General features: G+C 36.4%; 4 protein-coding genes across 8 annotated transcripts; 2 read left to right on the plus strand and 2 right to left on the minus strand.

Annotated features, from left to right (window-relative positions):
• Positions 1–16,349: 16,349 nt before the first annotated feature.
• Positions 16,350–66,325, plus strand: LOC121727496 (acetylcholine receptor subunit alpha-like). 3 transcript variants are annotated; one of them, XM_042115382.1, is made up of 10 exons: positions 16,350–16,572; positions 30,928–31,082; positions 37,471–37,651; positions 39,898–40,013; positions 41,530–41,698; positions 43,392–43,528; positions 49,059–49,205; positions 56,767–56,970; positions 62,980–63,181; positions 65,581–66,325. In XM_042115382.1, exons 1-10 carry the CDS (start codon positions 16,387–16,389, stop codon positions 65,773–65,775), a joined length of 1,692 nt encoding a protein of 563 aa, XP_041971316.1. In that variant the 5' UTR covers positions 16,350–16,386; the 3' UTR covers positions 65,776–66,325. The 3 variants fall into 3 exon arrangements, with proteins under 3 accessions (XP_041971316.1, XP_041971315.1, XP_041971317.1); XM_042115381.1 differs by lacking the exon at positions 37,471–37,651 and adding an exon at positions 37,704–37,884 and having other exon boundaries at positions 56,758–56,970; XM_042115383.1 differs by lacking the exon at positions 37,471–37,651 and adding an exon at positions 37,704–37,884.
• A 3,543-nt stretch (positions 66,326–69,868) lies between these two features.
• On the minus strand, positions 69,869–76,229 carry LOC121727119 (serine protease HtrA-like; the record flags this gene model as incomplete). Its single annotated transcript, XM_042114799.1, has 2 exons — positions 69,869–71,148; positions 76,211–76,229. Coding segments are annotated over 2 exons (1,299 nt in total), but the record flags the coding sequence as incomplete, so codon positions are not given.
• On the minus strand, positions 75,583–103,834 carry LOC121727491 (protein draper). 3 transcript variants are annotated; one of them, XM_042115374.1, is made up of 22 exons: positions 103,531–103,834; positions 96,807–96,993; positions 90,438–90,733; positions 89,785–90,031; positions 89,476–89,607; positions 88,945–89,062; positions 88,268–88,479; positions 87,292–87,437; positions 86,598–86,748; positions 85,967–86,073; positions 85,311–85,472; positions 82,738–82,755; positions 81,883–82,086; positions 81,455–81,610; positions 80,615–80,791; positions 79,947–80,114; positions 79,406–79,567; positions 78,631–78,801; positions 78,097–78,225; positions 77,353–77,529; positions 76,721–76,928; positions 75,584–76,468 (listed from the first exon to the last, which is right to left on the minus strand). In XM_042115374.1, the coding sequence occupies exons 2-21, from the start codon at positions 96,890–96,892 to the stop codon at positions 76,726–76,728; spliced, it is 3,222 nt and encodes a 1,073-aa protein (XP_041971308.1). In that variant the 5' UTR covers positions 96,893–96,993; positions 103,531–103,834; the 3' UTR covers positions 75,584–76,468; positions 76,721–76,725. The 3 variants fall into 3 exon arrangements, with proteins under 3 accessions (XP_041971307.1, XP_041971308.1, XP_041971309.1); XM_042115373.1 differs by having other exon boundaries at positions 75,583–76,928; XM_042115375.1 differs by lacking the exon at positions 82,738–82,755 and having other exon boundaries at positions 75,584–76,928; positions 103,531–103,833.
• A 223-nt stretch (positions 103,835–104,057) lies between these two features.
• Positions 104,058–105,781, plus strand: LOC121727515 (complex III assembly factor LYRM7). Its single transcript, XM_042115410.1, has 4 exons — positions 104,058–104,134; positions 104,531–104,674; positions 104,758–104,839; positions 105,644–105,781. The coding sequence occupies exons 1-4, from the start codon at positions 104,114–104,116 to the stop codon at positions 105,766–105,768; spliced, it is 372 nt and encodes a 123-aa protein (XP_041971344.1). The 5' UTR covers positions 104,058–104,113; the 3' UTR covers positions 105,769–105,781.
• Positions 105,782–109,686: the final 3,905 nt, after the last annotated feature.

Below are 109,686 nucleotides of genomic sequence, written 5' to 3' on the forward strand. Positions count from 1 at the left end.
CCAAAGGTAAACATTTTCCTCCTTTTTATAATAAACGAGCTTTTGCCCCCGGCTTCGCTCGCGTTAAGAAGTATTATTATATACAAACTTTCATCACCTATTTTAACCCTTTGGTGTTGGAATTTATCAAAATCCTTTCTTAGCTGATGCCTACGTCATAACATCTACCTGCAAGCAAAATTTCAGCCCGATCAGTCCAGTGGTTTGGGCTGTGCGTTGATAGATTACCATGTCAATCAGTCACCTTTGAGTTTTATATATATAGATATCGGGTACTTACGAAGCTAAACAAAAAATAATATAAACCGAACTTACAACATTCTTTTGAATTTATTATCAGAAGTAACATTCTGATTTTAATTAAAAGGCTGGCTTATTGGAATCCCTATATTTCTTCGATAAATTAATGCTTAGTCCACTTTGTTTTGTCCTTTAAAATATTAATTTATAAAATTGTAACTACCTTGAAATAAAACCCTAGATGTTTATAGGAAACAAACAGGAAAATTATAACTTGTTTAGGTATTATTAATTAATACTAATAAATTATATAGACATCGATATCTCTTAATTACTGAGCGTGATTAAACTGACATTGAGCTATTGGGTTATTATTTTCTTATTGTCGCTGCTCTACCACAATGTTAAATCTGGGAGCACGGCAGTGCTCCAGCCAAGCTTTTTAGCAAAGGCACGGCCGTAGCATACTTTTCTCGAAGCGGTTCGCGGCTTTTTCACACCCCCTTTATCTTCGATGTTAACAAAGCTAGGGATTTAGAATTTCGGTGACTAGGAGCAAGTATTAAAACTAGCTTAACCTCCAAATTACATAACATTTCGATAAATAGTTTAATAGTTACGGATGATCAAAGTTACTACATTTTGTCACTCACTGACTGACAGATCATCAAAATTCTAAGGTACTTCTAGCAGACTTAGAACCTTGAAATTTGGCAACTAGGTAGGTCGTTATCCACAATGGAAGGAAAAATTATGAAACTGCTCAAGTGCGAGTCGGACTGGCGTACATAGAGTTCCGTACCGTAAATTTTTATGGGAGCCCCCCTTAAATCACAAGTTTATGTACTTTGTATTACTTATTATTAAAGTTGAAATACAATTAAGTATTTTCTGAAATTTTCAAAAACCTTACTTTTACCATTATGGATATAGAGCAAAAAAGGGCAAAAAAACGTGTTTGTTGTATGAGACCCCCGATTAATCATTTATTTTATTTTAGTTGGACTATTAGCTTTTATAGCGACAACAAATGTACATTATTTGTAAAAAATTAAAATATCTAGCTATTGCGGTTCTCGAGATCTAGCCTCGTGACACACGGATGGACGACAGATAGACAGCGAAGTCTAGACTCATTAGGAATAGGCTTCCCCTTTTCATCCTTTGGGCAAGGAAGCCTAAAAACTGAAAAGTATAATATAACTTTATTATATAAAAGAAAAGATTTTTATGTTTGTAGCTTTGCAATAACATTAAAAATTAGTTTTGACTTCATAATAATTATTTTACGTACAAAAAGAAAAATAGTGTTAACAAAGTTAACAATGAAACTATGATAATTAAATTCGATTAAAATATAAATGAAATCAGAACTGCGAATTACGATGAACACTCCATACTCGCTCGATAGATGGTGTAGCACTCCCTTTATATCTTAATACTCAATCGAATGAGCACTAGAGGAATAATCAGCGACTAATTGGATTTCGTCCACATGCGTCGTTACATACTAAAAAACACTTTACGCTTCCGTTTGTGTAAGTATGAACTACCCCAAATATGAAGTTTTATATTTGTTTTTCTTGCGCTCATTGCCGAGCCACTATAATAATTATAAAATAAAGAAAACTATTGCTAAATTCACTGAATGTTGATTTAAATTACAAAATAAGTTGAAGGCTTGGCTTGAATGTGATCTAAAAAGTTTTTACGATAGAGATATTGCATGGCCATGCAATATTTTGCTTGGCTCCTTTTTACATTTAATGTTTTGGTGGGATTATAATTTTTCAACCGAAGCAATAGAAATACTAATAAAGTATAATAATTATATTTTATTAGTATTAGCTTATTATTGCCAATCACGTTAAAAAATGGGCGGCAATAGCAAAACTAGGACGCCTAGGACTCCTAGTTGATCCGTTTGTTCGTTTACAAAATTTTGCTCTTGTTAAAGGGGCGACCAACCCAAAATTGACGATTTTATAATTCATTTTTATATTTGAAAATAAGCCCCGAATTGTTTCATTTTCTAAACATAGATACTTACTACATTATATTTCCAAGAATTTGATATGAGCGAAAACACGATATCTCAAAATTTGCTCGATAGAAAAAAAACAAAAAGATGCATCTTATTTTCACGAATTTTTCATATATTGCCATAACCGAACATTAAAATAAGTTAATATTTTAAAAAAAATTATAAAATTCTATCATTGAGACACTGACCAGGCGGATTTTTAAAATGTTGTATATTTATCGAGTTATTAAGAAAAACTAATTTGGCGATGATTCCGCGTTGTCCTTTTTCACCTGGCATATGAAAGACGGGCGTGAGTGTGAAGAAGGACGACGTTTGATTTTTTGGGTTAGTCGCCCTCTTAATATCAGAATTCTGTATGTATCTTCTGGATTTTTACAAGCGATAATATGAGCTTCAACCTATAACACAAGCAGATCTCGATAAAATTTATTACTTACTGATTAGTAGACAAACTATCCCACCAATAATTATTATTATTGGCACCTTTTAGCCAACTGGATTTTTAATAATATTTTTCTTTAGTATGAAATCTTTAAGTTCCTATAACGTTTTGCACTTTACATTATATTATTTTTAAGTCGTAAGTAGGTACACATAAATATAATCTACATTATAGCAATCTGAAAACATTAATTATTTTAAAACCACAGGACCCTAAAATGCCTTTAGTAAGCAACTCAGACGGCACGTAATTGACTCCTTTATGTGACTTTCGTTTGTTACTTGATCCTATTCATTTCGAGTCTTAGGGCTTAAATCATAAGGAGATTGAATTGAAGAAAAGGTAACCTTAAGAATGCCTCGGAACTGAAATAAGCGAAGTGAAAACAAGGTCGTGTAGTGTATGTGGTAAGTATTTTGTGGTCCCGCTCTGTGTCTATAATATGTACGGTCGGTAAATAAAGGGTACGTTTCATATTATGTAACTATGTACCATCGGTTATCGAAGAAATTGATTCATGGGCAGTTGACAGACCAACTTCATTTGGTCGAATTATGTCAATACAATGTAAAGCTCGACAAGGCTTTAAATGAACGTGGCGAAAAAAGGATTTAACGCTGACATCAAACAAAATTTAAACGCTATTTCTGACATGCTTTTGACAGTTCTCCTTTACCAGCAGTACTCCGTCCAATTCATTTAAAGCCTTGTAGAGCACTTTAATTCGTGATCTGTTAGCTGGGTTTGAACTTTGATAAAACGCGACCAATTTACGTTATAGGTCCGCCATCTGCCTATGAATCAACTTCTCTGATAGTACCTATATATTCAAAATACTACTTTTGGACTTTTACATCATTGCAATACGATCAATAATATAATTCCCGTAAATAAGCGGTGACTTGCGGAAAATAGTTAAAAATTCTTCAAAGGACTATAAAAGAGTTCTCTCTAAGCAACCATACCATCTACAAAATTTACTAATTCACAAATTATATAAAAATTTGTGAATTAGTAAATTTTGTAGAGATTACTATTAATAAAGATTATTTTAATCTTCGTTGTATTATACGCATTAAATACTTATTTAAGATTAAAAGAGTTGGGAACTATTTTCAATAAGTACGTAAACCTTGCGGAAGATAGTTACTAATTCTTGAAAGGACTATAAAAGAGATCTCTCTCATAAAACATACGTTTTTTATTTATTTCTTTATTTATTAATAATAAAGAAAATACAATCACAAACTTAATCTATTACAGTGTAACAAACCATTACTGGTTTTTCCGCACACTGCCATTCGTCTTCGACAGCTCTTTTTAAGCAATAGTACTAGATACATATTAATGATACCAACTAAGCATACTTAGTTGGTATCATTAAGCGACCATAATATTATATTTAAGTACTAACATATTAGTACTTAAATATAATATTATGGTCGCTTGTTAAGCATTAGTGCCCCAACCCACAATTTTAGATATTAAAATATTTTGAATGCAGTCTTGTTCTAAATCATCTAAAGAACTCAATACGTAAATTTTTGTGGGTTAGTACACAAATGCCCAAAGCGTCCATAGCAAAAAAATATATATGTTTTTTTTTTTTCAAAAAACAAGTTATTAAGAGCCCATATGACCCTACATACTTTAACCTAGATCTCAAAATCTGTAAGGTCTAGAAAACTGATTTTTGACACAAGTAACTTCAGTTCATAAAGATTAAATGCTCAAGACGAAAACACGATTACTCAAAAAATGCTCGATAGTTTCTTTTTTACAAAAAACCTTGTTTTAGACACATTTTTGCTTGGATCTTCGAAGTTTGCTGTCTTTTCTTTAATATTTTTTAATATTTAAAAAGGTATTGATAAAACCTAAATTTGCTCAAAACACTTTTTTCATAATCATTATAGTTCGTATTTTATTCAAGTAAAACTAACTCGGCGATGATTCCGCGCCGTCCTTTTCCACCTGGCATATGAAAGACGGGCGTGAGTGTGAAGAGAGAAGGACGATGTTTGATTTTTATAGTCAGGTGAGCTCTTGGATAATAACTGGCGAACCAAGGCACAACACTTGGCTGTGGCTCGGTTCATCCTTTCTATTTTTTATACACAGCAGCGCACCGACGTGCTGCGATAAGAAACTAGTTATTTTATGCTCGCTGAAAACACACGGTTGGTGTTTTGCGGGTTTATTTTTATCAGTAATATTTTTTTATTTCGACTTATTTATTTTATGTTTTGTTAATATTATAGTATTTTTTTTAGTTTTTACTTTATCTAATCACTTTATATTTATGTTAATTTGGAGAGATAGTAGTTTTTTAATTTATACTTGATTTTGTTCTCTCGTATTTCTTTTTTAAGGTTGTCAGGTAGGTCGTTAATTAATTTTGGTATCTGAAAATGTAATCTTTGCTTACCGTAAAGGTTGCAATATCTCGGGACGAAGTATTTGATTATTAACGAAATTCGAGTTTTCTTATAGTGATTTATTTTATTAAGGTATTGTTTGTCGAAATAATTTTCTTTTAGTAAAATATACTTCACATGGTCGTGAATAGGATACGTGACTTTTTGTGAAAAGATCGTTATAGTTGTCAGTTTTGAGTTTTGCAGGCACTATCGTTCTAAGGATACGTAATTGTAGGCCTTATATAAGATCTAGATATGTTTTAAATGTCCTCCCATAGCTACTTAGGCCATAAGATTATGTTGCTTCACCCAGCGCTTTATACAGTGTTAAGAGTGTGGAGTACGGTATCTTATTCTTTATAATTTTGAATTTAGCCAACATTGCTCGTCGTTTGTGGCAAACCGAGTAAATGTGATCCGTCCATAATCTGTCATCAATTGTTAAGCCTAGATATTTATGTTTTCTGACAATCTCAATCGGTTCACAATCACGACTACAATTATTACAATCAATAGCATTTTTATGTAGGCAGTTATTACTGTGCGCTATTATTTTGGGAGATATAGTAACACGGTTTTGGCTGGAGCTTACATAAATTAATTTGGTCTTATTGAGGTTTATTGATATACTGCATTAATTTGTGAATTAGTAAATTTTGTAGAGATTATTTTTAATTTAGTTTTTTTCTTCTTAGATTTTTTTTTTTTCCTTAATTTATTTAAGGTCGTTTTCAACATCAAGGTCATTAAACGACCACCTTAAATACAAATAATTTTAGATCAAATACAATTATACATATTAATCAATTTCAAATATTTTAAAGTACAATTACAACCTTTTCCATTCAAACATTCTTTTAAATTATCAGGAAGATTACTTAATTTTAGATTATTTTATTAGTTATATTATAAGTATTAAATACTTACCCTTTTACTAAATTAAAAAGGCGCACACTGCGTATAATAAAGATAGTAAAAATAAAGACATTATAGTACGACTGTTTCAAACTAGTCTGTGAATTCTAACTTGTCCAAAACATTGTTCGACTATGTATAATATCTGCATCAGCCTACCTTTCTTCTGATTAATTTCGTTGCGGGTCCTAAGACAGATTTAATAGCTTGTCCCTCGGGCATCCCTGAGACCATATCAAAGGGTTTTCGTGGTTGGTTGCCACTGTTGATCCTGGCGACACAGGAGTTGCAGTAGTGGGAATGTGTGGTGGGCCATTTGCCTGATAGTATAATATCTGCACATATTGTGGAATTTTTGTAGAGAGTTATTTGTGGAGAGTTGTAAGTAAGGGTATTTAAAATTTGCGTTAGAAACTTTTGTTTTAATGTTGCCCGTTTTGTCATCTTGAATGAAAACAATTGGAATATAAAAAAATGTTTACCTGCAAGAAAATATAACCACCCAGTACTCTTATCCGCATTTATAAGAGGCGTAATACCCCTAACTCCAAACACGAGGTATCGTTCGTACAAAATATGCATTCAATGAAATCCTCGCAAAAGTATGAATGGTGCTTAAATCGTTAATGGTACCCTCGAAACAATTCCGAAATATTCCCACTTAAGCGATGCCTATATTCTAAGCAATAAGCCATTTTATCGTGTTCCCCGTCCGCGTCCAAAATTGCTTTTTTTATACAAAACGATGGGGCTTAAAAGTCGGATAAAAGGTTTGTTAAAATTATAAGGATAAAAACGAGTAATTGTCCCAATGTTGTAGAATGTTAGTTATTTGATTCTTCCACTCACGTCTTTAATTAATAACACAATGTTATCTCAAAGTAAGTGTATGTAAGCTCCGTAATAACTCTATTGGTTTTAATAATAACTAGACATCGGTTATATTATGCACTATGAAAATGCTAAAACATGCACAAAATATGCAGAATAAAAATATTTTATGGTGAAATATGCACCATCTATGAAAAATTGCCACAAAATGCACTATCGCCTAAGTGTAAGTACTCACGGTTTTGCTCGATCGAGTAATCATGTAGAGTAAAAACCACGGCTCGGGCTTTCGTACACACATTCAGCATTGCTTGATAGTTTTACTCCTGTTCGAAGGAAATTACCTACGAATAATAAAAACTAGTGTCAAAAAAATTGTCAAGCCGGTTCGATTCGAGCCTTCAAACTGGCTCGATGCGAGCCTTCGAGCTGTAACGTGAGTTTTGCGGTCCACACGGTGGTTTTTGCTCGATTTCGAGTAAAACTATCGAGCAAAACCGTATGTGAGTACCTACTTTAAAAGTGCCATTAAGACTCAGGCCTTCCTAGTTAATAATAGCTATTATTCTAAATTTACAATTAATTAGACGAAATTCACTACTAAAGAATGCTTGGAATTTTTAATTTCTTGCTGCTTGTGAAGCTTTCTGTTTTTTACAATTTTTACAAAAATTTCATAATTTCGTTGCGACTAAACACCCCTTTGAGTTTAGTCGCATTCTAGCCCAGCCCTTATGTACTATCAGAGAAGTTGATTCCTAGGCAGATGGCGGACCTCAGTAATTTGGTCGCGTTAAGTCAACCCATCCGACAGATCACAACACAACATTGAATTGACATAAGCCGACCAAACGACGTAGGTCCGTCAACTGCATAGGAATCAATTTCCACGATCGTACTTTGTCGAATCAAGCAAGCAGCGCCATCTCTTGACATTTTCCAGTACTTTTGAAATAATTGTAACCTGTGACTATTGTGTGTGGTTGTTGTTGTGTGTGTGTCCACTTAGTACACATAACCACATCTAGAGTGCGCTACTTTATCTAGTTCGGGTTTTCCATTAGTTTTCCTGCAGAAATATAACCCGGGCCATCTACTGGCACTCCAAATGAAAAGGATAACAACCACTTCATGAAGTAATTCAAAGGGTGGCCACATCTGCAATGACTTGAAAGAAAAAAAATCATTTGCCTAACGATATCTGATGCGAAGAAGTTACATTTAATTCATTTGGGTCGCAGTGAAGAATGACTTGCTTTCGGACAGATACGAAAAAAAAATATTACTCCAATCAAAGTAATAATATACACTTTTCATGCTCTTTTTCCACTTTTAATAATTAACAATTATGTTTTACAGACCGGTTTCGATAAAATCATCATCAGGTGTGATGATGATTTCACATCACACCTGATGATGATTTTACCGAAACCGGTCGTGTAAAACATAATTGTAATTGAAAAGTGTATATTATTACTGTGAAACATGAATTTCCACCAAGAAGCTACGGTACATTCAATATTATATACTCCAATCAAAGTTTAAACTTTACTGTGTTTGTTCGATGTGTATTATCACGCACTTTGAAAATAAGTTATTAAAAGTTGGATTGGTGTTTTTGAAAAATTATGTAGTTTTTAATTGTATTATTGCAATGACATGTTTTAAGGTGCCCATACACGGGACAATTTGTCGTTTTGATCGATTGTCAAGAAAATCGTCCAATCGATCTTTTGAACGTAAAATCGTTTGCGATATTGCTACACACGTACAATTTGTCGTTCGATTTTAACATCGAGGAGATAAATCGTTACGATAATTGTCCCGTGTATGGCCACCTTAATAAAAACTATTTTAGAAACACTATGGAAAAGCTCGTTTTCATATTATTAATAGTATTTCTATTTAATTATTATAGGCCACAATTTTCGTAGATGATTTTTGTGTTTTCCTTACTTATACCGAATAGTACGTACCTAATAAGGAAAACTCGACTAACAGTTGCATAAAGCTCAGTCAACCTAAAGCTAACATTAGAGTAGAATTGGAATTTAAGAAATACCAATAGAGAATTAATATTAAGTATATTCTTAGCCATTTCCGATTTTACATTTAAATCTTTAAAGAAAAAATACCAATCTCATCCAAGAACTGTTTTAAAAGTTAAAAGTTAAATAAGTTTCATTAATCGTTGTAGCATTTATTCATGAAATCTTTTAAAAGAATAATCTCAACGAGGCAACCGAGTCGAAGCAATCTTTATTCTTTAGCATTGATACAAATGAAAGTTAAATTGCTTTCAGAATAATATAATAGAAAATAAATGTAGCCCTGTCCGCCGAGTGCCGGCCAATATCAGTCTTTCTGATTCACTGGACCGTCTTTATTAAACCCAAATCTTTACTCGCCCGGATCGCCATTATAACCGAAACTTAAATAACTATCATTATTGTTATCGATTGTTTTAAGGCTGCACTTAGAGAAAATAGATGATTACTTTGATTATGCGCTGAGTGAGTCTGTCTTTTCTGTCTTTTACGCAAAACATTGCATACTATATTGCATAATAGTAATTATTGAAAAATATTTGATGATCGTTGCGATTTAAATTGGGAAAGTAAGAAAAAACCTGTGAGTTTATCCAATGCTGCATTGTCATGTATTTAAAATAATTTAGCGCATTTAACAATAAAACATTATACAATCGTTGTAAACTAAGTATAAGTGCTATGAATATTACGTAAGTACTCACATGGAGGAATACTTTAAGCATTAACAGTATGCAATTATTGCTATTATTATATATTTTTATTTTCCTACTTTAATTTGTGCGACTGTTATTTTTTTTGCAATAATATTGCATATTAAATTCTTACTCTTTTAGAAAGCTTTCAACGCGTATCACTAGAACAAAATGGAGGCTTTCATTCAATAAATGGACGCCCGCGGGTGTTTGCGGTCGCGATGGAGGGCTTAGGGATAGTTAATTGTTCAGTGACGGTTTTAGCACTACCAGCGCCCTGGACCGAGATTCCTTAATTCTTAATTCGGAAATAGGGCGCCCCTGTTTATTCGTCTTCGGCGCCCCTTTTTATCCGGCACCCTGGGCGGTCGCCAATGCTACTAGTACGGGAGCCCTAGAACAATTTTTTTTGCGATTTTTTTGTGACAAGCTAATTTTTTGTGAGTTTTTGATATAACGGAACCCCACCGAGCTGATTTTTTGTATATTGATAGGTTAATAGTTATGACAATAACATTGTCCTACAAATAAAACAATCCATATTATAGGACCATCAAGTCAATGTATGAAATCCTTTCTATCTCTGTTCGCGATTTTTCGAAAATAAAAATATTGTTCGTCTTATCAAAATGAAGCTACTCACAAAAATTTGCTTGTTATAAATCGATTTCTCTCTTATAATGCCTGATACGCTTTTAATCTTAAAAGTCTTATTAATGTCCGTGTAGCGCTGCAGTTTCATATCGTAATCCCTTTGAAGCATTTTGCTATAACGTTATTTTCCTCATTCATTGTACCTGCACTTTGCAATCACTTAACTTTTCCAATCAATCCCCAACCGGCACCCGGCTATCGTATAACAATTGAAAATCTATTGTGTCTGCGATTCCCACCATCGAGGTATTACCTGTATTATGCTTCTATTATTATCATTCTCATAAATTATAATCTCTTATTAATAAGATTAAATAAATCAGGATTATTCAGGAACTTTGATTTACTTGAGAAAATATTCTTTGATAGATATAAAAGCTTAAAGGTGGTCCCTCACCGGGAGCATTCGCTTGTAATGTAACGTTACAATGCGCACCTTGTAATGATACAGTGTGTAATATCTTGATACAACTTGTAACATCAACTAGCTATGGAATGCTCAAAGTCGAATGATACATTACACGCGAATGTTTGTCGTAATGCTCAAAATCGAATCTTTAAAGTTTAATGTTTACACGTGAAATGTAATGCTCAAAACCGAATCTATAATGCGCATCTTTATATTATGTAGTGTCATTGTGGAATGTGAGGTCAAGCTCTTTATAGTAACGTCTCTACATCAACATACCTTGTGTTTAACAGTCGTTAGTTGCTCATCTGACCTACCGTTATTTATCTCTGTCAATAGTTCTTTACGGTGTCGTGACAACACGTAAGCGATTTCTTTAAAATACTCACTACTGTTAATCAATTTCTAAATAAGACCATATTATTCAATAATAATTATAGCCAAAACTTACTGTAAGTACCCGGTTCCGAGTTTTTGTGACGGGAGTCTATCTTTTTTGTAGCGCTTTTGCTAATAGCTTACGCCAAACCAATCCCCAAGCGGCAGCCAGTATAATTATATATATATTGGAATCTCGGAATCGGCTCCAACGATTTTCATGAAATTTAGTATATAGGGGGTTTCGGGGGCGATAAATCGATCTAGCTAGGAATCATTTTTAGAAAATGTCTTTTTATTCGTGTTTTATCGATAATCCATAAACTGAAAAATATGACTCTTCCTGACATTCCTGACCTTCTATTGGCGAATAATAATACGATTTTGTGAGCAACTAATTGCTTTAACGACACAACAACAGCTAAAGCTATTCCAGCAGATGGCGTTGTTAAGTAACACGAAGTCAATGAGAGTTTGCTATACCGAGCAAAGCTCGGTCATCCAGGTACTATTTTATAAACTGAGTATTTTTCACAAGTATACAGGGTGTTACAAAACTAAGTAATAATATTTAAGGTTGATGAAAAATGAAAATTCATGATACGGGGGCGCTTGCCCATATAAATTATTAAAAAAATCTGCTTTTTCGGCACTGCCAGTACTTTCATAGTTAACTCTAAATAAGGGACACATACACGCCCTAAAGTATTATCAATTAGTTTTGTTACACCTTGTAGATCTCCTAATAACATAATTAATCTATAGATAAAGTTTCATTTCCACCGCACATCCATACTAATATCATAAATGCGAAAGTATGTCCGTCTGTCTATCTGTCTGTCTGTCTATTACCTCTTCATGCCTGAACCGCTGAAAAAATTTAGCTGTTTGGTATGGAGATAGATTGAGTACCGGGAAAAGACATAGGATACTTTTTATACCGAAAAAATGTACGGTTCCCGCGCGATAAACGATTTTTGGTGCAAAGGAGTTGCGGGCGTCATCTAGTGCAATGTAAATTTCTTAACAGCTGTTGAATTTCACCCACGCACACATTCTCACGTATATTATACTTACTTTAAATATGTTTGCAGTCGTTGCAGTTACTTCTTTCTAGTTCAAATACTGAAACGCGTGCCAATGCAAAGATTCGAAACTGATCGTGCAGCTACATCGTCGATATTGCATATTATATAAGAACAACTATGTTATATTTTTTCACTCAAACAGCAAAGGGATTATAATAAATTTAATTAAACTATCGTATTATTGTGAATCTTAATTAATTAATTAGTAACGGAATTCGCTCGATCGAGCGGTGAAAGTGCAAATATTTGATCCTTTCCAATTTGGTTGAGTAATTTTTGGAAACGCTTATACAAATTTAAGCTGCGAATCCGCTTATCGAGAATACACGCTTCAATATTTGCTCTACAAATTTATCGATCAAATAGACGCGAAAAAATCAAATACGAAAGTTTTAATCGAATGTTTCCGTTTCCAAGCCCAGTAGGCCCTAGGAAGTAGGACCCGATTTTCGAACCTCGAATGTCGCTTTGATCGCACGCTGTCTCGTTCAAGAGCACATACTTTTTCCCGAGCAAGCGAGACGGCCTGCGAATAAAGCGAAATTCTATGTTTGAACATCAAGCCCTAAGTACTGGCCACGTTAATACAACTGGTTATTTGACGGAAAAGAGAGGAAGATTAGAAAGTTGTACAACTTCGAATTTAGTTCCAAATTCTATCTCTTTGAGCTATCTCTCAGAGAGCTTATGTGCAAGTCTACGAGTACAGATAACTTATATAACGCTGTCTTCGTATTTGCTTACTATAGCAACAAAAGATTAAATAATATCTGCTTACATTAATAGCTAAAGTTTAAGAAAATGCTGGTGATTGTATAGTATGGTCTACGAATAATAAATAGTTTTTATTGTTCGTAGAGTATGGTATTATCTTAATATTTCATGCCTATAAAAATATCAAGTAACAGTAATGAACATAATTACTGTAATATATAGTACCCTCTCTCCTTTCTTTTAAAACTAGCTTAATTTTCTCAAAGTTTCTTATTTTACTTTTGTCCTTTTCTGTCGACCCTAAGGTCCCTGAGAGATCGATTCAAAAAACAAAGTTCACTAGGAACTTTTTCTTTCTTCATTTTTCTATTCTCTGAAGAGACATAATATCGTTCCGTGATGTATGAAAAGAACTATAAAAATTATATAATCCCACGTAACTGAAAAATTGAAATTAATTGACTTACTTATACGGTATTATTCTTATTTTAAATGCAATGATTGAAACGCAAAGGAAAATTTTCTTAGATAAAATAATGTAAATATTCATAACCAAAAAAATCAATATTACAATTTTATATTAATGTTTTTTCCGCTTTCTTGTAAGTAAAAGCAAGTCTGGTGACTTGAACGTTTTACTAAAGTGATAACATTTTTTCGTTTTTAAACTGGAAATCTTTAAAATAACCTGCCCATTTATTTTGATTCGTGTCTTAGAGATGGCGATAACGGAAGACACTGACGGTGAGGGTCACCACTGTTTCTAATGTTACCGGAAGTTAAGGCGATATTGACATCTCTCGCTTATAAACTCGTTTCTTAGGGTTCCGTACCCAAAGGGTAAAAACGGGACCCTATTACTGAGACTTCGATGTCTGTCCGTCTGTCCGACTGTCTCCAGACTGTAACTCAAGAACCGCTATAGCTAGACTTCTGAAATGTTTACAGATTATGTATATTTGTTACCGCTATGCCGCAAAAAATACTAAAAACAAAAAAAAAATATATTTAATGGACAATAAACGTGATTTTTTTGGCGTTTTTTGCTCTATATCAATAATGGCAACAGGTAGGTACTTGAGTTTTTCTCAAAGTCCTTAGTTATTATAATATGTGTACTTTAATATTTAATAATAATATTAAAATAAAATAAAAAATAAGGGGGCTCCCATACAAAAACAATTCTCGGCCTAATTTTGCTCTATAATGGTACGGAACCCTTTATGCACGAGTCCGACTCGCACTTGGCCGATTATTTAATACACTTTTGTAAGTTATACAGTATGTGTGTAACGGAATCTTTGAGCACGATTTTTACCTATCTCCAGTAGTCTAATTATTAATTCGAAACTTTGCCTACGTATTAAGAGCCAATGACAATGCAATAATTTGTTAAGCTTAAAAAAACCAAAATAGCGTGTTTTTTTAGTTTTTAACTACTTATTTTTATTTCTCCAAATAACCAATGGAACGTTTTCGTTAAAAATCTTGAACTTGTCAAATAGTGTGGTCGACAGGATATAGAAATTAGGTAACTTATTTAAATGAAATAAATACATATCTTTTTAAATATTATATTATAATTTTATACATGGCATGACTCGAGACTGAGCTGTTTTTTATGGAAATCTAAATTTGCTACAACTCATCTCGAAATGTAATAAATAAAAACAAAATTTCGCAACAAATAATCTACATTCTTATCCTAATAAATTCTTTTGTATTTAATGGTTACTTAAGGCACTAATGTCTTTGGCAGTTTGCCTGGGTTAGTTCATTCAAATAGAACAGCCTGTAAGTTGTTGAATTTTAATGAACACAAAAAATTATATAAGAGGGTCGCCTTTTCGTATGTGACAAATTACCGCGCCGGGGGATTCGTCCGAAATCAGATCAAGATTTAGTTCGAGACTCGTCCGAGAGGATGCCGTGGGGCTTGTCACCCTAGCGACCCTTTTTACTTTTAGCGAGCACTCCGTATTGCGGCAGGCGTTTCAAAGTTATTTCGCCGAGAACATCTTATAACTTTTGGCAGATATTTCAAATTTAATAACTAGATCAACTTTAAGATCAAAGGTTTTCGTTGTAATGGTTTAATGTTTTGATCAACAGTGTTAATATCTAACGCCGAAATTTATTGATACTTGTCTTTATTATAACTGAACTCTAAACTCATTCTAAGAAAAATAAACCGAAAAGGTTCTGACTAACGGTTCGGGCTGAAATTTGACATGCAGGTAGATGTTATGACGTAGGCATCCGCAAAGAAAGGATTTTGATCAATTCTACCCCCAAGGGAATAAAATAGGGGATGAAAGTTTGTATAAAACTTTGTCAATTTAAACCTATTGAGCTGATGCGTTGATAACTAATTAATAATAATACTTCTTAACGCGAGCGAAGCCGCGGGCAAAAGCTAGTATTGTATGTTTTTCTAATAGGAATGGCAGCGGCGAGGCGAGCACTTTCAGTGTCACATGATTTTAAACTTTATCTTCATTATTATGTAATACATAATATCGCTTGAGAAGTCTACGGCCGCCCGTGGCCGTAGTGGGTCTGAAAATCGGCTACTGGGTACTTATTATATTGAAAAGTGAATTTGTTGAAAAACATGCTCCACAATACTTGTCAAAAAAGTGTACCGGTACACATTTCAATACATTTGCAATATTTAGGTGGCTTTGAGCGGTATCAGGCTGACGTTACATGACAGTTCGAAAGGACCCAAATTTAAAACGGTAATAGTATGGGAGTTATGTTTCCATAGTTTTTATTATTCGTAGGGTGAAATACTATATACCTATTTCCCGTTTTTTTGCAACGTTTGCCGGGACAGCTAGTTTTGTATTTAAAATGAATATTATTCATAGTAGACACATAATAATAAATGGAGGCAATATTTGCAAAATACGAGCTATCTGGCGTATTTTTCAAATGAGACGTTTCATTTTCCTCAATGATAATGTTATGACTTAGGAGATTTTATCTCATCAATCTCCGACCCACACTCACTGTGTGCGTTCGGTAAGATGTTGGTATCGTCATGGTTCACGTAATTATGATTTCATGATGATGATGAGAAAGAAAAATTATGATTAGGAATTTCGAACTTTAAGCCGAGGACTTTTGTAGGACCTCTAGTTACAAAGTTTAAGTTTTATATAAAGAAACATTACGAATCTTAAAATTACGTGGAAAGTCGTCGGGGATTAAAAAAGTTTCTGTACATCGACCGAAAGTAGATGTCAATTCGAGACTTTTTCCCAGTACTGCGTTTTGTAAAAGCAGCGAAACGTGAAACAAAATGTATCGTAATGCAGCACGGGGCGGCAGGCGATAATTAGAGGGAACACAATCAAAATGCAAAATTTTCGCGTCGAGTGACGATTCTTCAGTAGGGCGGGGGTCGGGGCGCTCGGGCGGGCGGCAGGGGCGGGGGCGGGCGGCAGTCGGGTTCGTGCCGCGCCCGGGCTCGGTCGCGGTGTGTGAGGATGCCTCGCTGATGGGCGCGCTGCTGTGGCTGGCGGGCTGCTGGCTGCTGCACGCCGCCGCCGCCGGCAACCCCGACGCCAAGCGCCTGTACGACGACCTGCTGTCCAACTACAACAAGCTGGTGCGGCCCGTCGTCAACACCACGGACGTGCTGCGCGTCTGCATCAAGCTCAAGCTCAGCCAGCTCATCGATGTCGTGAGTGTCCCGCTGCCGCCGGCCGCCGGCCGCCTGACCTATATCGAGTGCAGGCTGCACTTGCGCGCCGCATTTGAAATTCAAATAGTCACGAATCAAAGCCGCCCCGACCCACTTTTTACGGGGCCCGTATTACGGATGCCCCGTAAAAGCTCGTCCGAGGGTATCCGATGCCTTTTTGTGTATTCATATCTGCCGTCGAAACGTCCGTTCTTATCGGGCTGAGTTCGGATTTTGTTTACGTAAGAGCTCCGCACGTTTCAAGAAGGTTTTACTGTCCTTTGATGATGGGGATTTTGATTTATGAATGGAGGCTCGGTGACTCGTAATTCTCGCGTAAACAAAGCTAAAGGTATATTACGATTTTACTAATGCGTAATATTATAAGAAGCATATTAGACAACGGAAAGTACTGTAATCGTTATTATCGTAAACCCTATTCGGTAATCTCAGTAACGAGGGCATAAATGAACGTGACCGTGCAAACTCGTGAAGGGATTATTAAGAAATTAACGTGTAACGACACTCACGAGTCTCAGACCTTCAGCCGTCGAGAACCGGATTGGAGCAGACAATATGGCACCGGACTTTATGTAAACATTATGTTAACTTTATGTGAAGAAACCATTAAGCACACATAGATTAGGCACATAACGATTTATCATTATAATATAATATACAAAGCCAACGAAAGAAATACAAAATGGCCACTTTTTGCAATTAAGCAAGTTAAAGCTATTACCTTGTAATTATTATTAATAAGCATTACGAGTATTAACGTTTTATTTGAAAACTTGGATCCCATTTGCATTTTAATGAAAAGATGTCTTAATAAAGGGTATTATCGCTTTAAGCTAATACGGGGCACGTTGTGGCGAATCGCAAAGGCGTAAAATACGGCTTAATACGATTAAAACCACATTAAAGACTTAATAACGGATTAATATTCATTTAAAATTGCTTGGTTATGATTTATGAATAATATGTATGTAAAAACACTTAAAATTATTGGCATAAGTATTATAAATATATAAAATAATCGAATTTTGTGAAAATATCAAGTACCTAAAATTTTGTGAAAATATCAAGTACGGTCTATCTGTCGCCATTATTGATATCGAGCAAAAAAGGCCAATAAATCACGTTTGTTGTATGGAAGCCCGCATTTTTTTTTATGAAATAAAGGGCAAACGAGCAAACGGGTCACCTGATGGACAGCAACTTCCGTCGCCCATGGACACTCGCAGCATCAGAAGACCTACGTTGCCGGCCTTTTAAGAGGGAACAGGGTAATAGGGGAGGGTAAGGATGGGAAGGGAAGGGAATAGGGGAGTGTAGGGAAGAGAATAGGGTAGGGGATTGTGCCTCCGGTAAACTCACTCACTCGGCGAAACACAGCGCAAGCGCGTTTCACACCGGTTTTTTGTGAGAACGTGGTATTTCTCTGGTCGAGCCGGCCCATTTATGCCGGCGATGCATGGCTCTCTCACGTAAGATTTGTTTTTAGTATAAGTAGAATTTTATTTTGTTTTAAGTATTTGTTATTATAGCGGCAACAGATATACAAAATCTGTGAAAATTTCAGAACTCTAGCTATAGCGGTTCTTGAGATACACCCTGGAGACAGACAGGCGGACGGATGGACGGACGGACAGACGGACAGACATCGAAGTCTCAGCAATAGGGTCCCGTTTGGGTACGGAACCTTAAAAATCCTTTTATTGGCCTTTCTAGAATTTTTCAACTAAACTAACTGAAAATATAAGTAGCCAATAATAAGATGACTCCCAACGATTGGATAGTTTGCTTTTATTCAAATTGTTAGGTACCAATAACAAAAGAAAGTTGTGAAATCAAATCGGATATTGAACCAATGTTAAATATTGTTGGATAATGAATTCAAAGTAACAGCTTATAAATCTATAGTGAACTCTGTTGGCGTACAGTCACCGCCACCACTGGACTCGAGGCCCGTCCCGACTCTGTCATTAAACAAAAGTTTCTCATCAACAAATTGTCAAACTGAAAACACTGTCGTGTATTTTCGATCGTTTTTGCATCATAATTAAGCTGAATAATGTTCGAAAGTATAAGTAGGGAATGTTATTATTCGACAAATTTACTATTCGAATAATTCGAATATTATTCGAATTATTAAAAAATATTAAAAAATGCCGAAAACTCTGAATACAAGTAACAAAAAGCTTCGTACAACCATGTACATCCTATTTTGTTAATAATATAAAGTAAGCAATTCTTATTTTTACTTTTATCAACATAAATCTTTATAAATTACATAGTTAATTTTCATTGTTAAACACTTTAAAAATGTATATTTTAAGGTTACAGCTGGGCAATAAAAGAAAGGCTGTAAAGTGTAAACCGTTTTCGATCGTAGCAACTTTTACTTTTCTCATGTGATTATGCTTAAGTCTTGCTAGGCAGCAGTTGAGATTAAATAATAATATGATATTCGACGTTATGATATCTGTTCATTACTACTAAGCCAGCTTACCCGTCTTTTTGATATTTTCGATCCATGAACTGTTTCAATTATTAGTCGAGGACTGCCGTGGTAAAGTTATTGAATAGCAAATTTTATCAACTTGTCGAATCACATCGCGAGCTTCAAGCCAGAAAGGCCGTATAAAAAAAGTATCTTTTGTATTTTAACTACATATTTTAAAAATCTCAATATTGCACTTACATTTATTACCTTCTTAAAAACGAGTTTGTTTTATATACACCCTTCTGGCGTAATGAACATGAACAACAATGAACTAAAACATGGTCAATGGTGACGATGAATGGTCGTATACTCATTAGATAGACTAAAAACAGATTTATATAATATATCATTAAAGATGCAGAATATTCATAAATAATATTATTTTTCTGAAATAAACTTAATTATGTTCTTCTTCCGTGTTAATTTTATGTTTGATAGCATTTTAAACAAAAATAAAAAATATTTTTAGTATTCGAATTATTCGAAAAATAATTTGGCGAATATTCGAATAATAAAATCGTCGAATATTCGAATCAAACGAGTATTCGAATATTCGAATAACATACCCTAAGTATAAGTAATAATTATTATCACCGATTATACCGATTGTACTAATAATAATAATTAATTATGAATTTATTGAGTACCGAAACATAAAAACTACCTGGAGAAGCGAAAGAATTAGTATTACTGCAATGCACGCATTTGCATTCCTATTGGTTTTGTAAAAGCGTAGAGCTGCGTAGTGCGTCTACGAGATTCTCGTAGCGGCGTAGCGCTTCGTAGCACTGCGTAGGACGTGTACAAAATACACAATGTACTTACATAATTATTTTCTTTATTTCTGGCAGAATATTAAATTACATTTTTTAATGTTCTCTTATATTATCTTATATCTTCAAACGAGCAATTCTTGTATATAAATACGTGGAATCTCGGAATCGGCTCCAACGATTTTCATGAAATTTAGTATATAGGGGTTTTCGGGGGCGATAAATTAATCTAGCTAGGAATCATTTTTAGAAAATGTAATTTTATTCGTGTTTTATCGAATACCGAGCAGAGCTCGGTCAAATCGCTAGTTTTCTTTTTAATTGCCTGAGCGGAACGGAAATAATAAATAAAAAATATTATGTATGTTCATATAGTAACGTCCCTTTTTAGTAATTTCAGTCATTCTAACACAATTTTTTATACAAATTTATCGTCCGACATTTTCTTTGGCGGCTTTTTGTCACGAACCCGTTGTCGGTCCACAAAAAGTTAATTCTCTGCAGAGTAAACGTAAGTATCTACTCGCTCTCTTATATTTTCAATACTGCCAAAGAGTATGAAACCAAAAATGTGAATTAATTTAAGTAAACTTTATCGCTTTTTCATTAGCGTTACGTGAAACCCTTTTTAAATATTCTATAGAATGTACCTTATAAGTACATTCTATGGAATATTTAAGCAGCAGCTATAATGTATATTTTACACAGTATGTTACCATGAAGTGTAATGTACTCTACGGTACATTTAATATACATCATAGCTACCGGGTGTGAAGCCCTTTAGTCTTCTTATGTATGAAATATACCAAAAACAAAAGCCAAAGATTATCATGATTCGTGAGAATATTTATAATACAGTACACGCTCGGTAGAGGTAATATCGTAGACAAACTTAACGTAAATCATATTAAAGGTTAAAGCTAAGTTAAAATGGGGAACTAAGCCCCCTCTCCCCGCCCCGCATGAATTTGAGATAAGTCCGTGCACGTGTAATGAAATTATAACCGCTCCATACCGACTAATACCTTAATGTTCTACGTGGGGAATAGCTGAGCTCCAAACTAAATTACTTCTCTAAAAAACTATTTCAATAAGCACGAGTTAGAAGTTATATTGCTAAGGAACTCGGTAATGTTGCTTTCATTGTTAAATTATGACATAATTTACATTATGATAATTTTGGTTGTTGAGTCTTGAGTGAGTGTGTTTTGCATTGTTAGATAAGTCGTGTATTACATCGCAAGAAAGCCTAGTAACTAGTAGTAATATTATATTTATTTTAGATTATATACAGCCTATGTGTTGTTGACTAATAAGTATTACATTGGACTTAAATATTTTTTAATTTTCCTATATTTGTTCCTATATAATATGCTTACGAAATCGACTGGTTTCCATATGGCTGGCCGCAAGCGTACGTACCGAATTCGTTCCGTAAGGAGAAAATGTGTGCGGCAGTTGATGTATTTTTAATTCCATTGATTCGGAATTCCGAGTACGGGAAACGAATTCGGAAATCGCATAGGGAAAACGTATGTATGCGGCCGGCTTAAAGATGAAATAAAAAAATCACCGCACAAAAAGTATAATATTTTTTACAATAGTCTATTTGTGGAGGTGTCATGTCCACCGCTGCAAAGCAACATGCGGCATGACCTGACCGGGAGACTTCACGCGCGGGACCGCGTTATGCAACATGATTATGTAACAGACAACTTCTGTTATTGAATACAACTGATACTACAAAGGTTTCTCTGCAGAACGTAACTTCGATTCCACTTTGACTTTGACTTGCGCTGAAAGTTGCTTTAAACTATTGGTTGGCAACTAAGTAATTGCGGATTTCACTCATTTAGATGGCTTCAGTTGAATTTTTAGGTTTGCAGACGTGAAATGTAAAACATATTTTGTTATTTATTAGTTGGTAGTTCAGCTGTCAATCACTGAAAAAAGTTTTTTGATCGGTTGCGTAGTTTTCGTTTGGCCTTCATTGAAAAATGGAAAATCAAAAGGAACATTTTCATAATGTTTTTTTATTAGCCCTCTCCACACTCGTGTCGCGAATTGCGGCCACGATTCACGGGCGCTATGCGCCTTAAACACGACGGGAATAAATACGGCCCTCTATACTCGCAATCTTCGCATTTTCGTGCGCGCATTTGTTACTCAAATGCGGACGTTGACGGATAACGGACGTTGAAGTCACTGTTGCTGCTGGTCTGACATTGTGTGCGACTCCGAATAAAAGCCAGTGTGGATAATGTTCGCGTTCGCGAGCCCTTTGTCGCGGACCAAAAAACCGACACCGGACGGGGAAAGCCGCGAAGCTCGAACGCGAAGCCGCGTAACCCTCCACACTCGCGGGTCGCGGGGCCTTCGCGGGCTTTTGCGCCGCAAGCGTGGAGTTCGCAATTACCGCAAAGGGAGAAACGCTTCGCAAGCTCAGCAAAACTTATGTGCTGTTTATAGTGACGAACAACTAAGCCTAAGAACGACAGTGTCAAAATTGATTTGCCAAATTTCGTTCACCCAACTGGACGATCAATTCTGATGTCTACATCAGATCTACATTGAACTCACAAAATTAAACAATGCAGTTAAAGAAAAGCGACCCGAATTGGCAAATCGAAAAAGTTTGTATTCCATCATGACAATGCAAAGTCACACACATCTTTGGCCACTCGACAAAAATTATTGGAGCTGTTTAGGATGTTTTGCCACATCCACCATTATATAGTCCTGACCTAGCACCATCTGATTGCTTTTGTTTCGGCCTTTACAAAACTCCTTGATGGTAAAAATTACAATAATGATGATATCAAATCGTACCTGATTCAGTTTTTTGCTAATAAAAACCAGAAGTTAACGGGGGATTATGATGCTGCCTGAAAGATGGCAAAAGGTCATTGATCGAAATGGTCAATACATTACATAATAAAGTTATTTAGTTTCATGAAAAAATTGTCCTTGATTTTTGGAATGGAAATAGATGGAAACTGCAGAGGATGGGATGAGTCATCGTTTATAGTAAGTAAGACAATCAGTTACTAAATTTATTGAGACGAACCTGGGGGGTGAGCCAAAATAGCCGATGAAAATGTATGGAATTGACATATAAGCGTTCGTTAATATAACGTTGACGTTCGACTCGTCTTATGTCAATTCCATACATGTTGATCGGCGATTCTATTATAACGAAGCGAATACGAAAAAGTTTCGGCTAATTAATGACCTAAACAGGTTGAAAAAAATCATTATTACCACTGGTGGTGGTGGTAGATGTTTTTCGTGATTATCTTATATCTTTAAACGAGCAATTCTATATATAATTGGAATCTCAGAATCGGCTCCAACGATTTTCATGAAATTTAGTATATAGGGGGTTTCGGGGGCGATAAATCGATCTAGCTAGGATTCATTTCTAGAAAATGTCATTTTATTCGTGTTTTGACGAATACCGAGCAAAGCTCGGTCAAATAGCTAGTGGATATTATGTATTTGTATTTAGTTGTTTGTCATGCTTTGCGGTCTGGACGACTTTCAATAAAAAAATAGCAAAATGGCCAAACAATAAAAATTACAAAAAAAGCAGTCGGCTTCATTAATTTTGTAAATTGCCGTTTTCTTTTTTTCAATTCAATTCAATTAATTTATTTGCTCTAAAAGTGGTAAATACAGTAGGCGGTGATGAGGTTCTTATGGTCTAACGCTTTTAGATATACATAATATAATATAAAATAGCATGCAAACATATCTTGTTTTTCGAAATTTTATTTGTTACCAAAATCAACCGCCTTGCCATAAAAGGTTATGCTTATTTCAGTTAATGTTTTTATCCACGACCCCCCTTGCCCTGTCATTAATCTGTCGTGATATTAGACATGTGCGTCTTACCCCTATTTCCCCTATATCCGACCCTCTTACCCCGCACGCCGCGCCACCTGCCTCCGTAATGTTTTCTTACCTCCCAATATTTATCTTCACTTCACGAAAAACGTTCCATTACCCTAAGTCCTATGATTAAAAGAGCGCGATAAATATCATGTCTTCTAATTGTTTGTGGGTGTAAGCAGAATCATTTTGTCTAGTAATAATGTTGAACCACACGAGTAAATATTTGAATGAAAAATAAATGAGCTACATCAATAGATACTGTAAAAGTTGATTGTGATGCGGTTATGTACTTTGATACAATTTGTATACTATGTTGAAATAGTATATGTAGGCAATTCTGAGTACTACTTAAAATAAATCTAATATATAAAATTCTCGTGTCACGGCGAGCGTGGTTGAACGCCTCTGCGCGGCGACGGCTCGACCGATTTTCATTAATCTTAGCGAGCATATCGGCTAGGGTTGAGAATCGGACAACATCAACTTTATATATTGATAAGTGCATTTTTTTAATAAATAATAGTAAATTATTACAACTCGAGACTGACGGCGACCATTGTTTGTGTGACGGGATAGCGATGGACGTTGCCATGGTGACAACTATTTGGTTATATGTACCGTATGTACATTCATATTATGCATGTAGTAAAAAACGGTTCTTTCAATATTACAAACAGACACTCCAATTTTATTTATATGTACTTATAGATGTATAGATTATATGGCTATATAATCTATATATATATATATATATAATATATATATATATATATATATATATATATATATATATATATATATATATATATATATATATATATATATATATATATATATATATATATATATATATATATATATATATGTCGTAGGATGATTTGATAAATCCGTGTTTTCGCGAAATCCCTAGAATTTTCGCGAAAATTCGATTTATCAAATCATCCTACGACATCGTATTTTTATATATATATATATATATATATATATATATATATATATATATATATATATATATATATATCAATGTCAATCAGTCAGTCACATTTGAGTTTTATATATATATATATATATATATAAAACTCAAATGTGACTGACTGATTGACATAGTGATCTATCAACGCACAGCCCAAACCGCTGGACGGATCGGGCTGAAATTTGGCATGCAGGTAGATGTTATAACGTAGGCATCCGCTAACAAAGGATTTTGATAAATTCCAACCCCAAGGGGTTCAAATAGGGGATGAAAGTTTGTATATAATAATACTTCTTAACGCGAGAGAAGCCGCGGACAAAAGCTCGTATTCAATAAAATAATATGGCAAAACAACGTTTGCCGGAACAACTAGTATAATATTATAAAATACAAAGGTCCACTTTCTGTCATTCAAGCTTTCTTTCAAGCTGTTTGGATTTAAAATAATATGAGAGATATTTTTATACTTCGCTACGTTTTCGAGGCTCGAGAGTGCTTTGTTATGTTCAAGTTCTGTTCTGGGCTATGACGAAATGATTCCACGCAACTTTGACTCAGATATTATTTGTGGAATCTTCACTTTTGCGTCAGCTTTTTCAATATCTTCAATCGGAAACGGCAATATTAAGTGTCTGTGACACTTTAGTTTCTGATTTCAAACGCCCATCCAATTCTAAAAGTTCCATTTCATATAATGTGATTGTCCTACGATCATTTGAATTCCCTAGACGCAGTCGAGTAGACTTCGAAAAAAGTCCTATCCCAGATTTGTATTTAAGATAAACTTTAGATAAATATATTGTTATGTTTCTATGGCATTCGTGCATTGCGGTAGGCATTATAGAAGTTAAGAATTTCAACATCTTTTTTGTTAAAAAAAATTATAGATGATACCTAAATATTCTCAATTGTATCGTATACAAAATCGCAATAAATTGGCCATTTTTGGCCAGTTTATTATAAAATAAGATTCTTCTAACACAATATGTTATTATGTCAATAATCATTAATAATTTACAGACACACTTAAAAGTTTTATTAATTAACGAAAGTAAGTATTAATTAGCTAAAGTGCTGGTAAACATTAAATACTCCCCATACACCAGTGTATTTGGCGAACGTTACCGTTGAAATCGTTGAGTTGTCTCCCCGCGCACGTCCGTGGCGCCCGCCCAAACGATATTCACTTATATTCAACAAAAGCTGAATTCCATGCCTTATAATAGCTTCGAAAACAGTTTGAAGATAAACTGACTCAACTCTTTTCGACCTTAATCATGTCAACAATATGATTTGGTAATTAAAATGTATGTGTGATAGTAGTTTGACCGTCAAAATAATAGAATAAAAAGGTTTTAAACTTTTATCTTTTAAAAGTAGCCTTAGATTATCTTTTCCGTTGAATCACTCTATTCGCTAAGATTTAAATTTGTACATATTACATAGGGACAGATAAAAAAGCGACTTTGTTTTATACTACGCACTGAAACATACTGTATGTAAAATTGAAAACCTAATGTAGCATATCCGTACTAATATTATAAATGCGAAAATGTGTCTGTCCGTCTATCTATCATCTAGTTCTTGAATATTTATGTTAGGACGAAGTTATTTGATTTTATATTTCAAATAGCACAAATGTATAGAAAAACAACTTCATAGTGTACGCGTCGGGTGCGCCAATTAGTGAAATGCAGTTTTCCGGGTCGAGCACACTAAACTTCATGTAACACGTTTTGGCCGACTTCAGCATTCTTAAAATACACGTCAAAACTCACTGTACTTGTAAAGCTTGTTTTGTTCCTATGAATTTATAGTATTTATTCAAAGTAACTCTATTACTACTGTAACGTAACTCTATCTACAATAATATAGTAGATGGAGTTACGTTACAGTAGTACAGTACTTAAAATAGAATATTATTCTGTTTTAAGTAATATTTTCCAGGAGATAGGACGATTATTAATTGAAACGATATTTATTACAATTTTATTACTTTTGTTGTATTTTTTGTAGAAATTGGAGCAAATGTCGCATAATTCTTCATAGAAGACCAGCGCGCGTTACTATTTCCTCGATAACTTTTCACAAAGGTTGCAAATATCGAGGCGATGCAAATGTTGGAAAATGTAGAAAACAGCGTGTGCGATTTTAAATTGAGCAGCTGTAAAATTCAAAAATTCCTTTTTGTTTTTCTTTTATCTTTTACATTGGTATTGAACTGCTTGAACAATAATAATTTTACTTATGTATTCAGAAATTTGGGTATTGCTGAAAAGAGTGAGTGAGTGATTGAGCAGTACCCAACTAAACACTATATATACGGTAAGTGAGCGTATATTCATTGTGTTCTTATCACTTTGTGTAAAAATCTACACTAATATAATAAGTAGGAGGTAATCTCTGGAACTACTAGTCCGATTGCAAAAGTTTTAACGCTAATAGAAATGCTGGTGTGTTCCTCAGTGACATAGGCTATATTTTATGTATAAAAAGCTATGTTTTTTTTTTTTCTAAAATTATGTCGTTCTCAGAATTCCACGCGGGCGAAGCCACGGTCAAAAGCAAGTGTAATAATATACCTATTTTCACACAATTTTACAGCGGGGCTTACATCATATAATTAGCAAAAACAATTAAAGTAATGAATACGTAAGGGAACTCGGGAAGAGTTCAACATTCCCAGCGCTTAGTATTCCGATCTGTTACATGTAAATCAGTAAACGTGTTATCAAGTACGGCGTACGAGACTCCGCTCGTCACGTGACGCGCCGCCAGAGACATGACAGTGTTTTCATTACCCTCCGCATATTCCTTTTACATAACGTTTCTGTAATATGGAGTCGAAGTTTTTACTTGTGGTTTTACTGAGGCATGTCGTTTATTAAGTTGAGATATAATAAAAAATAAAAATGTTAAATTTAAGCGGAAGTCAACAAGACTCTGAAAATAAAAAAAATAATTTTAAACTTACAAAAAAACATTTAGAGTTATAAAAACTTGTCAATATTGTGACAGACAGTCACACAAACCATTCTAAATTGGGTTTATATCTGTAATAAAAGAAAACAAAACGAAGCCCGGTGGCCGGTAGGAATGCTGTACTCGCGTACTGAGGAGCCTTTTGTTGGTGAATTTGTTCTTTGTTCTTTTTGCTATTACAAAGAAAACTTTTATTACGACTGTGGTTTCTTTGTTTGCTAGTTGCACTTTACCTTAATTTGACAACAATTGTAAAACCATCCCTTGCTTCAACTGATTTTTGATACATGTTTCACAGATATTTAGATAGAGAGAGATAGTTTCATTTTTGCTATTGAAACAGACTTAATGTTACTCATGAATTCAAATTGTCACAGCATGATCATGGCTTCGATTTAGACTATTGCAAATTGTAAGCCTTGTAACAATGTGCTATTATAAGTAGCTGTATTCTTATACAGTGTGTAACAAAAATAAGTGATTTTTTTTCACTTTTGTATGGCCAAGGGCGCGAGCGTCACGAGTTTCCCCATACAAAAGTGAAAAAATTTTGTATGGGGAAACTCGAACATTTGGTCTTTCAGCGCTGCTACTTTCACAGTGAACTCTCTACAAAAAACACGTACACACCCTAAAGTATTATCACTTATTTTTGTTACTCCCTGTATATATAAAATTCTCGTGTCACAATGTTAGGCCGCGTACTCCTCCGAAACGGCATTACTGATTTTAACCAAATTTTATATACATACTAGCAGCCCGCCCCGGCTTCGCACGGGTGGACATTGATTTTTAAATATTTTTTCTTTTCTTAGTCAATCTTTATGTTAAGCAGAACATAAAAATGGTTTACACTATTTAGCCTGTAACTACTATATTATAATTATTATACACATTTTATTGTATTTTTTTTAATATTTTAAGTGTTAGTTTGATTTATAGTTATAGAAATTAATTATAATAGCAATCAAAAATAATAGTCATTCAAAACGTAATGAATTAATGAAGCACTATAATATTATTATCCCATCAATGAAGCGGCACCCGGCTGTCGCATAACTATTATATTATAAATCTATTGTGTCTGCGATTCCCATGATCGAGGTAATAATAATTAATATTTACGTGGACTCTCCGGGCGAGCACACCCGCGCGGCGCGGCGCCTTGACGACGCCCAATTCGCAACGTGCAGCAGAAATCGTAATATTTTAATTTCGCCATAACATTAAAACCAAACATCCAATTTTAATAATTCAAAGACCAAATATTATCAACATTAACTGTACTTAGTAATGAAATAATTTATTTTGATGAAAATTAATGTCATGAGTAAAATAAAGGCATTTAAATGTAGTCCAAAAACGTTTCAAGATTTTTTAATAAAAAAATGGTTATTGTGCCTCACTCAACATAGATAGGTATAGGTGTCGCGGACTTTTTTGTAGATATTTAAAAGATCTACAATTACTTACTTACTTACAATTACTTACTTACTTACTAGTTTAGGCAGCGTACGCGAAAAAATTAACATTTCTGGTTGATTTTTTACACCTTGCGTCCGAAAATCCCAAATATTTTACGGAACCCTATTTTTTTCCAAAATAAAATTTTGCCTATGTTCAGCAGAATTAATGTAGGATTCCAATGGTAAAAGAATCTTTCAAATCGGTCCAGTAGTTTCGGAGCCTATTCAAGACAAACAAACAAACAATCAAATCTTTCCTCTTTATAATAGTAGTGTAGATTCAGTGGGTCTGAGAATCAGCTACTAGGCCCTTTTTTATTGATAAGTGAATTTGTATTGAATAAATAATAGTAAATTATTACAACTCGAGACTGACGGCGACCATTGTTTATGCGACGGGATAGCGATCGACGTTGCCATGGTGACATACTTATTTAGTCACTTCAATAAAATAATACGGGCGAAATACCTACTTTATATGGCAAAGAAACGTTTGCCGGGACAGCTAGTATCATAGTAAAATATTGTATAAAAATGTTTGGTTTAGCCAAGTTTTCTAAAAAACGCACTTATGCAGTTACGGTATTAGAGTTTTTTGTAGCTTGTAAGTTTACTATTTAAATTCTCTGCCATTATAAAAACTTCATTTGACACTCTAGTAAATTCGTTCAAAATTCTCCGAACAATAAGCAGATAGGCTAACGTAATTAAAGTTTCCCAAAAATAGAGCCAATCTAAATAAATTCTAGCATTGGATTTATATTTTAGCGAACTCTAATCAAATTAACGTTAATTTGCTAAAGCTAAAGTTTTATGAGAAACTAGACGACACACGCAACCCTGTTGCGTCAAAATTCGTTAATAGAGTGGAAATCGTACACTTTTATAATGTATCTCCATACCAAACAGCAAAATCGGTTCAGTGGTTTGGGCGTGAAGAGGTAACAGACAGACATACTTTCGCTTTTATAATATTAGAATGGATAAAAAAAATATTTTTTGTAGTCGATGTGAGCGATAAAGTAATTGTACTTTACTACTGATAAGCACGAAACCTCATGCAGTTTATTATCCTAGTTTATGAACTTCCAAGAAATACTAAAAGAAGTCTAAATATTTTTTGGGAAGGATACGAGTAATAATAGTTCAAGAGTACCTACTGTTAGAGGCAATGCTTATTCATAATAATTATTATCGTTGGTAAACTTACTCTCAGGCCTCAGCCAATAATAATAAAGACTAAGGGCTAAGGCTGCCTTCACATTTAGTCGAGAGTAGTGCGACAGCCGCGCGGCTCGCGACTTAATGTGAAGGCAGTCTAAGTTTATTTATCAACCTAAAACAAAATTAAAGCGTTATTAATCTACGTCTCTTATCTGCCAACTTGCACAAATCTGAGTTACTACTATGTTAAGATCCCTACTCTTTACACAGCATCATCAATTTTTTATTTATTCTTTCATGAGAGACCAAGGATTACCTAAAGGTAATCTTTGTCTGAGTTAAAACTCAGACTGGCGCAAGTGCTTTTACGTATACTTACCATTAACGATATTCAAAAATATTCTCCAACAGTAATTTTTAACGCGCTTTTATTACCTTGGGCTTTAAGTGTAGTAACGGAATCTTTGAGCACGATTTTCACCTATAAGGTAGTTTAATTACTGCGAAAGTTTGCATACGTATTAATTAAGAGCCAATGACAATGCAATAATTTGTTAAAATAAATAAATAAATAATATTATTTATTTGTTTCAGAATTTGAAGAACCAGATTATGACAACAAACCTGTGGGTGGAACAGTCGTGGTATGATTACAAACTGCGGTGGGAGCCGCGCGAGTATGGCGGCGTGCACATGCTGCATGTGCCCTCAGACCACATATGGCGGCCCGACATCGTGCTATACAATAAGTAAGAAGTCTTCGACTATGTTGATCGGTGTGAACGCTTCCTAATATAAATGATGGCTAAAGCGTTATTTGTCATGCACAATAGTAGACAGCGCCATTACTAAATTCATTTTAATCTTCAAACATGAAACTGAACCAAATGGATGAAACTTTAAAGAATTCATTGATTGGTTTCACCAATGTTTAATCTATGGTCCTATTGTATTTCTTTATATTATGCGCGGGACCGTGATCGAAATTATCTAAATCGGACCATGGATAGACAGAGAGTTATTTATCAATTGTGCAGAGCAGTGCATTATATTTTGTATACCCCAACGTGTTATAAAATACCTTTGAAAATATTTGGCGTTGTGGTTAAATATACGCTTTGCTGATTATTACCCGAGCTAAGTTAAATACTTACTTAAAATAATTTAATTAGTAGATTAGCCATAGCCGCGTCTGATACCACATGTTTTGGACGTCCAATAATTGAGTTTTCCGCAGTTTACAGCGATAAACCACAGATAACATAGGTTATCTCGCTTGCACACAGCCAGCCCAGGCGAGACAGACTGATCCTTTAAGCTTGTTTTCACTTTCCGTGCTGCTAGCTATTTGTCGTAATAATTATTTAAAAGCTCATCACAGTTTCTAATCCTGAAATAGCTTTAGAATATGAGTATTCTTTTATATTATCTTTTTTTTTTATTTCCGGATAATTAGCGTCGTTAAATTATTATAAAGCATTTAGATTTTGATGTTTTACGACCTCTAGCGTATTTCACAAAATGCTGGTTCTTTAATTACCCGGGCAATTCTAATTGATGGCCGACTTTTGTTTTGTAAAACTTATTTTTATAATATGGCATTTTTATTTATGTAGGCAAAGGTAAAAAAACAATCCAGGACATTTTTAGACGTTTTAAAATGACATTCCCGTGTGCACGGCTAACATTAGATACGCTAAAACCACACTAAAACCAGCATTGTAAATTGTCGTATAATGTACGTGTTACTTTGGAGTGTTCTACGAGCTACACATTTTTTTGTTTTGTTTTGTTTACGAACTCTCTGAAAAAGGAATTAAAGGGTAACATTGTTCGAGAAAAGTGATACAGAAATTTGCAAGTCGTTAACTGCAAAGTTTGCAGGGGAACGACAGACTGTAAGTGTATAATAACAGCTTTATGTATTAAGTAGCCCATTGTTAGTGGAGTTACATCGAAGACAAAAGTTTCGAACTATGACTCATTATCTGGGAATTATCTCTTCAACCACACTTAACTTGTTCGTTGTTTTTGTACAACAACTTATAGCTTAATTGATTATTTTGTGATATATTTGAAAATGTGAGGATGGTCAATTTCATACTTACTTATTAATACCCTTACTACTAACTTGGTAGTAGACGATTGATAGCCAAAGTTGACTGGAACAACTTACCAAATATTATACTCAATGGGTCGATCATTCCTTATAGTTCAACAGTGCGTAACCTTGGGGTCTATTTTGACCGCACTCTGTCGTGGAATGTTCAAGTCCAGGAAGTTCGCAAAAAGATATCTGCCGCCTCTGCTTCCCTCAGACGTTTGAGTAATTTTCTCCCTGTTCAGACTAAAGTCACTCTAGCCTAATCTCTACTCTTTCCGATCCTTGATTACGCTGATGTTTGTTACAGTGACCTTAATGAACTCCTTCTCTCTTCCCTCCAACGTCTCCAAAATGTATGCATCCGGTTCGTGTTTGGCCTCCGCAAATTTGACCATGTCTCAGAACATCGGTCTAAGGTTAAGTGGCTCCCGATTAAATTACGCCGTCATTCTCATATTCTTCACCTTCTCTACAATATTCTTTTCAATCCTACAAAGCCTGACTATCTCAAAGTTAAATTCAGTTTCCTTGGCCATAATAATCCTATTCTACGTTCAGCTAACAAACGCACTCTTGCCTTTCCTTCTCATAAAACTTCTTTCTATGACTCTTCTTTTACTATTTCCGCTATCCGCCTCTGGAACTCACTACCCGAATCTATCCAAAATTCTGAATCTATCAATATCTTTAAAAAACGTTTAAAAAATCATTTCTTGGACATAACTCTTTCAATGTGAACATATTTAGTGGATATAAGATATTATGATATGTATTATATTTCAGTATGTATATTATATGATTATTAATTATTATTATATGCTTTATATGTGTAAATCGTAAGTATTATGTAGTTTATTTTATATATATAATATTACGAATAATAAAAACATTACTTTTATATGTTATATCTTTTACGTAAAAAAAACTTAGTTTTAAGAGACTTTGTTTGTCATAATCCTTTTATATTTTCTTTTTTAAATATCTTTTTTTATGGTTGTCTGGAAGAGACCTTTAATTTGCTCTCTTCCTAAAAATTGTTTCTCATTCGCATTTTGTATTTTTTTTATGTGCAAATAAAGAGTTCATTATTATTATTATTATTATTACTAACAACCAGCTCTTCTACGAGGTTTTTATACTAAGGTTTTCATACTTATGATCGAATACATTATAAGATCAAGTATCACATTGTAGACAAAGTTACACAATACACATCGTATTCTATAGCTTTCTCATCTTAAATCGTTAGAAATCAACATATACGGCCAAGTAACAAATTCCAATAAAATATATATTCAAACGTAAAATATAATAATATATTATAAAAGCTCCCACACCGGTTTCGGTGACGGTGGCCGCTTTCATTGAAAACCAGGCCAGCTACGCAGGAATAATTTTATAGTGCCCAAGTGTGTGCGCAGTGTGTACTGCGCACACACTTGGGCACTATAACTAAATAGCACTCTCTATTCCTTTTCTCTCATAACCCAGTGGGACGGAAGACCGACACGACCGGCGGGAGATCAGGCGCAGGGCCGACTTTTTACATGCTCATCCGACGCATGGATCATCTTACTTGTCAGACAATCAGGTGATCAGCCTGTATTATCTTAACCAAACTTGGACAGAATATGTTTCCAAGACGGGAATCGTACCCACGACCTCCGAGTCAAGAGCCACGCTCTATACCACTAGACCTCGGAGGCGTGTCGACTGTCGTAACGTAAAATATAACGCGTTTATCGGAAGATGACATTATACTTTCAATCCCACTCGAGCAGCCGTTCCATTATTGTTATCTTCACTCCAATGCGTTATTGATCCAACTCCACCGACATTATATATTTGAAAAACTGGTTTCTCTCGTAATGGAATATATTAAAATGATAAAACAAGGCCTTGGATGGTGGCTTCGTGTATATTGTATAATAATGATACACTATTTATTTAGTTCAATTTTACAAAACGAAACTAGTTGGATCAGCGTCTGGACGATATAAGCCAAATTAGGAAACTTTATATTGTTTAATTTAATACCAACACGTCAAGTCAAATTAATTGACTTGCAAAGGCCCTTTTCTGTCTCACAATTATTAAGGTTTTAAAGAAGAAATTAGTTTGCTAACAAAATAAACAGGATACATGTCTGTATCTGTTTATTTTAGTTTATTTTCCATTCTGAGATAGGCCGTTTGTTTGTTCTTATAATTGGAAAAGCGAAGACATTGTCGAGTTGCAATTATCGTTTTGTTTCGAAGCCGAGTCACGTCTGCACCCGGGGTGCGTTACAAATACAATAACCGACTTAATAGTATAGATTTATGCAAAACGGTCCTACGTGGAGGAAATCGTAAATAATGAGCTGACTTGACCCGCAAGTGTTTTGATACAAAAGTTACGCTTACGGATACAAGTTACAAACAAAGTCTGAGTGAAAAACTTGCCCTTAGGCTCGATTTATATACAAGATAATGAGCGATTTGGCGGCTACAACAGCTGCTGCGGCAAGATTACAAGCAAAAAGATGTATGTATGTAACAATTTATTCATGTGATCTATCAACGCACACCCCAAACCAATGGACGAATCGGGCTGGGCATGCAGGTAGATATTATGCAGCACGCGCATGTCATAACGACGTCGGCATCCGCTAAGAAAGGATTTCGATCAACACTTCCCCCAAGGGATAAAATAGGGGATGAAAGTTAGTATGAAACTTTGTAAGCCGATCGGGCTGGGCTTTGATATCTAATTAATAATAATACTTGTTAACGCGAGCGAAGCCGCGGGCATAAGCTAGTATTTACATACAATTGCTTGCGATCTCGCGGTATAGCGGTCAAACCGCTTGTTCGTGCGGATGCATATAAATCGAGCCTTACAATGTGAATGTGTACGAAGTGTGTGGCTAAATATTATACAGTATCATTCTCAGAAAAACTTCAAAGCCAACATACAAGTTTTCTAAATTGGTTAGTAAGCGCTTAAAGGCAAAAATTATGCACAAACTAATACATTACCGGTACAAATAAAAATAAAAACTCAAAGCAAAGACATGATCATAACAGAATATCAGAAAGTTCGCTCGTATCTATTCGATAAAGTAATTAGTATCGGTATACAATTGAAATAAGTCCAATTTATTCCACCAGAACGTTCCTTTTTCCTCGTTTCCTCAGTTTCAGTTCAACTTTCCTGTTCGATAACTTTAGCTAGGAGATTGCTTCTATTATCATGAATTACACTTAATACCAATAAAAGCTGGTTATTAAATTTTATCATATTGAGTACAAATTATTACAAATACAAACAATTCAACCTCTCAGATGGAATCAGTACATTTTTCTAAATTAAAACCCATTACAATTTATACATTTTTAAACATTTATGTAGACTGATGAGCTTTTAAAAAAATAAAACAAAACATTACATGTCTAAATGAGATCATAATATCTGCACGATAACCATCAATTTCAAATATGATAAGACACCCCGATATCTTCAGAACCACTCAATCAAATCTAGAGATATAATGAAACGTCATTTCATGGGCCTACTTACACATTACACATTAAATTTCCTCTTGGGCAGAACTCGAGAGGAGGGTACTCGTTCCGCATTCACTGCGGAGTGGCTGTTTTGATTGCCCGCTGGTATTTTTGCTGTTTAATTACGTTCCGTAAGGTCAGGTGGCCTCTTTTATTGCTAGAAATGATCTGCATATTCTCATGAAATTCACTTAAGAGGCGTTCTAAAAATGAACATCAGTGGATGTTTTGCGGTAATGGTGGAAGTGTTTTTCAGGTTAAATATATACGATATACCTTACGAATCAAATTATAAGTAGCGAAACAGAAACGTAATGTTTAACACCAAACAAACTACTGCTTATTGCTATACATGTTTGAAACATGATCTAGTTGCTATAATTTATTCAGAAATATATAAAAATAATAAAATAAATAAAATTACCTCAATAAAGTGATCGCAACTTTCTATTGTTAGTATAATGACAGTTGTAGAAAAAATTGAATAGTACCTATGAAAGTTTCTTATGGTACCGTAATACTTATCTGTATATTTTCTCAATACACAATGTACCGTGTACCAATTATTATTATCTACACTTATAAAATGATTGGTTACCGTTGAAAATACACCAAAATACCGTTCATATTCCATCCAACAGACATAATATTATTCATAACGATCATTTATGGATTAACGTTTAATGAAAATATCATAATTTTGAGCTTGGCTTATCACGTCGATCCAAAGGGCTTACGCTGATCCACCTTATGCTGCTAATAATAAACATTTGGTAGGTAGAGATTACAGTTATTATACACAGCGGTTTTTCCAACCTACGCATACTTTTAATAAGCCTATAAATCTTTACTCTGACTACTTAAAGCGTGACTCTCGTAGCATACTCGTAGCATACATTTAGTATGCTACGAAGGTCGCGTTTAAACTGGTCGCAATATAGCAATAATTAGCAAGACTCTTTATTATTCGTAGCAAAACTCTTAATAAAATTCCAATAACGGAATGTAGCAGCTCTAATAAATATTCTTGAGACTCTGCGTAAATTCAAATAAGTGCTACATGGAAAGTAATTATGGAGCCATGTCTTGGACAGCCTCCAAGCGCCGACTTTGATTAATGAGCCGTTGCCGGAACTCATTTCACGTCCTTCCCGAACCCCCGTCGTGTTTCTTGACTAATGCACACCTTTTCGTCCTAATCTCTTCGAAAAACAATTTTTCACCTGAATTGTAGCTCCGAGTGGCCGCAGCTACTCAAATATTTACTAATTGTTCGAAGGGAAAGGTGTTTCAGTAAATTGCGTATCACGATTACCTTTACAGAATTCAGCTATTATGTATTTGACGAGAGCCAAAAGGCTCGATTCACAAGAAAAAGTGAACAGTAAAATAAGCAAAACTATTACCTACGTCTACGCTGTGTCTACGCTATCTACCGCGACCGAGCAGCCGGTCGGCGGCATGTAATAACTGTTAACATTGCAGTGCCGACGGCAACTTCGAGGTAACTTTGGCAACCAAGGCCACCATCTACCACCAGGGGCTGGTGGAATGGAAGCCGCCGGCCATTTACAAGTCCTCCTGCGAAATAGACGTGGAATATTTCCCGTTCGACGAGCAGACATGCGTTCTTAAATTCGGTAGCTGGACGTACGACGGATTCAAGGTAATACCCTGAGGCGGCCGACGCTCGCGCTAACCGCTCTGTTTGTCCACAGCGCAGATGGCAACTACGAGGTGACGCTGATGACCAAGGCCACGGTCTACTACAACGGCATGGTGGTGTGGCAGCCGCCCGCCGTGTATAAGTCCTCCTGCTCTATCGACGTCGAGTTCTTTCCTTACGACGTGCAAACCTGTGTGCTTAAGTTAGGCAGCTGGACATATGACGGCTTCAAGGTGACGCCCCGCTGTTGGCCGCTTGCGCCGCGCGCGCGGGCCGTAGCCGTAGGGCCCGCCGCCCCGGCCGATGTCCATGCAGTAGCTTGTTGGCTCGAACGTAATTCGTCGTAATTACTATTACTTTTCTGTCATTGTGGTTTGTTACTCACTTTTACATATTGACTGTTCGCAAAGGTGCTAGCCCCGCTGGCGTCGAGCGCGCGTTATTTCGGCGCGCGCTCCCACCGGCCGCTCGCACCTTTGGCTCTGACATGTTGCAAGTATTGCGATGATGATGTTATTATGTGGAGTAGCAGTATGTCAACGTGCGTGTCCACGAATGCTCCAGATATCCACGACCGGTCCACTTAGTTCAATCGGCCTTCCTCGCTCGACACGGAAAGGTATAAAATTTTAAATGTCAGGTGATATGGGATGCAACCTCACTTATACATTCCTCTCCCGAATTCCCAGGCTGGTTGAGGCCCCCAAAATTTTTGTGTAAAAAATATGTAACAACTTAATAATGAGACTATGTGCAGACGAGTAAAATTCAAAACATGAATATTCGAAATGGCCTCAACCAACTACCCCTTCCCCTGGCTCCGTTCGCGCCCGACACACTCATACACAGACATAATCACACATTAGCTCGCTGCATGCTTCCGATTATATCAGTGTACACTCCACTCACTGCATGATTCCAGCTTCGCCTTGACTAATTGCATTCCTGATCACGGCGGACCCGGCCGCAGACCGCGGCCTGTATACAGCTTGACACGATACTGACACGCGAACAATGAGCACAGCACGATGTTGTCGAATGGTAAACGTTACACTCCTCGGCTCGACACACCGGCCATCAACAGTCATTCTACTGCATATTTTATACCTTTCCCTCCTAGCGACATTTAGTGGCTGCGTGAATCGGTGTTGCTAAACAATGCATGGTGTTTAAATCATACAAAACTAAACAGTAACGATCCAACTCAGACAAAACATAGAGACCTCAGCGCACACAATTTTGAGTGAGACTGATTGGCAACTGAATATGTTAAAAGTTTAGCTGGAACTTGCATGCCCGTGACGCACACAAGACCGCGGCGCTTTATGCCATCAAATCCGTGCTCTGTCCATCAAGCTTGTTTCGAGTGTGTGACGATGTGGTAGTGTTTAGGAACCGTGTGGGACGTTGGTGGCATAAAGTGCTCGAGGACCCGCCGAGGACGCGGGACTACCGCGAGTTCCGCTGAGCAAACCGGGCGCGACGGAGCCGGTTCCACCGTATTCCTTCACGTCACTTGGCGTTTTAATGACGACCTCACTTTTGGAGAAACGGCTCGCCCCTATTTACACGCTACATAATGTCCTGAGCTACACGTACATCGTTTCTATAGCGACGTTTAATTGTATAGGTGTTGTGTTTCCGCGTGGACTTTACTTCGCATGATCCGATCGTTGTTCTCTCGTTATGTCGAAGTGTCGTGACTAAAGGTAGCCGTCCAAAGTTTACGCCGCACTCGGCACACTGTGTGGCGGCGTCTAACTCAATAAAGAGTAGCTAACTAACAGATTAATACATTTTATTACTTTCAGCGTTAACAATCTAACGACTCACATTGTGTGACAGGGTGCATGGATCGATCTAAAGACAGAAGTTAAAGGGGTACCCCAGTACCCCATATAAAAAAACATAAAAATCGAGTCGAGCAAAAATAAATAATTCCATTCGCTCTCAATTACCCGGAATAATCTATTTTCGGTCGACTCGCGTAGAGATAAAGCTTTTAACTAAACGCAAAAAACTAAAAGGATAAACTAACGCAAATATTAAAAACCATACTAAAATCGTTTGCATTTTTGTCTGTATTTGTGGTATTGGTGTTCGATTTGAGTGTTTCATTTTTAACATTAGGCTTTTATCGATGCAGTAGACGACATAGCTAAATTTGAATACAGAAATCGAGTATCAGGTATTTTAAGTAATTTGTGTCGTGTACGATGTAATATCATGTTAGGGAATGTACACAGGTGGACCTGAGGCATATGGACGAACAGTCTGGCAGTAACATAGTGTCGGTTGGCGTCGACCTCTCCGAGTTCTATATGTCGGTGGAGTGGGACATACTGGAGGTGCCCGCAGTCAGGTATGCTATTGATCATATTGTATGACACTTAATAACCACAAGTTGTATAGACAATAAGTAAACCCTTAACCTTTACCTCCCCTTTCAACCTTAATCTTTGCTTACTGTAAGCATAGATACTAGGAGTTTCGTGAAGGTGACATTTGATAACTGCGACATCGAAGTTAGAAACTAAATATAACTAGGACCATTTAATTAACCATTTTTGTTTCGTAACTTAGATTTCGAAAAATATTGTTACGTAGGTAAAAGTTTTCTTGTCGAATGCAACTGGACCAAAGGTCCAGTCTAAAAGACTGGACCTTTGGTCCAGTTGATATCCATTTCAAACGCTTCATGCCAGTTAAACTCCGAATTAAGCAAAGGAAACATTGTTTCTACAAACATTTTAACGCTCCAAAGCAGTTGGAGCGTAGCTTTTTAATAAGAGCACTGCAAAGGTAGTCAGTTGTCACTTTGAAAAAGTGTTTGCTTTTTTTCGCGCTACACTTTGAAGTACCTTTTAATAAACCAATGACAGCGTAAACGCCGGTCACATGGACTATGCTTTATAAATTATTATTATTTACATACAAGAAATTAAAAAAAACTATTTATAAGCATCATCACAAGTTTATAAGCTATGTACCTATAAAAATTAAGTTCGTTTACAAATATATTTTTTAAATTTGGTTTTAAAACATAAACATTAACATAGTTTGATTTAAATATTTTATTAGGTATTAGTTAATTGTGACAACAATAGCTACTACATTCTACTGGGTAGTCAATGGTCATCTTCTAAAATGTTTTTACCTTTACGCCCTGTTAAGAGTTAAGAATTTTATAATTATAGAGTATGTAACACTTGTTAAATAAAGAGGAGGGTATACCAACATAATATTATGTTGTTTATGTAATTTTATCTGTTCCCGTTAACTGGTGCATAATAAAGCCGCAATATTTTTATAGCCCACCTACCGAGTGAACTAATCTTTCATGCATTTTATATCACGACCCACATAATGCCCTATTTCTCCGACAACAATAGATCAAAATAATCAAAACCATAGTTGTATACGGTCACATCTGTCGAGAAGAATAATAAAGACGGAATTTATGATGTGCGTCGCTCTCCCAATTTATGAAATGGGTGGACAAAGTTGATTGATATGGGTTTCAAAGTTGTATTTCACGCTAGACCGTAAGTTTTATCGCCAAACTTACTCAGACAGCGTGCGAAAAGTGACCCTCGTGGGGGGGGGCAAGGAGGCAGGTGGCCGATGATCTAAGTCTAGCTTAAGACTCATAAATTTTTCATCCATAGACTCGACATTATTACCCGCCTCTTCGACATCATATATTCTGTAGAAGAAAATGATATGAAACTTCGACGAAAACTTCCATATTACAGAGACAGAGATATTTTAAAATTATTTTTACCTAAAAAAGAATGACACGGCAACGGCACATTGTTAGCGAGTCTCGGAACAGTAGTTATACAGAATTTATAGTAAAATAATGCAATATTGTGCAGGAACGAGAAATTCTATACGTGCTGCGACGAGCCCTACCTGGATATAACGTTCAACATCACCATGCGGCGGAAAACTCTCTTCTACACCGTCAACATCATCATCCCGTGTATGGGCATCTCTTTTCTCACCGTCCTTACATTCTATCTGCCCTCCGATAGCGGGGAAAAGGTGAGCGAATTACTCATACATTACTGCTAGCGTACTTCTTTCCTACCTTAGTTTCCTTATCACGTAAGTTAAGGTTAACATGACTGATGCTTTCTTTTTGTATTTCGTTTGTTTTTTTTTTTACTTTTTAAAAACGTATTTTAACTTTTTGTATTTACAAGTTAATAAAAGTTAATTAATGGCCTGTTTCACTGCTTCCTGATAAGGTGCCCGATAGGGTTATTTGACAGATTTTCCATACTCTATCTGTCAAATTAAGTGGTGGATAGCCTTATCAGGAAGCGGTGAAACAGGCCCTAAACCTATTACATGATCTATTTGCTACATGTTTCATATTTAACGTACCTCGTTAAAACTTGCTAATAATTTCGCAGAATTTGACAGTGTGATCCAGATATGCTTTACAGTTAACATACAGCGCTTTACGTGTTCATAATATTCATGACTTTGTGAATAATAATCAAGCGACGTAGTACGTTAGTTATGAACTATCAATAACATATTTTCCTACCATTGTATAGTAACACAGTAACTATACTCATTATTTATTAGATAGTGTAGCTTAAGTGTTCATTTATACACGCAATTTCGATTAAATTAAATTCGAAGCATCGATATACGTTTTCATAAAACGTCGCTAAAGAAACACAGAGGCAATAAATGTTATTCCTTTACAAATCCCACGCCTAAATCTGTTCTGAACGATAAGATTTTTATTATATAATTGGATCGTATTTTACAGAAATACGATGCCTCTAAAAGCTATATAAATACAAATCGAAGTCCTATTTATTTGTGAATTATTAAGATCATTTCACTTGTGCCCATACTTACTTAAATATTTATAAAGTAAGTGCGGTAAACGTATAACTTTCTATTACATTAAAAATTTATTTAGATTAAGACAGCATCCAGGCTAATGGGTTTTGTTTTATGTAAAGACTGTAGACAGTAGACAAAAGTTGTTTTGGCGTTTATTAAGTGTAAAACTGGGGGAATGGTAATTAGATAAACTACGCACTACCCATCACAAAAGGTTTTGCAATAGAACCGTCGTGCCTGAGCCCCTGCCCTACCTTCCGCCTCACGACCGAGATTAGAGGAATAAGCATCGGGCCACTGGTTCTTCCTTCTAGTTGTAATAATTTGTTGCTCTGTCTGCTTCCCATTTACGCTTAAACCGCCGACCTGATTTAGACGAAACCCGGTTAGTAACACTTTGAATTCTTTGAAGGGACTGAAAGTTCCATTAGTTTTCTTTCTGGGAAATGTATGATTCCTGTGTGGTAAACGCTTAGCGTACCCAAAATGTGAATTCGCGAGTACTAGTGATGACGCTCGCAACTCAGTTGCGGCGAAATTCGTACATAGGTACATTTACCGCAACAAAAATATCTGTACACCGAATATCATCATAATCGGTTCAGTGGTTTAAGCTTGAAGTGGTAGTTGGACAGAAAAACTTTCGCATTATCTACCATTAGGATTACCTACCATAGGCGTAGCCACGTTTTAGTATTTGGGGGGAGGGGGTTATTCAAGCAAGTAAACCAAAAAAAAACTACATAACCCTTTATCCAATGAGAAAAGAACAAAATGTAACTCTTCGGGGTGGGTTTGAACCCCCAAAACCCCTTTGGCAACGCCCATGTTACCTACCGTATACCTACATAGTAAAACATGGTGTTACCAGGTGACGCTGTCGATATCGATCCTCATTAGTCTCCACGTGTTCTTCCTGCTGGTGGTGGAGATCATCCCGCCCACGTCGCTGGTCGTGCCGCTGCTGGGGAAGTACCTCATCTTCGCCATGATATTAGTCTCTATAAGGTACGATATTGCTTAAAAATGCTACATTTTTTTAAATACAGGGGGCAAACGAGCAAACGGGTCACCTAATGGAAAGCAACTACCGTGGTACATAACGTTCGAAAAAGCATTAGGAACATTTATAAATAGAACGCAGAGACGGATTTTATACTTTCCATTTTACCACAAATCACAATAAACTGTATTTAATATTTGCACGTAAGTAATAGAATAAAACTGATCATCTTTATATTAATACGTGAGCCAAAAACTCTGTATCCCTTTTGACGAAAAATGGGGAAACGTAGGTGAATGAAATTTTGCATAGTTATAGTTTATATGGCGAAGGAGTGCATCGAGCTAATATTATTTTGAAATTATGCTTTTATCATACATTTTTTTACCAAATAAAACATTACACACACAACAACACACACACTAGGAAAAATGACAGATTTTTGAGTGACAAGCCTATACATACGAATTATACTCTTTTATTTATGATTGAAGTCTGTTGACAACAAGGTAACAAATTGAAAATGGATTATTGTTTTTTTTTATTGAATCTTAGATACCTACTATTAGACAATGCTTATACGGCCAGTCTGAGATCAGCTGAGTCCCAGAGACAAGTGTTGAAAAAATATGATGAAGTCAATATTTTTAGTCCTAATGTCGTTGCAACTAAAGTCGAATTTCGACCATTGGGCGATCTCTAGTTCTGCTAAATAGCCCTCGTACGCTCGTACGTCACTTACGGAGGAGCCCAAAACAAGGAACTAAATAAATATAAATAGTCGTGAAGTAAATCTCTCAACACCATTTGCGGTAAGTGCGGCACGTACGCACCCGGTATGTAAAATTCATTAATGGATATTGTGGTCTAAGAGCCGGTGGGAGATCGACCTTCACCAATCTGATAACCAGATGAGACATATTTTTTATCAAAGATAATTTATAAACAAATATGTATATTATTACTTGCCTATCTAAAAGTGCTCATGGCTATTTTTAAAAGCTTTTATTTAACTTGCTCTCTATGTATGTAAGTATGTATGTTACGGTGGAATTTTGGAACTCAATTTTGAAGTAGATATATTTAACCGATTGAGCTGAAATTTTGCATACACGTTTAGTTTGGATGACCATGCACGATATGGTATGTGAAATCACTCTAAATCCAATATGGCCGACCATCCATGATGGCGAAATAGTTATTTTCTATGCAGTCCTACAATATGGATATTAAATGAAAGGGCTTTTTGAGAGTAACTCGAAAATGAATGTAATGTCATCCTACATCCAATATGACGGCGCATCCAAGATAGGGGAATAGTTAATTTTAATGCACTACTGCAATATGGGTATCAAATGAAAGAGCTCATTGAGAGTATCATGAAAACGAATGTACTGTCATTCTACATCCAATATGGCGGCTCATCCAAGACACGGGAATACATAGTTATTTTTAATTCACTTCTGAAATATGAGTATCAAATGAAAGGGCTCATTGAGAGTAACTCGGAAACGAATGTTATGTCATTCTACATACAAAATGGACGCTCATCCAAGATTTATTTTTAAAGCACTTCTGCAATAATATGGGTATTAAATAAAAGGGCTCGTTGTGTCGTGTCATGTCATGTCGTGACGTGACGTGTCGTGTCATGTCGTATCCTGTCGTATCGTGTCATGTCATGTTATGTCAAGTTAAATCCAGTCTGGTTTTAGACAATTTTTGTTAAGTGAAATTTAAATATTTAGTCATGTAGAAATAAACGGAATATTTAAACAATTCGCTAGATATAGACACGGTTTTTTCACTGATTAAAATCAAGTACGATTTATTTAAGACTTAAGTTAATCAGATTTTAACAAATTCTTGAAATACACTAAGAAATCTACCCAGAGATATCTAAAAAACAAAAAATAAATTAAATTCAAAAAACTTTTTGAAAAAAAGCTTTTATTTTAAAAACACTCTTAAAAGACGAAAATAAATTTCTCCTTGAAATGTATATTAAGGTATAACCTCAATATACTGTACAATTTGCATGATTAGAAAAAATTATTTTATTACAAAATCAGTCATATAGACTTGCCTGCAAAAAATCATACTTAAAGTACTGTTGCCTAGCTTAAAAAAAAATAGCCATGAGCACTTTTAGATTATAGGCAAGTAATTATAGGCATATTTGTTTATAAATTATATTTGATACAAAATATGACTCATCTGGTTATCAGATCGGTGAAGGTCGACCTCCCACGGTCTCCTCTACTATTGGTTTTATTCCTGCTGGTAAAATATTGATTCCCCCTTGCGCCAACCTGGGTTTAACCTGGCGGTATTAAATCGTGGATTATTACATATTATTAATTTTCTCTTGTAATAATGATCGTGAATGAAAGAGATAGGCAATCACACTCATTTTATAAATTCGAAATAATTATGACATCTGCCTTTACCTCTTTATTCTATGAAAATTGATATATACCTATGATATTGAATATACTGTCACTTCTTGATGGAAATTCTAGTTCAATTAAATAATTATACACTTTCCTTGCACTTATTCCACTTTATTTTAATGGATATAACAAAATTATTATATAGACACGACCAGTTTCTATTAAACCTGATGATGATTTGATCGAAACCGGTCGTGTCTATATAACAATTTTGTAATATCTATTAAAATAAAGTGAAATAAGTGCAAGGAAACTGTTACATAATTATTTAAATGAAATTCGATATGTCACATTGAGTCCCGAGAAACGAGACTTAAGACTTAAGGACTTAAGGTAAGCTAATTTATTTATAGGAAACGAGTTACAAACAACGAAATAGGATAGTTTTATTCCGAAAAATGTACAGTTCCCACATGGTACCTAATTTCGGCATAACGAAATTGCGGGTATTGACTAGTATTTGGTTCAATCTATAAGGGAGCCTTTTGAGATGTTAATTTAGCTGTCGATCTTTGTTTGTTGTGCCGAGTTTGTGTAATTTACATACATGGCAGCCTCATCATTGGTCAATCGCCGAGTGACGTCATTTGCTAGTATCACTAGTATGAATATCTTTCAATAGTCGTAGGTTACACGTTCAATTTGTCATCAATCTGAGATTGACACCAGATTGATGGTTATAAAAAGTACAAAATGACGCCAGATTGATGGTTATAAAAAGAAAAAATGATCAGTCCATCAATCCGTGTGTTACACGTTCAGTTTCGCGTCAGATCATTCGATCGATCGTCGAGATCTTTACCAGATTGATGGATAAGATTGATGATAAACTGAACGTGTAACCTACGACTAACGTGTTCCTTTTATCGTATTCGTAATTAGTGGTTTATAATATTCATAACTTATATGTGACAATTGACTCCCGCAACTTTGTTGCGTCAAAATTAGTTTATCGCGTGGGAATCGTACATTTTTCCGGGATAAAAATTCCCAGGACTCAAACTATCTCCTTACACACACAATGACATTTATAACAGCAAAATCGGTTCAGCTGTTTAGGCGTGAAGAGAACAGACAGACAGATAGACAGGCAGACAGACAGACACAATGACATTTATAATATTAGTAATTACTAATTAGTATGGAAGTATAGATGTGAATCATTTATAATCGTCATATTGTAACAACAGCACTTCTACGACTTATGAGGAGTGCATGTAAAAGATTTTTAAATATCATCAAGCACCTAGAAGCAAAAAAAATAGAAGGTTGGCATAATTGCGGTCTGCGAATCAGAGGAAGCCTTTCGAAAGAATATTAAATTTTGGCTATAAAATAAACGAGACATTTATTTCAAACTGATTAGACCACAGATTTTATCTCCCAAGAAATGTTGAGCAAAAAAATTTAATTAACTCTACGCAACGCCTACGCCGGTGTTGAGATCATATTTTAGAATAAAAATTTTAACAACGTTTATTTGCAAAAATATGGTAACTACAATAAGATGGTACAATATTTATATCTTTTCTAACCGACTTTCAGAAAAAGGACGTGGTGTAGTAAAGTACCTATGATCGGCTGTTTCTTTTATTTTACTTAACAAATATTATTTATCTAATTAGGGCCTATTTCACCACTTCCTGATAATGTGCTGAATTGGCTATCCGCAACTTATTTGACAGATTCTCCATACTTTATCTGTCAATTTAAATTGTATATAGACTAGCCGACACTTATCTAAAAACCTTATCAGCAAGAGCAGTTATGCCAGAGCCCACAAGTATTAGGTACTAAAAGTGCGTTTTATCATAGACAATTTTAAGTATATTTACTTACGATATTAGTTCGGCGCATAGAATGTCGCAGTAACCAGTAATGGTGTAATATTGCTTACACAGGGTCTTATTCCAACATAACTTCGCCCTTAGCGCAGGATTAACTCCATAAATCTTGATTAAGTGCCACAGCCAAGAAATTCTAACGGACTACGTAACCACGATAACTTGTAGGAGATATAAATTAATTATATTACAATTAGTTTTCCTCTCTTATCTCGATGTTTATATGGAGAATATGTACAGAATCTTGTCCTACATATGTACAGAATCTTTTTTATCTATTTAAATATTTCATAATAATATTTTCAAAGTTATGACTATAATAATCGGAAATTATTATAGTCATAACTCTGGAACAAATTGTCATTGGCAGTATTTCCGGACCTGTACGACCTGCAAACCTTCAAGAAAGAGCGTATTCCCTATTAAAAGGCCGGCAACGCACCTGCAGCTCTTCTGATGTTGCGAGTGCCCATGGGCGACGGTAGTTGCTTTCCATCAGGCGACCCGTTTGCTCGTTTGCCCCCTTATTTCATAAAAAAAAGAAATAGAAATTACAGGATAGGAATCTACGAATAAATAGCGTCATCAAGGAGTGCTTGTTTTTTTTTTTTCAAGTTAAAAACGTCACATAAGAGACAAAGATAATCGACTTTGAATAGTTTTACGCTGCGACTTTTTTTTAATTTTTGAACTTTATGAATAACAGGCTGAGAGTATAATACAGTATCAGAAAGACTGATTCGTCGGCAGAAGAACAAACCCGACGGAATAGCGTAGGCCCGTCATCTGCTTATACATGTACATAATATCATTCATAGTAAAATACTCTATACTATGTCGCTATATAATTGCCAATAAATGCAGCATTATTTACACCGAACTACGGCCAGCTGGCCCGTCATTTGTCACTGTACAAACGTTATTTAAGTAGAACATGTATCAATGGAATTTAACGCGCGAGTTCGCGCGAGTCGTTCTGTCAAATACAACTACGTAGTACTAGCTGATGTATATATTCCATTTGTCCGACTAATCAAAATCTAGGTTTTACGTTAACGTACGTAAATAAAAGTGGTTATTACTATACTATATTAGGTGTGCTGTGTAATGTTATAGCGTTTTATATTATATTTCGTATTTTATGGGTATATGCAGACCCTCTGCTGAGCAAATGTCTTCCATATTGAAATGTATGTATGTACGTGTGTTAAATCTGTACGTTTATGTGTTGTGTGCAGCATCTGCGTAACGGTGGTGGTGCTGAACGTGCACTTCCGGTCGCCGCAGACGCACCGGATGTCGCCATGGGTGAAGCGCGTGTTCATCCACATCCTGCCGAGACTGCTCTTCATGAAGCGCCCGCAGTACAAGTTCGACACCAACAGGTGAGACAGAACATATTGTTATCTATACATTTACAAAATATACAAGTGTTACCGCTTAAAAAACACACACAAAATGTTTTCGTGACATCAATCCTATTCATTGCAATATAATATTATGTCGGTATGTCTGCCTACAAACTTAAGTTTAAATCATTTAATCGATTTTGATGAAAATTGGGTGAAGGTTGCGTTGCCACAAAACGCGCGCGCGAAAGTTTTAATTTCGGTATTTTTCCATATTTTTCGGTATGTGAAGGCATAAGAAAACTCACCATGATACACTCTCCTGTCTCGTAAAAGAATAGTGTGTGTGCTTAAAACCGGAAACCCGAAAGGAGCTTGGAGATTTTATGACCAGCTGGAACCCGCTGCGCACTTCCAGAGAAGTTATAAGTGCCTCGTTAGTTATATGCTGCAGTTTATATAGAACCTAATACAATACACACAAGTCTACGTTAAAATTTTAAAACTCGATTTGTACTTTCATACAGTGAAAAAAACTGTGGTTCGATTCACCCTTGGCCGGTTCGTGTATCCAATATCAAGAACGAAACGTTACTTCTAAATTGATTTATGTTTCCCCAGCCGTCTTATTTCGGACCCGCCATAAATCTAAACTTCAAAGATACTTTCGAAATATACTTTTGTGAATTTCCTTATTAATAAATAGTACCTGGATGACCGAGCTTTGCTCGGTATAGCAATCACTCATTGACTTCGTGCTACTTAACAACGCCATCTGCTGGAATAGTTTTAGCTGTTGTTGTGTCGTTAAAACAATTAGTTGCTTACAAAATAGTATTATTATTCGCCAATAGATGTCAGGAAGAGTCATATTTTTTAGTTTATCGATTATCAATAAAACACGAATAAAAAGACATTTTCTAAAAATAATTCCTAGCTAGATCGATTTATCGCCCCCGAAACCCCCTATATACTAAATTTCATGAAAATCGTTGGAGCCGATTCCGAGATTCCAATTATATATATAGATATGTACAAGAATTGGTCGTTTAAAGATATAAGATTTGTAAACGACTCGCACCGCGTAGAATTTACTTCATTATGAGTTTGCCTGTGGGTACGCGAGCCCCTTAGTAAATTAGCGCTAAATTATTTAGTAAAATATTTGATACTTGTGAATGTAAAGTGGGTAATTGGATATAACGTGAGCTTATGCGTCGGCGACTGCACTAACGATCAAACTGTATGTCAAACTTTACGTGTTTGTCAAAAAATTTGGTAGTGTACAGCTTTGTTTGAACCGTTTGTCAAACGATTTACGTGTTTGAGCTGTTTGAAGAAAATTTGGATTGGCGTAGCGTTTGGCAAACGTGTTTGAACGTCTTCCGCTGTATTTGTCAAACAAGATTTCATGACTAATTGTTTGACAAACTTGTATGATGCACGTTTTTTCGTCTGCGCTGTTGTTTGATGAAAACGTAAATTACATCAAATAAGTTTGTCAAACAAATTTGATCACAGGGTACAATATGTGCTACTGTACCGTTATTTCCGATGGCTTCGTAGCACGTTCGTAGCGCCGTAGCGCGTAGCACCTCTACGCCGGTCTACGCATTACGCAATATCTCGAAATAGATTTTTAAATTAAATGGTTCTGAGAATTAATCTCTTAATTATTTATTTCCGTAATTTAAAAAAAAATTAATTCTATGCTACATAGAATATATAGTAACACAGTTCTCGCTTTTACATGAACCGGGTTAAGTTAAATCTTTTTTAAGCTGGTAATCACTTCAATCGATAGACGTTCTGATCTGAATCTGATCTTGAGTTAAGTATCATCATGTTATCTATTGCGATCTCATATAATATAGCGAGACTACATATTTAGCCCAGGGCTAACTTTAATCCAGATCTGCACATGGTTGTTGCCTCGATGGTCATTCCAAACGCATTGCGTGACACTAGCCAATTCCACGTATCTTTAGGACTACGTTTATCGCAGGCTTTTACAGTATGTTCCTTTTATAGAAAGATAAGAAAATTGTTAGACCTAACCCAAAATAGCCGCACACCTAATCTTATATCTTTAAACGAGCAATTCTTGTATATATATTATATAATTGGAATCTCGGAATCGGCTCCAACGATTTTCATGAAATTCAGTATATAGGGGGTTTTGGAGGCGATAATTAATAAGATATTCTAGCTAGGAATCATTTTTGACCGACTTCCAAAAAGGAGGAGGTAATACGTTCGGCTGTATGTATTTTTTTTATGTATGTTCAACGATTACTCAGCCGTTTGTGGTCCGATTTACAAAATTATTTTTGTAGAAAATGTCATTTTATTCGTGTTTTATCGAATACCGAGCAAAGCTCGGTCAAATAGCTGGTGTACATATAAAAATGTGAAAGTGGACTTCTACATTTTCACATTTATATACACCTATCTTCTGTATTCTTTGATATTACATTACTAAAAACCTTCTAACAGACTTTATATTGACGTTCCTATATTTCTCTAATACTACTCGTGGATACATCCGGTAAAGTCAAATAATGTAATCAGCCCCCAAGTACTGACAAGGCCAGCCCGCGCTCAAACAATCTCCCCCTGGCAACCCCTCCCCCCCTTTCCTCTTTAAACTCCCCTCGTGTTGAAACTTCGCACGCCAACTTTTCCCCGATACGAATATAATTTTCTTAACCACTTTAGACTGTAATCGTGGACACACCAACGTAAATTAATTATAACTTGTTGAGTAACGGCTGAGAAACATTTATCCACCTCGAGAGTTTGCGATATTAATTATGTTAAATGATTTGACTTGGACGATTGATTATATCAAGTATCGTCGATCGAAAATCAATTGCTAACTTGAAAACGGAGATATTATAATTGATGTAGTAATCAATAGATTACCATATTTATTTACTTAAAAAAGTACAATATTAAATAACATAACTGTGTACCTTTCCTTATTATGGCGCGGTCTTATTAATACGATATCAATATTTGTATTGGTTTATAATATAATTTATGTTTTGCAATAGCCATAATAGACGTTATTAATTTAAAAAAATATGGAATTAAACAAATGGCCGCAGCCGCCGCTTTGTGTGGCTACCGAGATAGAGTAAATGAAGATTAATATAACGTCTTTCATCATGTGTATTACCGTAAAGTCTATATTTATCATTGAGGACTACAATATTATTGTATGTAAGTTCAATATCATAGTTGTGTATCCATCACTCGAGTACTAACACAGCGCATCAATCAGTTAATTACGAACTCGAACGCCTAACAGCGTTTCGAACAATCGCAATGATATATTTTCGCCATTATTCTGTCTCGGCCAACAATAGAGTCGTGGATGCATTAAGATATAACGGTCCGGAGTGCTTTTCCATTATTGACTATTCCATTATTTACAATTGTTACACCGGCGCGCGGTGGGCGACCTCTCGCGGAGACAAAGAGTAAATTGTCGAGGAAAAGAATTGTGTATCACTCTCAGCGAGTCCGATTGTTCTCATAAGCTGATGCCAATAAATATATTCAATTTATACATTTAGAAGTAATTAATTATTATGTTCATTTAATTTGATTGAGTGTGTGTGTAACTTCGTTGTGCCGAAATTTGGTAACATGCGGCATCCGTGCATTTTCGATGCTACCTTTCTGCTGCTTTCCCGGAACTCAAAGTATTTTCATATCGAATTTCATCAAAGTAGTTTCAGTGGCTTAAGCGTGACGAGGTATCAGACAGACAGACAATATTCGTATCTAACGTGTGTTACCTCTGGATTTGATTTCATTATTATATCATTTAAACGATGTTAACAATTAAAAATTACAGAAAACACACGATTAATGAGTAATGCCACTTTAAAAGTTCATACTATAGAAGCCTTCTAAATTTTATTTTTCAAACAAAAATCAAGGTGCCACAATAGTATGACTGCCAGCCATGGGGTCGTTTGTCCTACCTCAAATTGACGTTATCAACATTTGAACCGAGCAGTACTTTATTGTAAAAAAACAAAGGGGGGATGATAATTGATTCTCCAAAACCGCAATTGAAATTCTTAGCAAATCAAAATGTACCGACATTCCAAACATCTCCTCGATCAAATTCTAGGCGCTACATCTGGAATGTCGGCTATTCGCTCGTCTATTTAAACCCTGCGATATAGTATTGTAGTTGGTAAAAGTATAGAAAAGAGTTTGGATAAAAATAATACGGTTGATTGTACGTTATTTGTTTCTCATTCGCCATCTAATTAGATAAAGATGAAAGAAAGAAGAAAGTATAAAAAAAGTATCTTTTATAACTTTCAACTACATAAATATTATCTGTTTAGAAATCAATGAGTGAAGCTATCAACCAAAAACAAGTAATAACATTCAGGTTCTATAACTGTCTTAAGAATGTTTACACCTACATTCCTTTATTTCGCCATTACTGACCGATATGTACCGTGTGTACCTATTTAAATACAAAGGTAAGTCACGCAATACTGTTTATTTTATGCGAGGGAACCCTAAAAATACCGTTAACCGAGCCGACGCGAGCACTACGGAACGGTGTAAACTATAAAATGTTTTCATGCGGCTGTACGCGCGGGATATAAGGGCAATTACCCGACGTCGTATTAGACCCACTTTCACTTGTCGCAATTAAATAAGAAAACCCACATTCGCACAAATATGAACCCTAAGTCATCCACCAAAAGTCGCCTTTCGAATAACACCCCCTAAGGTAAACGTCCTTGTATCGAAACTGAGTGAACTCGTACTCGCTCCAAAGATTAGTCTCCCGGGAGGAGACCGAGTAAGAAAATTTTATCTTATTTTTTTTTATAAATACTCATAATATATCTCGCGATAAAGTTGTCCCTTAACTTCCTTATTATATTATACACGTGTGTGCTCATATTAATATGAAAATTGACAAACATTATCTTACCCTGTGTAAAATGTATATTATATCGTTAATTTAATTACCCAAATTAGGTATAATTATTAATTATGTTTTGGATTGTTATATTTATACATACTATTTTAAATGGAATTATGATTAGAAATACTTTTTTTATGAAATAAGGGGGAAAACGAGCAAACGGGTCACCTGATGGAAAGCGACTTCCGTCGCCCATGGACACTCGCAGCATCAGAAGAGCTGCAGGTGCGTTGCCGGCCTTTTAATAGGGAATAGTGTAATAGGGGAGGGTAGGGAAGGGAATAGGCTAGCGGATTGGGCCTCCGGTAAACTCACTCACTCGGCGAAACACAGCGCAAGCGCTGTTTCACTCCGGTTTTCTGTGAGTACGTGGTATTTATCCGGTCGAGCCGGCCCATTTGTGCCGAAGCATGGCTCTCTCACGTATGAACTTTTTATTTATTTATTATTACTCCTACGCTGATTCTACGAGGCGTTGTAGCAAGTCTACGCAGCTACGAGTTTCGTAGCACTTCAGAAAAGTTTATACTTTAGATTGATTATCTCAATATGCCGTCGCAAATTTTACAAAAAGCTTGGTTGTACATCGAAAATTGCTCTCTCTTTATAAGTAACTGAAACCACTACCTACTTTCTACATCTGCAAGCTACAGCTGATGTGTAAACGACTTATCTAGAAGTTACAGGTTACAACTGAGTGTCAGAGATTGTTACGTATCGTATATTTTAAACAATGTAGTTGTTGTAAACAGGATAAAAATCTGTAATTTAGATATTAAGTATGTAGTTTTATTTTTTAAAAATATTAAATTTAAAAAAAACGTACAATTAAACATTAATTGAAATGGAATTTTATTCAACCTTTTCGGAGCAGACCTATCACTAATACTATGAGATGACACTTTTATATCATGTATATTTGAGGAAGATAGGCGAACCATCATAGTCACGTGCCATTATGTAAATGTCGCTTCAACTAAAAGCTCCTTAAGGATACAGCCTCTATAACAAATAATTGTATAGCACATAATATTTACTAAACGATATTGAGTAACTCGGTAATATAAATCAGTTATACAAAAGATGTTGATCAGAAATTCAAATGGTTGTATTCAAGAAAGTCTGGACATTGTGGGGCTTTCATTTTCCATTAGAACTACAATAGCTAAACTTAAGATTTGTTGAAAGGTTATTATTGACAAAGAACAAAGATTTTTACTAACCGACTTTTAAAAAAACTCGTATGTATGGAATATTTCCATAACTGTCTAGTTTTTGTATATGTTAATCAATGGCAGCTTCTGAACAAATGTGTGTATCCATTTTTGAAAATAATATTCGTGAACGCGAAAAAACATATTTAGCGGACAGTGGGTCGGCCAGGCTCCATACAAAAATCTTCATACCCCTTTCAAAAGTGTATGTATGTACGTATGTTTTTATGTTTGTGCACGCATATCTCCCGAACTACAAGTCCGTTAAGCGATTATTTTTTTGTTGTACTTGGTATGGTTCAACTTAGGGAATACTGCAAGTCTCAGTATTCCCTAAGTTGAACAATACCTAATAATTTCTCCAATAGTTCCGGAGATATGTGAACACAAAAATAAAAACATACTGTATACTTATATATACATACATTTATGATACACTATTGAAAATCGGCAAATTTATTCAGACGCTGATACAGAGTAAAGACTAACATATATAGAGTATAGACTAATATACGAAAACTGAGCAGTTCTGCAAATATTACATACATACGCGTCGAATAGATAACCTCCTTTTTTTGAAGTCGGTTAAAAATACTATTATTATACTCTATATTTAAGATATATAAAAAATACTAGACATAAATTCGCATTTATAATTGTATGGGTTTGCTGCTTATTCCTGATAGCCCAACTTGTCTGTATTTTATTAGCGAAGTTTGCAGATACGTTCATGAGGTTTGAGCTGCAACATTACGTTGTAGTCTGCAGACAACGGTTCACAGACTGGATACCTACACTTTGTGTTAAAACTGTTTTATTTATTCTTACAGTAACGGAACATGTATTTGGTATTTTGTAACGTCGACTCACCACTACTTTTTCTGTCTATAATAAACGACCGCAATTTGGTTTAATGTATAGGTAATCATTACATTTATTAACGGTCGTTTTAGACCATAACGACTCGCCTACAGTATCTACAGAACTATTAACCGAGATACTTGGCATAAGGTATCAAGCGAGTATTATGCACTATTATGTGTTCCACACTGTGTATAACGTTATAGTTACAATATTTTGTAATTTTCGGTCAAGCCACTTTTCTTCAAGACAAAGACAAAATATATTGTATAACATCTTAAGGCCGGCCATAGACGGACCGCATTTTGCAGTCGAAACCGACTGCAAAATGTCGCCGCACGGCAGTGCAGTTTTCATACAAAATTCATATCTGCAATACACGGACCGCTCGAGCAGATCTTGAGCGGTCGGTGCAAATTTCAACGGGACCGCTCTAGAGCAGGTCCCGACTGCAAGTTGCGGTCCGTCTATGGCCAGTCGAAGTATTTTCTTTTCCCTAAGCCCCGTCTAAAAGCTATAAGTATTACACACTACAATGTGTCAGCATCCACAGGTCGAAGTATACGGCGTGCGGCGTGGTGGTCCGGTGCGGCGGCGCGGCTCGGCCCCTCTACCCTTACCGGCTGGCGGCCGCTGACGATGACTGCTGCGCGCCCGGCGCCTGGCCCCCCGCCGCCCCCGCGCCACCCCGCCCCGCACCCCTCACCAGGTCGCCCAGCAAGGAGGACCTTACACACACCACTTATGTGCAGTCCGGGTAAGTCAATAAAAGCTACTGTCCAATTTAAAAAAATCGTAGCGTAACAGAAAAGCGATATCTAAATAAAAATCTCCGAAGATTCGATTAAAAATAATCGTCACAAAGGCTATAAGGGAGCATACCCATAATACGCTCGGTCACGAGAGGGGGGGAGGGGGTCTAGAGTTTTGTCACGTAGTCATTTTCGCCGAGAGAAACGTCATACGAAAAATTTTTTTCTCGTCATTTAATACTTAACACTGGCATTTATTATGGTTATTTATAGCCAACAGCCATTAAAAAAACAAGCACTGTTGTCACTTATCAGGCATTTTGAAGTTTGGTGAAGCTGTCAAGCTTTGTGATCATATTTACTATATATTTTAGTGTACGATTACAATTTGAACTACAGTCGTGACTAAATAGTAGGTACCATCGAGGAAATTGATTCCTAAGTAGTTGACAGACCAACGTCATGTAGTCGGATCATGTCAATTCAATGTTAATTGTGATCTGTCGGTTGGGTTTAACTTTAAACGCGACCAAATTACTTAGGTCCGCCATCTGCCTAGAAATTAATTTCTCTGATTGTTCTATTGTAATTTTAGACTATCACTAAATATTATAAAACAAAATTTTTCCCCCATGTCCCTTTCTTCTTTAAAACTACGCAATGATTATATTTTGATGCGGTTTTCTTTAATAGAGTGATTCAAGAGGAAGGTTTATAAGTATAATAACATTCCTTAAATAGCGGAGAAATACTGTTATTGTTGGGGTTTCTAATGTGATGTCGTAAATAATTACATTTTTTTCCGCTTACATTGCAAACGCAGGCTGAACCCTACGAGATTTATCAAAATAATGTACCAAGTACTGTACACATTGAAAAGGTCTACAGAAAACTCCGCAATGGTATATGTCTACCTCTTATGGATATCCCACAATAACAGTTTTTTGTCATTTACTTTTAATGACAAAATATTATAATGGCTAATTTTCGAAGCGATTTTAACCAATACAGCATTAATCCTTATTCAATAAAACCACTTTAAATACATTGTAAATTGAATATCTATTTCTATAAGAGGTGGTAAGTTTTTCGCGAGTTATTTGAAGTTATAAGAAGATTTTTGAAGTTTGAAATAATCGTACCGCGGAAGCATTTCTGCAGCCTACATGGAAACGGGAACTACTGCACGCTACAAGCTAAAGTCCACGCGGACGGAGTCGCGGGAAACAGCTAGTAGATCTATATGGCCCTTTACAGCATATGATTTTAATAAATATATTTTCGAAGATATTACAAATTTAAAAATTGCGAGACTTAGCTTTTTCGGCGGTACCGACCAATGCGGGACACCGGCCACGGGCAGATATAGATAGAGTATAAGTAAAGAGTATAAATCAAAACTGCTGAATCGAGTTTAATCATTTTTTCAATGGCTATATATTTTATTATACCCGGGCCGTGCGAAGCCGGGGCGGGTCGCTAGTTATTATACAATATTATACATAAATCTAAGTGATAATACTTTAGGATGTGTATGTGTTCCTAACATAGAGTTCACTGTGAAAGTAGCAGCGCTGAAAGACCATTTTTTTCACTTCTGTATGGAGAAAAAAAATTTGCTCATTCAACGCTGCTACTTTCACAGTAAAGTTTTTTTATTGGTGTCAAGTATTTCTTTTTGGCAATCTATTGGGTATCAATGTATTTTCTGGAGATCGTTATTTTTATTCCCTTATATAATTAAGTAGTAATAATTATTATTAACATGCAAAGAGTCTTTTGTAATAAATAACTTAATAAGCACAAAATATATGAGTCAAATTATTTTCAGCTATCTACTCTTTTTAACTTGCAAAATGATTAAAAATTATTCTTGTCAATACCACGTGAACAATTGAAGGGGGCTTGGGCATATACCACGCGTGGTCACTAGGGGGAGGGGGGGGTCAAAAAATCTTAAAAAGTAGGTCACGTAGTATGGGTATGCTCCCTAAGTACCTACTTTTCGTTTTAAATACTCGAGCATTTAAATCGAAAAGAATTAAAAAAAACCCCGCCAAAACAACTTTAAAAAGTAATGAAATAATATTTGCTGCCTTTAAGTTCAAATAATTCCTAACTTGTGTAAAGTAATATTTTAGTCCATAATTGTTGTCACGGTGTGTCGGGGGACCGCCAAGTAAACTCCAACCTACAACCGCCAAGTCGCTGATTATACCTATCTCGATTCAGATCGCTGTGAATTATTGATCCTTAAACTTGTTATGCGAAATCAAACATCTACATTAGCGGTCCCCCGACACCCTCAGGGTGACAACGACAACTTCTTAAAACGACAACTTCCGAAAACAACAACTTCCGAAAACGACAACTTTCTAGAATGTCAACTTCCGAAAACGACAACTTTCTAGAATGTCAACTTCCGAAAACGACAACTTTCTAAAATGTCAACATTCGAAAATGACAACATCCTAAATCGTCAACTACCTAAATTGACAACCGCCAAAATTGAGTTTTTTTTTTTATGAAATAAGGGGGCAAACGAGCAAACGGGTCACCTGATGGAAAGCAACTTCCGTCGCCCTGGACACTCGCAGCATCAGAAGAGCTGCAAATGCGTTGCCGGCCTTTTAAGAGGGAATAGGGTAATAGGGGAGGGTAGGGAAGGGAAGGGAAGGGAATAGTTGAGGGTAGGGAAGGGAATAGGGTAGGGGTTAGGGGATTGGGCCTCCGGTAAACTCACTCACTCGGCGAAACACAGCGCAAGCGCTGTTTCACGCCGGTTTTCTGTGAGAACGTGGTATTTATCCGGTCGAGCCGGCCCATTCGTGCCGAAGCATGGCTCTCCCACGTATAAAGTGTCTTCCTGGAAAGACTACGCGTTCGATTTTTTTTTAAAGGACTTTTGCTGCTGACTGTACCTATTTTCATTCGTTTTTCCTTTTGGGTACCCTAGTTCCGTAATCCGTACCCAAATGGTAAAAACGGGAAGCTATTACTAAGACTGCGCTGTCTGTCTGTCCGTCTGTCTGTCACCAGCCTGTAGCTCAAAAACCGCGATAGCAAGACAGTTAAATGTTTCACAAATTATTTTTTTCTGTGGCCGCTATAACAACAAATACAAAAAAAAGTGGCGCTCCCATACACAAAGCGCGATTTTTGCCCTCTTTTGCTCGATATCAATAATGTTAATAGGACTTGAATGGTAATAACTTTAAATATTCAAAAAATACTCAGTTTAGTTGTATTTTTACTTTAATAATAAAATTAAAATAAAAAAATATATAAGGGGGCTCCCATACATAAAACCTTTTATAGTTATTTTATAAATTATATACCTAGTCAATGGCACGGAACTCTTCGTGCGCGCATCCGACTCGCATTTGGCTGGTTTTTTGTCATTAGTATGTATATAATATATAAAACAAACTAACAAATAATTCATTCTCGAGTAAACTGCACTTTACTTTTCTCGAAATGCTAATTACTAATCTCGAAATAATTTATTTCTTAAAATCACAAAAATCGCCGTTGGTTGTCGTTTGATCGTCTCGGGGGCCCTCTTATAAATTAGCCATTTATCATTTTCGGAATTTGTCATTTCAGGAATTCATTTTTTCGGAATCTGTCAATTTAGGAATTTGACATTTTAGGAATTTGCCATTTCAGGAATTTGCCATTTTCGGAAGTTGACGAGTTTAGAATACACGTTCTCGGAAATTGGCATTTTCGGAAGTTGTCGTTTTGGGAAGTTGTCGTTGTCACCCTGAGGGCCCCGACACACCTTGACAACAATTATGGACTAAAATATTACTTTACACAGGTTAGGAATTATTTGAACTTAAAGGCAGTAAATATTATTTCATTACTTTTTAAAGTTGTTTTGGCGGGGTTTTTTTTAAATTTCTTAATTTAATTTTATTTCATACTTTTTAAACTTGTGTTGGTTATAGTGCAGAATAATTCCTATCAACAGAATTATATTCTCATGATTACCATCTATCAATGTCCTTTTTGTCCTTTTCGATGAGGCCGTTAATATGAGCCCAAATATGAAACCTCCACTTTGGGTTCATAAGAAGCTCGCTACCTATAAAATCCAGGTGATGCTGCAGCAGCAGCATGTAAATATTTACTGTTTATACTTTATATACTTCTTACTGGCTGTCGCAATTAAAATGAGCCCAAACACGAAACCTCTGCTCTAAGTTGGCGAGGAATTGGATATCCTATTGATTACCAGGTGATGCTGCAGCACCAGGTCAACTTTCCATTATTATGTGTATACGTGTATATTCACAAATGTCACCAACCAGAATGAAATATAAAACCCATCAATCGACTACAAGTCGCTAACGGCCTTTCATGAACCAGATAAACCCTGATTGTCCAGCACTGAGCAGGCTGATGATGATGAATTATAGCTAAGAACACTCTCGATCATGTCAGCTTTCAAAGAAAAAAAACTAGATCAAAATCGGTCCACCCGTTTGGATGCTACGATGCCACGGACAGATACACACACAGACAAACAGACAGACAGACAGACAGACACGTCAAACTTATAACACCCCTCTTTTTTGTCGGGGGTTAAAAATGAATACCGATTTGAATTTCATCGCATCGTTTCTCGCGTCTTAGCATATCTTAGCCTCGAAACATCCATTATCTCGGAAATCATTTTGTCGAGCAGAAATTGAGTTAAATGTAGATTTTTAAAAATCCATTAAAAAGTTTTCGTACAATCCCTGACCCTATTGTGAAGCTAATCACTTTCGAAGGAATTATACAATTATACTCGACGAAGTTTGATTCGAGCGGTGCTCGAATTATACGAAGGGTTAGCGTGTTCGGCTTCTATTATCAGCTATCAATTCGATGGCATAATAAAGAGCTTAGTCGGCCGGTTTGGAACAGATATCGCTCTTATAACATCGACGACTCTTCGCGCGTACTTGTATTATCGCTGCCTCACATACGCGACACCACTCTGCCTCCACTCTCCAGTGCCTCTCGAGTCTCGTCACATCCTCCTCACTAAATTTTTGTTACGCCTGGAGCATATTGAATACATTAGTTTAATATTCATGGATTTTTTGTGATGTCGTTTACACTATACCACTGTAGTTGTAGAAAGCTTTTTGCGTGTTTTTATTTTTTACATTCATAGCACCTTATTTGTTATAGTAAAATACATTTCAGGAATAGGTTCACATTGTTTTTAACGTTTTTCATCGGTTATAATAAAAATAATGCTGCCTCTACCCTACATCACAAAATAGAGGCATGAATCGTGACTCATATTTGGGTCGCTGTAATAACAAGAAATATGTTATTTCATCCGATCCCACGGTCGCGTTAATGTACAGATTCTCCTATATATAATACAAAATATATCCCCGGCTAAAGCCGATACTGTGAAAATAAAGATTTCGGAAGGCCGCTAATGTTTATGTAACACAGGAAAGGTCAACTATCGGATAATTTTTGTATACATTTTCTTTAAAAAAACCGCAAAACACCTTGTGCGATGGTAAAGGAAGTGCAGGCTGTAATTGCGTGCTAGCTGTTCTCTACAGCTAATAAAATAAAACTTTTTTTGATTTAATATTTTTATAGTCAGCGTAAGACTACTTAATTAAAATTAATGAACTAGGAACACACATTAATGAATCTAAGCAATGTTAGGGATTCATAATGTTAGGGGTACAAGGCCCATCTTGCGTAGTTGTGAGTTAAAGTTAATCTTCGGTTAAACATCATTTTATCTCCAATCATTCTTCATGTTTATAAATAGAAGTCATGGTTACTGTATACACCATGTATATCAAGATGGAGATCTAGATAAGCGGGAGCGTGGCCGAGTCTATTTCGGGCTTAAAGAACTGGCTGGCAACCGCCGTGTATAGAATTACAGGAACCATTTGGCAGTACATTTGAACTCCTCATTAGCTTTAACTAAGATGTGTCCAAGTGGGCTGTATTTATTTATAACGTATAGTTTTCCAATACAGGATAACGGAAAGCAACCGCTTCGGAGGCAGCTGCGTGGTCCACGGGTCGGAGGCGGGCGAGGAGGCGCTGTCGCCGGTACCCGAGCCGGTACCGGAACCCCCGGGCTTCAGCCACTCCGCGTGCCCGCCCGAGGTCCACCGCACCTGCTTCTGCGTGCGCTTCATAGCGGAGCACACGAGGATGTTGGAGGACTCCACTAAGGTATAGTAAAGCAATGGTTTTGAAAATTACATTTAATAATAAGTATATAAAATTCTCGTGTCACAGTATTTGTGCACGAACTTCTTCAAAACGGCTCAACCGATTTTAATGAAATTTTGTATGTAAACCCGAGAAAATTGATTCCTAGGCAGTGTCGTTTGTCGACCTACATCGTTTGGGCGGCTTCTGTCAATTCAATGTTAGCTGCGATCGGTCAGATGGGTTTGAGTTTTGACTTAGGTTTGACTTAACGCGACCAAATTACTTAGGTCTAGGGCCATGGGCGTACCGAGGGGGGCAGGGGGGGGGGCAGCTGCCCCCCCCCCCCCCCCCCTCCTGGATCATGTTGACGACCGTACTAAGTATATTATCTAGTACTTTTATCTATAAAAATTAAGAAAACTAATTTTTGCCATTTGTTTGCAATACAATATTTTTACAACAAAAAATTAATAATTTTTTATTTTATACCTAGCTTATAAAAAATCTGATTTGCCCTCCCCTGGCCCAAAACCTGAAAATAAGTTTTTATCTACTTTTTGTATTGATACTAGAAATAATTTATATGGCAAAACAACATTTGTCGGGTCAGCTAGTTTTTTTCTATATAAATTTATAAACGGTGTGAGCAAAAATATAAGAATCATAATCGCACTACCACAATAGCATTTTTTTGTAAGCGTCTATTTTACTTGTCATACAGGTACTTACTATCAAAGAAGTCGATTGTTATAGTCAGATGGCGTCCCTACGTAGTTTCGTTTGGTCGAGCTATCTCAAACCCAGTCTATAGATCACGACTTACATTGAATTAACATTAACACCACAAGACCAAATGATGTACTAGATCCGTCAACTGCCTATGAATCAATTTATTCGATGGTACATAGATTAGGTTATCGTTAAACGGTTAATAATGCTACTACTTGTTAACAATGTTAAGGAATAATAAAACTAATTTACCCTACTAATTTTTGTTACATCCTGTATACGCCACGGGCGTATACAGGATGTAACAAAAATAAGTGATAATACTTTAGGGTGTGTACGTGCTCCTTGTAGAGAGTTGACTGTGAAAGTAGCAGCGCTGAAAGACCAAAATTTTTTTTCACTTTTGTATGGGGAAACTCGTGACGCTCGTATTGCCCATACAAAAGTGAAAAATTTTTCGTCTTTCATAGCTGCTACTTTCACAGTAAACTCTCTACAAGGAACACGTACACACCCTTAAGTATTATGACCTATTTTTGTTACACACTGTATATAGCTTTGATAAGGGGGGGGGGGGGTCCCCCCTAACGTAAAAAAGTGGCCAAGTGAGAGTTGGAATCGCCCATGAAGGGTTCCGCAGCAGCAAATAGGCAACGTGTTTAGGAAATCAGAAATATTTTTTATATATGTACCGCACCGATTTTAATCGGCGAGGTACATATATTATTGTCGAAATTGGACAAGAAAGATGGATAGTAATGGGGGGGGTCCGGACACCCCCCTTATATACGCCCATGCCTAGCCCTCAAACTAGCAGATAAGCGACCCAACGAATTGTATAAACAGCTTGAGCCTGGAGCATTTATAAAATATGTACCAATCAACCGAGAAGGTCACTAGGTCGATTGAAAACTGAAGCAAAATCGTCTGGAACGATTTCATTGAGATAGAAAGTTTCGTTTCATTTATAATGTGAAAGGTTATATTGTAGCTATCGTCTTTTAGGGTCGCTTGTGATTGTTTTATTTATCTTAGTACCTTACTACGCCACTCGACTCTTGAGCAAATAAGGATTATTCGAAGGAAAATAAAACTTTATGCGATGGATTGGGATGGATTGTTGTCTAGGTAATCAATAAGTTAAATAAGGGTTCTGGGAGAATAGAAATCCTAAAGGCGGTCACTTGTGATAAAGAAAGGGAACTGAACATAATATCCTTCCTGATTTATCGTTTTGATCCGTATTTGTAATGATTCTAATGTTCTATGTAACTAGGTAGGTAAGTATGTATGTTCTGTATGGCCTCAACAACCGATACGAGTTTTCTGAAGTTCTTTTACACTGGATTACAGTTTTTAACTATACAATGCATAATCTGTATTAGAAGTGTAGCGTGACTTGGTCATTTCTTTGAGGGCGCCTTGGGTAAAGACTTGGACAGAAAAGCCCACTGGTCCAGGGCCCTGTATAATTAATACGGCAGATACCGCGGTAGCTACGTTTCTGATTTAGGGTCAATTTAGACCGCAACGCGACGCGTAGATGCATTTATAAATTTGTACTGAATTGACAGATTTGCATATTACGTCTCACGCAATTAAAATCTGTCAAATCCATACAGAAATGCATCTACGCGTCGCGTTGCGGTCTGAATTAACCCTTATACTTACTTATATTTTAAATCCAGGTAAAAGAAGACTGGAAGTACGTGGCGATGGTGCTGGACCGGCTGTTCCTGTGGATCTTCACGTTGGCGGTGCTGGTGGGCACGGCCGGCATCATCCTGCAGGCGCCCACCTTGTACGACGACCGCGTGCCCATCGACAAACACTTCAACCAGATCGCCACCTCCACGCTCGTCCGCTGCCCGCCGCCCAACTAGACTGACCACGTTCCCAGCTGACCACGTCAGCCACTCACCATGTCACATGTTAACGACTGATCACGTCAACATGTAATTTGTTAGCGAAAACGTTTAGAATGTTTAGCATTTTTCTCGTGTTATTAAATGGTCTGAAGATCATCTAAATAATAGATCAGGTAGGTATTACTTTGATAAATTGATATGTTCGCTGCCAAATAAGCCAATACAGTTAATTTAAGGATTTTTTTAGATACAAATTACCACGTCGTACGCACAAGAGACCCGAATTAATATTGTTTATAGGACAAAATACCATAACTCCAAAGTTAAAGTTCTTAATGGCGCGCCTGGGGCAATCTCGGACTAAGTCTAACCCTCTTGGGACGTACCCGAGTAAGACATCCGCCGAGCTGCCCTTTACTATTAGGTAGACAAACTATTATATAAACTTGCTCTTATTTACATTATAGTGGATGATACAGTTCAACAAGACGTTTTTGACACATGTTACAAATAAGGCAGATAGTGTAATGCTATGTACTCACATACGGTTTTGCTCGATAGTTTTACTCGAAATCGAGCTAAAACCACCGTGTGGACTGCAAAACTCACAGCTCGAAGGCTCGCATCGAGCCAGTTTGAAGGCTCGAATCGAGCCGGCTTGACAAATTTTTTGGCACTAGTTTTTATTATTCGTAGCTAATTTCCTTCAAACTGGAGTAAAACTATCGAGCAATGCTGTATGTGGGAACGAAAGCCCGAGCCGTGGTTTTTACTCTACCTGATTGCTCGATCGAGCAAAACCGTATGTGAGTACCTACACTAAGGCACTGTAAGGTGTTGTTTTGAGATGTCTAACGTTACGGTTCTTTCAATGTTAGGCAAGTACTTGAAAGGAAAACTAACGTCTGTAATAATTTAAAGTGGCAGCTATTAGCACATTCACGCCTTGACTGCGCTGCCTGCGCCGTAAGTGTCTTTTAAAGATCCTTATAATCCTGTGCAACAATATATTAAAAACGTTCCCAAAACAGCACGGTATGTACCCAGCGAACGATTTAATTATTAAACACGTTGTAATCTCTTATTTCAATATATGCCCGAACACTTTTATTTACTCGGTGTACGCGGGCAATCTCGCTTTTCAATTATGAAAATCGGACCCGAGTGTCTACGGGGTTAAACCATTTTCGCTTTGACCTTTTCGCGAACAAATTACAAACGACCATCGCAAGCATTATGCCCGCTACAGACAACGATAAAGCTGTACGGTTCACAGTAGATACTACATCGAGTATTAGTAAGAAGAAAGAAGATGTGGTTATCAATTCCTCACATGACCTCCTTAAAAACAGCGTACAATCAAACGTGTCTTTTACATTTCATATCTTCTGTGACAAACTGTGTATGAGGAGGAATACGTAGCTGCATAATCATGACGACATCGAAATTCGAATAGTAAAGTTGTCGCAACTCCCATACAAATCACTTTCCATAATGTTACGAATGCGGCTGTAAAATGGAATGTCATTATTCCTGCTGCAACCTACACAGTTTTATCGTGTGGTGTGTAGCGGGGGTTACGGAACATACGCACACCCGTCCTGCCCGAGGCCCGGTGGCCCGGCATGTGTTCTATTCCACGACATCCTAGAATAAACTACATCTAGTCTCATCTTAAGCCTTGCACAATTTTCCTATTAACGGTAGTGTCACTGTAGTTTAAATTAAGACCCATTATGTAATTTGGCCCCACTTGCGCCAGTCTGGGTTAAGTTAACCGTGGATCAAACATCGTATCTCGTTCTTTGTATTTATGAACAAAAATCATTATACATTGACAATCGTTTATCAGTAACCAAGATTGGCACAAGTTGGCCTTAGTGTCATTGTCCTCGGTGTTACAAAGCTCAACAAAATAAGCAGTTCACAGACAGGGAAACTAATTTGAAACAAACGCTGCATAACATTTATTTTCTCGTAACGAATTACTCCAGAAATAACGAGTAATGTTGGACTATTTTTTTCCATTGTCGCTGTATAAAAATAATTCAGAACGATAATGATAATACTATGATAATGAAGACAATTAAGATTTAGATAAATGTGTAATAAGTCCGAAAAAGAAAAGTAATCTTTAAAATTAATTGTAATAAGTTACGTTGACATTAAGATATTAATAAAACATGCATCTCATCTACACGTAGGAGAGTCGCCTTTTTATTATTCATCATGTTAAGTTTAATAAAGCGAAACGAACAACGTAAATACTGAGGGTGTATGAGGTAAAAATTCAACCATTAACATACTCATTTCCATAAGGGCGGATTCGCCAAACATTCGACTAGGTAGGTAAAATAATTTAAGTTCCATGTCATTTTCAAGAAGCGGTAAGTTGAAGGTTTTCAGTAGATTTAGCTTACTAGTGTATAGTAACTACGTGAAACACCACCAAAATAAAATCGCCTGTGTTCAACATAAGAATAGGTTAAATACGAATGGTCTCTGAATTTCAACGCTTTTAGATTTCATCACGGTATTTCTTTAAACTTTCTCGCGGTCATCGAATATTTAATTGTAAACTAATGATTAAAACTACGATCTCTACTTATATTCTTACTATACTTCTTTAAATCTTAATATTATGTAGTCTTCTTCAACTTCTATAATAAATTTTGTCGTAGAATAGAACATGTACATTGTAACGATTTTACTACTGATAAGATGTAAATTGCCAGAAACACTGAAATATAGGTTCTAGTTATAGGTAATTATTTACTGCGACATCTCCGAATTTATATTAACGTCGAAACTCAACTGTTTTAATTATTAATACTCACAGTAAACTAAAATGCCTTCTATGTGTAATACTTTTTTTTATAATTTAAATTACTTATATCCCTAGGACCTCGCCTGCCTCGGTCCTTGAGGTAAAGATTTTTCATGTAATGAGGTAGGCATTCCCTGTAATACGTCGGCTACTGCAATTAATTCCTTTACTATAATGATTTAATATACAAAAAGGTGTGCTTTGTTTTTGACGCTATATAATTAAGTTTTAATTGTATTTTCTATTTATCTGATCTTGTTCTTACTTTTTGATATTATTTGATGCCTACTTAACACTGCATACCTAAAGCGAAAATACTAATCAATAGGTTCAACACTACTAATAGAACATCTCCTTATGAAAACAAGTACAATATAACGTTTACTTAAGTGACGGTTGCTCAATTTTACGAATCGAGAGTCTAGGAGATTTTGTCGACTAGGCTGATACAGATATTTGCTAACCAGTGTTTTACACGATTCGAAAAGTTAAGTTCATCTTACAACGGTAAGCGATATAATCACAGATCTGTATTTAAATATTTAACGACACGTTACTTTTAAGTACACGTCTGTGGTGTGAACAAATTTATAATGATCAATGAGTTATGTAGATATGATTTACTGGAGTAATGTGTACTGGTGAGATTTAAAATTAAGATAAAAGATACGTGTTAAAATAAAATTATAAAAGGCTTTGTAATCATAAATAAATAATGGGAAAATATAAATGTCACGGCGTACCTACTCGGGTAGCCGTGTAGTAATCACGTAAAATAAATAGACAAATGTATGTGTGCATGTCTGATGTAGAGTTCTGGGGAGGAGGTAGAAGTAAGACACGTTGACTGCTCGCAGACCGCGGTAGAGTAGCGCAGCTCAATTGTAGAGATTAAATTTGTAATGTACTTATTTATATTGTTAATAAAAATGTTATAATATACAATTGTATTTTTATTCTTATGTAATTACACATAAAGAAACATAAAATGTGTATGATATTTAATCTTATATCACTCATTCTTCATATTAAGTACCTATAGTGCCCTAAAAAGCGCTTATTTCCTAAAGTTCGGCCATTGAACAAGAAAAAATTTTAATAAGGATCCGCTACGTCCGTTTACGTGCACTTGTGACAAGAAGATAACGTTGAATTCGTGCGCGAGTAAAAGAGATGTAGCGTTAGACCTCTATCCATAGACATCCTCTATCAAAACTTCTCCCTCTTCGATGACTGGACTTGTCCTAAAACTGAATAATATGAATGTTGTTAAAAACTCATTCAAAAAAATTTAAATAAATTTGGATTGGCAAACAGATCTGTTCCAGGTTGGTCGTCATTAAAAAGCAAATTCACAATTTGGCTATCTTTCATCATGTCCATGACTTCATGGATGGTCTCCTTTTCGTTGCTTTTGCTGAACGGTATAAAAAGCGGTGAAAGGTAACTCGTGGGTTGATTTTCATAGCCTTTATTGTGTTTCTTCTCTGCTTTTGTAAAAATGTTATCTTCCGATGATTGGTACGCGTTGTTTAGGTTTTCAACTTCACGATCTCTGTTTGCTTTATAATCTTTGAAGCTTCCGTTTTCAGGGTTCTCTAATTCGTTTACAATTTTGTCTATTTCATTGTTACTTCTCCTTTCTGAGTCAGTGTGTTTGTCCGATTTAAAATCATTAATAGCATCGTCTACTACGTGACGAATTTCATCTACTTCGGAAGGCTGATTTTCATAGCCTTTATTGTGTTTAATTAAATCTTTCTTCCCTGTTGCTGTAAATATGTTTTCTTCGGATGATTCGTACTCGTTGTTGAGTTTTTCAATTTCTCGATCTCTACTTGCTTTGAAATCTTTTAAGCTTTCATTTTCAGCGTTCTCTAATTCTTTTATAATTTTGTCTATTTCATTGTTTCTTGTTCTTTCCGAGTTGATGTGCTCGTCTGATTTCAAAACATTAATTGCATCATCTACGACGTGCCGAATTTCATCTACTTCGGTAGAATTGCCATCTTTTTCCGCTTTTTCTAACAGTTTTATTTCATCGCTGACAACATCCTCCGGTGATTCTTGTTCGAAGTCAATTTTGTCGAGCTCACCACGAACGTTATTGAATACTTTCTGTAACTCTCTCCGCAGCATAGTGCTCACTTCGGACAAACGATTCGTTTCATTTCGCAACATATCCGATATGCCGTTATTTGTGTCTTCTTTTAACCTTCTGGAGAGAATATCGTTTAACGTTCGATTGACATTTTGTATGGAACTGTGTAAGTCCTGCGAGGTAATGTACTTCTTATTGGGATCTCTGATAACAAAATCTGTCGATTCCATGCGCGTTTCGTGTTGCGATTCTTTCGCGTTGGTCTCCGAATAGTCGTCTGGGCATCTCCTGTTGTAATCTGATAACTTGTCGAGGATGCCGTTCATTATTAAAATATGTTCCATGGCTGCCACAGTACAGTGTATGGTATCTTCCATGTCCGTGACGACGTCACCAAGCATTTTCTCAAAACCGTATTCCACATGACGCACGGCATGGCGAAAATCGTCGATGAAGGACGCTTGAACCTGATGATAAGTAAGGAACATATTTTGACACCTATATTACAAACAATTGATATGAGTTGGGCTGAGTACTATATAAATGCGACAGTTAGCAAATTTAAAATGTAAAAGTAATCGAAATCTCATCTTACCTACCTGAAGAACCAAAGAAGTGACGGAAAACACAATATGTAGCTTCATAACTATAATTAAGGCGTAGCACTACATTCCTCAATAACATTATATAGATGAATACTGACCTGAAGTAAAACAGTTGTACGATGTACTCCAGTCAATTTTAATCGTCACTATTATTTTGATAGTATTGTAAAATAGGGTGACCATCATTACTTGTAAGAATTGAACAAATTCAATGAAGAAGCGATTAGCGAAAGTAGGTACACCATGGTTAGAAACTACAGGATATCCCCAAAGCAGAAATCTAGTAGCTTTTTAGGGTTCCGGTTTCGGTCTGTCCGTCCGTCTATCTGTCCGTCTGTCCGTCCGTCCGTCTGTCCGCGGTTATGCTCAGTCTAAGGCCTACAAAGTTGAAATTCTGCATGAATACACATCTTAATGATTGCAACAAAATGGTATATAAAATCTTTAAAAAAAAATTACGGTACCTCCCCTACACATCAACGCGGGCGTGTTTTTTTTTTCGCGTCCACCCCACCGTGTGGGGTGTCGTTGGATATGTTTTTAGGGTGAAGCCAAACGAGCGTACCTAATTTGTGAGTTGTGAGTCCCAGAATTTCAGTTCAGCAGAATTCTGCTGCATTCAGTTTCATACAAAAGTCCTGTTCGATTCACACGAGCGTAATTTTGTGAGTCATGATTTGTATGAAAAGATATTTAGGTACGCGGCAGAAATTCTGCGACCGCAACTCACAATTACGCTCGTTTGGCTTCACCCTTATCCAACGACACCCCACACGTTAGGGTGGACGCGAAAAAAATCACCCCCGCATGCATAGATCACTTTTCGATTAAGAGATCCATTTGTGAAATATGAAGTTTCAAAATGGAAAAAATCGTCCAAAGAGTTCAGTGTCCCCCCCGCCCCTTCTACCAGCTAAACGGTTGCTTCTGGAAATGTGAAAAAATTCACGGGAGTAGGAAATGTGGTAAATAAAAAAAATCTATATATCCACAGCCGAACATATAACCTCTTCCTTTTTGGAAGTCAGTTAAAAAGGAAAACTATCACGGCTAAGTAGACTTCATAAGTTAATAAGTAATAGTCGATCAACTAAAAAAAATGTATTCGTAGAAGTACAAAGAAACTTTTCGTTCAAAATCCTTTGAAAGTAACTGAGATGATGTTTGTAACACGTTATAAATATACATTCATTGACAACAAAATTTATCAAAAACTAGCGGTACTCCGGACTACCCAGTATTGCGCGTGGCACGACACGCATTTGGCCGGTTTTTCTTTAATTTGGCGAAGATTTTTAAACCTTATGACCTCAGAGCCCACTGCCGCATAAGAACATGGCTGATCAAAGAAAAAAAGGTTTCAAATAGTGCTCGACTCTACAACAGCTTTGTAGCTACATACATCTATAATTAAACATTATTTTTTTATGAAATAAGGGGGCAAACAAGCAAACGGGTCACCTGATGGAAAGCAACTTCCGTCGCCCATGGACACTCGCAGCATCAGAAAAGCTGCAGGTGCGTGGTCGGCCTTTTAAGAGGGAATAAGGTAATAGGGGAGGGTAGGGAAGAGAATAGGAGAGAGTAGGGCAGGGAAAAGGGTAGGGGATTGGGGATATTATAGTTAAGTACCATTTATTTTGCTTTCGTATTACTCTCATATCACGAACCTTTTTATAGGAAAAAGGTTCGTGATATGAGATATATAAGCAACTCAGTTACATATTTTCCGAATCGGGTCACAAAATATATTTTCCTGAAGACCGAAACAGAATGTTGGTCCAACATTAAGTCAACAGCTGACGTTGGTTATTGAATTACCGCGCGTCGCCCGGCGCTCGCACACTTGTACAAACACACAGACCTATTTACTTTACATTATGGGTATTAAGAGTTGACTTCGACAATTAAAATAAAACTAGATATATTACAAGATTTATTTATTTACCCATTACACTTATATCACAAAAATTGCTTCCGTATATGGCAGACGGCTGACGAGTGACAATGTAAACTCTAATTTGGTACAGTTAAAACTAAATTAACAGCTACTTTCATATTGAGTTTCTGCAATTAAATCTTAATACATATTTATAATTTATATGAAACTTAAAATTAGCTACACGTTAATACAATGACATTCTGAACGATGTGTGTGTTTAGTATACCTACTAAACACTTATTTTTCTTCGTTCGGTGATAACGGTAGGTGAACAAGTTTTTATCAAAAGAAAATGCAACTTAATAGACATTTGGTGGTTAAACATGTACGTACGTATAATTTTGAGTATTTGATATATCTATTTACTTATATGATTGGTGACGTTGGGTTTAAATCTTTAAATGGAATACAGGTATAATATTAAAGAAAGTTCGATGAAACTTGAGCATACTGCATACAAATTGAAATATTATAGATCTTCCGTGGCCTATACAGACTTGATAGACAATAACTTTTACAGTATCTTCCATTAAGTAAACGTGGTATCTTGTTAGGTTTGGACTCAGAAATGTATTTAAGCTTGATATAAGTACCTAGTCAAATTGCATACTTTGGTTAAATGTTTCACTTTGGTTAATATTCCTATTTATAATTATGAGTATACCTGAGAAAGTGTCAATTATTGATACTTACCTGATATTATAGTTTATATTGTTTAACATTGACAAGTTTCATATTTTATAACTTTTGAATTATACAATGCAAGTGTTTTATTTTATGAACTTCACTTACAAAATGTATTTGCAACAATATTTTTTTATATAAATTTTACTACAACAAAAGTTAAAATATATTTGAGCTGCCTGTTTGGCCAACTTTAAATATACTGTAAATATACTAAATTGGCACCGTTTGAGCAAATTCTAATACTTGATAGTTAATTCATGTCAAAAAAGATTAAGCGATGTAAATACTTTGAGTTAATGCATAAAATATTATTTTGATTGATTTATTTTATGATGTTCATGTAAATAGCGTCATTCTACTAAACTTATTTCTAAAGTTTCTAAACATAAATTTCACATTGTCGACCTCAATACAACATTGTTACTTTTGAACAAAGTGATTTCATTTCATTATCTAAAAATATTTTTCATCAAATATAGCGTGCCACCTCGTTAATAAATTATGTATAAATAAATAAAATTCATATAAAATACATTCAACACTTAGGAAGTACAAATTATAATTTGTATAAAATTTATAAAATGATACTGAAAACATAAGAAAAGTGTAACGGAATGTAACAGGTGCCCGCATTAGATACATCAAACATATTTTGTACATATTTCATAAAAATCACATTAATTTTAATTAAATTACACTTAAAAACTACACGTAAAACACAGGCAAGGTTAGGTGCTAACAAGTGAACACAGACAATTAGTTAAAAATTAAAGTTACAGAATCACAGACATAGATCATGATAGATACCATATATCGCTTCATTTGTATGTAAACGAGCGTGTCACTTTTTTCCTACTTACTGTGACGTACCGATGATAAGAAACGTGTCTATTATATAGGCTAACGTTGCTATTTGAATTTCTACAGCTCAATACGGCACAATTAGGCATTTAGGCATTTTTAAATTTCCGATTGACATCCGATTCCGATAGCAGACTAAAGAACTAACTTTCGAAAGACGAGCATTGCTCGTCGTTTGGGAACGCGATATGGCACGCGAAGTACATACACATGCGGTATCTATCTTAATCCATGTCTGTGTACAGAATAATCAAAAACATTTCTGGTGCGAAAGTCTAATTAACCCCCCATCAAAATAATAAATGCACCACGCTGACGCTGAATACATGTTGTTGTCTTTGTTTGATGCGCAGCCCGCAGGACAAGCGGTAAGAATTAAGACAGGCAATGACAGCCACATAGAATATCGCAACGAGTAAAAGCTTATAGTTAAGGTTAAAACTCGTTCAATGACTACTACATATTTTGTGAAAGTGTATTCTACAGATGTGTTAACCTACTTAGTACAGGAATATATAAAACTGTTGCGAGAGTATTGTAGGGGAGCACTTGACATTTATTAACTCTGATACTCTTAATTGTAAGAATGAAATAAGCTCATATGATTTATCAAATAATATGGATGCTTTCTAAGTTTTACTACTTTCAGAGCGGACCGGCTATTGGTCCGCTCCGAAAGTAGTAAATTTTAATTTTAATTTCTGTCAAGAGGTATATTAATTTTTTATTTTGATCCAACACAAAAATATAATCTAAGTTTAATATAATATTCACTTTTTAATTTTGAATCTTAAATATTTAATTTATGATGAAAAATATATTAAACGAATATACACTTTGAGATAACTCCTCAGTCGAATTTTTTGAAACTAGTCAATATTTTAAAAACGTTATAAATATTAACCTCTTTTTGAATTTTCGTAACACAATTAACTTTAGTAAAGTGAAGATGTGAAGATAATAATAATAGATTATATTACAATAACTACCGATCTATATGAAAATGTATAGAAATACTAATTTTTTACATGTTGTGTATAACTACTTACGATGATATTCAATATTCAGGCCGATATGTATAAGTTGTTGTAACAATACGTCAAAATATCGCAATTTTATTGTCGTTGTGCGACCACATCACGTGCCTAGACAAATCTTACATCGAGTAAACCAAACGTCTACTTATTGGAGATCACTCTAATACAAGCATCATACCCCACAAAATGCATACAAAAATATACTTTAGTGTGTCCTATTAGGGGAGAAATTTCGGCGGGCGGACGCTACGTTTCATTTTTATTAAGAGAATTCATCCTCCTTGTATTTGACAACTTTAAATGCACAATTTTATAAAGACACATACAGGCCCTGAAGTGTTTGATTATGATCAATGGAGTTATTAATCAATTAATTATTTTTATGCCCGCCTTTCGCGTGCAGGAAAAGGAGAATTCACTTACAGACTTTTGAAAAGACATGGGGGACTGTTAGGTAAGATGGTGTATCTAAGTTTCATAATAAACGTCATTGACGAGACGACGACGTACACTCTGAATCTTAGGTACCCATCATCTTACTTCGGCTTTCTATTCTGCATATTGTGTCGGACTGATCATCCTTTCATTCCAAAACCGAATCATTTTTTGTGTCAGGATTATAGCTATCTACTGAGACTAGCTATTGTAAAGCACTCCCTAGACGGTAATTCAGCATGACATGCATTTACGTGACAGTTTTAATTGTTGCATGACATGCCAATCGCGTAACGATCATGCGTGCATGTAATGCACATATTGCATGACGAAAAATTAAAGAACTTGTCAATCAATGTACAGCACGTAGTTTGCATGTCATTCACATCAATCAATACAATAAACGAAATGCGTGCGTGGCAGCACGTATCGCATGTAATGCTGAATTATCGTCTATTTTGTGCTTTACTTTAGTGTTGGTCCGGGCCGACCGAAGCGCCATCTAGTCTGGCGGGGGGCGGGGGCGGGGACACGCTGTCGGCCGCGCTGCCGTACTCCCCACCGCTGAGTCCGGGGACTTCGAAACTCGACGTACTCAGCCCCGGCTCGCTGGGCCCATTGCTGAGACTGTGCGAGTTCAATGAGCCGTTGCTGAGGTCGATACTTGTCGAGCCTGTGAAGGTTAATTGAGTTATAGTATTATGAAAGACATCGTCAATAGCGTTTTAGAGAAAAAATAAAATTAAAACGAACCTTGCATTATATCTTTGCAAACGAAACGTCTGCCACGTCTACAACGTCGTCAAAATTTAAGAACAAACGTCAAAACAATATAAGACGGTGACAGTGCAACGCGTTATTCACCCTGCCACTATACTAATTCTTGTCCGTCTTTCAAAATTTTACCTAACGTCGCAACGCATGAATTCGAAACAAAATGTAAAAACGTTTGAACGGCGACGCGCTTCAAGATAACGGAGCAATGCTTCGCTTTAGCACTACAATTACACCAACTACTACAAATCATCTCATAACATCACTCTCATTTAAAATCAAGAGGTAATAACTAACATATCAGAAAGTAAAAAAAGTCAAACCTGCGGGGCCATTGGAGTATTCTTGCTTATCAGGCACGATCTTCGGCAGAGGTGGTATGGGCGGGGTGGGGGCGGGGTCAGTGCGCGGCGCGACCGGGACGCCGTTGTTCATGCGCTGGTAGTGCGCCTTCCACTTGTTAGCCGGCGGCGTATAGTTCAAGTGATCGTACTCCATCTCTGTTATACAGGTTGAATTTAAGTAAATCCTCTTTAATCAATTTCGATCTAAAGATGAGACCGCACAACGCGAGACTATGCTGCAGCGGAGCGACACGTCGCAGCCAAGTATTCTTAAATATGATATCGTATGTCGTCAGTTCTATCAGTATATTTATTACTCTATGGTTCTATGGAGCGTCGTAAAGTGTCACGCTGCCGCGTCGCCTAGTGCGGTCTCGCCCTAAATGTAAATAGAAATCTTTGTAAAGGCGAGGTTTGACAAGAAATGCAAAATTCTTTTTAAAGTATTTAAAATCTCTTAATTTAAAAAATGGGCCAATATAGTTGATATTAGAGGGCACCAGATACTATAATATATTATTATGTTCGCAGACACAATAGATTTTCAAATGTTATGCCGCTTGGGGATTGATGGGTTAAAACATTCATCTACTCGAATTACAATACAGCATTCTAGCATCGTATTCCATTGCTAGCTACTCTACAATAACAATACTAATAATACTCTACAATAACAAAACAATACTCTACAATAACCAATCAATAATAAACAAAATATCTTACCGTATCCCTCCTTGTGTTTAATTTCGTCGTAGACGTGGTCTAGTTTGTTGTCGTCTTCTATGCAGTGGTACAGGTTGGGGTTGGTGAGGTCCGCGTCCTTGTTCTTGAGCGACGACAGTGGGTCGTAGCCTAAAGCGAAATGAGACAACTTTTTATTGTAATATTCAACAACTTAGCTTTATTATCAAACTCAAATATTTTGAACTTGCGTTATGCAAGTCATTTTTCTTTATTATGTAACAAGGTTGATTAAAACGATTCCTAATGGGCCGTACTTTAAAAGCGTTAATTTTTTTCATTTATACAATTTGTGGCCGTCTGTGGGCCTACATCATTTTTTTTTTTTGTAAAAATGCGTTAAATTAAAAATGGGCACTTCATTTTACTAGTTTAGTCAAAAAATAGTTAATAAATTATAAAGGTGCTGAAATGGTAATATCAAATACAAATTGCGAGTTTAGTAAAATATTTTGACATATTATTACTTGTGTGGCTCGTATCCTCGTTTAGAATACAACAAATAACTGAACTTACTTTCTTGCGATGTGGAGGCGGTTATCCTCAACTTCTCTAGCGCGGCGTTACTCAGCTTGGTGCTGCCGTTGCCGAGGTTATTGAATATCGTCGAGTTGTTGAGGAGCGTCGTCGAATCGTCGCTGCGAGTCGACCCTTGGAAAGCGTACACCGGATTGTCGAAGTGTTGATCTGTATAATGTGGTAAAGTTGTGGACTTTCTAGACCTATTTAAATATTTTTTACTTACACACTAATTCAGAATGTTAACTATTTTATGTAAGTGGCCAAGTGATTGACGAGATGCGACGAGGCATGTGCGTTATGCTATTGACTTTGCATTAAATTTATCTTCTTAATGCACATTGCAAGATAGACATTTCCGCCGTATCAATAAAAACATTTACACAAAGACGAGACAAAAAGATAGAAAACATTATATAACTTATCCAACGCTATAGAATGCTTTCTCCTTTTTAACAACACTTCCTTTCTTTTAAGATATAACCTTGTATAGCTTATATAATCATGAAACAGTTTATAAGTAGGAGGATTTGTGTACTATAAGAGAAGTTGATTCATAGGCAGGTGGCGGACCAAGTCTGACCTCACGTTAGTCTGACCAAAGTAAATTTCACTCACTTCACTTCACAGTCACTTTCACTTTATGTCAAACCCAGACGACTGGTGAGTGGTGACGATTAATATTGAATTGACATAACTCGACCGGTCCGTCGGTCGACGGACCGGTAGGTGCGTCAACTGCCTAGGAATCAATTTCCTCGATGGTGCGTACCTGGTTGGGAGGCGGGGTCGGCGGTGTAGTGCACATGCGCGATCTCCCGCTTGAGGCTGCGCACGCGCCGGCGGTAGTACAGCAGCAGCAGCGCACCCGCCGCCGCCATCGCGCCCAGTACCACAACCAGCGCCGCCGCCAGACCAGCGTTGGAACCGCCGCCTGGAAGAGACAGAGTATGAGAGATGTGTCAAGTCGAGTTCACTTGCGTTGTGGTCACTTTGAGTTGACTCGAGTTGTTCTAAGTTTGAGTTGACTTGACTCGTGCTAAGTTTAAGTTGACTCGACTTGTGCTAAGTTTGTGTTGACTGGACTTGTGCTAAGTTTGAGTTGAGTGAGCTTGTGCTAAGTTTGAGTTGACTCAACTTGTGCTAAGTTTGAGTTGACTCGACTTGTGCTAAGTTTGAGTTGACTGGACTTGTGCTAAGTTTGAGTTAACTCGAGTTGTGCTAAGCTTGAGTTGACTGACTTGTGCTATTAGTTTGAGTTGACTTGATTCCTTTTTTTTCTGCATCAACTACGATTCTTATAAAACACTTACTTTGAGCTGGATCTATGACGACAGCGTCGCTGGCGTGTATATCGCAGTTCTCGCCGATGAAGCCGCGATGACAGATGCAGCCCTTGATGGGGTCGCACACCCAGTTGCCTTCGGACGAACAGTTGCACGCCTCCATACAGTGATCGCCGTAGTAGCCCTCCGGACAGACTAAACGAAATATTTAAGAATATTAATGTTATGTTACATAGTAACTTTGGTGTGATTTGAACCACAATAACAGCTTGTAGGATGATACATACTTTTAAAAGGTAGTTACTTCATTCAGATTTAATTTCAATCTCAAGCGTTCTTTAAGCGACTAAACTCTAAAGCAATTAAATTCTTACTTATTCTAAATAAAACACAATATCAACACACAATACTTCCACTAAAGTCAAGCCCATGAAAAAAGAACATTTTAAATATAATATATACTATAATATAATATATACTATAATATTATATATAATAGTATAATCAATTTCTCTGATAGTTAGTATTATTAACTATCAGAGAAACTTATTTATAGGCAGATGCCGATACTACGTCATTTGATCGTGCTATGTCAAACTCAGCCGACAGATTACGATAAACACCGAATCGGTATAGCCTGATTAAAACGTAGGTCGACTATCTGCTTAGAAATAAATTTCTACGATGGTACTTACACTGCGTGCAATAACCGCCTGTGTATCCAGGCGGGCAGCGGCAGAAGCCGTCGCTGGGACGGCAGGCGGCGTCGCGCGCGCAGCGGCACGGCTGGCTGCAGCCCGCGCCCCACCAGCCGCGCGCGCACGCCACCCCGCAGTCCGCCCCGTGCCAGCCGGGCAGACACTGACATTCACCTGCAAATTGCATTCATTATTGAACACGTGAGTGTAAGAATAGAATAACTTACAGTATTTTTTTTTTTTCATAAATGGAGGTTTTACGGCCGGAAAAATGATTTAAAATAAAAAATTATGCATTTTATGTACACATAAAATGCACAATTTTTTTACAAGATAGATTAGCCAGACGATGAAGTAGATAAGTGACAAGGTTTATTCAAATTCAAATTCAAATAAATAAGGGAAAAATGAGTTTACAAAATGTTAGTTATCGTGTTCTTCAACTCACGTCTTCTATTTTATCAAGTTACTGTCGTTAGGACAAGATCACCAACACATTTGGAGCTGAGATTATTATGTAGACTAGACTGGTAAAATGGTCATTCACGCCTAGACCAGGAACTTTCGCGTTTAAATATCACCAACACATCTGTAGCAGGTAGCTGGTAAATTTAGGATCAATTCCAGCCTGGGCTAAAGTTTCGAACAGTCAGCAATATACCAGACTGGCGCAAGTGGATGTTATTTTAAGAGCTTACTATCCCATAACATAATTTGATAATTCTGACAATCTCTTAAATCTACTGTTTACATACACTGGACATATAAAAAACACAAATACAACGCTATCACCTACCACATTTACAAAATAACACTTATCAATAAACAACAACACACCGGTCACATGATGGCAGTCAGCGCCATTTTTGCAGTTGCACTTCTGCTCGCAGTCCTGTCCGTACGTGCCGAGCGGGCACGGGTACTCGCAGTTCACACCCTTGTAGCCGCTCGGACACTTGTAGTTGCCCGTCACCGGGTCGCAAGTCGAGTTATCTGGAATTATGACAGTCTTATAAGATAGCCAGGTCATTGTTTCACAATCAATCCTAACTATTTTATGGCTCTAATTTCAGTAGTCCAGAAATTAAGCAGCTATATTTTAATAATATTATAGTAATTAGCGGATAACACAGCGGGCCACAGCTAGTGCAACTATAAAATATATATATATATATGTTTTTTTTTTATAGCCCGCTGTGTTATCTGCTAATTACTATAATATTATTAATATATAGCTGGTCTATCACTATTACCAACACATTTACCTGGTGTGTCAGGACACTCGAGCAGGCAGGCGGGGCCGTACCGGCCGCGGGGGCAGGGCTCGTCGCACCGCTCGCCGCGCCAGCCCGCCGCGCACACGCACGCGCCCGTCGCCGCGTCGCACGACGAGTTGTTCACACACGGACACCGCTCCGAGCACGACTCGCCGAATGTCCCCGCCGCGCATTGCGTCTCACAGCGTACGCCTGCGTTTATATTGTATGTTGATAAATTATGTATGCTACTATGATAGTAATTATTTTATGGCTTTAAAATATTTATGTTGATATGTTATGACTGATGAGATAAGATGGAACCGCGTAACTTTCTACAATTTTGTATTTATAATTAATAAATATGTTGAGCGTGGTTACAGTTGCATTTTTTTTTTCACTTTTTTCTCTTAACTACGTTACAGTTTAAATGAACAATTAGTCCCCCTTAAATAAGAAAGTTACACAAAAAATAAACTATACAATATATATTTTTTTATCTTGCAGGCGACATTTACAGAATATCAGACAAGCAAAAATAATATAGCCTATCTACTATCTGTGCTAAAAATATTAATTTATTAGTCAAGGAAATAATATGTATGTTATATTTATATAATCATATTTACCCAAGTTATTAGTTAAATTGTGACGACACCACAAATTTAATTTTTTACAACTCAATTTTGTAACAGGTGCATAACATTTCGCTATTAGCGAAAATATAGTAAATAAACTTGAACACTCTTCATAATCAACAAAACAACATAATATAAAATTAAACCTTAATATAATATATAACATTCCTAACTACTACGTGCTACATAGAACATGCATAACATATTCATTGTAAGAGCAACATACCTAGTTTTCTAGCGAGACCTAAAATTTGAGAGAATAGGTAATTACTATCCTCCTCTTATACAAAAATATTAATTTTAGAGTTATAATATAGTAAAAGTACCATTAGCGGTGGGACTTTCTACTTAAAAAGTGGTATATCTACAAAAATGATAACATCAAATCCAGAGATGATTTCCATGGAATGAAATAATGTTTTAATAAAGACTTTATCCATACTAATATTATAAATGCGAAAGTATCTCTGTCTGTCTGTCTGTCTGTCTGTCTTGCTTTCACGCCAAAACTACTGAACCGATTGCAATGAAATTTTGTATACAGTTATTCTAGAGTCTGAGAAAGGACATAGGCTACATTTTGATGTGGGAAAATATCTTATTTCCATGAAAATATCGATGAAAATGAATTCGCATTGCGCGTGGCCAGCGCTCATGCCGGGGGTCCTGGGTTCGAGTCCCGCAGGCGGAACAAAAAGTTTTCAATGTTCCTGGGTCTTGGATGTGTATTAAAATAAAATTTCAAAAATCTTAAACATATTTTATGTATAATATTATAAAAAATCCAGAAATATATCGATGGAATGAACATTTTAGTTCTAATACGATTCAACAGATGGCGTTTTATTTTTTACTTTATTGTAACATAGAACTAATCATACTTATTAGTTAGTATGTTTTTGTTTATAGTTTTTAATACGTTAGAATATTATGTTTAATAATATTATCACTTGGTATAATAATAATCAATCTATCTTATGTAGAACTCCTACTGCATTTCTAATCCATACTATCCATACTTCCATATCCATACTAATATTATAAATGCGAAAGTATCTCTGTCTGTCTGTCTGTCTTGCTTTCACGCCAAAACTACTGAACCGATTGCAATGAAATTTTGTATACAGTTATTCTAGAGTCTGAGAAAGGACATAGCCTACATTTTGATGTGGGAAAATATCTTATTTCCATGAAAATTTCGATGAAAATAAATTCGCATTGCGCGTGGCCAGCGCTCATCCCGGGGGTCCTGGGTTCGAGTCCCGCAGGCGGAACAAAAAGTTTTCAATGTTCCTGGGTCTTGGATGTGTATTAAAATAAAATTTCAAAAATCTTAAATATATTTTATGTATAATATTATAAAAAATCCAGATATATATCGATGGAATGAACATTTTAGTTCTAATACGATTCAACAGATGGCGTTTTATTTTTTACTTTATTGTAACATAGAACTAATGATACTTATTAGTTACTAGCTGTTGCCCGCGACTTCGTCCGCGTGGACTTTAGTTTATAGCGCGCGGTGTCAACAAAATTTGTGTCAAATTTAAAAACTTTTTAAAACCCTGGTAAGTGGTACCCCTCTTAGGGCCGCGCAGCGCGCTACACCGGAATGGCAGCGCTGAAAGTGCTCGCCTCGCCGCTGCCATTCCGGTGTAGCGCGGCCCTTAATTAATCAAAATACCCAAAAACAGCTGTGCAGTGTGCACATAATCTGTACTAATATTATAAATGCGAAAGTATCTCTGTCTGTCTGTCTGTCTGTCTGTCAGTCTCGCTTTCACGCCAAACGCCAAAACTACCGAACCGATTGTAATGAAATTTTGTATACTGATAGTCTAAAGCCTGAGAAAGGACATAGGCTACTTTTTTACTGGAAAAAAGGGTTGTAAGGGTCGTAAATTTGTTCAAAAAATTTATAATAGATGGCGCCGTGCGTCTTCTACATCGCGCTGACGCTTGCTCAAAAGTCTTTCTATAAGAGGTGGTATCATCTTACATTTAAGTCTCGATTTTTTTCGACTGTTATATCTATTCTACGGTATTAAATAACTCTGTGCAGGCAGTGACGTAACCTTAAGACCAAATTTCACCAACGACTGTTAAAGTTAATGCTCGAATTAGTATCACGTTAGCTGTTTCGTTTTTCATATGAATGAAAGAGAAGACAGGATATTTTAACAAGCTGTTAACACTAACAGACGTTGGTGAAATTGGGGCTAAACCTATCAATGATAAATAGTTTATGGGTAAAGTTGTGTAATTGGGGGGCAATTTAATTTAATAAACTTTAAAATTTGGCATAAAATATAAAGTTTAATATACAAAAATGAAGTACTTATTGTGTGCACACTGCACAGCTGTATTGATTTAAGGGGTACCAGGGTTTTTTTATAAAAGCTTTTGACACCAATTTTGTTGACATCGCGCGCTATAAACTAAAGTCCACGCGGACGAAGTCGCGGGCAACAGCTAGTAATGTTATAAATCGTTTTATTTATCAAAACATTCCATCAAAGAAATTGATTTATAGGCATACCGCGGACCTATTCGTCGCGTCATTTGATCGGGTTATGTCTATTCTATGGCTCATCTTGGCGGGGGTACTCCCGTGCCCCCAGATATCGTGACTTGTAATCTGTGGCATCGCCTTATGTCAAACCCAAAGGTTTGACATAATGCGACCAAATTACGTAGTCCGCCATCTGCCTATGAATCAACTTCTCTGATTATATTGATGTAATAATTAGCTATAAGAGTGCCTCTAGCGCATTACATGCAATAGATTGGGTATACCTCTCCAGCTGGGCTCGCATTGGCAGGCACCAGTGACATGATGGCAGCCAAGCGCGTTGGGCGCGCAGTCGCATGTCAGTGCGCAACCCGGCCCGTAGTAGCCCGCGCGGCAGCGACGCTCGCACCGCGTACCCTCGTAACCCGCGGCGCACACGCACGCACCTACGCCACGTGACCAAAGTTAGCATTGTGGTCTCCCACACAAAATTCGCATGACGCATCGTAGTGTCATTTTTATTATGAATTTTGTCGCAGATATTTGGGATGCGATGCGAATTCGGAGTTGTGTGTAGGAGCCCTATATCATTATGTTTTTATAGTCCCGTAGCCAAAGGGAAAAAATAGAACCCTTATAGATTCGTCATGTCCTCTGTCCGTTAGACAATATTTCATTATTTTATCGCAAAACTTTACTTATTATACTGTACTAATGTTGGATGCTACTGAGAGATTTAAAATTAGAGGATCAGTTTTAGTTTCACTTTTCAATTGTGGTTTTCTTATTTCTAGTTTGAATTTATTTTTACATTTTTGATTTTAAATTTATTTAAGGGACAACAATTTTCTCATTATACTAACTGTACTTGATAATTGTTTTACTATCTTGTTAGTTATTTAAACAAACACAACTACTAATAGTACTATAAAAGACGAACCATTGACAGGATTACACGGAGCACCATTTTCGCAGTCGCATGGCTGACGACACATCAACCCATAAGTTTTTCCGTCACATGGCCGGTCACATTTCAAACCGTCGAAACTGTGAATTAAAATAATTATAACGATATAGTTACAAAGAAAGTAATTCAATGCAATAACCCATCATGCTTTGGCTGCGTTGGCCAGTAATCAGTATGGTTTATGCCTTGACCACCTGGACGTTAGACAGCACTGGCCAGCATGTACAGAAGACTTTGGGATCACTCATTACAGATCAATTTACTAAAACAAACCACTCTATCATTGGCAGTAATCCAATTATTTGCATTTTAGGGCGTTCGCTGCGTTGAGCGTTTGCCCGCCGCGGCTGCCTGTCGCGGCCGCCCGCGCCGTGCGCTCGCCATAGCAATCGAGCGACGGCTGACCCGCTCAACGCAGCGCTGCTCTATGGATGACATGAAACAAGCACTCCTCGCGGGTGACCGCGCCGGGCGCACGCTTAACGCAGCGGACGCGGTTAGATTTTTGTTTCGAATGGGATGGGTCTGTCGGTAGTATCAACTCTAAAAATTCCTATAATTCCGTGTTTCCACTTATAACATTTTAATGCAACTGAACTCATACCCGGGCTTGCAGTAGCACTGTCCGGTCTCGTGCGAGCACGTGGCGTTGTTGCGGCAGTCGCACGTGTCGGCGCAGTTGTCGCCGTACAGCGGCGCCGGGCACGGCTCCTCGCACCGCACCCCGCGGTACCCCGGCGCGCATAGACACGACCCTACAATGTGTATATTATGAGGTGTGATAATATCTCATATATTACCCTTGTAATGTGTTTACTGTAAAATTAGCAGGGCTGAAAGAATCACTTTTTGCAGTATAACTTCTTTACGCAGTACGCACGCTTGTTTTGGGGAGTAAGCTGGCAAATGCGTAACGAAAGCATTACGAAAAGTGTAATTTTCTTTCTTTCTTTCTCTCATAGCCCATGCTATGCTCATGCTCAAGAAGTTTTACTTCAGATGTGTGGCACACTCATTTTTTTTAAATTACTATACCTATTGGAAAATTCATGACGTTCATGAATTTATCATAGAAACATAGAAGTCAAAGTAACTATTTTGAGTTTTAATTATAAATGGACAAGTAGAATATGATTGCTTTGTTTTGCTACACCCTGTAATCTGTATAACCTGGCATGAACTACGTTACGTCAATATATAATTATTACATTTTTTCCATTAATATTTTTTATGAAGCCTTTAATCAGGTAGGCTAATTTAGCATATTATATGGTTAAATTAACTTGATCAAGTATTACCGTTGACCGGCGAGCAGTGTCCGCTGTTCTCGCAGCGGCAGGCGGAGCGGCATCCCTTGCCGTAAGTGAGCAGCGGGCACTGGCGCGTGCACAGCTCGCCCGCCCACCCCGCCGCGCACTCGCACGCGCCCGTCCATGGGTCGCATCTGTGTCCAGAATGTGAAATTCTTACGGTCTTACTACAAAAGATTAAACACCTGTTGAACAGTTGATTAGAGAAAAATTCAGTACAAAATGGTCTCAAAATAACTGTTCAACAGATGTTTAGCTTTTTGTGGTAAACCGTTAGTGTCTAACACACTAGGCCTAAAACATGCGGCCAAAGTTCAGCATGATAACGCCTGCAGTGTTATATTTTTAATTACTGATGAAACACCTTTTCTTTATTAAATAAGGGGGCTAACGAGCAAACGGGTCACTTGATGGAAAGCAACTTCCGTCCCCCATGGATAATCGCAGCATCAGAAGATCTGCTAGTGCGTTGCTGGCCTTTTAAGTGCGAATAGGGTAAAAGGGTAGGGGAGGGTAGGAAAGGGATAAGGGGAGAGTAGGGAAGGGAAGAGGGTAGGGGATTGGGCCTGCGGTCTAATTTTTTTCGGCCGGATTTCAGATTTCGGATTGCGATCTTATGAGCTTAAATAATAGGTAAATACGTAAAGAATATATTAAATGGTACAGGACAAAGTTCAAGGAATGTATAATTATTCATTAATTCGGCTGTATATTATCCCACCAAATTAAGTAGACCTGCCTACCTGCTTGTGAATTTTTTTTTCTGGTGGTGCATTAAAAAATTGATTTATGGGCAGATGGTGGAACTACGTTATCGATAATGTTAATGTTAGTGGTGGCTTATCGTGTAGGCTTTACATAACTCAACCAAATAGAGAAGGTCCACCATCTGCCTATGAATCAAAGATAAAAAACCCCAGGCATTAATTTGGTGGGGTCATGTTTCTCTAATCATAGCACTTACACGTCAGTAGTGGCGGCATTACACTCGCAGGCCTTATCGCAGCGCGGCCCCCACATGTGGGCGGGGCAGGCGCGGCGCTCGCAGTGCACGCCCGTCCAGCCCGGCGCGCACTCGCAGCGGCCGTCGCGCGGGGAACACGCGCCCCCGTGCTGGCACTCGCACCGCCCCTCGCACCCCGCCCCCCACCGACCCACCTCGCACGACTCCAGGCACTGCAATATACTTGTATATTAAACTATCTGATCTGACAAACAAAGTTTTGACGTATACTGTGTGAGAATATGCTTGAGATTATTTAACAGCTTATGAATTATTATTATTAAGTATATTTATTATTTACTTGTTTTAGACACTGTGTTAACTTAACTATATTTTATTTATTGTATATGTATGTGGTGTCCTTCCACATAATATTAATTTTCACGACAAGTTTTCAAATTATTTTTTTATTAAAAACTAGATGACGCTCGCAACTCCGTTGCGCCAAAAATCGTTTATCGCGCGGGAACCGTACATTTTCCGAGATAAAAAGTATCCTATGTCCTTTCCCGGGACTCAAAGTATCTCCATACCAAATTTCAGCAAAATCGGTTCAGCGGTTTAGGCGTGAGGAGGTAACAGACAGACAGACACACTTTCGCATTTATAATATTAGTATGGATTAAAACATTAATTACCTTATCCCCAGTAAAGCCGGGTTCACACTGACATTTTCCGGTGACGTGATGGCAGCCCGCGCCGTTAGCGCATTCACACGTCCTCAAGCAGTTCTCGCCCCATTTTCCAGATGGACACCTTTTTTAACAGCAAAATAAATCAGTACAGACATTCACAAGGACTGGAAAAGATGGATGATAAATCTTCGAAATTAGAATTGCCTCGATACTAGAGGTCTGCAAGAGACAGGCAAATTTAAATAACGAAAGATTACTCAGTGTGCGCGACTTTTTCAGGGAACTAACCCGGAGACAAGAACCGGCGTAAGAAACTCGCACGGGGCCATCTTTTACTAAAAAGATGGAAAATTACAATTAAAAAAATATATACAAAAAATATAATGTTACTTAATTATTTTAGTCAACATTTGAATTGTAGTACCATCTAAAAGTACCTTAGCACAACTAGTAATCAAGAGGTAGTCAAGATAGAGGGAGAACAAAAGCACTATGAGCTGAGCACCAGCTCCATGATATTTATACAATACGTACGTGTTAGCGCAGACCTCCCCCGTCCAGCCGGGCGCGCACACGCACTCGCCCGTGAACGCGTTACATTTGCCGCTGTTCTGACAACGACACCGGATTGGGCATTCGTCGTCTTTGGGACACTCCTCCTCGCACCTTGGAAATGAAAATATTTTTGTAAAAACCATGTAATAATAAAGTGTGAATTTTCTGTTTCAATCCACGGTTTGATTTTTTCGACTAAAATATTGGTAGTACACCAGTAAGTATATCCTAGCTACTCAACTCTGCACTACAAACTATCTTAACAAATTATTATCAAAATACACTTACAACGGCCCCGTAAAACCCTTGGGACAGTTGCAGGCGCCACTGACTGGGTCACACGTGGCGTTGTTCTGGCATCGGCAGGTCTGGTGGCAGCCGTCACCGAAAGTGCCCGCGTCGCACGCCCGCTCGCACGCGTCGCCGCGCCACCCCATCGCGCACGCACACTCGCCCGTCAGCGGCTCGCACGTCCCGCCATTCATGCAGCGACACTCGTTCTGACAGTTGCGACCCCATTTACCCTCGGGGCATGCTGAAAACGATTTGTTCATTGATGCAGTGATTTGAGTAGGTAGTTGTAAAATAAAAGTAAGAAATTAGTAGATACATTTTGGTAAAAATAATAAAGAACCTTGTGGGCATACTACTACTTGGGCATTTACTATTTTTGCTGGTACAAAGACTGGGATGACAAAAAAATATATTAATACTCGAAAAAAGTTGTTTGTATTTTATACATATGACATACTTGTTAATATAGATATTTATTTCTACCTAAACGTCTTTTCCTGAGCAATGAACCGTTACTACACCCAGATGCTCCCAAATAAATTTTACCAAAACTTAAAACACAGCAGTACTGCTATTTAATAAGTTTCAATGCAGTAAATAGATCCCGTCTCGGTAACCAGGCAACAAATTACAATATTCGCACTCACATATATCGCAGGCGGGTCCCCCGTATCCGTGCGCACACGTGCACGTATTTGGCGCGACGCACTTCCCGTGTACGCACGGCTCCACGCACACAGGCACACATTGCTCGCCCTTGGCGTCCGCCGCGTAACCCTCGCAGCACGTTTCCACAGGCCGCTGCTTCACCAGAGTCTGAGTCTTGAACACTTTCTTGAAGTCTATCTTGTATTTTGTACATCGCGGCGGTATGCTTAGACACCAGGAATACTCCTTCTTCTGGTACGCTTGCTGCTCTGACACTCGGATGGTGGTCACATATCTGCAACAAAAAAAGCAATATTTATAGTAAAGTATTTACTATCGTTTTTATTATCGCGAGATTATTGTTGAGAACTTGAAATTTAAATTGCAATGATCATCTTTTTTTCGCGAGTGCGGGTGTTATTGGTAGAGTCACATCAAGCAATTGAATATTTCAATCTTCCTTTCGCATAACTGGAACATTGACCATTAAACAATAATAACGTCATCTGGGGGCACGGGAGTGCCCCCGCCAAGATGAGCCAAGCGAAGCGCGCAAGGGCACTACCTACCTTTTCTCGAAACGTTTCGTCGTATTTTTGAACCCTCGTAACTTTGGTTTGAATAATGCCAGATAGTTGTTTTTAAGATATAGTGATATAGTATAGTTATTAAATGCGCAAAGTTTGAATATCGTAACTATTATACTTTAGATTTTATAGGCGTCCAAAATCCCACAATTTGGTCACTGACTCACCGATCATCAAAACTGTTAGGGTACTTCCTGAAGTCTTAGAAAGCTGATATTTGGTATGTAACATGATATTACTACTAAAACAACAAAAAAAATATCAAACCCAAGTTAACCTATATCCGTACCATTATAGAGCAAAATTAGGCAAAAATTTGTGTTTTTTGTATGGGAGCCCCCCTTAATTTTTTATTTTATTTTAATATTATTATTAAATATTAAAGTAGACATATAACTAAGGACTTTGAGAAAAATTCAAGTACCTACCTGTTGCCATTATTGGTATAGAGCAAAAAAGGCCAAAAAATCACGTTTGTCGTATGGGAGCCCATCATTAATATTTATTTTATTTTATTTTTAGTATTTTTTGTTACAGCGGCAATAGATATACAAAATCTATGAAAAATTTAAACTCTCTAGCTACTACCGTTCTTGAGTTACAGCCTAGAGACAGACAGACATATAGACAGACAGACGGACAGACGGAAAGACAACGAAGTCTTAGTAATAGGCTCCCGTTTTTACCCTATGGGTACGGAACCCTAAAAAATGAACTAAAAGAAAAAACAAGTAAACAGCTTACAAAAAGAAATGAAATCCCACCAAAAACATTTTCATGTAAAAATGTTTAGCCACCGATTTTAACTACTGTTTAGAGTTTTTAGATTCTCCTCGTGCGGCTGACACATTATATTACATATTATCAAATATTTTGCCGCGCTTTAGTGTAAAATTAAAGTTTTTAGATTTAGGGCTGAGTACGTAAGGTTAGAAACTTGGCTCTACATGAGATCTCACTACTTTTTGACACGACGAACTATAATATTATTATGTTCTCATCTTGGCAACATTTTTACATGAAAATGTTTTTGGTGGGATATTTCTTCCGACAAAGTACAGTGTTCTTACCTTTGCATACAACTTAATCCTTCGATCGTGGATTCTTGGAAATTATTCTATTGTGTCTCGCTCACCGGTGAGCTAATGTGGGGCTTGATGGGTTAAATAAATTTAAAAAGCAGCAAAACTGCATGGGAAATAATTGCAAGAAAGTATCTATCAGGTAGTTACTAGCTGCGCTGAGTTATTTCATCGAAAGCAATAACATCATTCGATATCAAAACATGGCTATCGCGTTCGTGATTGTTAAGTGGAACCAATTGATTCAGCCCACGTGTAATGTAAGTAAAGACCTGCGAATAATATAAACATATCAGGCATCCAACTAGTAGTCTGAGGAGAGTAGTCAAACGTCTGAAACCTCGGCTCAAATGACACTTAATTGGTTAGCGCTTCCGATTCTATGCCATTGTGTAGTTACACGGTAGGTACGGAGCTAATGTTGGTAATTTGTTTAGTTTTAGCGTGTTAACATCCGTCTGACTTACCGGGTTGTACAAGTAACAGGGATGCCATTTTGTTAACAGACAAAATATGACAATTTATTTTATGTTTACTGTAGAGGGTCCTTACTTCTTAACGAGTATCCTAAGATCCCTCTTCATTGCGCCTCTACAGATTGCGATTCTGTCTACAGCAAGCACAATCGACGTAGGTCAAGATCAATTTATGCTTCTTTACAGATTCATAATCGCCTACATTTGTGAGACCCTAAATGAATCGCGATTTGCGTATAAACGATATGTTTTGGCGCAAGTATTCTAAATTAGAAAGTCTATAATAATATTAAAGTAATAATTATTATAATTCTAGACGCATTTCATATTACTACATATTATATCAAAAAGTATTGATAATGATGCTATCCTTCGGAAATATGAACAATCAATAGGGTCCAGCGACCTCTCATTTAATAACGATCTCAAAGGGTTCCGTAATTGTTACATTAAACTGATCTTTCTTTGTGCACATTGTATTGACATTAAGCACCAATATTATAGAATTAAAAAACATATTGTGGATTTCAAAGCTAGAGGAATAGATCGCCGATTCTATTGAGTAATTTCGGATCGACAAAAGATCATACATACCCGTTATTTTGAAACATCCATACTAATATTCTAATGTGAAAGTGTAGTTTGTCTGTCTGTTACCACTTCAAGTCCAAACCACTGAACCGGTTTTGCTGAAGTTTGGAATGGAAATACTTTGAGTCCCGGAAAAGGACATATCACATAGGATACTTTTTATCACGAAAAAATGTACAGTTCCCGTGCGATATACGAATTTTAGAGCAACAGTGTTGCGGGCTTCATCTGGTTTGAAAAAGTTTTGGGGTTTAATTAATGGGAATAAAATATTTTACATCGTGTATTTTTAGGCAGTTTATATCATATTTAATTCACTGATACAAAATACCTAGGTTTTTCGCACAACCAATGTAACAATACAATTTAAGGTTCGCTTAACGGAATCCTACACGTCTGGCTGGCTGGTCATTTCCTGTCACCAGAGAACAATAATATTATGAATCGCACGCACAGCCTATACGCAGAACTGATAACCGACCTACACAGTAAAATGATAGCATCTTGTAATGTGTCAACTGTCAACCATTTCTTTTACGGTAAAAGAGATACTGTTCATTTTTTGTTCCTCCTTTAAAGGATGCACGAAAGTCTTAAGTTTTAGGGAAAAATTAAGGGTTAAAAATTTACGAGGCAAGTCACAAACTCCCATATTAAATATATGTCAAAAGTTGTGACATGGTTTAGATCATATTCTATTACTCTACATAGAGTCTACATTGCAATATGGAGTAATAAATATAAGAAATCCGCAATGTAAACTCTACATCCAACATCCCCTACTACTAGGCAGCCTACGTCACAGTCTTTAATATTTTAATCATAACTCTTTTTGGGGTTTGTTGGTTTGAGATCCTTGTAGCTAAGAAAAGAAAGTTATTCTGCTTAAGCACAATATTGTATCATTTTATGACACATCTTTCTCCCTAGCTGGTAAATGGCAACAAAATATGACATCTGCAAAATAAAACAAATGACTCACTATTATATTCCAGTCAAAGGTTAAAAGTCTCTCATAATATCTTATATAATGTATATTATGTGTAGTAGTGATGACTGATGAGACAATAAATTCGCATGATTGTTTTCATCATCACACACAACGCTTCTTAGTTAAGAGATAATATAGAATATAGACAATGTAGAGTATTAAATTACTAGGATAGTAGTAGGAGTGCTCTAACTATTTTATTTATTAAAAAAATATATTTTTTATATATAATAAGTATCAGGGTTTTGGCGTTTACACCAAGCTGAATTCACATTCGGCAGCTGAAAGCTTATAATGAAATATCGATTTATATGTGTTAATAATGTGAATCGTTGAAAATACTAATAATAAAAATATGTATATATTAAAAATACCGTTAAACTGGATAACACTTGCTCAAGTTGGCAGTATATTTGGTACGAAACACAGCGTTATTATCTCACGACCTAACTTACATCTAATGTCGGATAAGCAGGCTTGCTGAGACAAACACCTACAAGTGCAACTGAGCAGCTTAGCTGATAAGACCTTGATTACACCTACCTACTACGAGGGCTGCTATTTATGTATCCGGAATTAAAAAAAGAAACAAACATATATCATTTAATATGGTTTTATTGCTTTTCAAAATATTCGCCGCGATGATCGACACACTTTTGCATACGCTGGAACCAATTTTCATAGCACTTTTTCCATTCTGATTGAGGTATCTCCAAAACGTGCATTTTGAACGCATCAACAGCCTCTTCGCGGCTCGAAAAACGTTGACCACGTAATTTGTTCTTCGCGTATGGAAATAAAAAGAAATCGTTAGGTGCCAAATCAGGGCTGTACGGCGGATGACCAGTCAATTCGATCTTTTGACCCTCCAAAAACTGAGTTGTTTCAGCTGAGGTGTGACAGCTAGCATTGTCGTGATGTAATATGATTCTGCGTTGTCGGTTGTCCTCTCTTATTTCTTCAAAGACTTCTGGTAAACAAATGGTCGTATACCATTCAGAATTAACCGTTTTACGATTCTCTAATGGCACTGTAGCCACATGTCCATTAATTCCAAAAAAACAGGCGACCATTTGCTTCAAAGTACTTTTTGCACGAGTAACTTTTGTTGGTTTCGGCTCATCTTGGAACACCCACACCGTTGACTGTTGTTTAGTTTCGGGGTCATTTGCATAGATCCAAGATTCATCACCTGTGTAGATATTATAAACGGCTTTTGACGTACCACGGTTGTATTTTTTTATCATTTTTTTGCACCAATCGACACGAGCCCGTTTTTGATCGATTGTCAAGTTGTGCGGAATCCAACGCGAACATATTTTTTTTACAGCCAAATGTTCGTGTAATATCTTATGTATGCTCGTCATACTTATGCCTAAGGACGCCTCTATCTCGCGATATGTAACATGACGATCACGCATTATTAGTTCCCGCACAGCATCTATATTTTGTGGGACAACAGCTGTTTTTGGGCGACCTTCTTTATTTTCATCCGTGAGCATAGACCGCCCACGATTAAACTCACTGTACCAGTGATAAACAGTGGTTTTTGATGGTGCTTCATCTCCAAAAGTTGCGGTGAGTTGAATAAAGCACTGTTGTTGATTTAGCCCACGCCGAAAATCGTAGTAAATCATTGCACGAAAATGTTCACGCGTTAAATCCATGGCAAATGAAGACACGCAATTTTCAAAATGACGCCACAATGGAAAAATAATTGACAGTCACATGAAACAAAACGTATTCTTCAACCAAAGAGTTCTATTTTCAAATGTTGTAATTACTTTTTAAATATTGTTCTTGTAAGTGGCCAGTTCCGGATACATAAATAGCAGCCCTCGTATAAGATACTCGACACGCTACTAGGTAGTACCTAGTAGAGTGGCGAAACAATGCAAACAGATAATTTGATTGGGCGAGAGCATAAACATACCAAGAGCTTGGCCGAGTGCACTGTCTCGTCAATCACTACTCGGTGGGTATAACAAGGCCCTAAGAGCTCGACGGAAACCATACGGAATCATTACAGTATTTTATAAATAGGTACAGTTGTAAGACGTAAGTGGTCACTGCACTTATTCGTACTACCTAGTGCAGTCTAAGTACTCGTATTACAAAATTAGAATACTCGTTCTGCATTCCTGTTTGTTATTATTCAATCATATCCGTTGCTAAGCATAGGACTTTATAAATTAAAAACATTGGATTTTATGAACTTAAAAGCATGAAGGAAATTCGACATTTGCCTTCTTCATTAAAATATTATGAGTCCAAGCCACAACCACAAGACCAGCCAATTCATATTAAATCTTTAACATTTGTGTGAAATGTTGTGACTAGCTTCGTGGTTTCGTCTTTCTACTAATCGTTGCGGAAGAAATTTTTGACTTATATCATAAAATAATCTCCTTTTACATGAATACTTTACCGAATTACCGCACGCCGCACTCAAGAGACATTTAGTGATGATTAAACTTCAATTTCATGAAAAGTTTGACAGATAATGTATGGGGATAATGTCAAAATTACAATTAATTAAGTAATAATATTCGTGTCTGAGTGCAGCAGTAATATTAAGGAACAAACGGTACATTCTCTGTCTCTTTCATTGAGCTATTGCGAGGAGTTTCGGCGTACTTACGGTTCTTGTCTCGTGCAAACATTGGGACCTTCGAGGAGTGCGGTGACCGATACGACGAGCGCCAAGAATACGCCGACCTTCCACATCTCGAACTACCGTTTATACAATTCCAAAGTGTGTCTCCATAACAAATATGCCGTTTCCGCTACACGACGCATTCAACGCTCGTTAACTGCACACCCGGTGACTGAAACAAAGGGAATATTTTGAGTTAAGCCGACGTTATGTGAACATAATTTTACGTAATGATTTATATTTATGCAAATATCGTTTAGTTTAGTTAGTTTAAGCACTTCCGCAGTCTCTCGCGAAGCACTTTTCTTTTTGCCGACATTTGGGATACTTTCTAGTTCTCTGTTCTACTGTTAAAGGTCCACGGCGTGCGTGACTGCGGTGCTGGAAAGTAGCCGAAACATCGGGAAGAAAAGTGCTCTACCACAAAATATTTAAGTGATTAAAACTAAGAACTTTTAATGATTACAATTATGTGTATACTATTAAGTAATAACATAGTTTGTGACATTCAAATAACAAAATATTCTTTCTGATAAGAATGATAAGGCCTATAGGAGAGTGTTGGACATGGTTGGACCAGGAAGTGATATCGGTCCTAAAATCAACATCAATTTAGGAAAAAAAAGGTTTCATACAATCAAGGGACCACTACTGCTTAGATTTATGAAGTCTGAAGTATCTATGGTATAATATAAAATATTGCTAATTTTGTATTAAATTTAACGTGGGAGAGCCATGCTTCGTCACGAATGGGCCGGCTCGACCGGAGAAATACCACGTTCTCACAGAAAACCGGCGTGAAACAGCGCTTGCGCTGTGTTTCGCCGAGTGAGTTTACCGGAGGCCCAATCCCCTACCCTATTCCTTTCCCTACCCTCCCCTACCCCTGGAGGGTAGGGAAGGGAAGGGAATACCCTTCCCTTCCCTCCCCAATTACCCTATTCCCTCTTAAAAGGCCGGCAACGCACTTGCAGCTCTTCTGATGCTGCGAGTGTCCATGGGCGACGGAAGTTGGTTTCCAGCAGATGACCCGTTTGCTCGTTTGCCCCCTTATTACATTAAAAAAATATATAGGCGTCGCGTTGTACAATTATTATTGTAATAATAGGCGTACCTAGGTTATCCCTCTACAAACCTAAAATCAAACTCCAAGCATAACAAAGTGGAACAGAAGTCAAAAAAGTGCATATTGCCATTTTGGTCATTGCGTGCAAACAATAACAACAACGGTATCCGACTCAAGGACTACTTTGTGAAATGCGCTGTTAACACAATGTTTTGTACGGAAAGTGCTAATTACATATTTGGAGCTGATATTAAAGTACGTGATCTGAGATCAATAAGAACAGTCAGAATTTTTAGCCAAAACCATTGCGAAACAGGCAATATAATAATAACTATTATGACAATAAATTAACATACGCAAAACAAGGAGGGTTACAATTGCGATGTAAGCCCCTAGGGACTAGGCCCTAACATGCCTACTTTAAGATCATGATGATGATAAACAATAATACGTATGTCGGTAATGAGATTTCTTAAAGGAAAATTATATGAATGGTTTATTTCAATGAATTGATGAGTCATTCTCAGCGTTCTGAACGTTGAACATACTCGTACATTTACTCCATAGCTTAGGCATTGCAATATTAATTCATAGGGTAAATATTGCAATACTGTGTCTTAGGTAACCCTTCTATCTTTTTATTAAGAGCCGAGCCGGTAACAAGTCGTGACGTTTGGTGCGGATTTATTAATTACTCTCAACACCGTTACTTGGCCTTAATAAAATCCGACCTATACAAACTTGACGCACACAAGCAGACCTTCCTTATCATATTTGCTGCAAACCGGATTTATATATTTTTTTTTATCTGTATTTGTCTGCACTAAATAAACTAGGTATATCTAGCATGACTCAGAATGGCTCCTTTGCATGCTCTACATTAGGTAGAGTATGTATTTATTTATTATGTTGTTGTAAAAGCTCGAACTACGGCATATCTTAAGATATAAGAGTCTTATGATTTACCGACATAAGTTGGTAAATGTGAGGATTTATGACAATGGGACATTTTTTCGGCGAAACACTTCGGGCGTAGCTCTACGGGCAGACGAGTGGGCTGCACATCGTTTGACTCATTTTGGCGGATGCACAACCGTGCCCGCAGTTATTGAAATAAGATTTTTTAAATCTAAGTATGTAGTAGATGTTGATTTAAGTATGCAGCAAGTATATAGCTACATGTAGATTAATGCTAATGCAGCACGCTACTGACCTACTTTAACATTATAAATATGCATATGTGGTACACCTAGCAAAATTGAAGAGTTAAAATGCACAACAGAAAAATAAGACTATCGCCTAATCGATTTGCGTACGATCTCCTCAGGATATACAAATTACCTACATACATAAACGGGGTCGCGGGCAACGTTCCGCGCGGCTTCGCCCGCGTAAATTAGATATTTAACAGACAAATTAGTCCACAAAAACAGCCTATGATCCTTCACGTGATCTACTTCTTTAATCTGTGCCAAATGACAGAAAAATTGCTCCAGTAGTTCGTGAGATAAGCCCTTTCAAATAATTTCCCCCGTTTTTTCCACATTTTCCTCTATTTCTTCGCTCCTATTAGTCTTAGTGTAATAAAATATAGCCTATAGCCTTCCTCGACAAATGGGTTGTCTTAGTGTCATAAAATAGCCTTCCTCGACAAATGGGTTATCTAACATTGAAAGAATTTTTCAAATCGGACCAGTAGTTCCTGAGATTAGAGCGTTCAAATAAGCCCTTTCAAATAATTTCTCCCCGTTTTTTCCACATTTTCTTCTATTTCTTCGTTCCTATTAGTCATGAAATATAGTCTATGTAACTCTATAGCCTTCCTTGATAAATGAGCTATCTAACACTAAAATATTTTTTTAAATCGGACCAGTAGTTCCTGAAATTAGCGCGTTCAAACAAACAAACAAACTCTTCCGCTTTATAATATTAGTATAGATTCAAACGAATACAGCGCCGACGAAAATATACGGTCTAGCCGCGTCTAGAATGCGACCTACATTTCACCACCCGCGTGCGGCGACCGGCGCGGCGTACTCGCGACTTCGGACTCTATACAGAAAGTATAATTTTATGTCAACCTCGTTTAATGCTTTCTACCTCCGCGAATGTTACGTTACTGAATTGCCCTCATGCTTTGAGTACGCCTACTGTGTTTAATCGAAGCGATTATCAAATTATATCTTTCCATTATCGTTCGTTATAATTTAAGGCTATGATTTGGATATGTACTGTATACACATTACACACCCTAATAATTCACTGATCTATTTTTAATCTTAATAATAAGAACATCTTTTGCACTGTAACCTATTGAAAACCACTTACATCTATAAACAACACAATCTGCCACACTCAGATATGAATATTAATAATACTCTGTAATTAAAAATGATTTTGTCAGATAATGTACCGTGTAGCACCTCCATCATGGGTATCGCAGACACAATAGATTTTCAATTGTTATGCAGCAGCCGGCTGCCGCTTGGGGACTGATGGGTGAGTGTAAAAATTTTCATTTAATTACAGTAAGTAATATTCAGATAAAAGCAATATTGGTACCTATCCGAACTGTGTCAGTAAGCTAAAAATCATATTGTAAAGGTATACTTAAACAATGGAATAAGACATAGGCACTTTCAAACACACTATGGTCTATGTGCTATTACTCATTAAGAAAAATAGATCTAAGGATGACTTTTTAGGGTTCCGTACCTCAAAAGGAAAAAACGGAACCCTTATAGGATCACTTTGTTGTCCGTCTGTCCGTCCGTCCGTCTGTCAAGACCCTTTTTCTCAGGAACGCGTGGAGGTATGAAGCTGAAATTTATATCAATTACTCAGGTCTACTGTCCCTTGAAGCTGTGAAAAAATCAAACTTCTAAGCCAACGCAATCAAAAGATACAGCCGTTTATGCCGCAAATTTTCGACACTTGCAAGGGAATCAAAACCTACAGGGTGCTTCCCGTGAACTCAGAATCTTGAAATTTGGTACGAAGCAACGTCTTATAGCATAGATAAAGGAAAAATTACGAAAACCATAAATTTTTAGTTACATCACATAATATATTTTTTTTTAATAATTTTAAACTTACTACCCATTTCCTCATAAACGCGTAGAGGTATTAAAGTGAAATTCATACCAAATACTCAGGTCTATAATACCTTTAAGCTGTCGGAACCCTCGGTGCGCGAGTCCGACTCGCACTTGGCCGGTTTTTTTTTTTATGAAATAAGGGGGCAAACGAGCAAACGGGTCACCTGATGGAAAGCAACTTCCGTCGCCCATGGACACTCGCAGCATCAGAAGAGCTGCAGGTGCGTTGCCGGCCTTTTAAGAGGGAATAGGGTAATAGCGGAGGGTAGGGATGGGAAGGGAAGGGAATAGGGTAGGGGATTGGGCCTCCGGTAAACTCACTCACTCGGCGAAACACAGCGTAAGCGGCTGTTTCACGCCGGTTTTCTGTGAGAACGTGGTATTTCTCCGGTCGAGCCGGCCCTTTCGTGCCGAAGCATGGCTCTCCCACTTATATGACTCATTCAATATAGAGCTCTACTGATTTTTTGTTTGCCAATTTCTTAAAGACTAAAGTAGAAGAGGAAATCAAACAAGCAGGAAATGACTGCAATATAACTGTTGCATTATTTTAATTTCTATAATAATTAGTGTCAAATTGCAAAACAAAGTAGAATGTAGATTTATAATGTAAGCTTGTCGTTTCAAGCCTACATCTCTTAGTTCATCTTAAATTAGATGTAAAATGTTTAAAGCAACTTGTAACTTGTTGTTAACAACTAAATCTAAAACCCATGTGTAACCAAAGGATATCATCACACCAAAATTGGTTGGTAATTGGTATGTCAGTTTGTATGCCTCGCTGTTGATCTGTCAGCAACTGTCCATCATCATCAACCATCTACTCTCATAAAAGCTGGCACAAATCTTCCCATTATAATTAATGTCAAGGAGCAAGCAAGATAACAAGAAAAATTCTCTTATTTCAATCAAGATTTATAAAAATCCCTTTGGGGAAGTAAAATGCCACTAACAAACATTGTATGTATCTTGCCACGTCAAGCCATTAAAATATCATAGCAACCTTTTGTATTTATATTATGTACATATGATATATCATATAGCAGTAACAAACAGTTTCATAATTTTATTAGAGTATTTAGCAGACTCATCTTTAAAAAATATACCACTACTTGTTTCGTATACTCCGCAATCTTTCTATCAAATCTGGTGACCAGATGTTGCATTAAAATGTTACTTAATTTTAAACTGTATTAGTCATATTATTCTGCTTAAATCTATTCCGTTAAGCTAATAATAAAATAAAATGTAGTAACAAATGTTTAGAGTCACACCTTGACAATAATTATGGACTAAAATATTACTCATTATAATTACCAAAACACCCTGGTACTGACGACTCACAAAGGAGTCATTAATAAAAAATCTACCAAATGCGAGTCGGACTTGCGCACGAAGGGTTCCATACAGATCAAAAATAGGCTAAAAATTGTGTTTTTTTATGGGAGCCCCCCTTACATTTTTATTTTATTTAAATAATACTATTAATTATTAAAGTAAACATAATATAATTAAGGCTTTTGTGAAAATTTCAAGTACCTACCTGTTGTCATCACTCATACCAAGCAAAAAATGTTTGAAAAATCATGTTTGTTGTATCGGAGCCCCCCTTAAATATTAAATTTATTTTGTTTTTAGTATTGTTTTTATAGCGGCACCAGAAATACATAATCTGTGAAAATTTCAACTCTCTAGCTATTACCTTTCTTGAGTTACAGCCTGGAGACAGATGGACAAACGGACAGACATTGAAGTCTCAGTAATAGGGTCCCGTTTTTACCCTTTGGGTACAGAACCCTAAAAATTTTATTTTTTGTATGGGAGCCCCCCTTAAATATTTACTTTATTTTAATTTTATTATTAATTATTAAAGTACAAATATAATTAAGGACTTTGTGAAAATTTCATGTGCCTAACTATTACCATTATTGATAACGAGCAAAAAAGGCCAAAAAATCACATTTCTTGTATGGGAGCCCTTAAATATTAATTTTGTTTTGTTTTCAGTATTTGTTGTTATAGTGGCATCAGATATACACAATCTGTGAAAATTTCAAAAGTCTAGCCATAGCGGTTCTTGAGATACAGCCTGGAGACAGACAGACGGACAGACAGACATTGAAGTCTCATGAATAGGGTCCCGTTTTCACCCTTATTTACCCTAAAAAAATTTTTGAAACCCATAAAAGGTTTTGAAACCCACCCCGGGTTTCAAAACCTTAGACCTTAGACTTTAACTTCTTTTATGAATTCATAATTATAATTTAATTTCCATAAAACATGAACTGTTATCAAACTAATCCAGAGAGCTAAGCACTTAAAAGTATTGTTTGTCTTGAATTTCAACAAATTGGGCTCCAAATTACATTTCGTAATTAGGATAAAGGACAGGCAGTTATCAATAACAACAAACAATCAGTTATCACCAGTCAATACTTTAAGTTGATATAAGAGAATTAATTCCAACAAATCATAAACATGTCTCACTCCTTGTTTTTAAAGTTTAAGAAGTATGTCACTAAAATAAAAACTTTACAGGACTTACTTTCAATAAATGTTCAATTTTCACTGTTAGTTTGTTGTCTTAGAATTGTTTCTTCTTTATTATGATTCACTTGGTCAATCATCAATGGTCTCATACATAAAAAAAACTCTCAAGGAATTCAATTTTTGCACTTGAAAATTAATGACTGTCTACATGAATTCTCAGATTTATAACTTTGATTAGCGTTGATAGTTTAAAAACTAGTAAAACACGTTCAGATATTACAGAAAATATAATAATACGGAAATTCACAACACCAACAGTCAACACTACTCCATTGTCCTGTGTCCATTGGCAAATACGCACAGATTCTCTTCTTCTTTAAAAATGGCCTCCCATATACGCACAGATTACGGTACTAGCAAATACAACTTACAAGTCTGTCAAAAAAGTCATGAAATTAAACGTAGTACCGTAGTACCAAACGTATATCCATAAGTAGTCTGTGGTTCCTTTTCTCGTCACGTTCATACTTCAACACCCTTGTCGAACCAAATATATACTAGTAATCTGTGTTGTCGAACTCTAGAGAAATTTTATTTTTGTTTATCGTTTATCCTATTATTATTAAGTTTAATTTAGAATGAGCTCTTTAAAAGCATCTGTACGGTCCATTTTCTACAAAAATATAACTAGTAACTACTAACTTAATGCCGTGTTGATTAGTTTTCTCTAATTTAATTCTTAATTTATTGGTACTTATTACGTTGTTGAGAAATTTGAAGACAATAATTATAGTTAATCAGTGTCAGTCCGGATAATTCAAGTTAACGCTAAATTAAACTACTGTTTGTGTACGTACCGTACACAAACAGTAGTTTAATTTAGCTAATTTAGGTACTACAGTTTGCGGTTGCAGTGCAGTAAGACGAATATAATATATGCCCATAGCGCCAGGCACAAAAAAACACTGACTAATTTAGTGATAGTTGAATTATCCGGACTTACCCTGTGTCCGAACTTACCCTGATTATATCCTTACATAATATTTTGATTTCAGGTACTTCAAACATTCAAAAAACTGCATAGGACTAGGCTCAAAGTTTTTGCTGGAGATGTTAAAGCATTATCTGCTGCTCGGGCTAAAATCAATGAGGAATACAAGAAAAATATAAATGTTAAAGACATTGAATCAATAATAGCAGTAAGTACAAATTTTCTATCTAATCATATTGCTACCAATACCACAGCAGATAACAGTAACAATATTGCCAATGATATTTACAGATGAATAAATTTGCTGAAGATGTTATCAAAGAACTCCGAACACAAGTTATACAAGCAAAAGAGGTTAAAAAAGGAGTGTATGGTAAGCTTAGTGCTTAAATATTATTTTCACTTTGAATTCTACTTAAACTCTGTGGATAGAGGTGACAACTAAATTTGTACCATGTGTACCAATTTGTTACATTACGGTTTAACATCATAATTTTTTTTATTTTTTTTTATGAAATAAGGGGGCAAACGAGCAAACGGGTCACCTGATGGAAAGCAACTTCCGTCGCCCATGGACACCCGCAGCATCAGAAGAGCTGCAGGTGCGTTGCCGGCCTTTGAAGAGGGAATAGGGTAATAGGGGAGGGTAGGGATGGGAAGGGAAGGGAATAGGGGAGGGTAGGAAAGGGAATAGGGTAGGGGATTGGGCCTCCGGTAAACTCACTCACTCGGCGAAACACAGCGCAAGCGCTGTTTCACGCCGGTTTCCTGTGAGAACGTGGTATTTCTCCGGTCGAGCCGGCCCATTCGTGCCGAAGCATGGCTCTCCCACGTATAAATGTATATTATGTACCCTGTTAACGATCAAATTTGTTTGACAAACTTGTTTGATGTAATTTACGTTTACATTAAACAGCAGTGCAGGCGAACAAACGTGCATCATACAATTTGTCAAACAATTAGCTAGATTCGGTTTGAGATCATGAGATCTTGTTTGACAAATACAGTGAAACACGTTTGTCAAACGCTACGCCAATTCTCTTCAAACAGCTCAAACACATCGATTGTTTGACAAACGCTTCAAACAAAGCCGTACACTATCAAATTGTTTGATAAACATGTAAAGTTTGACAAACTATTTGATCGTTTACAGGGTACTATTTTCTTGGAATTTCAGTTGCCAGAATCACAGAAGACACAGTGAAATTGGACAATCTACCATTCAATGAGGAAATGATCCCTGAAGAAGGTGTTAGACGTGGAAAAAGTAAATGTTGTCAAGACATTTCACAAAATAAATAGATTTTATGGAATATGTCCATGTTAGTTAATTTCTAGTCAGTTTAGACCCAATTTCACCAACCTCTGTTTGTTAAATCCTAACAAGGCATTACTTAACGGACCTTGGAAAATTAAACGGACTGTTAAAATCATAAATCAGTATATATTAAGTCTATGGTTAAAATACTTATGTCCCACAGTAAAAATTTAACAGCGGATTAGTAAATGCAACGTTAAGTGAACAACAACCCCGCGTTCCAGATGACGTTAGAAACGCTCACGCTCAAGACCGTAGTTTTTCCCGTTCCACTAGCATCTGAGCGTCAGTGATACAAACCCAAGTGGAACGGATTATGGATCGTATTGAGCGTTTTGAGAAAAGTTTAAAAAAACAACTATAATTTTTTTTATACATAGGTACATTGAACCGAACTTGGATATTACGATCCTTTTCTTCAAGTCGTAAATAAAAGTAATTTTACAAATAAAATACATAATATTATATTTGTTTCGTTTTTAGTACTTACTTATTACATTTTTTTACTTAAGTAATGATATTTTAATATAGTTAAACTTTTATTATATTTGAGTTTTCACATTGAATCATATTTTAATAACAAAACCACATAAGTACTTTGAATATTGTCACAATATACATATTATAAACGTTAGGTAACAATACCGCATAATGCTAGTCAAGTACGAGTAGGTAAGTCAACAGGTATAGGAGAGATGAAAATTAGTATTAATTATTATATTTTATAAGAAATCATTTGATTTTTCATTTAAAACAATTTATTTTCCCATCAAAATATGTCATTAGATGTTATTTAATTTATTTAAGTAATTAAAATATTATTTGTAATGAAATAATATAAAGTTTTATTGTCTCTACTCTTTCCTGAAAACTTTCCGAACATGGCTTTCGCGATATAGTTACGTTAACAATACCGCATAATGCTAGTCAAGTACGAGTAGGTAAGTCAACAGGTATAGGAGAGATGAAAATTAGTATTAATTATTATATTTTATAAGAAATCATTTGATTTTTCATTTAAAACAATTTATTTTCCCATCAAAATATGTCATTAGATGTTATTTAATTTATTTAAGTAATTAAAATATTATTTGTAATGAAATAATATAAAGTTTTATTGTCTCTACTCTTTCCTGAAAACTTTCCGAACATGGCTTTCGCGATATAGTTACGTTAAAAAAAAAAAAAAAACTAGAACGCCCACTTTGACCGATCTTCGTCAAGGGTCGTTTTGAGCTAAAATGATGACGTCATGAGTGACGTCATAGCCGCGATCAAAACGACCCCGGTCGCCAAAGGGAACGGCAGAAGGGGACGTTTTGAGCGTTTTAGTTAAAATTAACGTCATCAGTAGTGCTAGCACGGCGACCAGCGGAAATGCGAAAGTATGGACAAACTGTGGAAATAAACCTAAGGTGCCGTTCCGATCTTTTTTAGTTCCGAATAATTCAATTAAAAAGCCACTTTATGACAGACTATAGTTCTAAAAATTCAAATAATATCCTACATTATGACATATACTATAGTGTGTCATAAAGTGGCAGATTTATTGGATTTTTCGGAACGAAAAAAGATCAGCCCCTGTAGACAAGTGGCAAAACGCTAACGCTAACGCTTGCGCTAGCGCTACAAAATGTATGGATTTGACATTAGTATTCGCTAGCGAAGCGATGACTTATGTCAAATCGCATACATTTTGTAGCGCTAGCGTTAGCGTCAGCGTTAGCGCTTTGCCACTTGTCTACAGGCCCAGAACGGCACCTATATATATATATATATATATATATATATATATATATATATATATATATATATATATATATATATATATATATATATATATGACAAAACCTAATAGTTACTTAAATTACTAATACATATAATAATTATGACAGACACGGATAATATTTAATAATTTAAAGTGTAATTTAACTCACAACAAATGCATGGATTATGATTAAGTATTATTTTTACAGATAGCTAAATAATGCGACTTGACGAGACTTTTGAAAAAGCATTCAAGCTCTTTATCAATAACGGCAACAGGTAGGCACTTGGAATTTTCACCAAGGCCTTAATTATATGTGTACTTTAATAATGAATAATAATATTAAAATAAAATAATAATTTAAGGGGGGCTCCCATACAAAAATCACAATTGTTGGCCTATTTTTGCTATTTAGCGGTACGGAACTCTTCTTGCGCGAGTCCGACTCGCACTTGGCCGATTAAAAATTTCATATTTTGCGTAACAAAAGTTACTATTGTTCTTATATTACACAAAATTATTTTGAAGAAAAATTTTTCACTGACACCTGACACCTGAATATTTTGTTTTTTTTCTTGTATTCCTTAATTTGTATCTTTATAAGTGTGCACAATAAAGAATATTTCATTCATTTCATTCAAAGAGCAAAAAATTACGTTTATATTGTATGGGGCCCACGCGGTGCAATTGTGATAATATGACGTCACTTGAAGCTAGGGTTGTTGAGGAAGTGATTATGAGGAAGAGGAGGAGGAAGAGGAATTTTCACGCGCAAATTTAGAGGATGCGGATGAGGAAGAAGATATTTTTTGAGGAAGAGGATGCGGATGAGGAAACGGATGAGGAAGAGGATGATAGGAAATTATAAATACTAGCGGACCCAACCCAAAAGTCTTTGTCCTGTCTGTACATAACTAGGTACATACTACATAGGTACATTACACAAAAATTAATTAAAAGGGCATTTTCCAGTGGACCAAACTATGAATCTAAACCATTCTCAAAACATACACAATAAAGAATCATCAAAATCGGTCCATCAATTAAGGAGGAGTTCAGTAACTAGTCTAAGAAAATTAATTTCAAAATCGACGTACAGACCGAATAATTCGTGTACTTTTGAAAGTTGGTACAGTTGTTCCTAATGGTGTCCAGATGAATATAATATACTAAAAGTCCCCGAGGGTGGGACAAGTTCCGGCGGTGGGGGAGGGGGGGACAGGTATCTTTTTCAAGGTTTTTGCTTGTGACTCGAAAATTATTTAAAATATCTCTTTAGTGACTTCTACATTAATTATCTACATTAAATTTACCTACTATAAATTACGTCCAAACATTTTTACTGTACGATCATTACTTTAGTAAATACAGAGTATCAAAAGGGTACGCTCGCACTGTTTTTCCATACAAACATATTCCCCAATTAACTCCCTGGACAATGCGTTTAGACAAATGATTTTTATACAATACTATGATCTGTTAAAGCTACGTTAGATTTTTTCTAAATTTACTAATAAATACAAAATAATATGACCCTTAAAAATTGCAAAAAAAAATGAATGCCCCGTACCCCGCCAATCGACCGACCAAAAATAAATTTGAAAGATGTTTACGATAAAATAAAAACTAGACTCATTCTTCCTGAAGATATTAAAAAGAATAAATTTAGATAGGATCAACTTTGAAGGAGGAATCACGGGAATACGTTACCTCGATTAACTGTACCTAGAGACAGATACAGTAAATCGGCGTAACGTAGTCCCCTGATTCCTCCTTCAAAATAGAGTCTATTATATATATTTATATATATCTAATTTTATTTATTTATTATTTTCAGAAAGAGCCTTCCCCCCCTCCCCCACTGCCGGCTCTTGTCCCACCCTCGGAGACTTTTATTATATAAGTAACTAGCTGTTGCCCGCGACTTCGTCCGCGTGGACTTCAGTTTATAGTACTTTATAGCGCGCGATGTCAACAAAATTGGTGTCAAAAGCTTTTATAAAAAAACCCTGGTACCCCTTAAATCAATACAGCTGTGCAGTGTGCACACAATAAGTATTTCATTTTTTTATATTAAACTTTATATTTTATGCCAAATTTTAAAGCTTATTTAGCCCTCCGATTACACAACTTT

This window comes from Aricia agestis, chromosome 5, assembly GCF_905147365.1.
Source record: "Aricia agestis chromosome 5, ilAriAges1.1, whole genome shotgun sequence".
Lineage (NCBI taxonomy): Eukaryota > Metazoa > Arthropoda > Insecta > Lepidoptera > Lycaenidae > Aricia > Aricia agestis.

What these genes read in the sequence shown, in the direction of transcription:
- LOC121727515 (XM_042115410.1), top strand. Translation starts at nt 104,114, where the DNA reads ATGAGCTCTTTAAAAGCATCT. An exon ending in ACATTGAATCAATAATAGCA is followed by an intron (nt 104,675 to 104,757) that starts GTAAGTACAAAT and finishes TGATATTTACAG; the next exon opens with ATGAATAAATTTGCTGAAGA. An exon ending in GGTTAAAAAAGGAGTGTATG is followed by an intron (nt 104,840 to 105,643) that starts GTAAGCTTAGTG and finishes TTGGAATTTCAG; the next exon opens with TTGCCAGAATCACAGAAGAC.
- LOC121727496 (XM_042115381.1), top strand. Translation starts at nt 16,387, where the DNA reads ATGGGCGCGCTGCTGTGGCTGGCGGGCTGCTGGCTGCTGCACGCCGCC. An exon ending in CCTCCGATAGCGGGGAAAAG is followed by an intron (nt 41,699 to 43,391) that starts GTGAGCGAATTA and finishes TGGTGTTACCAG; the next exon opens with GTGACGCTGTCGATATCGAT. An exon ending in TGTTGGAGGACTCCACTAAG is followed by an intron (nt 63,182 to 65,580) that starts GTATAGTAAAGC and finishes TTTTAAATCCAG; the next exon opens with GTAAAAGAAGACTGGAAGTA.
- LOC121727491 (XM_042115373.1), bottom strand. Translation starts at nt 96,892, where the DNA reads ATGTGGAAGGTCGGCGTATTCTTGGCGCTCGTCGTATCGGTCACCGCA. An exon ending in AGGCGGTTATTGCACGCAGT is followed by an intron (nt 80,115 to 80,614) that starts GTAAGTACCATC and finishes TATTTCGTTTAG; the next exon opens with TCTGTCCGGAGGGCTACTAC. An exon ending in CGCCTCCACATCGCAAGAAA is followed by an intron (nt 78,226 to 78,630) that starts GTAAGTTCAGTT and finishes ATTTCGCTTTAG; the next exon opens with GCTACGACCCACTGTCGTCG.